Here is a 105,342-nt window from a genome sequence, read left to right on the forward strand (position 1 = left end):
AAATATGTATCTACTTCCCGGAATACTCTTCTTCCTGCTGGTATAACTTCCAATGCTAGTGTATATTCTCCGCCGGTGATATGAATCTTTCGTTGTTTGTTTATATGCCGTTGTCAGTGTACATCCGTTGGTCCTAAATAGGCACTGTTCTCCACCGTAGTCAAAATTCACTAGTGTTGCCCACAGCAGTGCTAATAATCGTACAAATTTCCATCAATATTGAATGTTAAAGGTTATTGTTGAGAACTATGACCCGCCAGACCAATGAAGATGTACGTTTTCACATTCGTGAATGTAGAGAATGGGCCGTCATAATAATTATAATGATATAAATCTAGATTTAAATGTTAATCCAATTGATTAATTCAGCAATAATGTTTTTAGTTAAGTTTCAACTAAAGGTTTATGTTTACCAGTGAGTCTAGTACATAGCTTTAGAGATTTAGATGACGCTAACTTTCTCAATCTTAATAGATCTAGAGATCTAGAGATTTTGTTACACTTTGTAGTACTAGTAATACCTCAGTATACAGGAATTAGATACCGTTATAACGCAGGTCTTGCCTTTTCCGTTGGGCGCCACTTGTTACGACACAAGACTCTTCGAAATAATAATAGACTCTCAGGTTTTACTCTATAAATACTTTAATATTACAACAAGTTATGTAAATACGAACATTTCATTTCTCTTCCTGTCAATTTCTGCCGGCTTCCCCTTTTCAACATCACTTCCATTCATTACACAAATTCGCACCATTATTCATGCACACCGTGCTGCGCTACGACCGTAACAATTTGTGAGGCTGGAAATCTCTTTCACGGAGGGAAAGTACTTATCCTTTTAATGGAAACTTGATTAGCGGAGAGCCCAGCTGATTGAAAAGCAATGTGCAGGAACAAGCACATTTTAATACGGTTTCTCTCTCTCCATTGGTTTACTAATATTGTGGTGGATAGCTTAAAGAAGCCTTTTGTAACGCTCAAAGGCTGTTAGTACCGCTCTCCCTCCTTAGATTTAATGGGGCCACGTTGCATTAAATTTCAGCACCGTTTGTTGGGACATATTACCAAATATAAGAACCGCCGGGTCATGTTGACTAATTCAAATCTGCTAACTAATAATTGTAATTACAGTTATGACAGTGTCGTGGAAATTTGTCAAAACAAATCATCACAATGAGCTAAGCTAAGGATGTAGAACTAGGCAGCAATAATATATTGTGTAGGTCTTTGTTTCATTGTGTCCTAAACTTGTAGTCATTTTAATAATTCTAGTCTCTTTAAATATTTACAATTTAAACAGAAAAGTAAAAAGAATGTTGAAGTCTTTAGGATTATGTTTGAGCATTTCACGTAAGTATTATGAAATTTTTATTAATGATTTGAAAAAATGAGATAAAAAGACTTCTACTTGAGCGGGAGATTACGTCTTTTGTCAGGACTTTCATTATTTTAATATTTAAATGTCTAACGAATAATTATGTTTTCCTTTTTAATTGATAATTCTACTAGTCCCGAAGTTCAACCTAACACACACCCCATACACACTCCGTTGTACATAAATTAGTAAACGATGTGTATGATGATTTTAAAACAAAATTAATTTAATATAATGATATTTATGCAATGATATTAAAGCGAAGAATGTGAATAATAAATAATCAGAATTAAATATGAAAATAATAAATGGAAGCCAAAACGAGGAAAGCGCAAACATGGACGTCCTCGTATTACCTGGCGACACACCTTCATGGAGGACCTCAGAACAGTGGACACCAGATGGGAAGAGGCTTCAGACATTGCCAGTGACAGATCATTATGGAGACAGCTTGCCGCCCAATGCGCCGAACGGCGCGGGAGGACCTAAGTCTAAGTCTAAGTCATAAGACTGTATGAGTCATACGTTTTTTTTTTAAATAATTACTTAAATACTAACGCACGAATTACTAAAGTAAGCAGCTTATATTATGTTGAAATTTTTATTAACATTGACTTATTGACATATTCACTAGCATGCCTTTTTGATGCGCATTCCATTGACATATATCTTTTACCACCATACTTACAACATATTACACCTTTCTTGGCACTTACAATATATTACAACTTTCTGGGCTTTTACAACATATTACAACTTTCTGGGCACTTACAACATATTACAACTTTCTGGGCACTTACAACATATTACAACTTTCTGGGCACTTACAACATATTACAACTTTCTGGGCACTTACAACATATTACAACTTTTTAAGCACTTACAATATATTACAACTTTCTTGGCACTTACAACGTATTGCAACTTTCTTGGCACTTACAGCATATTACAACTTTCTTGGCATTTACAACATATTACAACTTTCTGGGCATTTACAACATATTACAACTTTTTTTTTACAACTTACAACATATTAAAACTTTCTTGGCATTTACAACATATTACATTTTCTTGGCACTTACAACATATTACAACTTTCTGGGCACTTACAACATATTACAACTTTCTGGGCACTTACAACATATTACAACTTTCTGGGCACTTACAACATATTACAACTTTCTGGGCACTTACAATATATTACAACTTTCTTGGCACTTACAACGTATTGCAACTTTCTTGGCACTTACAGCATATTACAACTTTCTTGGCATTTACAACATATTACAACTTTCTTGGCATTTACAACATATTACAACTTTCTTTTACAACTTACAACATATTACAACTTTCTTGGCATTTACAACATATTACAACTTTCTTGGCACTTACAACGTATTGCAACTTTCTTTGCACTTACAGCATATTACAACTTTCTGGGCACTTACAACATATTACAACTTTCTGGGCACTTACAACATATTACAACTTTCTTGGCACTTACAACGTGTTACAACTTTCTGGGCACTTACAAAAATCCATGTAGAGTAGCTCTGTCGACCTTGTGTACCGTCAAATAACATCAGCTATCTTGGGCATGGCTAAAAAGTTTATTCCTCGAACTTACCCTTGTAAAAAATTCAAAACTTTTGGACGGCTGAAATCAACAAACTTGTTATGGCTCGGAGAAGAGCATACAAAAAGGTCCAAAAGAACCCAAACAATCCAACAATCAGGCAGAAATACAACAGACTCAGCCTACTAGTCAAAACGTCTGTTAACAGGGAAAAACGAGAACGTTGGACCAACACCTGTGCAAGGTTAAACCTAAGGGATAGCTCTAAGGCTTGGAGTCTTCTGAGAAATCTCGAAAATGCTGGGCGTACGAAAATGGTAATTGAGCGTCTGGTTTGGTACCTTGAGAGTGCCCGTCTTATAGCTCCAGAACAGGCTGGTTTCAGGGCTGGAATGTCCGCTATAGACCAAGTCAACATCTTTGTGCAGAGCGTAGCAGATGGATTCCAAAGGACCGAAAGCACATACGCAGTCTTCATTGACTTAAATTAAAACAGGCATATGATAAAGTATGGCGGCCTGGTTTGCTTCATAAGATAAAAGCCGTGGGGGTGCGGGGTCGGATATATTACTGGATTAGAGACTTCCTACAAGAGCGTTCAATAAGAACAAGGATGTACGGAGAAGTATCAGGGAAAATGACCCTCCAGCACGGCCTCCCCCAGGGCTCCGTCCTGTCATGCCTTTTCACGGCCTTCATAAATGACCTACCGGCTCAGCTAAAATGCCAAAAACTGATATATGCTGATGATATTGTCCTTTGGAAATCCGGAAGGAGCGCAACCTCTATACAAAAAGTGCTACAAGAAGACTCCATACGCTCTGCTCATACACACAAAAATGGAGGCTAGAAATAAACACCTCCAAGACGGTCTATTCTCTGTTCACGCTCGGGACTGGCATTCTCGGGCAACCTTTCCAGCTCTCCCTTAGCGGAGTGGCTCTCAGCATGGAAAAGCTACCCAAGTACCTTGGTGTAACTTTAGATCGCAAACTTAAAATGTGTGAGCACATCCAGGATGTTGTAAGAAAGGCCTCAGGGAAACTTTGCATTGTGCGGAAGCTGGCATCCACGAAGTGGGGAGCCCGAGCAGACATGCTCCGATCCTTGTATTTAGGAGCAGTCCGATCACAGATAGACTACAGCCTACCTGTGCAAATTTATGGCTCTAGGACTGCTCTTGAACAACTTGATAAATACAGTCCCAAGCACTAAGATTTGTCTGTGGAACCTTTAGGACAAGTCCAGTAAATGCGGCTGAAATAATGGCTAATATAGGTCCACTAACCCTTAGGAGGGAAAGATCAGTACTGACCTGCTATGAGCGGTATAAAAGGCTGGATGAATACCTCCCAGCTAGAAAACTAGTGGATGGTTGGAGATGCAGAAGACGTATCCAGATGCAGTCTTTTATGCATCATGCTACTAGACTATCTGATGAAGCTGGCCTCTCAATCAACCGACAAAACATTCAACGCTTTCATCCCCTTCCCCCTTGGTGTCGCCCAACAACCCCAGACATACGCTTGAAATTAGTAGACCCTAATGCCACTAAGCAAAGCCGTTCATCTAACGACCTTCAAATCCTAGCGCTGGAGACCATTAATACCTTCAAGCCCAGTGCTATTTGTGCATACACTGATGGGTCGGCATCAATAGATTCTGGAAGAGCAGGCTATGGAGCCTACATCGACTTTCTTGGCTCTTACACAGTCAAAATCTTTGGACCATGTGGTAGTGTTTGCAGTTTTGATGCGGAGACCATGGCAGTCTGTGAAGCCTTAAAAGTCATTGACTCTCAACTCGGCGAGGGACATTTGAGGGCAACACAGATTGTTGTGGTCACTGACTCAAAATCTGTACTACAGGCTTTGCAAAGCCCCGGACCATGGCCCCCCAATATCAACACTGTCATCATGGCTTCACATAACATCAAACAACGCTATGGCACCCCTGTAATAATTCAGTGGGTACCGAGTCACATAGGTGTGACTGGCAACACAATCGCAGACTCTTTGGCCCACAAGGGAGGGCAAATTCCACCCACTAATCAGGCTGTGAGCTTTCATCAAGCCCTGGCTATAATACAAAAAACAGAAATGGAAAAGTGGTTTGAGTGCTGGGACAAGTCCCAAAAAGCCCGTGGAGTCTGGGAGCGCATGAGGCGCCCTGACCGCACTTAACCGTGGTGGAGGCTGTCCAGGCCTGAGCAAGCTATTATAGCACAGTGCAGGACAGGCCACTGTCCTGTTGGCTCATATTTCTCGCGGCAATGGCCAAATTTTGATTCACGATGCCCCCGCTGCGGGGAAGAAGAGGAAACAGTGCCTCATATTCTGTTTGACTGCCCCAGACTTGCTGATCTCCGTCTCGACAGGTCTGGGAAACCCAAAATTCTCGACCTGTATGGCGACATTTATGCACTGCGCAAGACAGCAGGGTTTCTGTCCAGGGCTTTTGCAAGACAGGATTTGAGCCTCTCAAGCCCTCACTCTAATGGAGTTTGATGATGATGATGATGATGATGGCATTTACAACATATTACAACTTTTTTTACAACTTACAACATATTACAACTTTCTTGGCACTTACAACATGTTACAACTTTCTTTGAATTTACAACATTATGATCTGTAACTTCAGCGGCTTCTACAGCATTACATAACTTTCTTATTACTTGGTGAATTATTTACTTAATGACTAATTTGCAGCCGCAGTCTTGAACCGTTCAGTTACTTGTAACACGTCCTGAACCGTTCCACGTTTATTCAAATATTAACTACATAAACACTTCTGAGGACACATTTTGTTATTATTCAGTCTTTCACGTCTTCAATTGTTTGTTTCACATCCACCATCTTTATTCATGTGTCCAGCACTCTCCTTAGATTAGCCACTTCTTGAAACATTTTCCTTAGGCTTCTCTTGAAATTTCATTCTGCAGGTTTACCCATTTATGTCTGCCTGCCTCATTAGTAAGATTTTCACCTCCTCATAATGCTCACTTTTGAATAGATTGTCTCGTAACATAAAAATGTTCAATTTTATCGTTAATTTGTAGGATAGCAAGAAAACCGACGCTTTAAACAATGTCAAGAATCAAATCAAATCTTCATCTCTCTTCATAATCTGAAATGTTTGTCTAAACTTTCTATAATACATTTGTGTTTTTCTTCTTTTACTTTCATTTCATCTTCTTTCTCAGACTTGACACATTTCTATAGTAGATCTGGTCTTTTAACTAGATATAGGCCTACATCTATATTATATATACAAGATAAATTATTAACCTAGATTTAGGCCTATATCTCAAGTTCTAGACCTATAGACTTAGATCAAGAGTTTTGACTAATCTTTATATAGAGTCTTGTCCTAGATGTAGATCTTGGTCTAGAGTCTAGACTAGTCTAGATCTAATCTTGGTCTAGACATCTAAATCTAGAGTCCTTGACGTTATTCGTTAAAACTTAAAACAAAATAACTTCTTTAAAAAGAACATAATCCATAATTAAAGGCCTAAGGCCTAATAGCTTATAGGGCAGGCTATCTAGATTTGCATTATAATACATATAGATCTAAATTATTCTAGATCTAAGTCTAATTGTCTATATAGATCTAGATGTCATTTTTAGAATTGAAACATCGTTTCGATGATTTTATTAGCTCATCATACACTACTTCACTTTAACCTATTCCTTAGTCGCCTTAGTCTGACAAACCGTTGGGGCACCAATACATAATCTATACGACTGTACGTCTTTGTCTATTCCTCGGTAAAATACGATTCCTCGATTTTCATTTTCCCTGAATCTCTTAATGACAGGCCAGAACATTCTTTTATATTGTCTTACCATTGTTTTCTGTACACTACTAGATATAATAGAATAGATCTAGACTTAGATTTGTAACAAACAGCATTTTTTCAAATTAAAAAAAAAAATTTCCCTTTCAAGAATACAAACTGAATAGTGTTGTGTGCTAATCTAATCTGACTTCGACTATGTATCAATTATTACTTTAACATTAGCCACAGAACATTACAAAAATAGATATACTTGATAACAACATTCAGTTCTATAAAATGAGACTTTATTAACCACTGGGAAATCCGTCCAGTCTTTCTAAAACGTCGCTATATCTAACTACTATTCAATTACTATTCAAAACACAGCCTACTTCTAACATAACGCCATGTTGGTCTCTCGTTCGCCTAAGTCTACTACGTCATTAGTCTGTCTTACTACGTCATTACTTTTACCGTCGCTAAAACTATACACAATATATTTAACTAACAAAACTAACATACTCTCTAAACTAGTACATTACATTTCCTTCCCCCTTTCTAAAAAAAATTGTTTAACAATTTTTTACAAAAAGTACAGTAAAATGTCTTTACAATAGCAAGGAGAATTTTGTTTGAAAAAACAAATACAGTAAATAGGGGGATGGACAACACAACAAATAGATTCTCTTGACATCTCAGGTAGGTTCACTGGTATCTCACAAAGTTCGTTCACAGACATCTCACTGCGTTAAGTTCAATGATAATTCACCAAAGTAAGTCCTTTGACATCCAACAAGGTAAGCTCAGTAACACACTATTACTGAACAAATAGTAATGTCACTGTAAAACACAACTTTAAAAAGTCCATATAGTCTCTGACACAATACTGCTGAGTGAGGTATCTGACGTGAAACACAGTTCAATACTAAGACATCTGTTGAATGTGGTACGTGATGTGACACATAGTTCAAAGTGGTGACCTTTTCTGCACATAGTGTAACAGTCCATGAGTACGAAACATCACGTTGTAGTTACCACAAGTGACGCTGTACACGGTTCAAGCCACTACGCTGTACAAGGTTCAAGCTGTACGTTGTACAAGATAAAAGTTCATCACATCACAATAATGTTGTTTACGATGCCAAGTACCATCTCACTGTCCATCTTCAAGATCATCAAGAAGCATCACAACTTCATGGCATTTTCCTATTATGGATACAAACAGTAAAAATCCATTTACAACTTATTACAACGTTTAAACAGTGATACTTGAGGCATCCCTAAATTTCCAAACCATCAATAGATTCAAGCTTATTTCTTCCTTCGCTTACCATTTCTTCAGGAATCTAAAATTTACAAATGATCGATGTGATGATACACACAAAGAAAATATAATACTTCTGCTCATACTTACTTTCCAATAAGCTTTTAATATATATTATCTCCCTTTAAAACTATAACTCTTCAAATTATTTCCCTTTCTCATCAACATTGTCTTACGAGTGTCATACTATAGCATACAAATAAATATCATAACATATACAACTTATTTACAATCTAAAAGAACTCAACATGTTCATGCACTATACAATTAAACCATTGCTAGTATATATATCTATATATACTTATAAGTAAACCATCAAGAATTTACTTTCTCCAACTATATTCTGCTTCTCCATTTCTTCTTTGGTAAGGTCTATATGACCTACAATTGTCCCTTGTACCCTGGTACTCATCAGAGTTATATCTTCTCTGAGGGTTCCCTCTATGATACTGTCTATCATAGGCAATGCTATCAGAATTTCTGTCATACTCATAATGGTCAGATCTCCTATCTGAATAGTCACAACTTCTGCATTGCCTGGCAATATGTCCCTTTCTTTGACATTTAAAACAAATAATGTTTCTTCTCACTTTACCATAAGAATTTCTTTGTCTCATTTTGTATTTATGTCTTCTATTCCAGCTATCTATCTCTCTTTGAGTCAGTTCCTTTAGTCCATATATATTGTGTAAAAGCAAATCATGAGACAATCCTGGTATTGCTAAACCTGTACAATAACCAGTATAAAATGGTGTTTCTAAGAAAACTTTACAGGCTTGATAGCGCTTGATACTGCCATCTATCAACCTTACTTTTTTCTCATAGCCTAATAAACAATCTGGTTTAACTAAGTTACTCCTTATTCCAACTGTACTGCATCCCGAATCTTTGGCAAACCTCATAGGTTTCCCATTGATAAAACCAGAGTGTACTCTCACTCTGTTAGTTTCATCTTCTGCAAAATTTATTTCTTCTACACCCCAACAATAGTTCATCTCTTCTACTTCTTCATTATCACTACTTTCTCTACTATCCCTATCATTGGTGAAATACACTCTACTTTTGTTATTTCTGTTTCTGTTCTCTTTAAACTCAACTTTCCTACTCTGTTTCCTGTAACTGTCCCTATTTTCTGATCTATTGTAATTCACTTTTTTACAGTGTGCTGCAATATGTCCTCTACCTTGACAATTAAAACAGATGATCTCTCTATAGTCAGTATTATCTCTATTTCTATCATTTCTGCTTTCATGTCTCTCTTTACTCTTAGTTTCTTTACTATATCCTACAAAATCAATGTGTTTCTTGTCTTTATTTGAAAATGAATTATTAGGATAAGCACTGCTGTAAGTTCTCATAATAATAACTATGTCCTCTAAAGTTTTTGGTTTTCTCTCTTTTATAAATGACTGTAACTGAGATTCACATTTGTTTGTAAAGTTATCTATCAAAATAAAGTTTTTAAGTCCCTCATAGCTTTGATCTATTTGCTCAAATGACATCCATTTACTGAAATAATCTTTTTCAAGATTTACTGTTGTTTGAGGATCTATCTGACTACTAGGAAAATTTTCAAAATATTTTTTCCTAAATGTACTGGCATTATGACCATAGGCATTAAGAAGCTCTTTCTTTAATATATCATAACTATTCTGAAGGGTATGATCATGGTTCTGACAAATAGTTAATGCTTGACCTTGAACAAAATCAAGTAAGATTTGAGACCATTCATTTTCTCTTATGTTACAACTGCTCATTTTGATCTCAAAACGCTTTAAATAGTCTGAAATACTGTCTTTATCTTCCTGGAAGGGCTGCAGTTTCTTTCTCAGCCAATGATTAGTACTTTGATTATCCCTATTTTCATTCATGTTATTACCATTACATGTACTATTACTATTGTTTATGTTTTCACTCTGAACAGTAGGCCTATCATTTGTGTTATTATCATTGCTAGTCTTATTAGTATTTGTATTTTGTTTTTTCAATTCAGCATCTAACCTCAATTTCTCTAAATCATACTGTAATTTTCTATCTGCTTCTTCTTTTATTAATTGTGCTTCCCTATCTCTTTCTTTCTCCCTACGCTCTGTTTCTAGTTTAGCCTTTTCCATTTCTAATTTATCAATTCTCTCTCTCTCTATAGTCACCATTTGTTGTATATAGCTAGTTAGGTCCTTCCCTTTAAGTTCTAGTTGTTTAGCCTCAGCAATAATGTGCTGGCGAAAAGTCTCCATATAATCTCCTGGAGCTGTAGCCATTATAATACTATTATAGACTTACACAACACTATTTCTATATATGTCAACGGTACTTAGTTCAACACTGGTTTCTTACATAGACAATAGTATACTGCTAATTGTCTAGACTCATCTTAGATCTAGATTACTGCTAGATAAGGCTAAACAAATGTAGCCTACTTTATCAATACGTAAGATTATCACACAAAATAATTAATTGAATAAAGAAATAAATATATACACCAAATACATCTATGAGAGATGAGACTTTCGTCTGATAGAAAGATTAGAGACAATAGTGATACAATAGTTTTGAAACGGTACGAGACTTTAAAAAAAAATGATTCACGTTAACATACAAGACAAGTTGACAACTATACGTATACGTGGGCTCCTTGCTAGTTAATACCCAATTTTAAGAACACTCCCGGTTCACCCTGATTTAACCTGGTAGCAATAAACTAGCAAGTGGCCACTGAGTCCTATAGAATCTATTTTGAACACACTAATAGAAGGAAAAATAAACGTATCTTTTATATTGAAATCCCTTTCGGCCAACAAGTATCACACAAGGGTCAGTGGTCAGTTCAGGCTCCTCCGTCCTGGCAATCTGGAAGGCTTCGGTTCGCAGCTCAAGTGTAGATCAACTCCTGGCAAAGTGTTGCAATCACCAAACACACAGGTGTAATGTTCACAGAAGGTGACGATATCGATTCAGTCAAACTTCCGGTTCCACAGTTCCTCAAGGCAGGCAGTAAGGGCTCAGGTTCCTCTTCGACGAATAAGTTCTAAAGTGGCAAGAGTGCAGTCAGTCTGGCAGTAACAGTTCAATGTAATGTACGACGAATCCCTTCTACGGCGTCTGATTCAATGATGACGACGATAATAATAATTCACAACTACTTCGACGCTAATGTCTCTGGTGCAGCGCAGTCCCCGATGAAAACAAGCTCACACAGATGTGTGGGGAGGTATACGACGCTAATGTCTCTGGTGCAGCGCAGTCCCCGATGAAAACAAGCTCACACAGATGTGTGGTGAGGTATACGACGCTAATGTCTCTGGTGCAGCGCAGTCCCCGATGAAAACAAGCTCACACAGATGTGTGGTGAGGTATACGACGCTAAGGTCTCTGGTGCAGCGCAGTCCCCGATGAAAACAAGCTCACACAGATGTGTGGTGAGGTATACGACGCTAATGTCTCTGGTGCAGCGCAGTCCCCGATGAAAACAAGCTCACACAGATGTGTGGTGAGGTATACGACGCTAATGTCTCTGGTGCAGCGCAGTCCCCAATGAAAACAAGCTCACACAGATGTGGTGAGGTATACGACGCTAATGTCTCTGGTGCAGCGCAGTCCCCGATGAAAACAAGCTCACTGATGTGGTGAGGTATACGACGAAAATGTAGTCTGCGACGACTCAAAACAATCTTGACGGCGACAAAGATGAAGCTCCAAATAACAGCTCAATGTTTCACTTCCACTATCTTCAGGTCAGGAGCAACAGTATGCAAAAGTCAATACTGAGACAAGCTAGTGGTGCTGTCTCACTCAAGAGAGATACAAAAAAAATTGCTAAGTCCAACTCTCTCTCCAATAAACAAAATACGCAACCTCACAGGTTGAACAGACAAGCAGACAGTGTGGTAGTAGGGTATACCATCACTCGTGTGTAGATCTAGTGGATCTAGACTAGTACTTTAGAAGAATGACGTCTTCTATACATCACTGTCTAACTGACAAGGTGATTCTAACGGTCAACTTCGATGACCTTGCAAAGTTAATAACGAGCGCCGCTCAAAATATTGTAGGCCGACTTCACGACGAATGACTTACTTGACAGCGAAGTAAAACTGTGGACTTCTCAATGTTCCACGAACTCTACTTCAACTGCTACAAATTTCTGGCTCACTTCAGGCAATGTTCTGGCGTTCTTCGATCTGGGTCGTCAAAATAATGGCGTGGCGTTCGTTCTGGCGTCGGGGTCGCCAAAATAATGTTGTGTGCTAATCTAATCTGACTTCGACTATGTATCAATTATTACTTTAACATTAGCCACAGAACATTACAAAATAGATATACTTGATAACAACATTCAGTTCTATAAAATGAGACTTTATTAACCACTGGGAAATCCGTCCAGTCTTTCTAAAACGTCGCTATATCTAACTACTATTCAATTACTATTCAAAACACAGCCTACTTCTAACATAACGCCATGTAGGTCTCTTGTTCGCCTAAGTCTACTACGTCATTAGTCTGTCTTACTACGTCATTACTTTTACCGTCGCTAAAACTATACACAATATATTTAACTAACAAAACTAAAACTATACACAATATATTTAACTAACAAAACTAACCTACTCTCTAAACTAGTACATTACAATAGTATTATGAAAGTTTTATTTTAATTTGCTAGCTATCCCCCACGCCGCCCCCCCCCCCCGAAAAAAATTATATATATATATATATATATATATATATATATATATATATATATATATATATATATATATATATATATATATATATATATATATATATATATATATATATATATATATATATATATATATATTATATGTTTGGATGGATGGATGTGTGTGTGTGTGTGACATAATTAATCTCTATTACATTTTGACCCTTCATTCTTTTGCAAGACGTTAATTGTGCCTTAGAATAGGTTCTTTCTGTAGTTAGTGAAAAAATAAATTGTAGACTCCTTGCCCTTTCGAGCAAAGGGTCCTGGGGAGCGTTGAGAGCTTTCCCATTGTGGAGCGGAGCCCCGCCGCCAAGCACTATTTCTGGTATTGAAGGCCTACTAAATGCATATTCTGAGGTACCTACAGTGCATTAATTTGCTATTAAAAAGTTTTATTTCAAAAACTTAATTTGCTATTCTTACTGACTTAGACCCTCCCGCGCCGTGCGGCGCATTTGCTGGCAAGCTGTTTCCACAAAAATCTGTCACTTGCAATGTCTGAACCCTCTTCCCACCTGCTCTGAGGACCTCCTTGAAAGTGTGGCGCCAAGTTGTACTAGGATGTCATCGCAACTCTTATTATGCGTAATTCATTTTGTCGGAGAACATGTCCCCCCCCCCAAACAAAAAACGCTCTCCCCCCACCCCAAAAAAAAAATAATCCTGACTACGTCCACGAAGATGGATTTTTTTAAAAGTCAAATCAAAATGAAATCTTAAACTGAGAAGAATATATGAAAAGTAGCTAGCTAAAAATGAATCTTTAAATTTTGATCAATATGTTATTGAGATACTTGCTTTGATGCAAGTATTATAAATACTAATGTTTCTCAATATCTGTCAGGCAAAGTTGTCACAGCTTGATGGCTGGGATTGTTATAACAGCACATTAGCATTGGGTTGGATTAATATTTTTATATTAAATTTATTAAAATTTTAAATAAACTTTGAAGGAGCTACTTTTGGTTAATAATTTATAAGAAAACAAGTTCAAACTTTATTCCATTTCCCTAATTCATGCAACCTTATCAATGTAAATTTGCTACATAAAGATAATGAAATTGATGACAATTGAGAATAAGAATATTGTTTGCGTTTTAGGTCTCGCTTAGTTTCTTGATTTGTTCTTTTAGTGGAGATAGAGTTCTGGCAGTAGGTTTTCTTTACGGTACAATTCACAGTTTCCCGTTTTAACGATAATACGTAATAACCTAAATGTGTCAAATCAGGTATTTCGGTATGGTTGTCGTTAATGAATGTATAGTAATAAAGCTAAGATCTAAGTTTTTCTTTCTTTCAGGTTGTTAGGCTTGGGGCAATTGAGGTACTCGTTGCTGGAACATTAAGATCAAAAGTTTCAGGCACATCACAGATTTCTTTTCTTCCTTCATTTGTTTCTTTTCTTTCAATTCAATACATCCCGCTGAGATCGTCGCAGCAATTGTTGTCACGTTTCTCGTCTTGAAATTCAAACCCACAATACTTGCCCACAACACAGACACAGACGGCGCTCCGTTCCTAGCGTCTCCGTCAGCACTGTTTGTGCAGCCACTGTCCTGACCAGGCAACTTCTCCTACACCAATTAGTCTACAGGCAACTGCTCTTTAACCAACGAGTCAATTCCTCCTTTAGGTTGCGACAACATTTTATCAACTTGTTATATTTAGCCTTCCATTTGCAATACACTTTCATCCACATTGTTCCCCATCCTGTTAATGTTTTTACGCAGTGCATCAATATCTTCCTGAATCTTGTAGGCCTACATGAGCTCAACAATCTCCGGCTCAATTTCAGAAAAGTAGTCACCACCTCAAAGTTGGTGCCATATAGTTGATACCCCATTTTAATATTGTGAGTATTAATCACAACTCATGTTTCTATAAGGTGAACACTTTTAAAACTTGAGTTAACCAAGGTTACTTGGGAAGAGCAGTTGATAAGAACGGACAAACGTTATCGAGATATTAAAAAGTAAATTAAGATGAGTATCAGTATTTCTATAAAGAGTCAATACGTCTAGATCTAGTCAATTTGATTTATTCCTTAGATCTATAATATATCTAGTATACCCCTAGAATTCTAGATATTTTATACTTTTATCTACATAGTTAGATCTACATAGAGCTACAAATATAGTAACATACATATAGAATAGATAAATCTAGAAACTGACATTAAATTAATTTAAATTAAAATTCAATAGACTCAGACTGTGACTCAATTACTGTGTATTCCATTTATTGAAGCAAGTATTTCTATAGAGGATTACTAATGGATATTCGTGGATTGTATCATACTCCTATGTGCTGTTGTTATCATTATTATATATAGTAAATATAATTTTGGGTGTTGCTACGTAAGAAGCTATTTCCTCATTTACGAGAGATGTATGAACTTATAAAGTATTCATCCTGACAACGCCTACAATAGAAGTTTAGCATTAGAACTCAATGTCACCACGCTTACATCTAAAACCACCCCAGTGACAGGTAGGTCTTCGGATCTTCTTTTTTTTTCTCGATCATAGCTGTAAGCCGAGGGCCACGCCTTTGTCATTCCACATTATTTTTAGTTTTAAAAAGGCTCATGTGGATTGTGTAATTCGGGCTAGTAGTTCAGGTTTCGTTTTCTCATCTATGGTAATAAAAAGGAGTTCTGTCTCTTAACATGATTGATAATCGTTTCTACTCTACCGGCCACTACGAAAACTGGACGTTTTAAAACAGAACAAAAAGTTCCCTCTATGACCTTGTGGTCTATAGGGCAGATTATGTAGAGGGCATCTATTTCTGTGGCCCACTGTTAACGAGGGTGTCATGTGGCCAGCACAACGACCTACCACCTTTACCTTTTCCCAACTAATGTCAGGTACCTATTAGACTCAGAGGTGCCAAAGATCCCAAAATTAAAAATCAGTCTTCATCTGGATTCCACCGCAAACCTAGCGCTTTACTGCTCAGCCACCCACCTCCAAATATGGCGACATAATATATGTAATTGCGAATGAATTTAAAATAATTATTGAAAGAATATGCTTTAGTAAATTTAGAACTCATAACAAATTTTTAAGTAAAAGAGTAACAATTGAGATGAGTTTTGAAACCAAATTTTTTTTTCTAGTCGCCTTATCCCAACCTTTACTAAATCTACAATGTTTATATTGTATAAATAATTTTGAACTATAACTATTTAAACTTGAATCCTGAAATAAAATATATATATATATATATATAATAGAATCTAATAGTTCTACCTGAATTTTTCACTGTCTTCCGAATTTTTGTCTTTTGTTCAGAACTTTGTATTATAGTTCTTTAACAAAATGAATTTACAAACAGGCGTTTAGAATAAAATTAATAATCTATATATGAATTATTTTTAAATATTATTATTCAAAGTCATTTTTTTTCGGCGGCTACACTCAAAGCCTCAAACTAAATCTGTGGAGTATCTTTTATTTTCAATGAAAAACACATTTGTTGTATTAGCGATGCATTTAGAGTCTATAAATTTACATAATAATTTTTTTAATTAAACATTAGTCAAAAGGTTCCTAAAAAAAGACTTTTTGCGCGCTTGAAAACAGTGGAATATCTAAAGAATCTTTAACCATCATGCTGTTGACATTTTACTCTGACCAAAAAAAAAAGCCTATAACAAGAGGTATCGCTTTACATCAAGATAATATTACAATAATTATGTGTAATAATGATATACTTACACTACTTGTATCTCGAAAAAAAACGGTTCATAACAGTGCAGTGGAGGTTTGACAGTTCAGGTGAAGGTCATATGGTGGGAGCCATAGAAGCAAGAGTTCGTGTTCCCCATCTGCACAGTTTTAAGCGGATGTCGGCCAGTCTGCTCTTGAGTCGATATCATAGTCTCTGGTTCGACCTCATGACAATTGTCGCCGATGTCAGACATCTGACAAAGGGGCAGGTAGTGGAGGTCAGGGTTGCCAGCCCCTTAACACAAATGGAGGTAGTGGCGATCGCTGTAGTTCCCAGGGCCATTGTTCTAAGACGCCTAGTCAGCAGACAGCAGATGAATGTCTCTCGCTTATGCCGCAGGCAAAGTCAATTCGGTTATTTTTGTCTTGATATATGTTGGGACCTGTATTCACAATTTCACCCGACGACATCCAAGGCAACGAATCAGAAATGATCTCCAGGTTTTCATTGTTTGAGTTTCCGTCTGAGGTACCGACAGATAAACAGGTGTCTTTAAGGTTCACAGCATCAAGCTTTGACGCAGACAAAATGTTGTTAGGATCTGTCTGGCTCATTGAGGTACTCGTTGCAGGAACATTAGGATCAAAAGTTTCAGGCACATAGCAGGCACATAACAGACTTGTCTAGTTTCTTCATTTTTCTTTTATTTCGATTTTGTACATTCCGCTGAGATCGTCGCAGCAATTTTTGTCACGTTTCTCGTCTTGAAAGTCACACCAGCAAGACTTGCCCACGTAACAGTCACAGACGGCGTTTTAATCTCCAGCGTCTACGTCACCACTGTTTGTGCAGCTACTGTCTTGAACAGCTTTTTCACTGACGAGTCTATTCTTACTTTTGTTTGCGACTCAATTTTATCAATTTGGTCTATTAGGCCTTCTTTTTTTTAAACAATCTCATCCACCTACTTCCCCATCATGTTCACCATCGTTTTAATTTCTTCACGCATCGAGTCACAGACGGCGCTCCAGTCCACAGAGTCTACGTCACCACTGTTTGTGCAGCTACAGTCCTGACCAGGCAACTGCTCCAACACTGACGTGTCTATTCCTACATTCGCTTGCGACAACATTTCATCAATTTGGTCTATTAGGCCTTCTTTTTTTCAAAACAATCCCATCCACCTTTTTTCCCATCATGTTCACCATCGTTTTAATTTCTTCACGCATTTAGTCATACATGTATTTTAGTGAGTCTTTCATAGGCTCCTCTCCTCCATCAGCCAGAACAAGCCGATGACAATTCAGATGCCGCCATTTGAGCTCTTCTTTCGGTTTCTTCAATTCCAGCTCCTATAGCCGTTTCATAGACGTCATTTTAAATAACATTCTACCTAAGGTCTCCGTTGAGTCGCCTAATCCCATTTCTGACACCAATGTAATAACTGAAAGGAGGCAACTTAACGAGGCTACGATGTTAATTTACATCGGGACATCACAAATACTTGTCTGTCTTGAGCACAGTCTCTTCATAATCTCTAGACTTGGGCGGATCTCCGCACACATTCTGCACTAGCTTGGATGGCGGTGGTATATATATATATATATAAAGCAGAAATCAAGGTGTATTGTATTGAAAAAAAAAGGCTCTAGGTTTTGATATTGTACAAAAACATAATGAAACAACAATAAAATTTCAACTCAATGCAACAATTTTTTTTTATACTAAATAATAATATTTCCATATTAATTCTAGTTTTTCAGGGAGTTTATTGTTCGTCGTGTAATACTTTCAAAGTCACCTGCTCAACAAAAGAATTTTCTGAACTTCAAATAGACAAAATATTAATTTTGTCTTTGCGCTACAGAGATAACCATATGATTGCCAGTCTTTCTATAAACAGCCAAAAAACATACACTGTAAGTACATTTAATTACAATGCAGAACCTTTTCTATACTTCTATAATTAATAACTAGCCCAGGAAGAGATTTATTTATAAATTAATAGGCAAGAAAAAATATTATATATATATATATATATATATATATATATATATATATATATTAAAATCGATATAACACTGATGGAGTGCAGATAGGGATTGAAGTCAGCCTAAGCAAATTGCCCCAGGCCAGCGCTAGAAGACTGATCGACCGTGATTATAGGCGACGGTTGACCTCGACAAGTGACGACACGACGACGTTTTGTGAAGGATCTTTGTTTTAACAGTAGTCAGGCAAGTCACGTCGGATGTAGTCCTGTAATCAAACAAAATGCCAGTGGGGACCCTATCTAAAGAGCGAAGGTGTCACAGTCAAGACGGTTCACTACAGCACAGTTCATGAGACTGGTTGGCTTAGTTTAATTCTGTGCGGTTAATCGGTGTGGCTCTGTACGGCGCATTACAACGGTTCGATGCGGAGTAGAGTCAAGATACTCACGAGACTTTTTGGTCTTGATCTAGATCTAGATCAAGAGTTCTTACCCTGTGGGTCGCTACCCCTTTGGGGTCGAATGAAGATTTCCCAGGGGTTGCCTAAGACCATCAAAAAAAATTTTGTCTAAAAAAACTGATAAAGTGCAAAATGTTTCATGGTTAGCTATTTGTTTTTTCTATAATTGTCATTTGAGAACAGATATTGCAAACAACTGAATCAAGATCATTCCAAACTTTTAATTATCGCAGCATCAGTATTTTTTATCAGTTTAAAGTACTGTTATTTAAATATGTGATGAGAGACTATTGTGTATATATATTTTATGTCATGGGCAAGGTTTACGCATGTAATTAAGGACAACATCCGTTTATAATTAGTAACACACCATCAAGTTATAGTCTATGGTAGAAAAGATAATAGTTTCGTTATTGAACTACTCGTGAAAATGATCGTTAAGAAAAGAAAATAGAATGACGATTTTTTACCTTATGCTTTTACTTTAATCGTTAAGGCTGAAATTTAGAAACCACAATGCGTCATTTGTAATAAAGTCCTTTTATCAAATCAATAAATCTGAACAATCTGAAAGTCATTATGATATCAAATATTTTTCTTTGCCGACAACGACATACAATATTTGAAATGTAAACTGACTAGAGAGTCAAGAAAACCCAAACTTGACTGCTGGTAAACACAACAACAAAAAAAAACAACAAAAACATAACAGTCGTCGAAAGGTTGAAGCTTCTTATTTGTTGGCCGTCAGAATTGCTAGAGCTATGAAAGGTCACATCATAGCTGTTGACTTACTGTGGCCAGTGGCCAAATACATTGCTCTAGGTCATCAACCACCTTTCTCCAGGCGTCTCGGTTCTGTGCAATCAGTCCAACTGTCCAAAATTCTTGCCCATCTGCTTAGCATAGGCTTCTAAATAACGTCGCCATGTATTATTTAAGGTTACAGGTGATGGCTAGTATTCTAATGTTGGATGAAGAATTGTGAATGGTGTGATTACATTTCAAATATTTATCATCCAGCTTGAAGAATCCAAAGATGTTGCTAATTGATCACAATTATTGGTTTACGTGAGGATGGCGATTGTAAAGACTGTTTTTCTTCTTGAAACGACTACTACAGTAAGTAATGTATTTGGCGAATGTGTTCATTGCTGAAAAATTATAAAATCTATTGCAAAAATTTTTGCTGTGTCTATAAAGTTGCTGCTCCAAGAACGCTTTAATGTTGGTCTGGATTTCAACTTTTGGTACTCAATACGTAACCAACAATCATCAAAACTCATCGACGTATATTAGTAAATACCTACAATATTTCTTTTCGAAACAGAATGTTCCAAATACAGAAGTAGACTTGGTGCAGATGGTGACATTCGTTCTGACCTTGTCAAGATTGCCGTAAAAAGTTTTGATCTGATAAAACAGAAATAGGCACAACTTTTACAATAATATGGATATTTTCCCTAACTGGGGCAACAATTTTGTACCAATACAGTTGCCTTAGCTGTTTACTATACTCCTAATCCTTTCATAATTGCCTCATAAGTATAAAAGATTTATAGGATATTTACGGAATATAAAAGTAAATAAATGCGGTTTGAAAGTTTAAATTTGTTTATTTTGTAGTTTGGCTACGAGCTGAAATATTTAGTGCCTCATGATTCAACATACAAATTTGGAAATTCATATCACATTATTAATATCATTTTAAGCAATTAGCGAAAATATGATTAAACGGTGTGTGTGAGGAGGGGGGGGGGTCGCCGCAAAGTGGTTAAATGTAAAAAGGAGTCAAATAACTAAAAAGGCTAAGAACCGCTGCTCTAGACGCTCAAGTCCTGCACAAAGAGCCCAGTGTGAGAAGTCAGTCATTAACAAAGGAAAACTTTGTGCAAGTCCGATTAGCAGATTATGATACTGGGGTACCAAAGTTGATACAAATAATACGGCTCTTAACGATGAAATATTTGTACAGTTAGTGTTACTTGTTGCCAATTGCACAGTATTGGCTTTGATTTATTGTACATCAAAGTGTTACGTTATTTTAAAGCCTTAAAATGTCACTTTCTTTGCAGAGAGCCTGGGAATATTTCGAACAAGGCCCTAAAAAAGTTTACCAACTCTATGAAAGTATAGTATCTTATAAATCTAGGCCATGTTTACATGCTTTGTCTAAATGCTCAGTGTTAAATATCTTGGGCACATCGTGTCAAAAGACGAAGTTAGCACTGATCCCGACAAGGTTGTGGCAGTAAGGCAATGGCCTACATCAACGAATATTCATGAAAATGTATGGGGTTTTGTAAGTATTACAGATAGTTTGTGCCTAATGTCTTGAACGTTTGTAGCGTTTTTCATCAACTGACAGAGCAAAAGAGGCAATTTATTGGACGACGGAATGTTAAGAGGCGTTTGAAAGGCTGGAAAACACACTTGCCTTATCCCCTATGTTGGTCTACTCGATACCAGGCATGGCATTCATACTGGACACAGATGCTAGTAGTCCCGGAATGGGCGCCGTCATGTCTCCAAAAGTGAATGAAACTGAACAAGTCATTGCCTATTTCAGTCGTAGCTGAAAGAAACTACTGTGTCACAAGACGTGAACTCCCGCCTATTGTAGATGCAGTAAAACATTTTCACAAATACTGATATGGACAGAATTTTCTTTTAAAAACAGATCACGCAGCTCTCCAATGGTATCTTTCATTTAAAAGTCCTAAAGTCAGGTAGCCAGATGGATTGAAAGTCTACAAACTTATAAATTTGACATTACACATCGTAAAGGACAGATCCATCAAAATGCTGATGCACTGTCTTGTCGACCCTGTAAAATGGAATGCAAACATTGCAGGAAAGCTGAAGAAAGAGAGGCGGTCGTTGATTGTCGTCGTTTGGAGGTGAATGTTTCCGGGTCATCCTGGTCCAATGAAAAGATACGGGAAGATCAACTAAAAGATGAAGATCAAGCTTCCATTCTCTTATGGAAGGAGGACGGACAACAATCAGACTTTCAACACATCTCAGAGAAAGGGGCTGCCACCAAAGCATACTGGGCTCAGTGGAACTCGCTGACGGTCGTTAATGGTGTCATCAAGAGGGTTTGGGAATCCGCAGACGGCACAACTAGTCGTCTTCAGCTGATGTTGCCTAAAGTGATAGTGAATGAAGTGTTAGAAGAGATGTATAATGGCTCCAGTGGATCACATTTCTCGGTGTAAACAAGACTTTGGAAAGGGTTCGCCAGCGTTTCTACTGGCTTAGGTATCGAGAAGCCGTGGAGGAATGGTGTTGTAGATGTGACGTCTGTGCGGCATCGAAGGGCCCGCAACGTAAAATAAGGGGGCATATGTAGCAGTACTACGTGGGTGTCCCCTTTGAGAGAATAGCAATTGATGAAACCAAGAACGGGAATAGGTACATCTTGGTGGCAATTGATTACTTTACCAAATGGTCTGAGGCATATGCGATTACTAATGAAGAAGCCATCACGGAAGCTAAAACACTAGTACAGAATTGTATTAGTTGGTTTGGTGCTCCTATTGAGTTACACGCCGACCAGGGTCAAAACTTTGAAAATTTGAATCCAAAGTCTTCCATGAAATGTGCAGGATCTTAGGAATCACGAAGACTCGCACTACCCATCTGTCGGGACCTTGTTGAATTTAATTTCTGAATGTTAATGTGTCTAGGTAATACAAGCATAATTAATTTGCAATGCGTATGTGTTATAATTGTTTTATAATTATTTTATAACCTATATAATTTTTAGTCCAACGTTCAGCCCAACAGACACACCATACACACTACGTTGTACATATACTAATAAACAATGTGTATGATGATTTATATTAAAATATAAAATGTAATTTAATGATATTTATACAATGACACATGATCATTGATAATGATAAACAAATATAAGTGCTTATAGGATGGTGTGAGAAACATTACCAAATCATAGTCTAGTTTCAATTAATTAATGAATTAATATTTTGAATATAATAAATACGATCGAATTCATATTTTAAAAATATACAATGTGAAATAAAAGTCACCCGAAACAGGGGTCAAGATAATCCTTTAAGAATATCAACCAAGGACAACGATAAGACTATCCAGTACGGAAGACACAAAGAGAGATCAAGAGTTGAAAAGATGCAACCTGCTTCAGTCGACCAATATGGCGTGAAGGCACCAAATGACCAAGAAGAAAAATTTGACGTCATATGAAAAAAAAATTAGGCTGAAGCAACAAGGGGAGATCGCCTAGTGCACACAAATAAAATAATGCAAATGACGTCATCAATACGTGATAAAAGCGGCGCTATTACATTAAGTACATATTAATAATAATAATAATAATAATAATAATCTTTATTATCCGTAAGGAAATTTGTCTTACAATTTGTGCATTACACCAAACAAAAAACATTATAACTATAAGAAACCAAAGTGTACATTCACACCAGACTCACTCATAATTTACATGTGACAAAGTTTATACCAGATTGTTCTTATTTAATGATTTGATTGCCAGGGGAACAAAAGAGTGTTTGTGTCTGTTTGTCTTTGCTATCGGTGTCTTGTATCTCTTTTGTGATGGTAAAATCACAAAGTCCTGACACAAAGGGTGATTCTTTATTTCGAGGATCTTGTTAGCTTTTTTATAGATGTTTGTCTCAAACAACTGCCCAAATGGGGTTTGTTTTTTGCCAATGATTTTGCCAGCAGCAATGATGCAACTACATCGATAACTGCGACACCATCTTCACCCCCAATGAAATATAATGGTGGAGCGATTAAATTAAACGTGGAGCAACACCTTTCAAAGGTTGTCAATAAACGAAAAGACTACTGGGATATTCATTTTTTGTTATTCCTTGTGTCATATAGAGAATTCATTCACGTCAGCACAGGATATACCCCAACAAAGATGTTGTTTGGCCGTGAACTTAGATTGTCATGTAACCTGTTATTTGTTCTTCCGAGAGATACACACTTAGTGACTCTGACTTTACTTAGACTTAGGTCCTCCCGCGCCGTTCGGCGCATTGGGCGGCAAGCTGTCTCCATAAAGATCTGTCACTGGCAATGTCTGAAGCCTTCTCCCACCTGGTGTCCACTGTTCTGAGGTCCTCCATGAAGTTGTGTCGCCAAGTAATACGAGGACGTCCCTGTTTGCACTTTCCTAGTTTTGGCTTCCATGTTATCGCAACTCTTGGTGTGCGTAATTCATTTTGACGTAGAACATGTCCCGCAAACCTCATGCTACGCTCAGTCACAACCTCACTAAGTGTTCGACTCCCAGTTTGGCATAGGATTTCCTTGTTTGAGATCCGGTCTGTGTAACTGACTCCCAAAATCCGTCTCAGCCATCGATGTTGAGCCACATTTAGTATTTTCTCAATTTTGACAGATGACTTCCATGTCTCACATGCATATGTAGCTGTTGGAATGACGATTGTGTTGAGGTGTATTTTTGTCTCCAGTCCAATGGCTTGGCTAGTCCCAATAGGCTGCAGCCTTTGGAAAATGCTCCCTGCCTTTCCTATTCGGCACGCTACATCATGGTAAGCATCTCCATCATTTGTTATGATGCTGCCAAGGTACGTGAACTTGTCCAGCTCTTCAAGCTTTGACTCGCCAAGTCTGACAGGGACACCCTTTGCCTTATATTCAACTCCCATAATTTTAGTCTTATCCAAGTTTATGCGGAGGCCAATTTTGGGTGCCTCTCTGTCTAGGCTCTCCGTCATTTCTTGAAGGCATTTATTTGTAGCCCCGAGTAGTGCAACATCATCAGCAAAGTCCAAGTCCGTCAATCGGAGTTGTTCATGCCATGGAATACCAAAGGCAGTCTGGTTCATTGCTCTCCTCATTATGTAGTGCCTCTGAGTATGAATTTAATCTTCGGAACGAAAAAGAATGGAGTGTGTTCATGATCTTGCCAGCAATACGATTAAGATCAATATTGACTCGATGAAGACACGATATGACAGACGGGCCGATTACTCTCGGTTTCAAGAGAGCAATCTGGTATGGTTGTACAACCATTAGAGGCGAAAAAGCAGATCTCCAAAGCAATAAATAGACTGGGAAGGTCCATACCGCGTCGTAAAGAGGATCAATGACGTGGTTTACAGGATACAGAAAAGCCTACGGTCTAAGTTGAAGGTCGTCCATGTAGATCGACTTCATCAATACTTTGGCGGTACATGTTCTGTTTGGGACGAACAGGTTTGAGAAGGAGGGAGCGGTGTTGTAACTCTATTCCGCGCTGATATACATGGCGCGCACTAGCACACTGTTCTACACGAGAGTTGGAAATACAAGACAGGAAATATAGTCATGATGGATTCTGGCTTAGTTGAGAAGAAGAACTAAGAGAATCTGGCATCCTGTTGGTTTGTGCGTGTTATTTATTTTATTTATTTGATGAGTGCCTGCCTTAGAAATACAACAATATATTGTATCGCTTTGGTCACCTACGGACATGAACTTGTAGCGCTATAAAATATTAAAAACATATGTTGACTTTCGACTAATAAATTGAATAATTAAACTCTATTTTGCGTTATTTTTAAATCATTGAAACAACTATCTTAAATATATATTTTTGATTATATGTATTTTTATTTAGCAATACACATTTAAAAAACAAGGTTACAAAGACAGTTTGTGTGGAAACACAAACTGTGTGGAAACATAAACTTAAAATCGGCCCCTGAAGTCGTCCACCCAGGCAGGCTGTAATATTTTCAGAAAGAACATCCAAATGAAATTATATCAAAGACAAATAAAAGATAAGAATGGAGAAAGAAGGTTGACAGATCTTGTGTAGTGCCCCAATGGTGCTGCAGATCAAATGATAGGTGCAAGTGAATGCAAAGTTAGATGTGAACCTGGCCTAACTAGTTCCCCTTTCAGACCTTGTGGTCTATAGGGCAGATGATGTAAAGTTCATCTGTTTTTGTGGCCTACGGTTAACGAGGGTGTCATGTAGCCAGCACAACGACCAACCGCCTTTACTTTTCCCCAACTAATGTCAGGTACCCATTAGGCCTGGGTAGACTCAGGGGCGCCCAAGGATTCCGAAGTTGAAAATCCCAGTCTTCACCAGGATTCGAACCCGGGACCCTCGGTTCGGAAGCTAAGCGCTTTACGAGCCTCTCCTGGTCTTTACATAAACTGCTTGCATAACTGATTTTAAAAATTAGATTTTTCGCTTTCAGGAAAAAAAAAGTAGCCGTTGCATCAGAACTTTGAATGGTCTAAAATATTGTGATGTCGGATTTTCAATATCTTTTCTAGTTTACGAGATCTAAACGGGACGGACGGACAGACGGACAGACATTTCGCACAAACCTAATAGCGTCTTTTCCCCTTTCGGGGGCCACTAAAAATAGATCTAAAACCTACTTTCATTTCATTGATAGCTAGATCTTGACTCTAGATCTAATGAACTAATTTCTTTGTATTTGGAGGCTGGAACTCTTATATTTCTAAATATATACGAATTTTAGATCAAAACTATTCTACTTAAAACATTTAAACTTCTGTTGGTAGACACAGTAGGGTTTAAAAGTCTACATATAGCTTACACAATGGACGTAATTCACCAATAGTAAACAAACAACATTTAGCCACTTAATTCTCTATCACTTCTATACAAATTACAATCTAATTGTAATCAACAATGCTTATCACGTGACAGTTTTTCTCCGTTGATTTATCAATAGTATCACTTGACCTTTCTTTTTTTTTTTTGTAAATTAGGTCCATTGTAACGGAAAAAAAACGTATTTATTTTATAACTATACCGCTTTGGTAAATCATCTAAATAAAAAAAAATATAGCTTTTTATATAGCACTTCTTTCATGCTTATAGCATGCTTAGAGTCCAATCTCTTTTGTGGACCAGTTTGGGGGGGGGGGGAGGGTATGACGGCTAAACGGCGCTCGGTTAACACAACTTTGTCTGAGTCGGTTGTGGAACCTTGAGCCCCATCATAGGTAGCCAAACCAAGTAAAGTTCAAGCGTCCTTAGACTCTCGACCACGCGCGCTTACCACGCTCTAGACTCTAGATCAGCGGTTCTCAACCTTTTATGCTCGGCGACCCCTTTTTTACAATCCCCCACTCTGCCGCGACCCCCCTTCCCGCACATACACATACAGCAATAGATATTTTGGATAGTCTTAGGCGACCCCTGGCAAATCGTCAATCGACCTCCAAGGGGGTCGCGATCCCCAGGTTTAGAAACCCTGCTCTAGATGATACCATGTCTAGATTTACTTCTAATCTAAATCAGATTTGCAAACAAATTCAAAATGAATAAATGCATGCTTTTTGTAGCAAGAAAAAACCCGAGCAAAGCCGGTAACATTAAAGCAAATATTCTATAAAGTACAAACAAGGCGTATGTATGTTTCAAATAGAAGTCAAAACCGTTTCACCAATCTTGATGAAACTTGGAATAAATGTTCCTTGGATACTAACTGGAACCGTGATGTATGAATAGTAGCCCTAAAACAAAGTTAAAACCTTTTTTTTTTTTTAATTGGTCAAACTGAAAGTATTACTATTTCATGGATCTAGGCCATGTTACCATGTTTACATGAGACAAGATCGAACGGATCTAGATCTAGATCTAATTTTTACAACTAATTTTTGTACAGAAAGTTTTTTTTTTAACTTTGACTACTGAAAATACAAAATATTGTCTATTGGTCTCATTATTTACTAAAATTAACTTACAAATTTGTGATTCAAAAGCATTAATATATAAATTCGTTTCTTAAATCTAAAAATTTAGACGTCCTGGTGTATATTATAATCTCATTCATTTTACAAATCGGGTAAACCCGTTTTAATTGTACTTTATATCCTATTCATCTATCGCTTCTTTCGTTTTTAATAGATATGAATGTAAAACTAATTTTATTTTCGTAGCGAATGAGAAAAACTTGAAAGGATCATAAACTAAGTTTAACATACATCTAAATCCAATCCACTATATATAAGTAAACACAATCTATGGCACTCATGCCGCGGGAAATGTCCGGCTAGTTTAAATATATACATTATAATATTATGCATATCATGCCATATCATCTAAACCATAATCTTCAAATACAAAATTTAATAAAATACTCAGAAAGACACAAAGATAAAGGCACATTCCTCATGCCATATGCTACGGCAAATTTGTACAAATACTCCTTCTTCCCTAGTGCTATTAGAGCATGGAATGGGTTGTCTGAGCTAGCCAGGAGAACCAGTGACTTGGCAGACTTTAGGTCATTGGTTAATATGCATGACTGAATGCATGACGAGTAGGACGTAATCATCTTCTTTTTTTGAAAAAACGTCTGTATTAAATAAGATAAGATAGGATCTCCACCCATCTCCCAACATACACTTTTAAAACTCCTTCTGAAAAATAAAATCTTAAAGCTAGCAACAATCAAAAGAAATATTTTTATCTTAAACATTTTGGCTTGTATATCATTATGTAAAATATCTTTTTGTACAAGTAGTAATTAATATGTTATTTATATGTAATGTATGTTACTACAGAATGTGTCCTCACGGTTCAACCATATTAAATTTGACATAGGAGCAAAGAATGATAGTTCATATGCGATACATTTAAGGCTTAAAGATGTGGAACAGATAGCAAATGACTCGTTTGAATGTGTTGCATATGTCATTAAAGGAGGTAGATTGGAACAAGAGAAACAACAAGTTTATATTGAAAGTGATGGTAAGTCCTTTTTTTAAAAATCTATTTGAAGTTTGTTGAATTTTGGCTTCGCTGTTTGTTTGTTTTTAACCCGATGTAATTGAACTTACCAAAAATGTTTTTAAAAATTTGCCTTTCAAAGATTCCACAGAACTGTTCAACATAAATACTTCCTGGGTGTACCAAAGAAACATATTATTGTAAAAATATTGTTTTATACAGCTGTAAATTATCGTACCAGGGTTATTGTTGAACCAATTTTTCAGGAATATTTAACATGCTTGAAATGCACACTTACACACAGAACATAAAATTAAAAAAAAACGATTAAATTAAAAATTTGTCTTCAAATATCAGACTTTACAGCAGAGACATTAAAGCATGAAAGTGACATTGTTTTTCATCACCTTCTAAGTAAAGCTAAATAAAATGTATTCGTTAGCAGTCTTTATACTTTTATATGATTGTGAAAGTGAGACACTTAAACCTAAGACTGAAAGAAGAATTCGAGCCTTTGAGAATACATGTTACAGAAAAGAGAGACGAAGGCTTCTGAGCTGGTTCGGTCATAGTGTGAGACATGACTCACTGTCAAAGGCCATGCATAAAAGGTACAGTGGAGAGAGCACTAAAAAATGGTGGTCCAAAGTAAAGATAGCGGAAAAAACAACAAAATAATGAACTGGTCTCTCTCTTAATATCCTGCTAAAAACAATTGGAAACCTAGAAATGTAAAGGGATTTGGTAAAGCGAACTGGTACAGCGTCACCGGAGGAAATTCCAGCTACCCGTCGCCTCAGCGTGGCCCTCCGGTGGAAACGTCCAGTGGTGGAACTGGATAGGCAAAGAACGAGTAGCGAACCAGGCCTTCTAGCAGGTCTCCCTGGGTGAGCTTTTGTTTTTTTTTTATCTCACTCGGGGTGGGGATAGAACAAGTAAGCTGCAACCCTGTCCAAAAGTCCGTCACACCGTTCCACAAAGGGGTTTGTCATCAGTGTCCCGTTAGCTGGAGTGGCGACCCTCGCACGGGACAGTGGCGGTTACAGTATAGGAATATGAGACAAGTTCCCCGCAGTTAGCGCTGTTCTCGACCACTTGTAGCGAGTGGATCTGGAGATCGGGGACGGTGCGCTGTGTACGCGGCACGGCCCGGTCTGGCCCAGTCAATCGATATGGCCGTCTACCGCTGGGAGCCCTCAGACAGGACACGGGATGAAGAGTCCCAACGTCCAGGCCTGGTTGCTAGATAAAAGCCTTTCCAACAACCAACGGGATTCACGGCGCCATCCCTTAGACTGGATTTCATTGAAGGGTACAGCATTCCCACGACGAAAAGCAAGGGACTAATGATGTGTTTCTGATGTCCTTGTTTGTAGTGCGGTCTGTTAGGTCAAATCTTAAATCATTCTTTAGCTTCTAAATGAAATTTTGTGGTAAGAGGCTAAAATTGCATTTTGCTTGTTTTATGTTTAACTCTTTCTTTAATATCTTGACATTATGTTTTAATTCTTTTATTTCTAAATAATTAATCTTTAATATTACAATTTTTCCTTCACGATTAAAATAAATAAAACATTTTATTAAAAAAAAAATTTGATATTTCCTTTTTCTTTTCATATCTTTCCATATCTCCACATTAGCTGGCTGATGAAATCTAGTCCTTATATTACATCAGATACTAGTCCATCTAGTAGTGAGAGCTTCACACTTTCGTATTGTTCATCTTTGTACTTTATTTTGGCCAAAACTTTGGCCGTGAGTAGTGCAAGAGAGATGTGTAGAGGCCATGTAGATTATGTTTCTGGACATTTCTAATTTCCATTACACCTTTAAGCAATTGAAGAAAGTATATAGCTTTTACTGCTCGCCGTATCTACGAGAGCCTTCAAGGGTACTTCATGGACGAGTGTGTCGATTCCCAGAAAGAACCAACGGTTGTAGTCCTTGACGTCTCATCATCTGCTTTCACTATGGCTGAGGTTATAGATTTGGGTCGATCTACAGACTTTCTGGAAATCGCCCCTCTTGCCGCACAAGTTGCATATAGCGTCACTGGCTGAAGCATCTTTTACTAGTCGCCGCACTCACCTCGTGTTCTAATTTTGTTGTTAGAGAAAGCCTCTCCACCTCGGAGCTAGCTCCACAGGGAGTTTCAGAGTAGATATTATACGCCAAGGCATGGTTATGGGAGTATTCAGATTGTCTTGCTACTTCATAGGCACAGTGTAGAGTTAGAGTAGATTTCTCTAAGAGTCGCAGCCTTTTGCTGTTTGAAGCCAGTCCAGTAATGAAGGTGTCTCTTACGAAGATGTCTCTGTGTTCTTCAGCGACGACAGCTTTGAAGTCACAATCTTTGGCCATACTTTTAAGCTTTAGTAGGAAGGAGTCAACGGTTTGTCCGTTCTCTTGTCGACGAAGAGTTATCATGTGCCGTGCAAAAATTTTGCTTTTAGGCAACACGTAGACATTTAGTAGAATTTTGATTGATTCATCGAACGTGGTACACTCACTTATGTACTGAAATACGCTCGAAGAAACGTAGTTTTCCAGTAATTTCTTTTTGTCAATCTCGCAATGAGAGACTGAGGAGATGAAATTCTCAAATGTTCTGAGACAGTGCAGCCACTTCTCGGCAGCCGATGGCGAGCTAGACGAGCTAGACTCTATGTCTAACTCTTTTGACTTAAATAGACGCTCCTTTTGTATAACTATTTTTACTTACAGACTGAGAATAGTGTTGAGCAAAAATCCAAATAAGATACATGAGACACATAGATCCATAGAATTGCAAATTTCTAGTTTAATAAATTGTAATAAGAAATAAAGGAACACTGAAGAGTAAGTAACCTAACACAAGGCTTTATTCAACTAGAATGACATATGATCTGTCGAAAGAGACTTAGACAGTAGCACACTAAATCAATGTTGTGAACACATTCTCACGACATTTTACACAAACATAAACAAATAGTAACTATTTCACCACAAATAGTTAAGTTACTAATTTTTTTTTTTTTTAAATTGCTTCTTGTGTCGTCATGTAAAAGAAGCAATTTTGCAAAACTTCAGGTCGATCCGAGATTTGGTGTCGGAGACAGAACATGTAAACAAGTTTTACTAGACAAATAGAGTAAGTTGATATAAGCTTTGTAAAAAAAAAGGTGGAAATGGAATAATCTTCCTTTTTTTCACAGATGTCTGTCGTGACGTTTCCACTGTGAAGTTTAACCATACCTCAAGTAAGTTTTTTTTCTAGTAGCTAATTACATTAAGTGAAATCTTCAAACATCTAGATATCTGTATAGCTACCTAGGACGTTGCTATAAGAGTGGACCTCAAAGAATCTTGTTACTATAACTTTTACTATTTAATTTACTAATAATTTACACAAACTCTTTATTTGTTGTATTGCTTTTAAATTATTCTAGTTTTAATAAAATAGTCGACTTTATTTAAAATATTTGAGTTATATTTATTTGAGTTATAGAGTGTATTTTTACAATTTTTCTTATTAGCTTGCAAATTTTTCATTGATTCTAAAACACAAATCTAAAACAAAACCTTGATGAACACAAATCTCAAAAACGGTTGTAATTATTTTCTCTGAATTGGACAATTTATGTATACTTTGGATAAAAGTTACCAGCTAACTGGTCGCAAAGATAAGAGAGGATTTGTACAAAGCCGTATAGAAAACATGGTCTACGCATCCTGTATGCGCATCATGCACGCAAAGAAGGATTTTACGCCTCGAACGCGCGTGATTTCACCGTGCTGATTAGAATTTTTCTTTGGCTCTTTTAAACAAATTCTTAAAAGCTTTATCCATATAAACTTTCTTTATTTTTCAGACAAGCTGTTAAGGTAGATATAATTAATTAGAGTAAAAGATTATCTCACAAAATAATTGTATATTTGATCACACATCGTTTCAAATTCACTCTAGAATGATGCTTCTGTTTTGAAGTTGCCGTTCATTTGGTATTGACCATGTTATGTATTCTTTTACTAAATATCTAAGTATGGGTAAATTTTTTTGGGTAGTTATAGATGCAGACCTACTTATATACATTTAAAAAAAACAAAATTCACAATTCCTAACTCTCATTAGTTTAATTCATATTTGCAGTCTACAGTAATTAATACAAAACGTACATATAGTCCTATTGTAAATGTTAATAAACAATTCAATCAATAAAAAGACCCCTTTTATGAAAATGTAAATTAGATCTATATCTATATAGATCTATAATATATATATATTATGAAAAAAGTAAGCTTATTAGGTCTTTTGGCTTATTCGCAGACGACATACTTAGAGGCCTATCTTTACGATATTAGAAATACACATTTTTAGCGACCCCCAAAAAGGATTTAGACTCTTTTAGTTTTTTATGGTCTGTCTGTCCATCCGCCCGTCCCGTTTATATGTCATAAACTATAAAAGATATTGAAAATCCGACATCATGATATTTTTAACATGTTTATGAAAAGAACGTTATTTTATTTGATTTTATTTTTTTTTCCGAAATAGTAAACTAAGTTATGTAATGTTAGCCCTACAAACTACCTACATTTAGAAAAAAAAGTTTACATTTATTTTCCAAGACAAAAACATCTATTCTAGACTATATCAGGTCTAGGATTAATCTAAAAATGAATTAAAACAACTTGTAAGTCATCTTAATTAATGTGTCGATAGCCTATTAGATCTAGTAGGGACCTACGCTTTTTGTTTGTTTGTAAAATGTTTTACATGTTTCGGATGTTCGTTCAGAGTTGAAGATAGTTTACTTCCTAGTCCAAACCTCCCGCAGGACGACGGGGGATGGGAGCGGTCAGGATTTGAACCCTCGACAAATCCGAACGACAGTCCAGCGCGACCAGGCAGCCTTCTTCCCTAGCGCTATTAGAGCATGGAATGGGTTGCCTGAGTGTTCTGTATTTATGTTTCCTGTTGTGTGTTGTGAACTGATCTGTTCTAGTGTGTCAAAATGTCATGGTGTCCAGGTCAGCTTGTGTGTGTGTGTGTGTGTACTGTGTTATTGTGAACTGTTTTGTCATTCTTGTTCAATAAAGCCTAGCATCAAGAAATGTCTTCCTGTAGTGTTTTATTAGGTCACTTCAATTTATTGAACAAGAATCTTGTGGATTAATTGTGCTTCAGACTTCAAGTATGGATCGTTTTCTAAAACCTGAACGATTGGTGGTGGATCCTAATGATCCGGACGCTCAGAGGATCTGGAAGCACTGGCTTCACACATTCGAAAAATTCGCATTAAAACTAGCTGTATCAGAAGGTGAGAAGTTCGATCTACTATTTAACTTTATCTCACATGCTGTGTATGAATTGATATCTGACTGTACTGACTTTGAAACTGCTGTAACTACACTAAACGGACTCTATGTCAAACAAACCAATGAGGTTTATGCTCGCTATCCAATTGTAAACAGGAAACAGGACAGAGTGTTGACAGGTATATTCAAAGATTAAGATTGGTACCTAAAGACTGCCATTTCAGAGCAATCACTGCCCTCGAAAACCAGAACAAGGCCATAAGAGACGCATTCATTAGTGGCATGTCATCACCATAGATTAGGCAGAGACTTTAAAAGTACACATCTCTGGACCTCGCAAAGTCATTGGAGGTAGCTAGATCTCTGGAGATGGCACAGAAACATTATGTGACATATAACTCGCAACAAGCCACTACTTTTCAAACACCACAAGCACAACAATCCACTATGTCGGAATTCCCACTTTGCTCTGCTGTAGACGACACGATTGATTCGACACCCGTTACCATAGCTGCAGCTCAAGGCAAGTGCTAGTTTTGTGGAGGTGCTATCCACTCTTGTAGCAAATGCCCCGCTAAAGATGCTATCTGCAATAATTGTGTAAAAAGGGACACTACAAAAAGGTATGCAAATCAAAATTTTTTACAGTTTACAGACATAACTGATTCAGAGGCGTATAAAATAACAGCCGCCTCTTCGTTTTGCCTATCTCGTGCTGTAATGAAAATACAATTTAACAACATTACCCTTGATACAAGTAGTTCGGACAGTTACATTTCTGCATCGGCTGTCAGAAAGTATAGATTCAAAACTTTTCACTCATCAAAACTTATATCGATGGCCTACATGAACCTAACTGGTTATACTCGAGGCCATGTTAATGCTGACATTAAGAGTAAAGGCTCCACTTATAAAAATTTCAAGCAACACATACTTGACAACCTCTGTGAGGATGTTATTTTAGGCCACGACTTCCTTGAACAACATGAGAGAGTACAGATCACCTTTCAGGGGCCTAAACCATCTATGGTCTTAATTGGAATGAAAGCTACTAATGTGGAACCCGTTCCTCTTTTCCAAAATATGCTTAAAGAGTGTCGCCCTATCGCCAAAAAATCCAGACGTTACTCTGCAAATGACACTCTATTCTTCAATTCAGAAGTTGAGAGACACTTAAAAGATGGCATCATTGAGCCCTCGTCATCTCCATGGCGGGCTCAAGTCTTAATAACAACTAACGAACGACACAAACGAAGAATGGTAGTGGACTACAGCCAAACTGTTAATCGGTTCACACTTCGGGATGCTTATCCCTTACCTCGCATTGATGATATGGTCGCTCAAATAGCTAAATATGAAATATTTAGCACCCTTGATCTTCTCAACGCATACCACCAGATCCCTCTAAGGAAGACTGATCGCCCTTATACTGCCTTTGAAGCTGGAGGGAAATTGTACCAATTCTGTAGGATACCCTTTGGAGTAACTAACGGGGTAGCATGTTTTCAAAGGACAATCGACAAGATCATAGAACAAGAGTCACTGGAGGGTACATATGCTTATATTGACAACATCACCATTTGTGGTAAGGACAGAGAAGAGCATGATCAAAATATGCATACATTTCTTGGGGCTACAAAAAATATGGACTAACTCTTAATGAGGAAAAAAGTGCATACGCATCCTCAAGAATAAGATTACTAGGTTATGAAGTCTCCCATAATGAGATGAAGCCAGACCCCGACAGAATACTGCCCTTGCGTCAACTTCTTCCACCCGAGAACCTAAATGCACAAAGGCGAGCTGTTGGTCTATTGTCCTACTATGCCAACTGAATAGGACATTTCTCAGATAAGATCCATCCTTTGGTACACAACAGAACTTTCCAACTCCCTGAGAGAGTCAAAGATACTGTCACCGTAGTTATTTTATATGTTATGAATGTGGCTGTGGTTATCAATGTAGGCGTGGTGGTGACATTGGGTTCTTGTTACAAATCACTGAATAATGAAATGACGCTGGGTGTAGCAGACACAATAAGTTTAATATAACACCACATAGTGAATACACCATACAATTCGACCCAGGAATGGTCAGTATTAATCCAACAGTAATATACGAATATCACAACTTAGTACTTATTCTATAACCAACTACTTTAAACATCTAACTCTACTGCTTATATCTTAAGTGACTCAATACAAGTGCTTGCTACAAGATCTCTATGTGGACTGACTTTCTTTAACTCCCTGGTTCACCTAAGGTCAAAAGTGTTCACCTTAGTGCAACATGGGTTGTGAATAAGATTCACAATATGGAATTAACATACACAATACAGAATTAGGGTTTCTACTCTATGGAACCAACTTTGAGGTGGTGACATTACCTATCACCCCCCTTTTGAAAAAAATTTTGAAGAAATTTTTTTCAGCTTGACGACATAATTATCATAAGTAGGATCAATTGGAATTCTTGGGGTCTATGAAATGTTCAATTGCTGAGTTCAAATAGAACTACAAACTTGCAATAAAATATATAATATGACAGTGTTACACAAAATATTTGCTGAATCAAAAAAAATTCATACAAGGGCAAAATTCTCTAATTCATCATATTCTTGTAAGGCAATTCAAATAATTCTCTGAGTCAAATACTTAACATCCCAAATAATTCTTTACATGTAGTTCTAATATATACATCAATATTCAAATGTGTTCAATATTTACAAGTCTTTTTCATAATAATATGTGCAAAGTGTGACAAAAATTTCAATGACAATCTCCTATGTCACAATGTGAAAAATTAATACAAGTTTTTATTCACAATATCTATTTATAAAAAAATCTTTGACACTATAGAAATGTTAGCAGTCTGGTTTTTTTTTTTTTTAACACCAATAGTACAATATGTACAAATCATGTAGAAAATGTTACAAGTAAGTCTCAATATGTAAGTGATAAGTATAGAAAAATTCAAAATATATGTGTCAAAATTCAAGATTAAATTGCTTAATGAGCATTGTTACAAATTCAATGTATCCATTTACTTCAATATGAGGTTTGTCATCTCCATAAAAAATTGTTGTGCATTAATATTACACAAGTAAATATGTATAATTCAAGTATCAAAATATTTGCTCAAAAGTATGAACATCAAATCAAAATAAATATCTTTCATAGTGCTTGTTGCATGCACCTTATGTTTCAATTAAGTATTTCTCCATATGACAGTTCAAATAATTTGTAGCTAGTAATGGCAAAAGTTTAATGTTACATTGTTTATCAAATAATTATTGAGTACAAAGTTCAAAAAACTCTTTTGTCAAAACAGATTCAACTGAGAAAATGTGTCAGTTGTGATACAATCTTTGAGTTTACATTAATTTGTTCAAGCATATATATACAAGCATAACATCCTACTAGTTTAGTTGTATTCATTTTAATCTGTTGTGAAAAAATGTGTAAGTCCAGTTTAAAAGAATAATATCAAGTGTCTCTTTCAGTACTTGAAATATCAAAAAGTTTGTACAACAATCTTCTTGCTTACATCAATACAAAAAAATATAGTCCATAAGAATAGTTTGACAAAATTGTTTTCAAAAAAATACAAGTGTATGTCAATATTTAATTACACTAATTGACATTAAATAAATAAGTTACATTATGAATCAATCTCCTTTTTTCAATAGTATTGAAAAATGTGACTAAGTTATATAATTGTGATAAATGACATAGTAAAAAAATTGCAATCTTGTTTACAATAGCTGTAGAAAAAATTTTGTCCAAGTTGTTCTCAATACAATGAGAAAAAATAATGTTTACATTGCATGGAAAAAATTAAGCTAGGTACTGAATAAGTTTGGAAAAAATTCAATGTTTGTTTACATTGTTGAGTACAAAAAATGTTATTCTTGTTGACAAAAGAATGTGAAAAAAATTGTTGGTTACAATGTAGTAATCAAATTCCAAAGTTTGTTTACAAATAGAGTTTAAAAAAATGGTTTCTAGTTCAATGTTTACAAATAGTACTCAATGTTTACAGAATAATGCTCAATGTTTACAGAATAATGACATCATAGCTGGTTGTAAAAATAATTTTTTACTTTAAGGTGTGAATCTTAAATCTTTGAAATTTACAATGGTGACTTTAATTCTTTGACCTTGAATAGTGTTTTCATACATCTCATGCAAAATCTTCTTGTATTCCTCAAAATCTTTGTTATCTAACCACATAAAATAGCCATATTTTGGATGCTCTTCAATACTACTATAGGTACAATTACTAGATACATTTTCAACACTAGATAAGATATCATCCAATGAACAATTACCAGGCAATTTGTATAGACATAGATTAGTTCTAATTTGTGGCTTTTCCCAAGGTTTGACCAAATTTGGATATGCTCCAATAATAATTGAACAGATAGTGTTTTCTAGAACAACAACCTTAAATTTCCCATTTATCCATGGTGATGTGATATCTACCATAGCAGTTTTACAGTGTATGATTTTACTGTTGGGCAAAGTAACAATAGCTATGTCATTTAAATAGTTCTCTTGCTTGACTAAATATTTATCTACAAAAGTTGTGGTAGATTCTTCATCTATTATGCACTTAACATCGCGTTCATTAATTGATGCACTATAGAGTTCTAGTTGTTTACTATTTTTAAATGTTAAGGCCATTTTCTCATTAGTAGTTCTGTATTGAGGTCTGAATTCATCTCTATGAGCATTTGTATAGGAGCATACTTCCTCTGTTTGTATCTCACTAGTTACTTTTAGTGTTGTGCTAGAATCTGTTTGACATTCTACATCTATTTTATTTGCATTTGTAATTGACTGATTATCTTTAGTTCCTTCATGTATACTGACATTGTTGTACTCATGTGAATTAGTAGTTGATGCTAACTCAATGTTTTCTTGATTTACACTATTGGCCCATTTTACTAAGGCTTCTTCAGATAGTTCAACTATATTCTCTATGTTCCCTATAATTAGTTCTTCAGCTGGGTTGTTCATTACTATGGCTTTGTATTGACCAGTGAACCATGGTGATTCAATGAAAACTAATGCTGTTTCACATACTTCCCATAAGTCTTTATTTGCATAAGTCAGTGTGACCTTGTCTTTTAGGATCTGTTCAGGTTTTACTAGTGATTTCTTTACAATGATTGAGGTGCAGCCGCTGTCACGTAATGCATATACCTTAATGCCATCCACATAGGCAGGATACACTTTTAATTTGGCTACCTTTGTCTGTATATATGCTACTGTTTCATATTCTATTGGTGTTTCAGTTGCTACAGCTGCTATGTTTTGTCTGGTATGATTGTTATTGTGGTAAGTATGTTGTCTATCTTGAAATTGGTCTCTTCTAGACATTCTGTTGTTTTGCCATCTTCTATTTGTTTGATGTGATCTACTGTTAGTTGGACTGTAGCTTTGCCATGTTCTTCTGTTATATTGTTGTTGATAGGATCTATTATAGTTAGGACTGAAGCTCTGGAAAGTTCTGTTATCTCTTCCATATCTATGGTTTCTATTTACATATTGCTGTTTTTCTGATGCCATTCTCTTTCTGCACTCTGCTTTGGTGTGACCCAATATGCCACAGAAAAAACATTGTATGCTCTTGGCATATTTAAATTTATTTGTAGATCTTGGATGGTTTTCTGTCACTGTTGCAGCTACATTGTACAATTCCCTTTTGTCAATGGTGATGTTTGGGTGTGAGTCTTTGTATGTTGTTAAGTTTGATATCAATTCAGCTTCATTTTTTATTTTTCTCTCCTTCAGGAATGAGAATGCTGCATTTGTAACATTTATTAACACATTCTCAATGAGAAAGAAATCTAATATCTGTTTGGGGTCATCTAAGTTGCAGTTTGCGAGTTGTAGCCACTTTGTCATGTTCTGGCGCATGTCATGTATTGTTCTTTTTAAATCTGCATTCTTGGCTAGTTTTATTTCCCTAAAAAGTTTTCGATAGTGCTCCTCCGTTTTGCCAAAATGTTCAATTAGTCTTTGTTTTACTGTGTTGTAGTCTTTTCTTTGCTCCATGGTTAGTGTGTCGATGATGTTTAGTGGTTCACCTCTTAGGTTAGCTAGAAGTTGTTGAGCCATTTGTGCACTATTCATATTTGCTGTTTGACAGATGTATTCAAATTGAATAATAAAATTTTCCAATGTGTCTTCTTTTGGATCAAAGTTCCTAAATTTGCTATGATACTGATGATGAGATGAAGTTTGACTTGCTGAATTGTCTTTATTTTCCTTTGCTAGTTTTGCCATTTTTTCCTCATGTTCTTTTAATTTTATTTCATGCTGGCGTTCTTTTTCTTTCTCTAAGTTTTCTTGTTCTTTCTCTCTCAGTCTTCTTTCATGTAGCCTTTCTTCCCGTTGCTTGTCTTTTTCTACTCTAATTCTATCTATTTCAATTTTAATGAATGCAGCTCTATCATCTTCTTTTAACTTTAGTTTATCCACTATCTCTATTAGTTTTTCATACTCAGCCATTTTCAAAGATTCAAATTAGTAATATAGTTAATTAATAGATATGTGTACACTAGGTAGTTGTAAATGGATATTGTACGATAAATAATTATTATTGCTCAAATAGTAACTACAGGTAATAGTAGATATATATTTTGTGCGAAACAATTGAGGTTATGAGGTATCTTAAGTTATTCTTGGTACTTTGTCTAGTTCGTAATGTAATACTTTACTGATCAATTATGTGATTATGTATTTTTAGTATCTCCACTTGCAATGTAAAAATTTATTGCAACAAATAATTCACAATTATGTGAGCCTTATTAGTCTGGTAAATAGTGATCAATGTATCAATAGTATCAAAATAGTTCAATGTGCTCAAAGTATATATTATATACAATCAATCTTGTCACAATCTCAAATCAAAATATATCCCATAGTGTATCAAGTGTGTAGTGTAGTGTTGATAATAATAAAAAATAGGTTGAAATAAGAAGTAAAATAAATATATATATTAATAAGTAATTAGACAAACATAAATACACTATAGATACTAAACAGTCTGCTTTAAAGAGACATTACAAGATAGTAGAAATAGTAGACAAAAGAATTACAATGAGAAATAACTATGACGCAAAAGAAAATTCAACAGATGTAAACAAGACAATATCAATACAAGAGTTTAACAATATGATAGATACTTGGCGAAATACAAACTTAACGAATACAGCTATACGATCAAGTATTTACTTTATCTAAAGAGTCCCTACCAATACCTGGATGCTTACTTGAAAAAAATATAAATGCTCAGACTCAATAGATAATTAAATTTAGTCCCTAAAGTCAAATGTATATATATAAATACAAATGTAAACAATGAAAAAAAATTGTGGTGTAGTTCAAAAAGAGAACTAATCAATATTCATTAATACTAAAGGGTAATTAAAGTTACTTCCCTTAAATATTCACTTGATGCTTGACTTGTACATAAAGTTCCGGTGATGCTCCACATAAAATATGTCCACAGTACAGTTCATAAGTAATCCACTTGCTAAATCCGCAGCACAACGGTACAGTTCATAAGTAATCCACTTGTTAAATCCACAGCACAATGGTACAGTTCATAAGTAATCCACTTGTTAAATCCACAGTACAATGTTACAGTTCATAAGTAATCCACTTGTTAAATCCACAGTACAATGTTACAGTTCATAAGTAATCCACTAAATAATTCATGTGCTTGATAGGTAATCCACTGTTTCGTACAGTTGCTGAAACAAATATAAATAACTAAAAATGACCTTAGGTAGTGACGACAAGAGAGGTCTAAGAGTGAGAGCGCTCTCTTATTAAATGTGCTGTTAGACAGCGACAATATGAGTGTGTCATTAGAATTATGACGAGCACTCGATGTAGATGATTCTTGAATATGTCAGCTGTCTTCAAACGATGACTTGAATGACTTGTAGTACTAGATTTTCACCCACACCGGTTGTAGTATCACGGTTGTCTAGTTTCACCCACACAGGTTGTAAGATCAGGTTGTCTCAGCATATCATGTTTGATCTCTTTCGCTTAGGATGTTAAAGTAACTTTGAACAATGCTGTGCTCCTAAAGCTATCTCAACTGGTGTACAAAAAAAATACAACCACATAAATCAGGCTTCCAGATAAATGACACTTAGGACAGTAGTCAACTGGAAAAGTTGAAAATACAGCTCACACAGGAACAGTTCAAATTGTTCATTTCATCACAGATGAAAAAATAGCTCGCTAACGGTAACTGTGTCATGGCAGGTCAACATGACATGTAGTAGTAGATCTAGATACCAAGTGTGTAGTCAAAAAAAATTTAATAAATTCTGGATTAGTTGCATTTCATGTAAAGTTCAATCTTGAAGTACAAGTTAAAATAGTAGGCACCGTTAACTTTCAATTTCAGCTCTGTTTTCTGTAAGAGTTAGAGTGTTAGACTAGCTGAAGATAATAATAATGAATAATGTCACTCTTGGATCACGTGAATCTCACTTGAAAAATTGTGTGCTGGTCTCAATAAATGTAGATCTAGGTCATCTCTATAATGTTGAATGTGTCGCTGAACGACCAAATGAGAAAAATAGTAGAGTCTGTAATAGTCAGGTTTTAGCATTCTTGCTCGTTGAGTGGCGTCATGTGTAAACAAATATTTTTTAGAGTTACTTTTTCATGTGTTAACTAAATAGTTCACTTGCCAACTTCAAAAAATATATCCGTATAAATGTTACTGTAAGTAACTGTAGTATTAAAATACTTCTGACAGCAATAGGAAAAAATTTTTGACTTGTTCCTCTGGTGCTCATAAATCCTTTAAGTTAGTAGATCTGACACTTCTGACACTATTCTGACACCAAAGATGTCATTTTCTGACAATAAATGACTTGCACTTTGGACACTTCTGACACCATTAATGTCACCGTAGTTATTTTATATGTTATGAATGTGGCTGTGGTTATCAATGTAGGCGTGGTGGTGACATTGGGTTCTTGTTACAAATCACTGAATAATGAAATGACGCTGGGTGTAGCAGACACAATAAGTTTAATATAACACCACATAGTGAATACACCATACAATTCGACCCAGGAATGGTCAGTATTAATCCAACAGTAATATACGAATATCACAACTTAGTACTTATTCTATAACCAACTACTTTAAACATCTAACTCTACTGCTTATATCTTAAGTGACTCAATACAAGTGCTTGCTACAAGATCTCTATGTGGACTGACTTTCTTTAACTCCCTGGTTCACCTAAGGTCAAAAGTGTTCACCTTAGTGCAACATGGGTTGTGAATAAGATTCACAATATGGAATTAACATACACAATACAGAATTAGGGTTTCTACTCTATGGCACCAACTTTGAGGTGGTGACAGATACATTTCAAGCGATAAAAAAAGAACTAGAAATGGCTGTTGTCACTAATGTAGACCACAAAACGCCGCTGGAGGTTGAAACAGATGCATCGGATATCGCTATATCCGCTACCTTATCCCAGAACAAATGACCAGTTGCCTTCTTCTCCAGAACACTATTTCTTAGCGAGAGACGTCAATCCTCCGTAGAGAAAGAAGCAATGGCTATCGTGGAATCAATCAAGAAAGGGAGACATTTTCTATTAGGGTTGCATTTCAAACTCACCACGGATCATAGGTCCGTATCCTTCATGTTTAACCCTCGCCATCACGGTAAGATTAAAAATGACAAAATTCAGAGGTGGAGAATAGAACTATCAATGTACAGTTTTGATGTGTGTTACCGGCCGGGGGCTGACAACATGGCCGCCGATGCTCTTTCTCGTGGATTCTGTGCAAGTGCAACCACCCCTAGGTCTTTGAAAGAACTTCACAACACTCTTTGTCATCCTGGCATAGTGCGAATGCTCCATTTCGTCCGGTCAAAGAATCTTCCGTATGCAGTTGAAGAAATAAGAACTGCAGCAAACAATTGCAACCATCTGTGCAGAGATAAAACCTTGTTTTTATCAACCATCTGCCGGCAGCTTAGTAAAAGACACATCCGCATTTGAGAGACTTAGTGTTGACTTTAAGGGACCACTCCCTTCTACCACTAAAAATAAATATTTATTGACAATTATTGATGAGTGCTCAAGGTTTCCTTTTGCATACGCATGTCCTGACATGTCTACTTAAACAGTAATTAGATGCTTCACAAACCTATTCAGCATTTTCGGCACGCCCTCGTATTTACATTCCGACCGGGGATCAGCCTTCATGTCTGAAGAGCTACGATCTTTCCTCAGAAGTAAAGGCATAGTAACAAGCAGAACCACTGCATATACTGCAAAAAGCAACAGGCAAGTAGAAAAACTGAACTCGACTCTCTGGAAGTCAATTCTTCTTGTCATCAGGTCAAGAGGACTACCTAATACACAATGGGAGCTAGCCCTAAACGACGCTCTCCATTCAATTAGATCTCTACTATGCACTGCTACAAACATGACGCCTCACGAAAGACTATTTTCCTATAAAAGAAGGTCTGCCTGTGGTGTCTCTCTGCCGACCTGGCTATCTGTTCCAGGTCCTGATGAGAAGGCATGCAAGGCAAAGCAAATATGATCCGCTGGTAGATGTAGTGGAGCTAATTGAAGCTAATCAGAACTATGCCCACATACGTCTTTTAAATGGACGGGAAGAAACTGTATCACTACACCATTTGGCTCCGAGAGGCGACTCATCTTCAGAGACTGTAGTACATGATTTCGCTCAGAGAGACTTCAAGACATCTTCTGAGGTCTTTCAACATCAACTGGCTCCTGTTAACACTGAGACTTCTCCGGGTGTCTCCCAACACTCAGTGGCTTCTAGGGGTGACATAGAGACATCTGCAGAAAACATTGTTCCACCTGCTTTAAGAGCAGAAGAAAACACAGCAGAATGCTTAGAACTACTACAATGGACAAACAGTATAGAATACAAGGCAGAGGATAAGTTACAAAGACCATTTCCTGAAATGCTGAAAACAACTGGAACACTGCCAGGAGAATATAAGATTTAGTTACAGGAAAATGCTAAAAGTGTTAACCCATTCACTACACGTCTCTTAGCAGCATCGCTACGCAAAAAAAGTGAAAGAAAAACTTAAAGGTACAATACTTTCATTTATGTGGCTGTCATTTTCTACCAGATTAACGCTGCGTCTTTTTTTCGGCAAATTTGAAACCAGTGGGTTTTCTTTTTTGCAGACATAAGCAGTACTTTTTTTTTGTAAAACATATAGGTGCCAGTACTCAGCGATCGAGTGTCTAGCTTTTAATTAGCTGGCTGGCTATCCCTTATCCTATTGGACCGTTGGGGCACCATCCAAGACTCGTCAACCGTCTTTCTCTTTTCCTCTTTTGTCTTAGCTAGAACCTCTTTCAATGGCAGGCCCGTCCATTATTTTATGTTGTCCTCCCATCGCTTTCTCTGTCTGCCTCTTCTTCTTTTTCCTGGTACTGTTCCCTGAAAGAAATTCTTTGCGAGCCCCGAAGATCTAGAAATATGGCTATAGATTGGAAGCTTGTGTTTTTTTACGATAGTTAGCAGGTCATCATGGGGTCCCATCGCTGCAAGAACCTAGACTTAATCTTCCCTATTGATCGCTAGGTCTGAAAGGGGAACTTTAATTTTTAGCTGCCCCGAAATGGTAATAGACGCTATTAGCTGTGTGTGATCTGTCCGTTCGTCCGTCCGTCCCATTTGGACCTCGTAAACTAGAAAAGATATTGAAAATCCAACATCATAATATTGAAGACCCATTCAAATTTTTGATGCAACGGCTATTTTATTTTTTCATTTCTGAAAGCGATAAATGTAATTTAGAAATCAAATATGCAAGCAGATTATTCATAAAAATACATTTTTTAAAAACTATTTACTGTTAATAGTAACAAACACCAGAGGCTATTTAGTAAGGGGGATAAATATTTAACATTTTTTACACATTTATGCAAAAGGTTTTAAATTATTTGTCAACGTTTTTGTTTACAATTGTTTTGCTAAGTTATTAAGTTCTGTCATTTACTACATTTACAAAAAAAGTTTTACTTTTTTTTTTTAAAGAAAAAAAATCTATTTAGTATGCATATAATTGGAATATGATTTTAAACAACAATTATTAAGTAGTTTTTCATATTATAGCCTGAACTGCAATACTAATGTACTTTCACAGTAAAATTTATTAAAGGGAAGGGAGCTTGTTTTTCCTGATGCTTTAAATAAGAGATTGACCCTTTTTACAAATCAATTAGATTAATTAGATAATCATTATGCGACATCAAATAGTCCAAGTTTACATCGAACGTCTCCTTCACTTTCACCTATCCTTTGGTCTGTTGGACCGTTCGTGCACCACATAAGATCTGTCAAACTTCTTTCTCCATTTTTCTTTGTCATTATGTCTTTGATGGAATTTCATTCTGATATTCTTCTTAAAAATATTGAAACCTGCCTTTTTAACTGCCTGGGTGGACCACTTGGGGGGCCGATTTTGAGTTTTGTTTCCACACATGGTGTCTTTGTAAACTTTTATTTTTCAACCAATTTATTACCCTTTCAATAAAACTTTTATATTTAAAAATAAATTAAATAAACCCTATGCGTCAACATTTGATTTTCAAGTTTTAAAAAAGTGCTGGCAACATTTTGTCTGTGCAATATTTGTACCTGTCACAATGTGTGTTGTGGTGCCGGGGATTTCACTTGAATTAAAATAGTTGAATAAATGACAATCTAGGATTCACAATAAAAGATTCTTTGTTAAAACACAACTCTGGAACTTTATTTAAATATAAAACGTAAGTACAGCTTATGTACAAGTTACAGATCAACAAGCGCAAATAATATTACAAAGGCTTTAAATCAGAGCTCTTAGAAAACGCGACTGTCTACTAGGAAATTCTTTCATCGACTGGCCTTCTTTCTCTCTCGTCAATTCTCTGGCGCTAACTCTTTAAAAAAATGTCTTTATTTATTTTCAAATCAACCAATAGATTTGCAACATCGTAATTACGTCTCGGGTAAAACCTGAGGCGTTGTCAAGGATCTAGATTTGTGGGGTAATTCCTGAGGCTCAGTCAAGGGTTTATATTTCTAAAGCTTTTAAATGTGAAATATACAAATAAATCTATAATGGCATCTGTGACATATTACCACCCCCCCTCCATTTAGCATTTGTATGGTAATAGAAATGCTCATATGTATTAAAAATATTTAAATATACACAAGATACCATACATGAAATTATAGAAAAATGGTTGAGGTAACATATGACAATGCTCTGAAAAATAAGGTCAAGTTGGAGATAACAATAAAAAAAATGTAAATGCAGTGTCAGGTATATGAAAACAAAATTATTGATGACTTAGAACACCTGTTTCACTATTCAAGTGGTTATGAAAATGAGACAATATCAAAAGTTGTACAAAGCATAATACTTGAATAAATTAAATCTTGAATTGAATGAGTTACTTCTCTTCATGGTGCTCCATGATAAAATTAAAATATGACAATACAAAACTGATATACTACACCTGTGGAAGAAAAATATATACACAATTATGTAAAGAATTAAATACATCTGGAAAGTGTGTCAGCGAAGACATTCTCACGTCCAGGAATTGTCTTGACCTCAAATTGGTAGTCTGTGAGTTGTAGACTCCAACGAGTTAAACGACTGTTCGCTAACTTCTTTGAGTTCAGAAATGCTAGTGGTGCATGATCAGTTAGGAGTGTGAAATGAGCACCTAGTAGATATCTGGAGAACTTGGCTATGGCCCATACAATGGCTAGACATTCACGTTCGATGGTTGAGTATCTGGTTTCAGCTGGTGACAACTTCCTGCTGATGAAAAATACTGGGTGCAAAGTCTCTTGGCATTTCTGTGAAATGTCTTGGTATTTCTGCATTAGGCATGCTCCTATGGCTGAAGATGAAGCATCTGTGGCGAGGTAAAATTGCTTCTCTGGATTCGGAAGTTTGAGAATAGTGTCTCTTGAAAATTCAGCTTTAATGTTCTCAACCGTGGTATGTAACTCTGTAGACCATGGAATCTTCGTTGGTTGTCCTTTCTTAGTGAGTTCAATCAATGGAGCTATGAGTGCTGTGTAACCTGGTATGAAATGTCTGTAGAAATTACACAGACCCAAAATACTTCTTACTTGCTTTTTACTGGTGGGGACTTTGATGTCTAGTATGCGTTGAATAATGTTCTCTTGTGGTCTCAGCGAATAGTAGCTGACTCTATAACCCAGGAAGGATATTTCTGACATGGCTAGTTCTACCTTACTAGGCTTTATGGTAAAACCATGTTGTTTCAGTATGATGAAAACTTCTTGTAGTCCTTTGATATGTTCGTTCCATGTCTTATGGAATATGCAAATGTCATCTATGTATGACACTGTGTCAGAGCGATTGCCTAGTATGCTGTGAATGGCTCTATTAAAGGTGCTGCTGGCGTTGACTAGACCAAATGGCATGAAGTTGAAATGGAATAGCCCATAAGCTGTGGTGAATGCCGTAAACTGTTTGCATTCTTGTCTGACTGGTATTTGGTAATAACCTCTGGACAGGTGTATTTTGGTGAAGAACTTTGCCTCTGAAAATTTGGTCATAAGATCTTCAGGATTTGGCATAGGATATGAGTCGAGTTGGGTTATTTTATTCAACTGTCTGAAGTCGACACACATTCTTGGAGTTGTCGTTTGCTTCCGTTTGACAAGAACTATTGGTGCGGCATATGGAGAGTTGGAATGTTCAATGATTCTTTGCTCTAATAGTTGGTTAATTTCTTGTTTAAGAAAGTCTCTGTAGTGTACTGGTAATGGATAAGGTCTTGCTTTTGTAGACTTGGAATCAGTAAGTATTATATTGTGTTCCGCAATTGACGTTTTGCCTGGAACATCTGTAAATATGACTGAATTTTCTTTGAGAATGGTAGTCAGTTCTTTCTGCTTTTGCGGTGTCATTGAATTGAGTTTGATGTCTTGCCAAAATTCAGTTTGTTTGGTAGTTGTTTGTGGCATATTGATGTCGTCAAATTCAGACGTGTCATTTTCATCTTCTTCTGGTATGACTGCAAGACATGATATGGCTCTTTCATTTTGTTCTGGGCTTGTGGTACCTTCTGTTATTGTGTTATATTTTTGTAACATGTTGACGTGATAGATTTTCTTTTTGTTGTGTATGTCTATCTCATAGTCAACATCTGTTATCTTTCTGAGTATGGAGAATGGACCTTGCCATTTGATGAATAGTCTGTTGCTTTTGTCTGGTAGTAACAGACATACTTGATCTCCTGGTTCAAATTGTTTCAGTGTTCTGTTTCTATTGACTCTCATTCTGGTATTGGAGTTTGCTATGGCTGTGGCTTCATTTGCTTTTTCACATGCAGATATGACTATGTTTCTGGTATCTTGCACATGTTGAAACGCTGTCTTGGTTTCTGATGAGATTGAGTTTTGGCGAATAATAGCTTCTTTGAGGATTGCCATCGGTCCTCGTGGGTTGGCGCCATAAACCATCTCGAAAGGTGAGAATCCTGTGGTTTCTTGAGGACTTTCTCTGTATGCAAACAGAGCTGCTGGTAGCAATAAGTCCCAATTCTGCGGATTGTCGTGTGCTATTTTTGAAATGCACCTCTTCAAAGTACCGTTGAATCGTTCGCAAAGCCCGTTGCTTTGGGGATGGTAGGGCGTTGTGAACTTCATCTTGATGTGGTACATGTTCATGAAGTTTTTGGTAATGTCAGCTGTGAACTGTGTGCCTCTGTCAGAGAGTATAACTTCTGGGAAACCAATTCTGGAAAATATCTCTGACAAAGCTCTGGTGATGTCAAGCGCTGTAATGTTGACTAGAGGTACTGCTTCTGTCCATCTTGTACATGTGTCAATCAATGTCAGGACATATCGATGGTTTCTTGCTGAAGCTACTGGCATAGGACCAATCAAATCAACTGAGACTTTTTGGAATGGCTTGTCTGTCAATTCCATATCTTGAATAGGTGCCTGTGATTTGTTGTTCTTAGGTCCTTTGACTTGGCAAATATGACATGACTTCACGTATTTCTTGACGTCTTTAATGATACTTGGCCAATAAAATTCTTTGAGGATTCTGGCTTTAGTTTTGACTACACCCATATGGCTGGCGTGTGTAATGTTATGTCCTGTTGCCAGTATTTCTTTCCTGTATTTCTGTGGCACTATTATTTGCTGAATGGTATTGTCTTTATGCATGGCATTCTTCACCAGGAGGCCATCTTGAAAATATGGTTTATTTGGTAGATTCAGCTGTTTGTTTGCTTGAGCCTTCTGATAAAGTATTTGCAATGTTGGATCTCGTTTCTGTTCTTCTTTGATGTCATCATGTGTGAAATATGACTTGTCTTAATGGACTTCAGTTTGACCAGTTAGAGTTCTTGTATCATTGTTAGAGACTCTGGGCATGTAGTCTTGTTCTTCAAAGTTCAAAAATGGACATTCGGGAATTGGAGGTGGACTTATGACCGCTAGGGATGGGCTTGATGTAACTGGTGGTGTCCATGTTGAATGTTCTTGATTGTTGCTGGCTACTGGACTAGTAACTGGTTCTGTTGCATTCTGCATAACTTGCGTAACTGAGGTAGCCATGTGATTATTTTGGCTAACTTGTTCAGGTGCCAAATGTCCTTGTTGTCTGGATATGGATCTTGTCATTACTGCCAAACATTTTTGACCTTGTTCTATGGCATTTGTCCATTCAGTAAGTTCTTGAGGAGTGCATTCTTTAACTCCCTCCATGTTTCCAATGATTAGGTTCACTGGTAGATTGGGTGTTACTAATGATTTGTTTGACCAATGAAGAATGGTGTAGTAACATAAATGATGGCTTCAGGTAACTTGCTGACAGTTCCGTTGAAGGCAGTGGCTTGGACGTGGTTGCCTGTGAAACGGTTTGTGTGTACGAAGCGTTCATGTACTAATGTGGACGTGCTTCCGGTGTCACGAAGAACTTCCACCTTCTTGTCTCCTACAAAGCCTGGATAAAATTTGAGACCATTGGACTTTGCAATGACTGTCATAGTTGAATGCTCATTGTAATAGCTTCTGTTATATGAGCTTCTGTTTGGCATATATTGTGGTCTGGAGTCCTGTGAATGACTTCTGTAGCGAGGTTTGTTATCTGGTTTATTATTTCCAGGTGCTTTGTTGAGATTGTATTGCTCTCTATTGCTGTATCTTTGAGTGGGTGATGTGGGTCTATCAAAATTTTGATTTTTGGAGACTGCCTGTTTTTTCCAACATTCATGAGTTTGGTGACCCTTTTTATGGCAATATGAACATTTTGTGGTTCTGCTGCGGCATTGAGACGTGAAATGCCCTAGTTTATGACATTTTTTGCATTTGATTTTGTCATCTGACTTATATCTTGCATTTTTGTCTTGAGCAAAGCAGACAAAATTTTCTTCAACAGATGATTTGACTGACTTGTTTGGATAGGCTGCTCTATATTGTCTGATGATCTTGGTTAATGTCTGGATATCAGTAGGATTTCTCTCTATAATGTAGGATTGAATATCTTCTGAGTGAGCATGGGTGATGTTGTCGATAATAATATGTTGACGAAGAGCTTGGTAACTTTCTTCTATTTTGGCCATGGATACCCATCTATCAAACCACATTGACATACTAGCTACAAAAATTTGAGGATCATCATTTTGCTGCGGTCTTTCATTATAGAATTTCTTTCTATAGTTGGCTGAAGTTGCTCCGTATTGGCGCAGTAGAGCTTCCTTGATATCAGAGTAAGTGCTGCGTTCATTGATGGACAGTTGTGAGCAAATGCTGACAGCTTTGCCAGTCAAGAGGGTGAGGAGTGAGCTCGACCAATGTGCTTCAGGTAGACCGGATGTTGTAGCTATTTCTTCAAATCTTATGAGATACGAGTCCATATTGTCAATGTTTTCGTTGAAAGCCGATATTTTGTTCATTAATCGGTATTTGTCAAACATATTTGAGTGACATTGAGTTGGAATGCTTTCTTTATTTTCTTTATTTTGTTTTTCGAATTCCATTTTTTCTTTTTCATGTTGCCTTTGTTTCTCGGCGTCTTGCCTTTGTTTTTCAGCTTCTTGCCTTTGTTTTTCAGCTTCTTGCCTTTGTTTTTCAGATTCTTGCTCTTGATATTCTTTCTCTTCTTGGCGTTCTGCCCACAGATCTGGCTTAGGAATTTGCTTCTCTTTTGCTAATTCCATCAATTCAAGGAGTCGTTGTGTTCTAGAACCGGAAGCCATATTTATTTTTTTTTGTTAGTTTCTTGTATTGGAGCAAAATGTACAATATCTGGATTTTGGCTTTATCTCAGATATAATAATAATATAGTGACAAAGTTCTTGAAGCCTCAATTTGCTAATAATGCTTGACAGTAAAATTGTATTTCACTGGAGTCGTAAGCTTCGATATATAGATCTATTGAGCCGAGTACTTTTTTACTGGTTTAACAGTTTGGTTAAATCTGGTCTTCTGTTTACTTTGTGCCAGACAAATGATTATTTACTGGTCTTCTTTATAATGACTATAATGCCAGTTATTTGCTTTACTGGTCTTTTATATTGCCAGTTATTTGCTTCACTGGTCTTTTTTGTAATGCCAGTTATTATGTATATTGGTCTTAGTCCTTTTGCTAATTACATATAATAATAGATTTCGTGAGTTAGACGTAACTCTAACGAAAATCTTTATAAAAGAATTATCGATAACCAACTGACCTGTTAAACACAGAAATTCTGTCCTCCGTTAAATAAGAATGATGTTCCTTTGAAGAGTTTAGAAATTGGTCCTAGATCTTGAATAAATTTCGTTAGAAGTTGTCCATAAACTTTTATTAGTCGGAGTGCCAGATGTCACAATGTGTGTTGTGGTGCCGGGGATTTCACTTGAATTAAAATAGTTGAATAAATGACAATCTAGGATTCACAATAAAAGATTCTTTGTTAAAACACAACTCTGGAACTTTATTTAAATATAAAACGTAAGTACAGCTTATGTACAAGTTACAGATCAACAAGCGCAAATAATATTACAAAGGCTTTAAATCAGAGCTCTTAGAAAACGCGACTGTCTACTAGGAAATTCTTTCATCGACTGGCCTTCTTTCTCTCTCGTCAATTCTCTGGCGCTAACTCTTTAAAAAAATGTCTTTATTTATTTTCAAATCAACCAATAGATTTGCAACATCGTAATTACGTCTCGGGTAAAACCTGAGGCGCTGTCAAGGATCTAGATTTGTGGAGTAATTCCTGAGGCTCAGTCAAGGGTTTATATTTCTATTTACACACAAGCTTTTAAATGTGAAATATACAAATAAATCTATAATGGCATCTGTGACAGTACCTCTTACAGTGGCACTCATTATAGAAACATTCATAATGAAAAAAGAAAAAATAAAGGAGCAAAGAGAATGCATCCTAAACTACAGTAAGCTTTCAAAGTACTAAGTGCATGGCAAGTAGTAAGGAAAATCTTGTAAACCCGTGTCCAATCTGCAACGCCGTTTTTAGCGGGAGTGGTACGCAGTTATAATGGCTTTCTCTGATTTTGTTATACTACTTTGTGGAATACGATGGGATCCTTCATGTGTTCCCACCTCCGACCTTGCTGCAACAGGAGTGGCTATGCATTAGCAATAACCCTGTTAAAAAAAAGTTAAAAAGTTAAATGATAGTTGATGGAAACGTTCACATAGAGGTGTTTGAATGTTTCATGAATCACGTGACTACGATCTACCAGACCTTATTGCGACTTGCTGCTGTGCTGTAAGAAATGTGGAAAATTATGTAAATCTAGATTCTAAAGTTCTAGAACAATAGTTCGATTCTAGATCTACTTACTACTTAACTTAATAGCTTAAATCTAGTAATCTCTACATATCGTAGATCTATTTTATTAACGCATTCATACAGGCTATATTATTATTATTATTATTATTATATTATATTATATTATAGCTTTTATATAGCGCTACTTTCATGCTTATAGCATGCTCAGAGCGCTTTGGTCCAATCTCATTTGTGGATCAGTGGGGGGCAGGGGGTATCTTGGAGTTGGTTTTCCGTGCTGCCTTTAGGCGCTCAGTAAACACAACTCTGCCCGAGTCGGGTGTCGAAGCTCGAGCCCCCTTCTAGGTAGCCAAGACAAGCCAAGTTCAAGCGCACTTAGCGTCTCGACCACGCTTCCCACGTATATCTTACATGTTCGTAGCTAGGAATTTTTTTGTGGGTGGATTTTTCCCCATCCCGTCATAACTGTGTGTGTGTGTATTTGTGTGTATGTATTTCATCTTTTTTACATTCTGACCTTTCATTCTTTTGGAATACGCTTATTGTTCCCTAGAATAGGTTCTTCCTAGAGTTAGTGAAAAGACTTCAGACATTTTGCCCTTGTCAGCCAGGGGGTCTGAGGAAGCGCTGTGAGCTCTCTCCGCCCCACCTACAAGCATTATTTCCATTATAAAAACAAAGAAAGCAAATTCTTAGGTATCTACATCGCATTATCCTCACATTAAATAATTTTAGTTCAAAAACTAAATCTGCTATTCTTACTTTCTTACTTACTTAGTTTTACTGTTCCTTTCGATTCATTGGAAGACAAGCTGTCTCCACAAAGGTCAATGACTAGTAATGTCTGAAGCCTCTTCCCACCTGGTGTCCACAGTTCTGAGTTTTTTTCATGAAAGTGTGGCGCCATGTTATACGAAGACGTCCTTTTATGAGCTTTCCTCGTTATGGCCTCCATATCATCGCAACTCTTAGTATGCATAATTCATTTTGTCGGAATACATGTCCCGCCAACCTCATGCAACGCTCTGTCACAACTCTTTCTCCTCACTGTCGGCATAGTATTTCCTTGTTAAAGACACGATCTCTATAATTGACTCCTATTAGCCAGCTTGTCTTTTCTCAATTTTGGCAGATGACTTCCACGCTATTCACTGCACTTTTTTAATGCAGCCCAGCGACTCGTAGAAATGTGCAAACTCTCTTGGCTACGCTATTGGAATTTGGTGACTGTAGTTTGCTTTAGATTTTATATCGAAAGGGAAGTTTTATCGTCAAAATCATCGGGGTGGGTTAAACCCCCACCACCCCCGGCTACGCCCATGCCTCAAAATATGGTTTTCTTTTTTTTGTGTGTGTGTTTTTAATAATGGAAATAGTGTTTGGTGGCGGAGAGGAAGGTTAAGGTTAGGGCCATTAACGCCATTTTGCCAATTTAATCCTGCATAAGCTTACATAATACTTTAGCCGTACACCCCTTAATAATTTGTGTGCACTTTTAATAAAACTGCACACATTTCAACAGCACCCTATCTGGCTAGTGCAGCGTTGTCCAAAAGACGGTCCGCGGGCCAGATCCGGTCCGCAAAGTGGTTCCTTCCGGCCCTCCGAAATATCTGCACAAAGTGTAGAAAATCGTGCCCACACAAAAAAAAAAAAGTTGAAAAAATCTTTCCCTACCTTAGGGCTCTCTTATTTCTTTGATGGATTGTGGTACTGATAGAAAAAGCCAACATATTTGTTTTAGACAGAAAATGTATCTCTTTTTAAGAACATCCCATACAACAAATAAGGCGGATAGATGAGAATATCTACCAAAAAAAGAGACAAGAACTAGGACAACTGTAAAACTAGCTACAAAGCTGATCATATTATTAGATCATTTTCACACTTCATATGTTTGAAAAAAGTTATTGCTTGCAGTAAGTGATGAAAAAGAAAGAATGTAGTTGAAGCTGTGTCTCATGACAATTACAATGCGAGTAGAGGATAGGGTGTCAAATCATCACTCAAAACGAAGAGAAGGGGCAGTAGATGTTAACGAGTCCACCGACATACCTGATACTTATCCAAATCTTATTGTTTCGCGACACAAACAGCAACATATAGAGGTTGGTAGCTTTTATGAACATGCATTAAACCCCTACTGGCCAAGATCTGTTTAAAGAAGTTTCAACCATCACAAAGGCTGATCTAATCTCATTTATGTAGCCAGATTAGAAGTTGGTTTCGGATAAGCTTCTCATTAATTAGTGTACTAGAATCACGGGTTTCTAATAAAATTGGTTGTTTATTTCCTTTTTTTCAAAAACTTTTTTTTCGAGGATGTGGCCCATGACACGAGTGTCGGAAATTAAAATGGCCCGTAGGCTGAATAAGGCAGGGCATCACTGGGCTAGTCTATTCTTGTCTATAATACGTTTAATTGGAACTGCCCAATGTAAATCGACCTCCCAAACATACCTTCTTCTGTCCTGTAAAGTCTCATTTTTTTTCTGCCTAGATATCGCGGACTGTTAGTTTTTGTTTTGCTTCTGTGCTTATAGTGCACACCAGTACACGGTTCCACAGGAGAAAGTAATATAACTGTAGACTTATATAGTTCATTCAATGATGACCAATTTCAATTTTAATAAGACAGCACTTTAATCTATCTATTAAGGATTACCTCTGCTCATTAATATGCTGCTGCCACCATATTAATTAAGATCTAGGTTCACAGTCAACAATAAGTAAACTACCATTAACATCATGGCGGAAAACAACACTTTATATCTTAAATGAGTGCATCTTTGCGCACTACACCAACAACCTAAATAACTTGTATATAGAAATCAAGTATATGGTTTTAAAATTTTATAACACAACATACTTCTTTTACATAAAAATGGGTCTATTTGCAAAAGACACATATATAATGTCTACTTGCAGCAGAATGGACCATTGGTAAAGAGTGATAGAAAATATTAAGAGCAAAATTAATTGCTTGTATCTTAGGCTTCCTAAGGCTTCCTCTTTAAAAAAAAACTTTTTATGTTACTTGATAAATAAACAACAAAGTAATTGTAATTATATTTTAACTACAGACAGATTTATTATAATGATTTATGCTGTGTCGGCGGCTGGAGTTGTTTCATCTATTGTTTGCATCGGCATTATCTGCGGGACTAGGTGTGCAGGTCAGTGCCTAAATTTCCTTGTTTTGAAATAAGTTATGTTTGTCTACTTTATTACTATCAAGGTCCATAACAGTTACACAAATAGATCTAGTGCATTATTAATAAATGTCCTAACAATGACAGCTGAAGTAAGTTAACAACGAAATTGAATTCAAACTTAATTTGTAATTGATTTCAAACTAAAATAACTGTCTTTGTAGGCACATCCTCGACAGTCGTATGTTTTCATTCAAATACCGAAGATGGGTAAGTATTTTGTTTTGTTCATGTATAAGATTTGTTGGGTATTCGAATACCATATTATTTTGTTTGTAAATAATACATTTTAAAAAATATCTGTAGGTATATATTCAACCTGTCTTTTTCAGTGTAAGCATACTATTAAATAGAATATTTTGTATTTTAAATTGAAAAAGGAAATTTTTAAATTTATTATTTTACTAGTAAGTGTAAAACTACGTCGCAGCAGAAATATTTTTTTAAAAAGGCCATTTGTTTAAAAACTATTAATGGGTGGAAGGGGGGGGGGGTTGGAAACAGATTTCGAAATGTATAATGGATTTTTAAAGAAATTTGACAAGCTATGTGTATATCTTTGGGGAACAAAGTATTGCTAATTGGCTACACAGTGAAAAGAGATCTATTTTTACCGTTTTAGTTTTTCCGTATACAAAAGTTTTAAAAATAAATTTGTTTTGGAGATCTATATCTAATGTCATAGGAAGTACACTCGTATGATAATTAAAGACTTATATAAACAAATAGATGTTCTGGGACATTCTGTGCACCAGTATATGTCTAGGCCAGTGATTCCCAAAGTGGTCTATATAGACCCCACAGGGGTCTACGAAGACTTCCAAGGGGTCTACGAAAGTTAAAATGGGAATTGGGGGTCTATGAGATGTGCTCGGGGGTCTACGATAAAGAATCGCAATTCAGCATGTTGTGACTTTAATTTTGACAATTGGAATTTTTTCATCCACACATTTATAATTTGTACCTTAGGAAATCCTTAAAATTTTTATCCTGCTGATTAAATGAAATATTGTTTAATTTAATTTGCTAACTATATTTAAATAGTGTAGTTTTGTCTAGTTATAACTTTAACAAAAAGAAATGTAGACTGTACAGCGTTAAGTATTTGAAATTGAGCTTCATTACTTCCTTGTCAAACAAACGAGTGTTAATGTGCCATTTTTTATGATGCTATGAAACCAATTAAGCTGTAGGATCATTTGAGATGATGCCACCCTGATAAAAAGATAAAAGTTTGCAAAACTTTCAAACACTCAAAGATGAAGTTCAGAATACACCCACAAAATCTCTCTTTGACCTGATATTGAGAAGATGATGATTATAGTAAAATACTGAAAACCTCACACGATATTGATTTTTACCAGCCGTTAAAGAAATTGTAAAAAACTCTTACACAAACTTAGATCATTAAAAGAATTTCATGTTTGGGTTTTGTGGCCGGTGTCTTGTTTTGGGACTCTTGATGAAGAATGCAATTTTGAAGAAAATGGTTGGCATTCTCTGGTAAGACTCCAAAAGGGCTAATTACAATGGTCCCAATTTTAAGCTTCCGGAACATATATTTTCTCATTATAATGTGTACAGTTCTGATGTGAACAGTTATAGGTGGTCCTATTGGATAGTTTATAATAGGTTTCATCTTCCTTGTATATCAAATAAGAGCTTGTCAATTTCTCGTTTTTGTATTTGTTTTCTCACATTTGGAAAGTGTGTCAGCCTTCTATTTCAACATTGTTCTTGCAGTTGTTGAGCTTTACAAGTCACACAATATGTTTTGTACAAAATCTCTTGGATGTTCCTTCAGATTATGTGGATAATTACATCCTAGCCCAAACCTCCCGACAGGAGATGCGAGAAGACAAGGTGACTACCGAACGTCAGTCCAGGCATCATGAGTTGTTTTATTTAGGAGGCATCAGAGTTTGTCAAGCATTGAAGGACTATTTTTATATTGGTCACGAAAGAAATGTAACTGTTTGGTGAACTTGGCTGATTCGCTAGCATGGTAGCTGTTAGCTCTGTGGTTGTCATAGAGCTCATTAGTTACAATGAACTTAATTTTTAAATTATTTTTTCTCCATTTGGCCGTTAAATGAGTATTTCAGCTCCTCCGTTTGTGGAGGCTTTCTGAGAACCATCCATGCAAACTCTGACTTATCGGTTATTAGGGCGATGGATTTGTAGAAGAGTTCACTAAATTCTTGAGCTCTGTTGGAATATAGTCAAATATTTCTTTCTTCTTATGTAAGTCTTTGCAAACGACATATTCCTGCAAACCACATATTTCTCTATAAAGCTGGCTGAGTCAACCTTGTCTGGTAATGATTTTTTTATTCAAATTATTTTGGCTCAAGAAATCCACCAAAAACTGCTCTTTGTGAAAACTTTTACCGTGATACTTTAGCCACATTAATCTTTAATGTTTTAAAGAACTACTTCATAAAACAACAAATCCGTGTATGAAACATAATCTCCGTAGCAACGGATGGTGAGCTTGCAAGCCTTCAAAAACAAATGTTTCCAATGTGTTTAGTGATTGTATGCTGTACGTGTTAACTATTAAATAATGGGTTGAAATTTGAATTTTGTTAATAATTTTATTATAAAAAATAGATTCAACTTAAAATGTAGTTTTAAATTACTTTTTCACTCCTTGTGTCACTGGTTAGATATTATTTTAAACAAAATGTGTAATTTGAAATTGATGAATTTTCAAAAATTCAATATAACTTAAGCAGGGGGTCTACGGAAAACCAGAAAACATGGCAAGGGGTCTACGAGACACAAAAAAGTTTTGGAACCACTGGTCTAGACTTTTGTGTTTCTAGGTATGCGTCTGTCTAACCAAATTAGAATCTATTTTATCATATCTCTAACTAGATTTAGTATTCTAGTCTATGCTTTTGTCTTTAAATGTTTCCATCAGATCTATTTTACCAAATTATAATTTTAAACACTGAGTAGAGTTATACATAGCGTAATCAGGATGATTTTGTTATATCAAAAGAAGTAACCGCTCTTACAATCATGCATTTGTTTCATAAAGCAGTAATTGTCTTTTTAAAAAGCACTTCAGACGTTTCGTTAGTCTTAAAGATATCTTCTCAAATTCATTTGGTGAATATTTAAACTTACTTTGTTAAGTGAACAAAACCAATGATATAATATATGTTTTATACTTGTAGCGTGCATTCACTACAAGCTTAAATCATGGAAAAAACTTACTATTCTTTTTTTGCGTATTTCAAACAGCAATGTCAATCGTGTCTATGATGAGATTAATGACGACGACGTAGCTGGACCTCCTTCAAGAACTAATGGCTCAGAGCAAGTACGTTCAACAGTTTATGTTTAAACTACATTGTATATCCTTAGTCTATATTTTACACCCTAAGTGTAGAATTGATCTCATTGACGTTTTCAAGATTGGTAATTTAAAATACTGCAAACATAAAACAAAAGGTGAAAAAAAAAGATAAAGTCTTGGCTGGTTACCATCTAGATCATTGTAAAGAATACAAATAAGATTACATCCTTCTTCTAGAATACAAATAAGATTACATCCTGCTTCTAGAATACAAATAAGATTACATCCTGCTTCTAGAATACAAATAAGATTACATCCTGCTTCTAGAACACAAATAAGATTACATCTGCTTCTAGAATACAAATAAGATTACATCCTGCTTCTAGAATACAAATAAGATTACATCCTGCTTCTAGAATACAAATAAGATTACATCCTGCTTCTAGAATACAAATAAGATTACATCCTGCTTCTAGAATACAAATAAGATTACATCCTGCTTCTAGAATACAAATAAGATTACATCCTGCTTCTAGAACACAAATAAGATTACATCTGCTTCTAGAATACAAATAAGATTACATCCTGCTTCTAGAATACAAATAAGATTACATCCTGCTTCTAGAATACAAATAAGATTACATCCTGCTTCTAGAATACAAATAAGATTACATCCTGCTTCTAGAATACAAATAAGATTACATCTGCTTCTAGAATACAAATAAGATTACATCCTGCTTCTAGAATACAAATAAGATTACATCCTGCTTCTAGAATACACAAAAACAGAAATGGAAAAGTGGTTTGAGTGCTGGGACAAGTCCCAAAAAGCCCGTGGAGTCTGGGAGTGCATGAGGCGCCCTGACCGCACTTCCCCGTGGTGGAGGCTGTCCAGGCCTGAGCAAGCTATTATAGCACAGTGCAGGACAGGCCACTGTCCTGTTGGCTTATATTTCTCGCGGCAATGGCCAAATTTTGATTCACGGTGCCCCCGCTGCGGGGAAGAAGAGGAAACCGTGCCTCATATTCTGTTTGATTGCCCCAGACTTGCTGACCTCCGTCTCGACAGGTCTGGGAAACCCAAAATTCTCGTCCTGTATGGCGACATTTATGCACTACGCAAGACAGCAGGGTTTCTGTCCAGGGCTTTTGCAAGAGAGGATTTGAGCCTCTCAAGACCTCACTCTAATGGAGTTTGATGATGATGATATCATTGTAAAGAACACAAATAAGATTACATATTTCTTCTAAAATAAAGCATTTTATCTTTAGATTTGAATATGTTATTGAAAAGTATGCTTTGCTTAGAATTATCCTGTTAAAATGATTCAATCGAAGAGTTATACTTATACTACCCTATTTGGTGAAACTTCCCATCGAAGGCCGCTAGTTTTTCAGGTCAATTATTTGGCACCTGACTATCCGCCCGTATGATGACGTACTGACGTGACCTCAGCTGCGCACGCGCGCTCGTCTAGCAGAGCGCGCCCGGTCACTATCACTGTTTCTGTTTCTCTCCTCTTTTAGGTGGCTAAATCTTAGATCTATGTAATATAGATCCAGATTTCTTTATACAAAATTATTATTTGATAATATTAATGTCTAGATTGTATGTCTTTAATAAATTATTAATTAATTAACGTGTCTTTGCTAAAACTAAGCGTGTGTTTTATTTGAATTTACGTATTTAAATACTTTTTTTTTCTGCCCTCGTTTTTTATTAGAAAATATTACTCGTCGATTCCATCCTTTTAACAGGACAATGCTAAGCAAAGCATTAGTTTTAACAAATTATATATATATCTAAAGATAAAATGCCATATTTTAGAGTAAAGATGTTATCTAATTTTTCTTCTTTAAAAATAATTATAATTATTTAATACTTAAAACCAGCGCTTAATGAATTAGACTTCTATGTACTTCTCGATGGAGACAAATGACCTTATAACACTCTTACCGAAAGTGGGATAAAAGAGTTTGTAAATCTTTCTATTTTAGTCCTAATGGAAATGAGACGACCACTTCGTTCAGATCTGATGTAACAGTGGTTTAATGGATGCATGATGTATTTAAGGATCGTGTGTGTTTCGGAAAGGCATGTTTGATAAAAAAAAAAAGTTCTTCAAGGAATGGTAGCTGTGTTCGAGTTATATATAATTTTATTTAAATTAGTCTATTTAGTCCATGACTTTCTGCCAGTGAAGTATTACTATATTTAGTGTAAGTAGTGTTAGTGTAAGTATACAAAAGTTTATTTATTGTTTTGTCAGTTTTAAATTTTCTTAGCTTTCTAGGATAGACGAGTCATTGATGCATTTCGGTGTAAAGGTTTTGACTGTGTTCACTCCATTTCAGTTTGTTGTTGATGGTTTTACCTAGGTATTTATATTCTTTCACTTGGTCTACGGTTTAGTTTGTTTATTTGAATTTCTGCAAAATGTTATGTTTCCTAAAATTTATTATCATTTCTTTAGTTTTCTGAAAATTTAAAATTAGAAATATGTCTTTACACCATTGGTAAAAGAAAATTATTGTTGAATGGTACAGATTTTCCTCACCTGCAACAAAGATTGATTATTGCAATATCGTCTGTAAATTTTATGATGGGAATGTCAGATGATAGGTTCCAAATGTCTTTCTATTTGTTTAGTTTTAGAGATTTAAAAAAAGACAGTATCGTATCGACTTTACTATCTTTGACATCGTTTTCCGTTTTAGTCATTAAATTCATATGACTGAAATCTGTACTGAGCTGCAACATTTAACCAACACTTGAAGTAAGTTGTGGCTTGTTGTAAGTGTGAACTTTGTGAACTCAACTCCTTTAATAACCACGTTACTTTAGAATGCTGTTCATTTCTTAACTATCTTAGATTTTTGTTATTTTTATTTAAATATCTTTTCTTTTCAGGATAGTTCATCATCAATCCCAAGAAAAGGAACTAGTGAGACTAACAAATTAACTAGTCCTCCTCATACCCCTCCTGCACAGCCGCCCAGAAAAGGAAAGAAAATTCAGGAGAGCTCAGTATAAATCTAAATGTCGAAGAGGTCAGAGTAAAGTACAGTACTTGACCATTCTATTATGTTGGCATGTTTCATGTCAGGGTTAGGTCGCCCAGATTTATCTATTATATTTTTGTAAAATACCGCTGTCTCATTTTTTGATTAGAACATTTCGTAAACAGGTTCCTTTTGCCTTCTAAACGCTTGCTAAAAAAGGTTACAAAAGACAGTTTGTGTGGAAACACAAACTCAAAATCGGCCCCCGAAGTCGTCCACCCAGGCAGGCTTCAATATTTTCGGAAAGAACATCCGAATGAAATTATATCAAAGACAAATGAGAGATAAGAATGGAGAAAGAAGGTTGACAGATCTTGTGTAGTGCCCCAACGATCCCGCAGATCAAAGGATAGGTGAAAGTGAATGTAAAGTTAGATGTGAACCTGACCTAACTAATTCCCCTTTCAGACCTTGTGGTCTATAGGCCAGATGATATAAAGTTCATCTGTTTTTGTGGCCTATGGTTAACGAGGGTGTCATGTAGCCAGCACAACGACCAACCGCCTTTACTTTTCCCCAACTAATGTCAGGTACCCATTAGAGCTGAGTGGACTCAGAGGCGCCCAAAGATTCCAAAGTTAAAAATCCCAGTCTTCACCAGGATTCGAACCCGGGACCCCCGGTTCGGAAGTCAAGCGCTTTACCGCCCCCCTTGGTCTAACTGATGTCTTATAATTGATCTAATTTTTTGAAAAGGCTCAATTTCTTATTCTTTTTCTTTTGTCAAGAAATTACAATTCATTTAATATCTACTAATTTGTAGTCATTTTCAAAAAAATAAAAATAAAACATGAGTGGTCAAGAAATTACAATTCATTTAATATCTACTAATTTGTAGTCATTTTCAAAAAAATAAAAATAAAACATGAGTGGTCAAGAAATTACAATTCATTTAATATCTACTAATTTGACAACGCTAAGGTTGTCAATTGTAGTCAAACTGAATTAAAGTTATCTTATCTTGTAGACATTTCCAAAAAAAAAAAAATTAAACGATGCAAAAAGATCTCTGTAGTGTACTTGTATCCAATTAGTTTATATTTCCTTTCAAGCACTTGGCAGTTGTGGTTGTCACTTTATGGCTAAAGGGGACATAATGTATTGAACTTGGTGGTAGTACGAAGAGGAAAAAGTGACTGATTTCATCCTAAGCCTTCATTCTGTCTCGTCATATAGTATTTTAGACATATAATAATATTTAATTTTACACGACAGAACAACATCTTTTCTATAAAGTAATACAGAGGAAAAGGACTTCCTTGATAAGTTCATTAACAAAGCTGCACAGCAACGTTAACAATCTTTTAGGAAATTGACTTTGAAGCAATGCTATGTTCCCTGGATGGTCCTCGTATCGTAATTGAATATAATAGGGGAGTTCAGTCTGTTTGAGGATTTTTATCCAAGCCGCCCACTTATCTGAGTTGCCTAGCTTGATTTGCTCTATCTTGGAGCCTTCTTCTGCAAAGGCTCCAAAGATTTCTCCTATCTTTGATTTGTTTATGGGTGGTGCTACCCAGTGAAGGGTAACCCTGATTTTTTCGTCTTCTAAGGTAGAGACATCTAGCTTGAGGTCCTTCTCATTCCCAAATGATTTCCCTAGTATACAGGTTCTCACTCGGGCGGATGTTGGGACCAGGAACCAGACAAAGGGGTTCTCAAAGCGATAGAGAGAACCCACTTTGTCCGGTGTTAGTTTCAGGCACTCTATTAGGCTCGCCATAGTTGCCTTAACAGCCCCCTGGCCTGACAGCCTTAGAAGCAAGGTACCTGGAGCGAGGACAATTCCACCATCCAGGTCCTTTTTTTCAATAAAAATGTCTTAACTGACATTTTTACAAAGGTTTATCACAAGTACAGAGACAGAAAAGAGACGATAACTACACTACAAACTACACAGTACTTTACTACACAACCCTCGCGCCGTCCACTCTAAACAGTAACACACAAAAATCCACAGAATCACAAAATAAACCACAGAAACATAAGTAATCTACAGAATCAATCTCTTATTCGAATCCTCCAAAAAATATCTTTTTTTTTTTTTTTAATTTCGTAATAAAGAAAATGTTTAGGAAAATGAAGCTTATAAGATTACTATTCGTTTTAAATTAGGTCTAACTTATAATGCATAATAATTAGCTTTTTCTCTTTAAAAAAATACTTGCATAACTGATTTTAAAATTTAAATTTTTCGCTTTCAGAAAAAAAAAGTAGCCGTTGCATCAGAACTTTGAATGGTCTAAAGTATTGTGATGTCCGATTTTTAATATCTTTTCTAGTTTACGAGATCTAAACGGGACAGACGGACAGACATTTCGCACAAAACTAATAGCGTCTTTTTCCCTTTCGGGGGCCGCTAAAAACTGGTTTTGACAGATTCACAAGTTGTCGAAAAATTGCAAGCTCTTTATCAAATCCTTTTTTATTTCATTTTCAACATTTCCCCGAAACATTTTTAAACAAATCACAATTCTGTATTATTAAAGCCTTTTTTTCTTTTTCATTAAGTCTACTTACTTTTAGTATGCCTTACGTCATTTCCGCTTCCTTTTAGACGTAGTCTAAATAAAAACAAAACCAACCCGAATAGCATTATAGATAGATCCAGAGGATTTTTTTTATAGAGAGAAAGATGGAGAGATAGATAGAGAGAGAGAGAGAGAGAGAGACAAAGCAAGCAATGGTACTTTGAAACAATGCCAAAAGAAATAATCTTAATAGCATTAAAGAAATATAGATCTATTGTCCTGCCAAAAGAAATAATCTTAATAGCATTAAAGAAATATAGATCTATTGTCCTGCCAAAAGAAATAATCTTAATAGCATTAAAGAAATATAGATCTATTGTCCTGCCAAAAGAAATAATCTTAATAGCATTAAAGAAATATAGATCTATTGTCCTGCCAAAAGAAATAATCTTAATAGCATTAAAGAAATATAGATCTATTGTCCTGCCAAAAGAAATAATCTTAATAGCATTAAAGAAATATAGATCTATTGTCCTGCCAAAAGAAATAATCTTAATAGCATTAAAGAAATATAGATCTATTGTCCTGCCAAAAGAAATAATCTTAATAGCATTAAAGAAATATAGATTTATTGTCATTCCGATGCTTTCAAAAGTGGTAACATAAGGATTACAGTAAATAAAACCAAATAGGGTTTGTTGGACTAGTCCGTTTCGTTTCTTTTAATAAAAAGTATTGGGCCGGAAGTGGCTTTTTTCCTTATATATCTTTGCATTTTTCAGTTCTCTCTTTAAATTAAACTGACATTATTATGCTATAATTTTAAGTGTGCCTGATAGAGAAAAAAATTCTGCACAAAAATACGGGTAGTTGGGATCAAACCCGATAGAGGCTATAAAAAGAAAAGTTCTGAAACTAGCGCGTTAAACTACACATTTACAGTACTTTATTTGATGAGTATTTTACCCAAGATCTTTGTTTTTTTAGGACTAGCTTATTTCAAGTACCCGGTATTTTCCGATACACAATTTCATACACAAAATAATTGTTGAAAATTTTTTTAGTGATTTTAAACTGTAAATGATTAGCTAAAAATGTGTTACTGTAATCAATTTTGAATATTATTTTGTTATGAATGTCACTGTTTATTTTGTGTCTGTTCTAGTTTCTTAAATTTTTCTTTTAATAGTTTTGAAAGTCTGTGTTTTTGCAGATGTACAGAAGCTACACTCTGTGTCAGTCCATCTCTTCCAATTGTTTAGAAATGAGTGTAAAAATGTAGGCTTTGATATTTTTAGCCTGAAATTAAAAAGGTACAAACTTCAAACAACTAATAGGCCTATATTGCCTCTTCCATACAACTTTGTATTTAAAAAATAAATGTATCCATTGCTCGAAATCCTGCTTGTATACTTAGGCCCTATATAAATCGATTCGGTATTAATGTATTAAGTAGCAATAACTCCGCAAAAAAAAGCTTAATGAAAGAAGATTGAGATATACATATATTTTTCTTACGGTACCCATCGATACGGGGTACCGGCACTTTTTTTCAATGTCGGGAAAAAATATTACTTATCAACGTTAATTGTTAATTTATTAGTAGTTTAAAGTTAGGCAATCTATCACTGAGTACCGGCACCTATTTTTTATTTTTTATAAAAAAGAATCACTTTATATATGTATACTTTGTATACTGCTTACTTTCAGCCGACATGTCGTATTATTAACAACATCTACATGTGAAAGTCTCAATCATCTAGAATCTTAGACAGTCATTATTTTAGACTAAATTTAAGTAGAGTCTAGCCCTAGATCTAGTAGGCCTATTACTATTTTAAAAAAAATCAGTCATTAGATATCAATAGCAATTTTATTATTAGGTCTAGGCATTGAAAAGTAAATCTATTAATAAACTATAATAGATCTAATCATCTAAATCTAAGTAGGCCTACTAACTTTATAAATAAGTAGAAGTATTATAATGAATATTTTATAGATCTAGATTGACTAGATAATAGATAGATCTATAGATAGATCTCTAGTCTAGTTGATTAAGTATAGAGTATGGTAAATGTATTACAGTATTATTAGATCTATGTCATATGTCTATATCTAATAATCTATTAATTAATAAACTTTAGTCTTTAGTAATATCTAAAATTTATTCTAATAAAAACTGACTATAGGCATAGCATAGGCTAGACTCGGCAATTTAGTCTCAAGATAGAATCTATACTATTACTAGATCTATTCGATTTTTATATATAGATCTAAACTAGAATTTTATTATAGATCTAAATATACTAATGGAGATATGATATTCGGTGTTAGCTAATAGAAACGAACCTGGGTTTTTCTAAACTCTATTACTTGGTATGTAGTAGTAAATCAGCACCTACCTAAATAAATTGTAACTAGAAATCAAAAATCTATATTTATCGTAGTATATATAGGTCTGTGGTTGTAAATTATATAGCCTTCGTAACTTCTTCTATAGAGAAATGACTTTTGTAATTTCTTTTACAGAAAAATTGGGCTATTCGCGTCTGACACATATATAATTTTTATGTTCAGCAACAAACCCTATTGATATTTCTTTTTTTAAGAGAAAAAATACCAAACTAAATGTAGAAAGGGGAACGCTAATGTGGAATTTAAATAGGACCTTCGGAAAATCCTTTTTTTTTCCTCTAGGCCTTAAACTGATGGTATTGTGGTAGCCCTATTGGCGGCGTGATAGGATTAACTGTTTACGATCAGCTGACACATGTGAGACAGGCCAGTAATACAGTTTAGCGTGCTATATCGATGGACAAGGGACAGTACTGATATGAACTTTGCACGCAAATTTGACTCCTGTTATGGTCATCTGATCATAAGCCTGCGTGGACCAGAGACAGAGTTTGTAAGGCAGTGGAGTTCAAGACAGGACTGCGAGGAGACCGGGGCCATGAAGTTCGTCCTGGCGGAGTCATTAAGTGAACGTACCAGTCCAGGAAGAGATAGAGACAGTACGGTGACTTTGACATTTGCAGTCAGTTGATTGTATTGCCAATAGTCTAGAATTGATTATTAGGAACTCTTCTTGTCAAGTTCTTGACCTGTTGATGTGCTGTGTATTGAGCAGTGTTTACAGAAATCCTGATTAGGAGAGAGAGAGTATCGTAACAGTATGAAGAAATGTATACAGTGTCTAATAATGTGTATCGCTTGCATTGTAACAGTATAAAGAAATGTATACAGTGTCTAATTCTGTGCATCGCTTGCATTGTAACAGTATAAAGAAATGTATACAGTGTCTAATAATGTGTATCGCTTGCATTGTAACAGTATAAAGAAATGTATACAGTGTCTAATAATGTGTATCGCTTGCATTGTAACAGTATAAAGAAATTTATACAGTGTCTAATTCTGTGCATCGCTTGCATTGAGAAGACGAAGAACAAGTAACAGAGTGTATGAAGGAATAGCATTTTTTTTTTTGGCGGGGGTAAAGCAGAAAAGTGAAAGGTCTACTAATATAACTGGCCCAAAATATAAGTGCGTGTGTGTTCCGGAGTTTCATGTGTGTGTTCATCTTTCTAAATCAAATCAAAAGTCTATGTCACAGAAAATTACGATGTGCAAAATTGGTTTTCCAGAGAGAAAGGGAGAAAAGTTAAGATAGCGGGCCCTAAAATAACAAATACACTAATTCACATGCTAGAAAATGATGCTAGGTTGATCGTTAAAAACGTAACCTGTTTATAACAATTATTTGCTTCCTTGTCTTGTATAAAGGCTCAATAAACTGAGGTTGAAAGTTAATGAACAAGTTTTGTAAGAATTTCTATAGCACTCTCTTAACATATAATCAATATGAGCCGGGGAGGGGATTTCTGGGTTCAAAGTTCAGAATCAATTTTCCGTGACAACTAAACAAATAAAGTTGAGTGCAAGTGAATATAAAAATCTAGAAGATTAATCGGTCAAATCTAATTTAGATGGTTGCGGTTTTCGCGCTGGACTGTCATTCGGACTTATAGATGACCCGGGGCTCAAACCTTGCACCCTCCCATCCCCGTCGTCCTGCGGGAGGTTTGGGTTAGGAAGTCATTTATCTTCATCTCTGATGGAACATCCGAAACATGGAAAACATTTTACATTTTACAACAATTTGACAAATAGATTAAACATTATTTAATTTCAAAATGAAAAATCTTGAACACATTTTGTCATTTTGGAAATGTTCAACAGGTTCATCTTTCATGTTCAGAAGCAATACAATTTCCTCACGCAGTGCAAAAATCTCTTCAATACTTTTAGACAGGAGAGCCAGCGGACCTCTGTGTAGTAGAGAACACAAATCCGTGTCCAATGTCATAAAAAACATTGAAACTTGGCGTTGATTTACCCCGCGTGGACGAACAAAAGTCATAGCGACTGAAACTGGTCTTAGCACATGTTGGAACTGTTATTGCTTTTGCTTTGCGCATAATGCTTCTTGGTAAATGAAATTTAAAATTAGCATCAGTCTCCTTTTAGTTTTGTAAGCATCCTTGCATCAACACCATTTCATTTCGTGGTTGGTGCGCCATTAGTTGCAAGACTAGATAGCTTTAGCAAAGGTAAAATGTACTACAATATCTTCCTCTGTAATTTCTCAAAAACATCCTCGCTTGTTCTGGTGTTATGCATGGAACAGAGCTCAAGTAGTTCCTCAATTATCTCAAAATTCCTGTTCCATGCCCTTATGAATATAGCCAACTGTGTTACACCCGCTTCATCAGTTAATTCATCGAAAGCCAATGAAATGAATTCAAAAGCAGCTATTTTGTTCTTTAATTGTTCACGCAAGCTGACTGACATGTATTCCATCTGCCAGAGTGTTCCTAATTGAATACTTTCATTTTTTCTGGACAAATTACTTCGGCAGCTCTAATAACACTCTCCTAAGAAAATCCCCATCACTAAATGATTTGCCATGGCTTGCACTTAAGCAATAAAGCTAGACAAAACTTAGCTGCCTTTTACTGCAGACACATTCTCGTTGTTCAAAAACTATTTTTTAATTCAAGTAGCTTGTTATCTCTTTTTTCTCGCTTAATAATTTAACAGTATTGTAACTCAATTTGTTGAGTCTTATGAGTAGAATGTATAGGTTCTCTGGCGTTCATGGGTGTGGTTTCTCTTCTTGTACTAGTTTACTACTGCTATCGCGAATAACTTGAATAACTTACATAACAACATAACTCTCTAAGCACACTAAATAAATGCAGGTATCAGCAGACGATAAGTTGAATAATCAAATATATCCTGGCTAATCTAGCCACAAAGTTACACATAGCAATATCATCAAACATGAGTACATCTCCATGTTCCAAATGAATAACACTTTACAAAGTATCAATTACAGCAGAGAAATGACACGTACCACCTTACTCTGCAGTTATGTTTGACATTCCTGATCTAAGCTGACAACAATAAACTGATATCCTTTAAGTCTAAACTAACAATAATAAAACTGTGTTATTAGAAATATTTGTACCAATTGATTTTGTGTAGCGCTATTTCATGCTTTTAGCTTTCTCGCTATGATCCTATCACTTTCTCACTACGCTATGATCCTATCACTTATCAGGATCAGTTGAGAAAGCTGGGGGGGGGGGGGTCAATGTAAATGTCACCGTAATCGCTTTTTAAATTTATGAAAAAAACGTTGCTTGTTTTACATTTCGTGGGCCCAAACCTGCTCGAGCCAATTACCAGCCAGCAAACTTCAAATACTTTAGCCAATACACTAACCAGCCAGACAGTGTCAAATACAATCTATATATATAATTCTCTTCTTCCCTCAAGAGTTTTGTCGAGAAGTAAAGGAAAGATCACTCTGTGGATAGTCCACGAGAAAACAAGAGTAGTGTTCACACTACGAATGACTGGCTGCGCGATGGACTGTCCAACAGGAGGTTTGGAATAGGAACTAATCTAAGTAATCTACTATGTATATACATGCAAATAGCAGGGCCGGACATACCCATTGTGGGGCCCTATGCGAAACGGATTTCGCGGGGCCAAGTTTGAATAGGGAAGCGGATAATAAATTAAATTTAAGAGTTTGTATTAGAAAATGAATTCGTCTATGCATTTTATTCATTCTTTACTAAGTACAGAATTACTTTACGAGCCTTGCGTGTAGCAAAGTCATACAGTATATCATAATAAATCTGTTTCCTACATAGATCACGCCCAATAGCAAGAATTACCAAATGTTTTAATCTATCTTTGAGAATTGTTGACCTCAAGTAATTCTTCATTAGTTTGAGGCGCGTGAAGTTTCTTTCACCAGATTACACAATTACGGCTGATGCATAATGTCGCGCGTAAGATTGGCGTTTTCCATATTGAATGACACCCAAAATGGCAATTTTCGTGTATATATTTCCGTATATTTTAAGAACTTTTACGTATATTTTGCGATTTCGGGAGATTTCCAGGAGCTCCTGGTAAATCGACAGGAGGGAGCGGGAAATCTGTTTTAAGTTATAAAATGGTTTAATTTAATAATTTCTACACATTGAATTAGAGCGGGCCCTATGAAAGTGCGGGGCCAACTGCGGTCGCATGGGTTGCAGGCCGGCCCTGCAAAATTGCGGCGTATGCTACGCCGCCGGTCGACTAGTATTTAAAAATAAATTTTCTCGTACATTTATTACTTCTTTGTTTCTTTGTTTCTTAATCTATATAATAAAAGTTCGTGCATTCTACGATAGATTTCCGCTCGCATTTGATCAGATGTAATCTCCGTGCTAGAATGTTTCAGTGTGTTGATGACAGTTCTTGCATTCTATTGATCCCTCTGCAATCTATACATTTGTAATTTCTCCTTTGTTCTATGTTATTATTAGGGACATCGTGTCAGGCCCCCCCCCCCCCTACTCTTTCGATACTTACAAAGGGAGGCGCAAAATAGTTTAGTTTTTTAAGGATAAAAAAAACTGTAATATTTTCACTGTATTTATAATCCATATTTGTCTCATTGATCCATTAATATCGATAGTAGTACCATTGTTTAAGAAATATTTATAAATTAAGTGAAGTCTTTTCAAAGCAAAAAATCTTTTTCTTCTGTTTTAGTGAAGAGTGCATGCATCAAGAAGAAGTAAAAAGTCTAAGTTTCAAACGGCTACTCCATGCAAGACTTCAGTTTGAGGAACATAACAGCGCAGGAGGATCTGTCTACATTTACATCATCATCATGATATAGGCATAAATTATGCTAAGAATAGTCTACATCTGATCTAGCTAAACTCTATTTCTGACATACTTAAAACTTCTTCAACAAATTCGATTATTTTATTCTCCACTAAGAACATATTTTACATATTTTATCATAAGATAAATATAAGTGACAGATTCATTTTTAAAAAGTATTTTTGTTACATAATTAATATAGCATCTTTCATCTCATCTCATTTCTGCCTGTGGTCCTTTGTGGGGCATAGGCCACCAACCAGCTTCCTTCAGGCATCTCTGTTATGTGCGTATCTCTCCAACTGTCCCCACGTCTTACCTGTCTGCTTAGCATCTGCTTCTAAATCACGGCGCAATGTATTCTTGGGCCGTCCCCTCTTCCTCTTTCCTTGGGGGTTCCAGGTTAGGGCTTGCCTTGTTATGTTGGATGCAGGCTTTCAAAGTGTGACCTATTTATCTTCAGCGTCTCTGAAGGATATCTACTTCATTGGGCTGCTGCTTTGTTTTTTCGCCACAGTTTCGCATTGGAGATCTTGTCTGACCAGCGAATCATAAGGATTTTCCTCAGGCAGTTATTAATGAATACCTCTTCCAGTACATCACCTTGGATTGTAATGGGTGTATTGTTGCATGCCTTTATTTTGAACAATGTTCTTCTCTGTTGATAGGTCTGGAGATATGGTCTATTTGGTTCTCTGTTGATAGGTCTGGTGATATGGTCTATTTGGTTCTCTGTTGATAGGTCTGGTGATATGGTCTATTTGGTTCTCTGTTGATATGTCTGGTGATATGGTCTATTTGGTTCTCTGTTGATAGGTCTGGTGATATGGTCTATTTGGTTCTCTGTTGATAGGTCTGGTGATATGGTCTATTTGGTTCTCTGTTGAAGGTCTGGTGATATGTTCTATTTGGTCCTCTGTAGATAGGTCTGGTGATATCCATGTTGCTTTGTGTATTCGTTTGTGTGGGAAGACAGTTCCTCCAATCACTAAGTTGCTTGTGGCATACATGTCTGAAAATCTCTCTCCAATTTTCTTTCATCTCACCTAATCCATGTTTTCCCATGATCTACTTATATCCTCTGTTGTTATTGCCAACCTTAGCATTGAGATCGCCTATTATGATGAGGATGTTCCTCTGTGGTCTGTCACATAGGATGGTAGTCCACCTTCTTCTTCTTTCTTCCCAGTCTCATACACGGTCCGGACACTCCATTTACCGCTGGTGGTGGTGGTCCTGGTAGACATGATGGTCTTCGGCCTGTCAGCTTCCAGATAACTCTGTCTTTCATAGTCATAAACTTTCCAGCTGGAGATCCATCCTCTCCCAGGTCCGTGACTTCTGTTGATTTGCTGTTTGGTGTTTCTGTAGCTAGTGTTTTTTTCTACAGGGTAGGGTAGCTAGCCCTACGCCTAACCCTGCTTAACCCTAACGGGCTCCAACCGTCCTAAGGTGGAGCTATAGTCGTGAACAATTATTATTGGATGAATGCCCTAAGTATTCAAAGTTTAAAATCATGACACCAAAAAACGAAATAGTGTGTTTCATTTTGTTATGATATTTTTAGAGTGCCAGTTGATATGATATGTTTCTTGATTTTACGAACACTGAATAGGAATAATAGGAATATCGTGATGCAGAATATACTAATGTAAGTTATAAACTAAAAACGTAGATTCCTTAGCAATGAAAAATATAAATAAATAATCACTTTAATAATATACACACTTTTTGAATGTAAAATTACAATTTAATTAAACATACCTACTACCGTCGTTCAAGATCCCAAACTATCGTTGCGTCTCTTTAATTACTTTTACCATCTTTTTCCTTTTGCCTATTTGAGATCAACCATCTTCTCTCGCACACTTGGATTTATGTCTCACCCACTCCGTTTATGCCACGACCATGTGATGCAAACATTCAACCATTGAAATACAAATAATGTGTCATTACACGCTTCCGCTCGGTGTGACTTTGAAACTGTTTAAGTCTCGAATAGTTTCAAAGATTGCTAAGTAACATTATGTAAAAGTGTACAATTCCGACGATCTTATTTTTCAAACATACTGTTTTGTAGAAAATATTATTTCGCATATTTCATTGTTTCACAAGTCCTAATGTAGATGTAGTTATTGAATGATGTCGTCTATAAGTAAATAACTTTTTGACGTATCTCGTGGACTAGATAAAGCAAGTATTGATACGCTTTGTTTGAAATTGTCTTTGCTTCGTTTTGTAGCTGCAGCACTGAAGTTTTGTTTAGCGTCCTTGACCTAGTTTAGTTGGTCGTTATTATCAGCATCTATATAAACAAAATATATACATACAAAATGTCACAATCCATCGAACAAATATTAATCTTTTTTACTGTAATTTTTTAATAGATATTTCAACTATGAAATGGATTTGTCGACTTTGATCTTTCTTAGCTAATCTTTTGAACAGAATCATTGATCCAAAAACAATCTGCTAATCTTTAGGCCTTCTAGAAATTAAATAATATTTAGCAATATGTATGAACGACTTAAAAGAAACAAAGACTGCTTAATAGATATTTACTGAGTATTGTATTATGATCACATTACTTTTTTTGATTAAATACAATAATGATGTAGCATATTATAAAGCTCTATTTAACGTAATTTCTAGATTAGCATATGGACAAACGTAGTGTGTATTCACTAGTCATTAGAAGATAATAAGATACTAATGTCACTCTCCTATTTGAAAAAAGTAGAAAAATTTGATCCTGGAAAACTACAGATTAATATCAATCACCAGCATCACATTTAATATACTATAACACATAATATGTAGCAACATCATAAGTCACTTATATAAGCATAATGTCCTTACTCCATACCAATGTGGTTTTAAAAAATATGGGTCATGTAAAACTGAACTGTTACCACTAATTAATTTTTTTAAAGGGATTATACAATGGTGAACAAATAGATGCCATTTTTTTTTTAGATTTTTCTATGCCAATATCTCTAACATCAAACTTTGGCAAAATGGCAGAAAAATGATCAATAATCGACTTTGTTGGTGGCTTGAAAGTACAACCTCACTTCACAATGCACCAGCTCACTTCACAATGCACCAGCTGGCTTCAGGAAAGAAAGTTCGCCTCCTTCAGTCGTAGAGGTTCGTCTCGAACACTTTTTGACGTGACTGTGGAGCCCAATTTCGGAGAGGCATTCCGTCCACAGATATCGCAGGATGAGTGGGCTTTCGCTTTGGTGGTAGAGGAGTCAGCCATTGGTTCGTATCGCACACTTTTCTTCCAGAGCTTTCTTAGTCACCGTCTCTCTCCATCTAGTGCGGCTCTGTCGTCCGTATGGTCAGTAACAATGTTCACTGTTTTGTTACATCTATGTAACAGAGGTGGGGGCGACCTGTTTTTCTTCAGCCAGACGCTTATTCAAAGTCCTAACCCAAAAACTGGATAGGCCACTACGGCTTCGCCTTTGGCGTCGTCCAAACACAGAAGGTTGCAGTTTTAAGCTCAAATGCTCTAATGCTCAACTGACCTTGAGCAGAGTGCCCGGAGTTTATTTATTTGAAAGTCGCCCCTAGTGTTTGTTTACATTGTTTAGACTGTACTGACCATATTTCGTGTCGTGATCTTAACTATGTGTGTAGTTGTTTTGTCATTCTGTGTACTAAAGCTTTAGATGTAACATGTTTTTTTGTTATGTTAATGTAGACAAAGCTCAAATGCTCAATTGACCTTGAGCAGAGTGACAGGAGCCACTTTTGTCTGTGGGAGGGATCATAGGATCTCAAATGGACAGCTTTAAGCAGGGTAACCCCAGTCAAAAGGTGCTGTCCTGTCATGGCTGTCTTTCTTGTTTGGGTTAACAACGATAGGACACAATCAGAAACGCAGGCACAAAGCCAATGTACCAGTCGACTTGAAGAAAAATAAAAGGAGTTTAACTCTTAAACTGGGCACATGGAATGTGCGTACTTTACAAACTGGTATACATGAAAACTTATCGACATAAGAGATGCCAGACAATCCGCATCAATAAATGATGAACTGTCCAGGCTAAAAGTAGACATAGCTGCCCTATAAGAAACTCGTTTAGTTGACACTTGGTTTAATCATAGAGAAAGACTAAATCTTTTTTCTGGCAAGGCAAAACAGAAAGTGAAGTAAGGGAACATGGCGTTGGTTTCGTAGTTAAGAAGACACTGCTGAACACAGTAGAACTGAAGTGCAAAGACTCAGAAAGACTCCTATCACTACGCCTTATTATATCTATTGGACACGTGACTTTGATAAGTGTCTATGCTCCTACTTTGAGTTCTACACCAGAGGCTAAAGACATGTTCTATGACTACCTTTCGTCTGCTCTCAGAGCTGATACTGAACATTTACCAACCTCGGCGACCGCATTGCACGCGTTTGATCCGACAACTCTGCGTGGCAGAGCTATACTGTGTCGTGTGCGCGTGAATTTTTCTTTTCGTGTTCAATAGCTGTGTTTTTTTTTTATAGGAAATAGTTTGTATTGGGCGTGTTTTTGGTGTCAAGAATATTGTGTGTGCGTTTACGTCACGCTTAGTTCCCGTATTGCCTTTGTAGCGGAGAGAGCTTTTTAGCTGTAGAATCTGGTTACGCTACAGTGTCACTGTTTCCCCGTTTTAACGGTACGTAAGTATATACATGTAGTAAGTAGGTTGATCTTGCGGTACGGGTGTCGCTAATGAAAAACTTTGCGATGTAGCGGCATCCCTAGATCTAGGTTTTCTTTAGTTTCAGGGTGTTAGGCTTGGGGCTATGGTGAAAAGTGTAGTCTTGAGTTCGCCCTTGGAGCCGTGACAGTTTCAAGAGTTGTATCATAGTATTAGAAGCTGCTGATCAGTAGGGTCGAACTGGAGTGTGCGCGTATGAGGTGTGTTATTTGTATAATTGCCAATGCAATATTTAGATATCCATGATTCATTGATGGCATATGCTCAAAATATATTGTTTATTGGTAATTAGCTTATTTTTAAATATTGTTCTTGTTGCACAATTTTGATCAGTTATTCACTGTTCAGTTTTTAATGACCATTTTTTCATGTTTAGTTATCACGCAACTTGGTATGCTTTTGCTCGTTGGTTATTGCACTAGTCTGTTGAGGTAGGGAACCCGATTTAATGAGTAAACTCCTAGATAAACTTGTAAAACCCGCCTTGACATTTTGGACGTTTTGGTGTTGGAAAAAAATGAAAATGGACAAAAGCTCCTCGAGGTCTGCTCACTACACTCCCTCTGTGTCACTACACTCCCTCTGTGTCACTAATACCTGTTTCAAGACCAAACCACAGCGTATCATGGCGACATCCTCGCTCCAATCATTGACACCAACTAGATCTAATCTTGGTAATATCACAGCTTAGAGCAAAAAGCTGGCTAGAAGAAGAATAAGGCTTTTCTAAGGCATTTGAAAATGTTCACCACCATAGCTTGCTTAAAAAAAACTAAACTACTTTGACTTTAATTGTTCATTACAACAATGAATTCAGGATTTTGTATTAGGAAGACAGCAAACTGTAATAATAAAATAAATATCTTTAATATGACACCAGTAATGATGAACTCAGTTGTACTTTAAGAAACAGTTTTAGGCCCACTACTGATTCTAATTTACATAAATAACCTACCAATTGGTACTAGTTCAGTAAAAAAAGTCAGATTATTTGCAGACGATTGCATAATATATAGAACGATAAAAACAAACACAAGATACTGAAAGTTTACAATAAAGAATAGGAACATGTCTTTCCACCCAGAAAAACGTCAGTTTTTAATAGTAAAAAAAACAACAACAACCTAGAACAAATAAAAACTATTTTATTCATGGTTCACCAGTTACACTGACTAGTCCCCCTTTTAGGCCTTGCCATCTATAGGGCAGATGATGTAAAAATCTTGTTTCTGTGGCCCACGGTTAACGTTATCATGTAGCCAGCACAACGACCAACTGTCTTTAATTTTCCCCAACTAATGCCATTAACCCATCAGAGCTGGATGAACTCAGAGGCACCCAAAGATCTAGAAGTTAAAATCCAGGTCTTCACCAGGATTCGAACCCGGGACCTCGGTTTATCGCTCAGCCACCGCGCCTCCAATTACATAAATATCTAAATATCTCTAGGTGTAATAGCAAATAAAAATAAACATGAAATCCCCATATTGATGAAATAATTAAAAATCGAACAAAATATTTTGGTTTATTAAAAGAAATTTTAAAAATCAAATTGGAAAAAAATTAACTTAATTAACCTTAATTAGGCCAACATTTAAATATGCATCTTTTATCTGGGAGTCACTTAGGTCAAGGAAACAAAGAAACTGGAACAAATGGAAAGTAGAGCAAAGAGATTTCTAACAGACGATTTCCCAATTTGATTCGAGTAGCATCATTAGTTCAATCATGGTTAAATCCCTAAACTTAGAGACACTTCAGGACACAAGAATCTAAAGTAAAGCAGCAATAGTACATAGACACTAAAGAATGATTTAGAAAAAGATAAACAAAACTTAATACAATACTCAGACACAAAGATTGAGGCTCATTTCTTATTCTATATTCTAGGACAGAATGTCTGCCTGGTCTAGCGGTATGCACTTGACTGTCGTTCGGACAACTAGATGGTCCCGGGTTCATACCCTGCCTGCTCCCATCCTCTGTTGTCTAGCGAAAGTTTCGAACTAGGAAGTAAATTGTCTTCAACTCTGAAACATCCGAAACATGTCAAACATTTGACAAACAAATCGTACAAATGCACTATTTTTCATATTTTCATTAGATAATGGAATAGGTTGATTGAGTCAGAATGGAAAAACAAATACTTAGCAGACTTAAGTCCAAGATTAACACATTAGATTGTCACATGAAATGCGTAGGACGTAATTATTATTATTGTTTTGAAGTAACGTCTGCAACTTATAAGATAAGAAAAATAGTTCATTTCATTTTCGAACCACAAAAACTAGAGACACAATACATAAATGATTCAGACAGCGTTATCTTTTTCATGTTTTCTGTGTCATCAAATGTTCTCTTCCAGTGTTACGGATGAAAAATTCATACTAAAGCGTTTATATAAAGTTTCTCAATCTGCAAGCATATGGTGATATTGGTGTTTAGTACTACATTTTTCATTTCAAATTTTATTATTTTGAAGAATGCAGATAAAATTGTATCTTGAAGAAAAAGTGAGCAAAAGATAAATTCAAGACATGTTAAAATTGTACTGTTACATAATAAAGTTAAACTTATATTTTATGATAAAATCTCAATACAGAGACCAATAAACCCATTTACAGTGCTGTTCTGGGTGCCTATTCTAGTTTTTGGGTTGCAGAAAGGACAGCTTTTCAGTTTTACCAAATAAAAATAACAATTAAAAAAACGTATAACTGTAAAACAGTAAAAATATTTTTTAAAATACTTTTCTAAAAAAGATAATACCTCCTTTATATAAGTTATAGAACAATTATTAAGCTCTTAATTACTTGGGAATATTATATAATACAAATGAACATTTTTGCTTCACCCCACGCTCAATCCCCGCTAGAAAAAGCCAGTAAAGCTAATGTATATTTATACTATTCTAATGATAGGCCTTGAACTCTAGACTTACAAAACAATGCGTGAAATGTTTCTGTACATATGAAAATACACCAAAACGTTGGCCTCTACTTTTAAGATCAATATTTTCTATAGTCAATTTGACTTGTAGATCTTTTTATACTTAAACAAAGTTATGTCAAACTATATAGAGTTTTCCAAGTGTGGCCAACAAACTAGCAGTTCTTTTTATACAGCAACTGTCAAATTTCTTGGAAAATCGTTAGAGCCGTTTTCGAGATCCATGCCCAGGCTTAAGAGCCTACCCAAATGGCTGCAGGTTCCATTAAGGTATCAGTTGAATAGATATAAAAAACGAGTCATCTTCTGGAACTAATTCTAAAGCTTTTTTTTTTCTATTTTGGTGGGAACCACTATCACCAAAACATTTTCTTTTTGTCCTGTTTAGTGGCGTAGATAAAAATTTGCCATTATTTGAGGGCACGGGGGGGGGGGGGCCTTGATCTCTTTGTAATCCCTGCATTTTGCGTAATGTTTAATCATGAATGTAAAAAAAAACAACACTCATTTGGGGGACCCCGGGGATTCTTCCACTCCCTCCCCCACCCTAGCTACGCCTCTGGTCCTGTCTAAAGTACAGCGAAACTTAGTGTGTACCTGTAACACCATGATGCTGGCGGTGCGTAGGACAAAGTTACACTATATTTTTGGTTGGCAACACCCTTGGTTAGATGGCTATCTCTTCGACGTAGAGTTCTCCAACGAGGCCAAGATAACGCGCTGTCTCCATGACCGCGTTTCCCCCACTGTCATATGTAAGTACGTACTGCTTGTTGAAATAGAAATACACTTTGCTGGATTGGAATAAGACGTGAAGCTCGAACGGTTCATTGTTGGCATATTGGAGGTTTGGTATATGCATTTGACAGCACCAGAAACTATTTACCATAGTATTGACCACGTTAAATTCAGGGGAATAGACTCCGTCAGTCCTTCGTCTATAATGAAATACTATGGTTGAGGGACTTTGATAGACACTGAACCCCCAATTGATAAGTCCTTGTGGGACAGCACGGAGATACAACTGAAAAGAAAGAGAAATGGATAACGTTGTTGATAGTGTGATCTCTCATTGAATCAAGAATTCTGAACTACTTTATCTGTTGTTAAACTGCTCGATGTCGCGGAGTGATTGCGAAGAGAGTACTATAAAATACATAATAACAAAACATTTCGATTAGTAACTATGGACAGTTGCGCTGAGTTGGACAGCTCTCCAGAATGGGGGGGGGTTTCCTATGTAAATATCGATCTTTTTTGACGAGCTTAAAGGAGGACCACCTAAAAGAGTCGCACCCTTAAAGTAAGTATGTAAAAAGTAAAGTTCCCTAACCCTTTCAGACCTTGCGATCTATGGGGGGAGTTGATGTTAAGGTCATCTGTTTCTTTGGTCAACGGTTAATGAGCCGGGTGTTATGTGGCCAGCACAACGACCAACCGTCTTTACTGTCCCCAACTAGAGTCAGGTATCCATTAGAGTTGGGTGGACTCAGGGGTGCCCTAAAAAACTTGAAATTCAAAATCCGTCTTCGCCGGGATTCGAATCCAGGACCTCAGGTACGGAAGCCAAGCGCTTAACCATTCGGCCTCCGCACCCCCACCCTAAAAGTACTATACATCAAATCAGATACATTTTCACCCTCACTGGCATAAAGAAAAGCCGCTGGCAGAGGATGGTCTTTAAAAGAGACAGCTGGAGACCTCTTAGGTAAATCACTCGAGACCTAAAGAAGAGCCCTTGCTAATGGCAAAGACAACGAAACCTTAAGTAGAATAGCGACGACTTTACATTAAACGTATCAAACTATGCAGTTGCCTATTAGGTTTACGTCAACAAGTCAAAGACTGTTCTCATCCTTACTCTTTGGAATCGAAGACAATAGGGTGATTCCTGATATTGGAAATTTTCAAACATTGTTGAAACATAAGCCTGCTTTTTTTTGGAAAGTGTTGGTCGCTATTTTTTTTTAATGTATGATATTGTCTCTGCATTTTTTTTTTGCTCTGTTTCTATTTTGCAACTTTTATTTACTTGGCAATTTTCAAGTTCAACTTATTTTAGTTATAAGTGAAAATGTCCTATATCGAAGTATTGGATAACTTTACATAAATTATGTAACTTCTTCAAATTTCAAAAAAAAAAAATAACAACTCACACTTCTCAATTTCAATTGATGCATGTTAGTTCTATAAACGGTGTTGCCAAATTAATTTCTGAGAACAAATCATTTGACCATCTACTAGAAACGTTTTGATACAAAGTGTTTTACCAAGTACACAAACATGATTTTTTTTCCTGTTTTGAATATTCTTTCAGATTTTAAGAAGATCTACTTGAAGTCCTAACCTCCCGCAAGACGACGGAGGATGGCAGCGAGCTGGGAATGAACCATGGACCATCAAGACATCCGATCGAAAATCTTACCGCGCATACCACACGACCAGGCAGCCATTATTTCACTATTCCTAATATTCACCAATTAAACATAATAAATATATAATGGTTAAAAAGAATTATTTTCTTTTCATGTATGCTGCATGCCAATTTGTATATCTTCCCAAGCATTACCCACTGGCTTTGACTGCTGATTTGTTCCCAGGCTATATATTGGTTATTTTGCCATGGACCCTCCCATTATTCTTAATTATAGCAATTTCTATAATGATATAAAGTGAAACGCTCCCTAATACATTATTTTGGCCAGCTGATTCTAGAATCTATTACAATGTAGTGGGAGCGCTGCTGCTGAGTGATTAAGCGCTTGGCATCCGAACCTTGGTTTAAATCTCGATTATGATTTTGAACTTTGGGATTCTTGGGGCGCCCCTGAGTCCACCCAACTCAACAAGGTACCTGACTTTATTACACTGAATTTGACCATCTCGTAAATACCAGCATCACGTCTATCCCCCCCCCCCCACACTACTCAACAAATAGGCTCTAGTGTTATTTACACTGACTTTTTTCTTGTTACACCCTGTAAATAATCACATAATACTTTGGCCACCATTATTAATATTATTATTTTGCAATTTCAAACTGCCCGCTTTTCAACAACCCCCTTTTCATTTCGGTCTAGTTTGTTACTTTCGATTCCCCCCCCCCCACACACACAGACTTCTGGCATGTGAACTCTACATCTCTTTTCTCTTTTTCCCCTTATGTCACCACTCCACCCATCAAAACAGTGAAGTTTAATTATATGTTGCATCTTATTGCACGGCTTGCTTTATAACCCTACCCCTCCTCCTAAACACACATTTGTTTTGGCGTGTTCTTTAAGCACCATCAGTTTGTTTTTTTTATGAAGTGCTTAAAACCATCTTATGATCGTGGCTATAAATTGCCTTCGACTGTTATATCGATACAATTACTAAAAATAGATTTTGGGAAAACCCATTAAGTTTTTTAAAAATATCTATATACACAATTCTCTTCTTCCCTCAACAGTTTAAACGAGAAGAAGTAAAGGAAAGATCCCTCTCTTATGTCTGCGGATAGTCCACAAGTAAACAAGAGGGGAGGGGGGGGGGGGAACACGTAATCACAAAATAGCAGGGCCGGACCGTTGTAACCAAGAAATATCACTCTTTTTTTATTTCTACCTCACGTTAAAAAAAAGGGGGGTGGGAAGGATTAGCAATTAGAAAACAAAAAAGGTAGCCCTTGCACTTAAACATTGCAAGCCTAAAAATAAGGTAAAATCAGATTTTCCTTTTTGTCTTCTAGTTTCTAATACATTTTATTGTAAGAGATGGACTGATGGACAGACAGACTACACACAATTAATAGAAGTAAGCTATTCCCTTACGCTTAAAAAGATGTATGTATAAAGTTAACGTAATATTTGTAAATTCTTGATACCATTGTAGAATGTAAGTTGTATTAGTTTATTATATCGGATGGAAGAGATACAAAAAAAAAACGCTATTCATTCATTCATCTTGTAAGTACAAATATCTACCTACCAATTCATCTTGTAAGTACAAATATCTACCTACCAATTCACCGGGTAAAAAGTCTCCGGGAAAGATGTACTGCTTCTCTACATTATTGCTGTCCTGTAACTTAATGTTGAAGTCCTGCACATTTCTTAACAAGTACGTGCCAGACCCAGGTAAGAAAGTCAGCCCAGTCACTGTGTAGCCGTCAGCGCAGATCTCGCAGAACGCCGTCTCTGGGATGTAAACAAATGAAGAGCATTTCTCTGCTTCCAGGCACTTTCTGGCGCAGACCAAGTGAGTCACGCCCATGTAACGTTTAGTCGGACATCCCGCCACTTGTAAGTCTTGGTGGAATATATATCTGACCAATGAACAATGCACTTGATAGATCAAAAGAACATTAAAAGCCAATGAATGATAAAGTCTTCTTTGTGTTGACATTGTACCTTGAATGTTCGCAAGATCACTGTCATAGAAAAACAAAACAAGTAAAACAGTTATGAGATGAAATTATAACAAACAAAAAATTTTTTGTTATAGTTGTTAATAATTGTGCTTTAAAATGAAGCTTAGTCAAGAGGCTAAGTACGCTTGAACTTGGCTTGGCTTGGCTATGAAAAGGCCTCGAGGTTAGACACCCTACTCGGGCAGACCAGATACCTTCTATTTCCCTACTGGTCCACAAATGAGATTGGACCATAGCGCTCTGAGTAGGCTATAAGCATAAATGTAGCGCTATAAAAAACCTATAAGTTTTATTATTATTATTAAGTCCAAGTTTTGACATGTATGTTACTGTGACAAGTCGGATTAAGATTTGGCCGTTTTGGGTGTCTAGGGGATTTTATAGTTTGAGAATCCTTACTTGCACATATAAACTACAAGCACAGCGTTATAATGCAGGCAACAAATACTATATTTAGATGTAAACTTATGGACAGTTTATTATACAAAATAAGATAATGAAGGGTGAAATGCTGTACAGTTGCTAGTATGGGATCTAGCGTATTTACATATATAGGACTATCATCATCAGATATTAGAACCAAGTGGTCTGAGTGTCATTAGGCTGGTTGTTTAGCTTTTGGTCCTGTGCTGCACTGGTGAGACGGGTGTGGCTGGTACTGATGCTGTCTGCTGGTGGGCTGGCGTAGTGGATCCAGGCTCCGGTTGCAGTCCAACTTGTATGGTTGCAGAGCTAAGCTGCGTCTACCAATCAGTCAAGCCAGTGACGAGTCTGTGGCTAGCGTTGTTACTTGGACTCTTGAAGGATGAGTAGGACTGATGTCTACAGATCTGGTGCCAGCAAATCTGCTATCAGCTTTAGGTTGCTAAGATTTCAGGCGGATGTAGCCTACAGATAAAAGCTGCAATGATATGATGTGTGCATCGGTTTAGCCATAATGATAACACTGGGAGGTAGATGCCTTTTCGTGAAGGACATCTTCAGACTGATGTAAGGAAACTATAAGCTCGTTTCATAAATATCAAAGGGAACTAACAAATGAATATAGTGTCTCATCAAGGGAGATAACAATAATGATTGGGAATCCCATAAAGGGAAATAACACACAGCAATAAGTGATATATGATAAGTAATATAAGTGACGCTCACCAATCACGGTGAATAGCAAGTACATACATCACTAACATAAATGAGATGAAAGGGGAAGGGGAGATCAACGTCTGATACTCGCCCATGCTCTCACATAAGTAAACATAGAGCATAAGTAAATACATACTCAGTAATAAGACATGTTTACAAAAATGTTTTGATAATTCCCTGCCAAGGAATTAATCAATGATAGCATATTGAAATCTCGTGCCGAGAGCTAATATATCATAGTTCAATTAATAATAGTTAAAGAGCTAAATACATCTGGTAAGAATTGGTAATAAATTCTAGTCCAAATGGCTTGAACATTTAGCCATAAAGGTCATGATATAAAATATAAGTATACAGTAATCTACTTACATTATCCATGATAAGAATGCACAAATAAGTACACAAATAATGTAGTAATAAATGCACAAATACATATATATATACATTACTAAGTAAAATGGTTCTCAAGCACTTTACTAAGTTACATACCACCAATCCAAAGTGAAATAAGGGAATGAAAATAGTCCAGAGCTCAAGCAAGAGATAGATGTGCTCCCTGTGGGGTCTCCAGCGTGAATGAGATCGGACGATGAAGTTTGTCCATATACACGTGGATAGAAGGGGGGGGGTGAGTGGCGGGAGATAGGTGCAAAGGTGGTCTAGACTATTTGACGTCTTTGACAAAGGGGGTCCACGCTTGACCGTGACGAGAGTTTCCGGGAGGTAGACATTGCGCGAAGGCGCGAGTTGAAAGTCCAGGAAATCAGCCCAGGTGGTCAGGTGGATTATGAAGGGGAGATTATCAGAGCTCGGCCAAATCAAGGGAGATTGTACCTTGATAATGGCTAGTGCTAGACGAACAGCGTTGCCCGAGGCATTGAGTTGAATGGGCACTTTGAAGTGACCAGCCGCTCCCGAAAGGGGGGGGGGTCAACGGATGTTTGCCACAATAGATGGGGGGAGTGTACTCTTGTCAAGAGTCTAGTGTGACACGTGTCAAGGTGGGGATAGTAAAATGTGACATCGCTGTCATAGGGGGTAGGGTTGGATTGAAGGGGTGGTGGCTGTGTTTTTAGCGCTTGATTGGGTAAATTAGTAAAATTGATTATTAATAGCGTGCAAATAAATTAATTAAATGCTTAGACCTGAGTGATACCTTGAGTGAGCTAAAACGGTTCGTCACAGTTACAATGTTTCACGCCTTTATATATCCCTGTAATATAAAACAAATAGGATAAGCAGTAATGAGCCAAGTTTGAAATAAAAATCTATATTGATCTATCATTCTTATAGTTTTAAAATTTCAGTTAAATACACTCGGCTTCATAACTCGTAATAGTAAATGAAAAATTAAAATGGAATTCCCATATTGATGAAATCACTAAAAATCAAACAAAATATTATGGTTCATCAAAAGAAATTTTTAAAAATCAAATTGGAACGTAAAACTAAAATGCTATTAAACCTTAATTAGGCCAAGAGTTGAATATGCATTCTCTATCTAGTGCTATTAGAGCCAGCCAGGAAAACCAGTGACTTGGCAGAATTTACCAAAACCAAAACCAGTGACTCATCTGGCGCATTCATTGCCTTTCGAGACATAAGGAGCCATATATATATCCAAGACAGAGGGCGATCTGCTTGTGGAACTGCTGTGTAGCCAGAAACGATTAACCTCTAGGCAACACAAGCTATACCTTAGGACCCCCAATATATATTTAGCACTGACATAATATCTGGACATATGAACTGACCCAAGGGTCTAAACACGGCACAGTTCCTGAGGTACTTGTGAGTAGCATTGTTGTAACGTTTAAAAAATATTCAACCTGCAAAATGGATTACAAAGATAAAGTTGAGACGAAACTGTGAAAGATTCTCTTAATGTGCTTCGTTTGGTCGTTCTATCTTCAATCTTGATAATCATGCGTATGTTAACTGACACCCCTAGTTGATTTGATTTTAATATTTTGCAAATTTATTTTAGTCATCAATAAGTAATCTATAATAATGTTGCAGTTTCTTATTGGCTTTTAAGAAATTTCAGTAACATAGCTGGAGTTTGTACGACTGTTGCTTCAGAGTGGATAGCAATTAAGTTATGTATATGCCATAGGATTTAGCAAGATCTCTACAATATTGTTAAACTTCTTCCAAATCAGATGGAGTAAACACATTCACATTAAGACAATCATGTGATTTAATTTTTTTGAACTTATAGATCAATACAAGCCATGATCATCTGTGTTTCTCTTTATCTAACATAATGTATTAAGTAGCAAAGAAAAAACAGAAGAAGTCAACAACTTATTATGTTTATTTTCCCTGGCTATCCTGCCTCAAAATGGCGCCCAAGTGGAAACGATCGTAAGAGAAAACGATTTGGCTAAAGGGTAGCAAAACAAGACTCCCCTGGGGGTGCCTAAGGGGGTGCGAGAGCATCCTCATAGCACTGTGCGGAGTTGTAAAAAAGCTCCCACAACCTTGTCACAATCCAGGCGCTGTTCCTCAAGGGGCCGTTACATAAATGGCGTGTCCCGCACAGTTAGCCTGGTATAGAAAAGGAAAATGGCGAGGGTCTTAGTGTACGCGGTCTCTTGCCGCGAGTCTGACCCACCCGTCAGACAGAACAGTGTACACTGTTCTCATTCAGGCCGGTGAGAGAAAGCTCTTGTTCACTTTTGCTGGCATAGAGTTCCAAGAGCCGAAGGGTCAACTCTACCTGACAGTTTCAAGAAGAAGAAGAAGAAGAATGTTTATTTTAGCAGACAGTGTAGGAAAAAAAAAAGACGCAATTAGTTTAGTTCTGCCTGACTGGCACATTTTATAAGGAAAAAAAGTTCTTTTAATATTCAAAGTTTGCCTGAATAATAAATACTAAATTTACTTTTTGGTCTTCTGAAAGTGAACACTTTTTGTCTTAGCGTACACAAATTTCAAATGAAGAATGAAAATTGTTAATGAACTTGCTATGGTAATTGTCTCAATCTTGTTACGTTCCAAGACAAAGATACAATGTAGTTGTCGATGAAAGTAAGGGTACGGAATCTAAATAAATGTATCCTTGATTTAACAGCTTCTTAAGGAGTCTGCAGCATTAAATAGAATCACTTTAAGCTAGAAAAAAAAAATTCTATTTTTTGTATGTCGTCGAGTGTACAAATGTTACTCGCTTTTTTGAACACAAAATTTTGTTTCATTGGACGTACAAAAAAAACCAACATGATAGTAAATTTGAAAATGTCGCCACTTGGAGTGAATATATAGTGCTACGTGAGTTGTGTACAGATTTCTAATTCCAACGAACACAACAGCTGTAATACAGCCATAGACATTTGAAGACCTTCTTGTGCTAGCTTGGTAAATTAGGTTCTTGAAGCAAGTGAGAAAATCACCAGCCAGATCTTACAGCTGAGGATAAATAAGCAACAAAATCTTACAGCTGAGGATAAATAAGCAACAAAATCTTACAGCTGAGGATAAATAAGCAACAAAATATTTAGACCTGTTTTTTTCCATGTGGCTCAAAAAAAAAATGTCTGAGACGATTTTGGGAGTTAGTTATATAGATCGGGTCTCAAACATGAAAATCCTATGCCGAAATGGGAGTAGAACACTTAGTGAGGTTGTGACAGAGCGTCGCATGTTTTGCCGGACATATTCTTCGACAAAATGAACTATGCATACCAAGAGTTGCGATGGCATGGAGGCCAATACGAGGAAAGCGCAAACCGGGGCGTCCTAGTATAACTTGGCGCCACACTTTCATGGAGGACCTCAGAACAGTAGACACCAAGTGTGAGGAGGCTTTAGGCATTGCATTGACACATCTTTGTGGAGACAGCTTGCCGTCCAATGCGCGAACGGACTAAATCCTGAATAAGTAAGAATAGCAGATTTGGTTTTTGAACAAAGTCTAAGTTTTGGTATTGGGAATGCCTAAAGAATGTTACAAATGGACGTAGCCGGGACTTGAGCTGGTCGAAAATTATAAGGAACGTTTCACCATCGACCATGAGATTCAGTAGTACGATAAAATGAAGATGCAGCGATGGCTGTTCAAATTGCATACGAAACACTTCATTGACAACTTAAAGGTTTACTATTTGATCACTAGTAATAATAAAATGAAAAAAAAAGCTATATTTTCAATGGTTTTAAAATTTGGTTATGTTTTATAGAGGCCTCGATGATATAGGAGTAATCACAAAACGGACTATGTCATTGGGATTTTACATTTTTTTTATTTGAAACTTATAAATAAGTTATATTGGATGTAATAAGTAATATATTATAACTCGATGATGTCAACATATATATATATATATATATATATATATATATATATATATATATATACTAGACATATATTATCCGCAGCCCGCCGGTCTTAATTTGCGCATCACTGTGGATATATCAAATAAGCTAATTCACAAGTCACTGAGAGTGTTTTGTAAACAATTAAACGAAATAATAATGTTATAAGTAAAGCGAATGCGTGAATCTAAAAATAGTATGAATGAAGCTATCAAAATAGCTAATCGACCTAACCACATATATTTGATTAAAATTTGAAATGAATAGACTTAATTTTGTATTTTCATGTGTTAAAGTATAAAGTATATCTTGAGTTAGACATAGATCTAAATCTAGATATAGACTAATCTAGAGTAAAGTATTGGCTTGGATAGTTCATTCTGCGCTGCGAGAAGGCTTTGCTCTGTACATGCGTGACCTTTTTTAGTACGCGATTCATGAATAAATATATCTCAACACGGCTTCGAAGCTTTAGCGATACAAATTTGAATGTTAATTTGATTAAAATATGAAACGAATGGACTATAATTAGTATGTTCATGTGTTTAATTATAAAACTATCTTTGCGAAGAAAAGTTGTATCATCTTAGAGTGGTATTAGAGTTTTTGACCTAGGAATAGAGAGATGTGTAATTGTGTAACGTTATGCGTAATGTCTAATGAAGAATGTTCGTCAGGAATTCTAAATTCGCAGATATAAGGAACGAATTTATGTAAAAATGCATTTGAAACACACATTTGAAGCTTAATTTTACTAAATAATGAAATCAATAAACTATATTTTTTATTTTCATGTGTCAAAGTAAAAAACTATGTTTTAGGGCCACAATATATACACTACGGTCTAAGTTAGTACCCAAGGAACATTTCTGCCAAGTGGAATCAAGATTGGTCAAACGGTTTTGATTTCTATTCATAGTATACATACGTATATACGCCTTACTTTCTACTTTATATATATATATACATATATATATATATACATATATATATATATATATATATATATATATATATATATATATCATGCCACTTACTTTTCTCAACTTTCAGATAATTGTATTTTTTTTTAAATAAGTAAATAAAATATTTTTGTTCTATATTAAATAGATACAGAATTAGAAATATTTAACTATGTATTTATATACCATGATTACTTGAAAAAAAAATCAATTTTTCACTTTAAAAAAAAATTAATATTTTCTTACCAATCGCTCACTACGCAGACAGCTCCGAAAAGTTGTGGTCACATGTGTGATGTGTGGCTAGACCGGTTGAATCTATATAAGCGGTTCTATCTTCTACTCTTCCATTAAACTATATTTACATTTCAACAGTGGTTCTAAATTATTTGCAAAGTGAGAACATTGATCTTGGATGCTTGTCATATGGGGGGAGGGCTTGTGGTGCCTCTTTAGATAACAGCTTTAAGACAGAACTAGTACCGTAATTTAACTAGATAGTAGATAGATAGATAGATAGATAGATAGATAGATAGATAGATAGATAGATAGATAGATAGATAGATAGATAGATAGATAGATAGATGTGATTATTCTGTACATTTTTATAACTACTATTGGTGGAATTGTTTCGTTAGTTTTTAAAATAAATATTTATATACAAATAATGTTACAAACATAGACTTACTGTTACGACACAAGACTCTTCGAAATAATAATAGACTCTCAGGTTATTACTCTATAAATACTTTAATATTACAACAAGTTATGTAAATACGAACATTTCATTTCTCTTCCTGTCAATTACTCTCGGCTTCCCCTTTTCAACATCACTTCCATTCATTACACAAATTCGCACCATTATTCATGCACACCATGCTGCGCTACGACCGTAACACCCCCCTTGTTTGACAAGTTCGATGTACATCGAACGTCTTTTAAATATCAAATAAAATTATAAATCACTGTTCAATATAATTATATTATCTTCATTAATTCTCATTCTTTTAAACCAGGTAAAAACCAACGACAACAACAAAACCCTCCAACAGCAAAATTAAATATCATCATTCTTTACATTATTATTTTAGGTTCAAAATTACTTACATTCATCCCAATGTATAATGTCCAGACTTCCCCAACGAACCAGTCAGAGTATATCTCATAATTCACAATTATAAACTATAATTAACTATGTAACTGTAATACTATATTTTACATTTCTAACAATGGTTTCATAAAATTCTCAATACAACACCATATATTAATATCTCGACACCTCACACATGTAACAAAGCTTCGTCAATCCATACAGTCTTCGATTACATATACATGTAGTATGTGTATATTTACAAAATGTTCCAATCTGTTAGAGATGTCCATTCATTACACTGCTATTCATTGTGTTCTCACCAAACTGATTTTACTGACATTATTCTTTTGACCAACCAACAGAAACAAAATTGACGTGGCCAAGCTCCTTTCCTTACTTCCATTTCTTTTCCTATCACATTGTCTTTCCCTGGTATTGTCCTGACCTCAAAGTTATAATCCATAAGTTGCAATGCCCATCTGGCTATTCTGTTGTTCCCTAGTTTATTTGTATTAATGAAGGCCAAGGGAGCGTGATCCGTCCATAGTTCAAATTTAGCTCCCATTAGGTAGAACCCTAATTTTGTTATACCCCATACAATGGCTAGTCCTTCCTTTTCAATGGTAGCATATTTCAACTCAGATGCTGTCAGTTTTCTACTCACATATAAAACAGGATGTGGGACACCATTCCATTTTTGCATTAGACAGCCTCCTATTGCAATGGCTGATGCATCTGTAGCCAAAATAAATTCCTTAGTATTGTCAGGTAATTTCAAAATCGGTGCCCCAGAAAAGAAAGTTTTAATTATGTCCAGTGCTTCTTGACATTCCTCCGTCCACACTATATTGTTAGGTTTTCCTTTCTTTGTTAGATTTGTTAGTGGTTCAATTATTTCTGAAAAATTTGCGATAAATTTTCTATAAAAGTTGCATAACCCCAAAAGGCTTCTAATTTGCTTCTTTGTCTTTGGTACCTTAATGTCCAATATTTTTGATACAGTTTCTTCCAATGGTGTAATGTACTCATTTTTAATCTTATACCCCAAAAATGAAATTTCACTTAGGCCAATTTTTATCTTTGTTGGTTTCAATGTTAAATTGTTTTCTTTGATAATTTTAAAAACCTCTCCAAGGCTTTGTATATGCTCATCCCATTGCTCACTAAAAATGCATATATCATCTAAATAACAAATTGTGTCTCTTCTATGGCTGAATAATTTGGCCATCATTCTGTTAAACGTGGCTGGAGCATTTACCAAGCAAAGCTCATCACATTCTATTGATATATGCCCGAAGGTGTCTTAAATGCCGATAATGGTTTAGCTTCTTGTTTTAGAGGTACTTGCCAGTATCCTCTTGACAGATCCAACGTGCTAAAAATCTTTGCATTTTTTAGCTTAGTAAACATTTCTTCTGCTTGTGGCATTGGAAATGGATCAAATTGTGTGACTTTATTCAATTGTCGATAATCCACACACAATCTTAAGTTGCCACACTTTTTTTTAACAAGCACGACTGGTGCAGCCCATGGTGAACTAGATGGTTCTATCACTCCAAGTGTTAGTAGCTCATCAATTTCCTTCTGTAATGTTTCTCTATGGTGTAATGGGATCGTATATTGTGGCAGTTTATTCGGTACTTTGCCAGTTAACTTGATATCATGTTCTATAATACTTGTTTTCCCAGGTAAATCCGTAAAAATATTCTTATACTCCTCAATTAGTGCCTTGATTTCTTTAGCTCTATCAAGAGAAACTCCATCCACCGTGACATCATTCCACGTTTGCCTACTTTCTGTTGCCACTGTCTCTATTGGTCTAAACCTTTCCTCTGTCTCCATTTCTTCCGTCACACAGGCACTCATTGTCATTGACTCATCTTTACTCCTTTCTTCACTTCTTTGTCTTGGTCTGAACTCTTTTAACAAATCTACATGAAATATTTTGAGCTTCGAATCAATGTCTATTTCATAATCCACATCGCTAATTTTCCTTGTTATTTTGTACGGTCCCAGCCATTTTGTGAACAGTACATTATTCTTATCCTTGAGTAAGACCAAAACATCTTGTCCTACGTTTAATTCCGTCATTTTTCTATGTTTATTCACCCTGCAATGCGTTAATTCATTTTTCTCTAGTACCTGTCTACCCGCTTCTTCGCATGCCTTTATAACCTGATTTCTAGTTTCTGTTACAATATCATAACTGTCATTAGTTCCTACATGTTCATGAGAGATTATCAAATCTTTCACTATTGTCATTGGACCTCGAGGATTTCCTCCATAAATCATTTAAAATGGTGAAAACCCTGTTGTTTCATTACGACTCTCTCTGTATGCAAATAGTATTGACGGAATAGCCATATCCCACTCTTTGGGTTTATCATCCACTACTTTAGATAATGCTATCTTTAGCGTACCATTAAAGCGTTCGCAAATACCATTGCTCTGTGGGTGGTAAGGGGCTGTAAACCTTTGCTGAATCCCAAACATGTTCAAGAATGTTGTAGTCAGCTGACAGTTGAATTGAGTGCCCCTATCTGATAATATTTCTTTGGGAAATCCAAATCTTGTAAATAACGTATATAATGCTTGTACTATGTCTCTGGCTTCAATTCTTTTAAGTGGAATAGCCTCTGGCCATCTTGAGCACACGTCTATCACAGTTAAAATATAACGGTGACCCCTATTCAAAACTACTGGCATTGGACCAATCAAATCAATCGCTATTTTACTAAATGGTCTATCTGCTATATCCACCCTTTGTAATGGTGCTTTTATTTTTCTTGCCCCTTTTATTTGGCATAGTCTGCACGAAGTCACATAGTTTTTGATGTCCTTACTAATAGATGGCCAATAGAAATCCTTGAATATTCTTTGTTTCGTTTTATGTATTCCCATATGTCCTGCGTGTGCTACATCGTGCCCCTTTTCCATAACAAGCTGCCTGAATTCTCTAGGTACCACAAGCTGGATTATTGTTTCCCCATGACATTCAATCTCTCTAACAAGAGCTCCTCTTTCTATAAAGAATCTTCCTCCTCTACCTCCTTTCTGAGCCAGCTGACGTAACTCTGGGTCATTTTTTTGTTTTGTGATAAATTTTTCTTTGTTAAATACTATATCTTTGATTTCTATTGTTTCTGTGTTTTCATGTTGTTCTTCATCTTGCTCTTTTTCCTTAGTTGATAACTCAAACAATTTTGCCAAATCTCCTTCCTCTACATCATTACTACAGGATCGAGTAGTCGCCATTCCACAACAATTTTTCCAAACTTCTATCTCATTTTCCGTGCACTTCTTTATGTTTGGTATATTGCCAATAATCAAATCAATTTGATCATGGTCTATAACACATGCCTCTACGATCCCCGTATAATACGGTGTTTTAATGTTCACTCGGGCCACGGGTAATCGTACTGTTTTACCATCAAACATAATACATGCTTTGTTTTTTCCAGTATATTCATGATCTTCAACCAATTTTCGGTTTATTCCAACAATAGTGCTCCCAGTGTCCCTTATCGTTCTTGCAGCCTTATTTCCTACAAATGCTTGAAAACAGTCTAGACTTCCTGAACTCGACAATAACGACAAACTTTGATCTCTTCTATTTCTTCCGCTGTCATATCTTCCCTGTCTGTTTCCTTGATATCGCCCTCTGTAGCTATTATACTGGCCTTGTCTACTATCTATTTGGCTCCTTCCTTGTCCTCTAAACCTATTCTGTCCTTCATATCTAAATCTTCTATTGTTGCTATAACTGTCTTGTGTTTCTCTAGCTCTATTAAATGCTACTATTTCTTCAATATCGCTACCTCTGTTTAACTTTTTTTCAGGATGTGCCACTTTGTAAGCCCTTATTAATTTTACAATCTCATCTACAGATTTTGGCTTTCTCTCCAGCAGGAATATTTTTAGTTCGTCCTGACTCTCATAAATGACTTTATCCAGCATAAGAAATACCTTTAGTCCATCAAACGTCTTCTCTATTTTTGATGACTCTGTCCAATTGTCAAAGTAGCTATTCATCTTGTCTAAAAATGTTTGGGGGTCCTCGTTGGTTTCAATGGTGCAATTAACATATTGTTGACGATAAAACGCCTCAGTTTTGCCAAATGTTCGTAGTAATTGCTCCTTTACTATTTGGTAATTATTCTGATTCATGCAAATCTTTGACGGTACCTCCGCTGCAAATGACTTCGATAACAAAAATGTCCATTTATCTTCCGGAAAAGCTAATTCTTTCATTTCAATTTCAAACTTCTTTAAGAAAATATCTATGTCTATTTTATTCTCATCAAACATTGTACCTTTATATTTTGCCAATTTATTTCCAGACACGTCATTTTTCTTTCCAGTACCTTCATCTTTAGCTTTTCCTTTTTTTATTTCCAACTTTTCTTTCTCCATGGCTAACCTTTCTTTCTCCATAGCTAGCTTCTCTTTCTCAATTTCTTTATCCGCAACTAATTTCTCTTTACTGATAGCCAACTTCTCTTTCTCTATTTCCTTTTCCATGACTAACTTCTCTTTCTCTCTTTCTTTTTCCATGGCTAACTTCTCTTTCTCTATTTCCTTTTCCATGGCTAACTTCTCTTTCTCTATTTCCTTTTCCTTGACTAGTTTCTCTCTTTCTATTAATCTTTCTTGTACATATTTTCTCAGCTCTGCTCCTTCTAATTCCAATAGTCTCCCTTCTTCTTTCAAAGCAACTATCTCAGCTTTATCCGCCATTTGTATTTTTTCTTTATCGAGTTATCTGACCATATCAATTAAATATATTTGATTCTCATATACTTAATGCTTGGACCCAACAATGTTCATATCTAAATGTAATGTAATGAACCAAACGTTTAATGTTATTCCAATACAAATATGTATCTACTTCCCGGAATACTCTTCTTCCTGCTGGTATAACTGCCAATGCTAGTGTATATTCTCCGCCGGTGATATGTGTCTTTCGTTATTTGTCTATATGCCGTGGTCAGTGTATATCCGTTGGTCCTAAATAGGCACTGTTCTCCACCGTAGTCAAAATTCACTAGTGTTGCCCACAGCAGTGCTAATAATCGTACAAATTTCCATCAATATTGAATGTTAAAGGTTATTGTTGAGAACTATGACCAGCCAGAATAATGAACATGTACTTCAGCAGCCACTGACATGATTTTTTTAAATTATTTTTTTTTTCAATAAATTCGTAGCACATCCAAATACAGTGGGTAATCCCCGACGTTTTCACATTGGTGAATGTAGAGAATTGACCGTCATAATAATTATAATGATATAAATCTAGATTTAAATGTTAATCCAATTGATTAATTCAACAATAATGTTTTTAGTTAAGTTTCAACTAAAGGTTTATGTTTACCAGTGAGTCTAGTACATAGCTTTTGAGATTTAGATGACGCTACTCTCCCAATCTTAATAGATCTAGAGATTTTGTTACACTTTGTAGTACTAGTAATACCTCAGTAGACAGGAATTAGATACCGATATAACGCAGGTCTTGCCTTTTCCGTTGGGCGCCACTTGTTACGACACAAGACTCTTCGAAATAATAATAGACTCTCAGGTTATTACTCTATAAATACTTTAATATTACAACAAGTTATGTAAATACGAACATTTCATTTCTCTTCCTGTCAATTTTCTCCCGGCTTTCCCTTTTCAACCTCACTTCCATTCATTACACAAATTCGCACCATTATTCATGCACACCATGCTGCGCTACGACCGTAACACTTACATATATTGTGTAAAATTATGTTTTTATTTTATTCTAGCTGCTACCAAACATACATTTTGTATTAACGGAACTAAGATGAATGTTGATAGTTTGTAATTCATAGACAGTGATATTTATGTTGAAAAATCTTAAAATCCGCATCTTCTCTGCCAGGGTTGATCACCTCGGGGGAACTTCTGAGTTTGTGTTTTGACACCAGCTCCCCTTTCAGACCTTGCTATCTATCGGGCAGAGGATGTAAAGGTCGACGGTGGACCATGGTTAACGAGGGTGTCATGTGGCCAACACAAAGACTAACTGGCTTTACTATTCCTCAACTATTGGGCTAAACTAATTTCGTGTGGTGTGTCTGTCGGTCCGTCTGACCGTCTTTACGATACGATTATAAAAAATTGTTTAAAAAAAAACAAACAATTTCTTTTTCATGTGCAATAGCTCCTTTTAATCTTTTGAATTTGAAGCCTTTTTTTTAATGAAACATGTGAGATGTATTTTTTTTAACGTACACACCACTTTTAAAACTATTTACAATTAATAGTTAGACTGTGTTAGTTAGGCCATACTATGGTTGGACATACATATTGTTATAAACTTGGTGGTGGCACAGAGAGGGGTAGTGGTGTGCGTGTAGTCAGCCAACGCAAATCGCCCCAGGCCAGCGCTAGACGAGCGGTCAACCGTGACGAGTTACTACGGTCAGCCGAGTCGAGTGTCAACAGGACGGTTCGGGAAGGATCGCCGTCGTGAACAGAGCTCAGGAGCGTCACGAGAGTTGTAGTCATCTGACCACCTAGAAACGTCAAGCGGCGTTCTGTCCGGTTTGAAGGGCCAGTAGGGACCCTATATAAGAGCGGAGGTGTCGCAGTCAAGACGGTTCAGAAAGCGGGTTCACGACAGAAGGTTCACGGCAGGGGTTCAGAGCCCGGTTCACTACAGTCCGGTCGACTACAGCACAGTTCTGCGATGTGGTTCTGTACGGAGCATTACGACGGTTCAGTGCGGAGTACTGTCAAGTACAGTTGAGACGACTGGCGTCTTGATCTTGGTCTGTGATCGAGTCCGACACAACGAGCCTAGTGTGTGAAGTCAGTCCTGAACTGTTGAACCCAGTGCAAGCCCGGAACGAGACGGAGAGGCCAGTGCAAGAGTTGATACGGCGGAACGGTGTTATCGGAGAGATATTTGTACAGTGTACGTGTTGCCAATTGTACAGTATTTGGATGTAATTTATTCAACTATTAAAGTGTTACGTTACTTTGGAGCCCTGAGTTGTCAAGTTCTTTAAGTTGGTGGTGTAAGGTGCAGTTTGCAGAGAGCCTGGATAGTGAGATTCGTAACAATATTATAAAATATTTTTTTCTTTATGCGTACAAATTTGTTATTTGCTAAAAAATGATTTTATTCGTTTATTTTATCTTTTATTTTTTAACTATAAATAATCTATGTGTTTTCTGTTGTGTACAAGCTGCCTATATTTATTCTTGATGGGAAACACATTTTAAAAATGTAGCATTGTTTAGCATTATATTACTGGCATGGATATTTTTGCACAGACCATGAGCTTTCAGACTTTTGATCAAAGAGAAGGAACTCTTCAAAATGTCATGAATAAGTAATTTGAGAATGCCAACCCTCTTTTCAGTAGGCCCACAATCAGACCAGGTTCGCCGTGAACAATCAGTACATTGAAAACTTACAGATATTAAAATGTAATAGTGGCGTGAGTGGTGTCACTAGAGTCGGTGTCACATGGAGCGGTTGATTCAGGGTTTCACTCTCTAAACTAAAAAATCCCAATGAAAACTATCATTAGATTTGTTAAATTACGCCATAAAACAGTGAGCAAGTTCTCGTGTTCGTCGTTCTATATCTATTGAATGGGAGTTAACTCATTTCTCTTATGTCCTTGTTTTATGACACGTTGTCAATAGTCATTATTTATCTTAAATTGTAATGTTATAGAAACTGCAAACAAACTTAATATCAACAGGGTACACCTCAAGAAGGCTTGACTTTAAAAACTGATATTCTTTACGAAACCTTTTTTTTTTTTAATTATATAAGTTATTCTTAAACTTTTACCAGTGAACCCATGTAGACCAAATACTTACGTTGATCGCCCCTGAAACGGTTAGGGTGTCCGGGACCGGGACAAAGCTCCTGGTGTAAACTGTTCTCATACATTTCTAAACTTTGGGGACTCATTTTCCTGAAGTCTACAAAGCACTTTATGCCAAGGAGAGTGGCCAGCGTGAAAGAATGCAGAGGAAACAAAATGCTGAGAAGAAGAAAACTTATTTGTAGTAGACCCAGGTTACCCATGCCACGTGTGTGGCCAGATTTTCAAAACGAGGATTGGACTTTACAGCCATCTTTGAGTTCATAGGAAAGGTGAAATGTTGGACCACAAAGGAGGATATACATATGTCTCCTAGTTAGAAAAAGTGTTTTACCTAAGCTTAACGTTGTTGTTGTTTTTAAATTCTAACCTCAGTTGATTCTACGTGTATTGATTAATTGCTTGTTCCTAAGCGCCAGCAGTGTCTATGTTATTCACGTGAATTATTTACTGTTAGTGTTCAATATTTAATCACATTTGTGCAAAGAAAACTCCAGTACATAGAAACCAATTCAAAATGAATGGACTATTTTGTATCAAATGCTTTGTAAATAAAATATTGAAGAGGACATACATTGTTATCACCCCGCATGGTTCAAAATCAATTTTTATCCAGAGAACTTTTTTTTTAAATCAGTGGATATGGTTCTCATGTCTATTTTAACAAATGTATTGTTTACTATAAAAAATCGATTACAATGTTTTGAGATGTATCTTTTATTTAAAAAAAAAGATTATAATGTTTCATTGATTTAATAAACAAAATTTTGCGTCCAATGAACAAAGTATACATATAGCTCAAAAGAACATTTTAAATGCCTATAATGGTTCATAGTTTTGTAAGCGTCACAATGGTGTTTGAAGAGATAGACTTGTGTTGTATCTTCTCCAAATCATTTGACTTGCGGATTCGGAGGGGTTCCCTTAATATGGGACAAGAACTAATAAGATGCATATAATATGACACTGTGTTTATATAATTTTCTTGGGTAAGAAAGTTACATATTTTATAATTGATGGGTTCATAAGATAGTTGTAGTGTCACGTACTTCCCAGGACAACGTTACTATTGCGTGGTCCTCTTGACAATTGTAAAGTTACGTGGTTTTCAATTACTTTGTGCTGTGGTTCTCAAGGCTGCTGTTATATGTAACTAAATTGAATCACAAAGCGTTTAACTTTATATAATTATATTGTTATAAGTGAAAAACATGGGAAGAATCCATGACTAAATTACTAAAGTACAACGCCTGGAAAACAAATCAAAGGGTGAAGCCTGTGAGTAATGATAGTATAATCAGAGACGTAGCTAGGGTGGGGGAGGGAGGTGGAGAATTCAAAAATTCCCCTTGAAAGGGGGCCCCCAAATGAGCCTTTTTATATTAAATATTAAATATTACGCAAAATGCAGGAGCTCCCAACGAGATCAAGCCCCGCGGGCTCCCAAATGATGGCAGATTCCTAGCTACGCCAGAGTATAATAGAGATTTACACCTAAACATGATAGTACAAAATATATTTGATATTTTAGAGATAGTGTGACAGGCGGGGAAATGTGACGTGTGTTTGGCGCGTTTAATGTCTAGGGGATGATTATTTTTAAAGCTATCACACACCAACCTATCAGCATATGAATCGGGAGCAGACACGCAACTAGACAAGCAATGAAAGATAGATACAAAAGTTAAAAATGAAGAATATTTATTTACATAAATATACATATAAGAATAAAAAGGGGGAGGGTTTGCATCTATCTCTAAATAATACTAGATTTAATCATCACTCTTGCACTGAATAAGAGAGTATGTCACTTTGTCCTCTGACTTAGATGGTTGTCCTGTTGATGTCGCAGCTGGCTGTGTCCTGGCTTGAGGTTCTGCAGCTGGAGGTGGCGCTCTAGCGGATAGAGGGACGCCGGTGATATAGTTCTTGTGGAGTCTCAATCCCCAAAATCTAATATCTGTAGTGGGCACAGTAGGGCGGGTGGCCGGCTACCGTGGGCACAAGGTTACTGCGGGCAGAGCTGATCTGCCGTGGGCAGCGTAGTTGACAGGATATGTCCAGTGAGTTGCAGAGGGTTGGCGTAGCTATGACGTCTCACACAGATCTGAATCTATAGGGACGTCGCACCTAATAGCTTGACAGGTGGGCTGTCGATTAGGCGGGCAATGCCGATAGCGCCGAGTAGTAGAGTTGAGTAGATCTCAGTAGGCAAGTGCAGTGCTGAATAGCACAAAGCACATAAATAGGCAGGTAAATAATCCGATAAATAGATCGTTGATCCAATAAATAGGCAGACACCTGAGGGAGGCTGCGGATAAATAAAGACAAGTTAGGAGATATTTCGCGTTGTTTTCTTACAATTAATACAGTTTTAAAGTTCAAACATTTACAACAAAAAATAGGGGAGGTAAGACTATTACTTTAAAACTTTATTGAAGGTATTTATTTTGATAGTCGTCGCAAGCTGAAGATGCGGTCAATGGAGTAGCAACTATCACGCAAAGAGTTCCAATATGAAATTAAAAAAAAAAACACATATGCTCATGAAAAATGGGTTTGGATTAAGAAATTAAAAGTATTAAATTCTAGAGCTTCATGTTTAGACGCTCTTTGTATTTGTATTTGTATAGATATTTGAACTTATTGCGATCACAATGGACAGCAGTTCTTCTAGCCCAGTGGTTCCCAAACGTTTCTTTCACGGAACACTTCTCACATTCTGAGTATTTAGCGGAAAACTTCTCACATTCTGAGTAGTTAGCGGAACACTACTCACATTCTGAGTATTTAGCGGAACACTTCTCACATTCTGAGTATTTAGCGGAACACTTCTCACATTCTGAGTAGTTAGCGGAACACTTCTCACATTCTGAGTAGTTAGCGGAACACTTCTCACATTCTGAGTATTTAACGGAAAACTTCTCACAATATGAGTATTTAGCGGAACACTTCTCACATTCTGAGTATTTAGCGGAACACTTCTCACATTCTGAGTATTTAGCGGAACACTTCTCACATTCTGAGTATTTAGCGGAACACTTCTCACATTCTGAGTAGTTAGCGGAACACTTCTCACATTCTGAGTATTTAGCGGAACACTTCTCACATTCTGAGTATTTAGCGGAACACTTCTCACATTCTGAGTAGTTAGCGGAACACTTCTCACATTCTGAGTAGTTAGCGGAACACTTCTCACATTCTGAGTAGTTAGCGGAACACTTCTCACATTCTGAGTAGTTAGCGGAACACTTCTCACATTCTGAGTATTTAGCGGAACACTTCTCACATTCTGAGTATTTAGCGGAACACTTCTCACATTCTGAGTATTTAACGGAACACTTTTCACATTCTGAGTATTTAACGGAACACTTCTCACATTCTGAGTATTTAGCGGAACACTTCTCACATTCTGAGTAGTTAGCGGAACACTTCTCACATTCTGAGTATTTAACGGAACACTTCTCACATTCTGAGTATTTAACGGAACACTTCTCACATTCTGAGTATTTAACGGAACACTTCTCACATTCTGAGTATTTAGCGGAACACTTTGCTTCTTTTTTAGAGAGATAAATTCAGGTGTTATCTTAGTTGTTAATTATCCAAGCAGTTCGTGGAACACCTATTCAGGCCTCGAGGAACAAAAGGGCTCCATGGAACACAGTTTGAGAAATACTGTTGTAAAGTAACAAAGTAACTACTCTGAGCTATTGACAGATGTAAGCGATGACTCGTTCAGTTTAACCACCTTTTGGGATAGGTAGCTGCCTATTCCTATAATGTGTCGAGCATGAAGGCCATGCCTGGTATAATAATTACAGCTTCTATCTAGCGCTACTTTCATGTTTATTATCATGCTCACAGCGCTTAGGGCCAATCTCATTTTGTGGACCAATGAAAGTGGAAGTGGGTATCTGGGAAAAGATTTTCAGGGCTGCCTTTAGGCAAACACAACTCTGCTCATAGCTAGCCAAGACAAGCCAAGTTCAAGCGACCACGATAGATAGTAAGCTAATATGGGGAGGAGGGGGGTGGGCGTGTCTTTCAGTCTCTCAAAAGTCTCTTGACTTTGAGGTTTTCAATAGAACGAACTCTTTCGTTCTCAAAGTTAATGAAAGGCTTTACAGACTTTGTAGTCACATGAAATCTCTCTACATCTGGATATTAGCTGGAGTAAGGCAATCGTTTCAAGGCATCATTGTATCTGGATCAGTGCTGACTCCATCCTGTATATGGAGCACTTCTTCACACTGAGTTTAATCTAAGCGCTTCTTATTTGTTGGAGTAACTTATTCAGATGAACTCAATGTTTTACAAATATCTAAGTGAAGACGATAATGTATAAAGTTCCTGAATAGCAATATATATCAACCATGTAGAGATGGCTACTCAATAACACGAGTCAAATGCATTAAATAGTCATGTATTTAAACAAATCATCATTCATTATTTAGCCCAAAGTAGAAAAGATCTTGAATTCAAGCGGTTACATATAGACAGACAGACAGAAAGATTTATATATATATATATATATATATATATATATATATATATATATATATATATATATATATATATATATATATATATATATATATATATAGAGAGAGAGAGAGAGAGAGAGAGAGAGAGAGAGAGAGAGAGAGAGAGATAGATAGATAGATAGATATGTAGCGTTCTTTCTTAATCCAACAGCATTTTATGTTATACATTCGACCAAGGTTTACAACAATGAACATTTGAACAGCTAGATTTCAATGGAAATAACTTGTCAGTCTACTAGTGT

General features: G+C 36.3%; 1 protein-coding gene across 3 annotated transcripts; it reads left to right on the forward strand.

Annotated features, from left to right (window-relative positions):
- Positions 1 to 1,172: 1,172 nt before the first annotated feature.
- LOC106073707 (uncharacterized) lies at positions 1,173 to 83,239 on the forward strand. 3 transcript variants are annotated; one of them, XR_008774417.1, is made up of 10 exons: positions 1,173 to 1,353; positions 18,219 to 18,382; positions 28,500 to 28,686; positions 31,860 to 31,904; positions 56,898 to 56,990; positions 57,191 to 57,236; positions 60,279 to 60,357; positions 63,245 to 63,384; positions 72,987 to 73,956; positions 74,030 to 81,087. XR_008774417.1 is itself a non-coding variant. In XM_056008338.1 (9 exons), the coding sequence occupies exons 1-8, from the start codon at positions 1,317 to 1,319 to the stop codon at positions 63,365 to 63,367; spliced, it is 774 nt and encodes a 257-aa protein (XP_055864313.1). In that variant the 5' UTR covers positions 1,173 to 1,316; the 3' UTR covers positions 63,368 to 63,384; positions 83,077 to 83,239. The 3 variants fall into 3 exon arrangements, 2 of the variants coding, with proteins under 2 accessions (XP_055864313.1, XP_055864312.1); XM_056008338.1 differs by lacking the exons at positions 72,987 to 73,956; positions 74,030 to 81,087 and adding an exon at positions 83,077 to 83,239; XM_056008337.1 differs by having other exon boundaries at positions 72,987 to 81,087.
- Positions 83,240 to 105,342: the final 22,103 nt, after the last annotated feature.

The sequence above is a fragment of the Biomphalaria glabrata genome, chromosome 13 (assembly GCF_947242115.1).
Source record: "Biomphalaria glabrata chromosome 13, xgBioGlab47.1, whole genome shotgun sequence".
NCBI lineage: Eukaryota > Metazoa > Mollusca > Gastropoda > Planorbidae > Biomphalaria > Biomphalaria glabrata.

Coding starts and splice junctions, on each gene's coding strand:
- LOC106073707 (XM_056008338.1), top strand. CDS start 1,317: ATGTTGAAGTCTTTAGGATTATGTTTGAGCATTTCAC. Junction 28,687..31,859: donor AGTTTATATTGAAAGTGATG/GTAAGTCCTTTT, acceptor TTTTTTTCACAG/ATGTCTGTCGTGACGTTTCC. Junction 57,237..60,278: donor CATTCAAATACCGAAGATGG/GTAAGTATTTTG, acceptor TATTTCAAACAG/CAATGTCAATCGTGTCTATG.